This window comes from Mixophyes fleayi, chromosome 3 (assembly GCF_038048845.1).
Source record: "Mixophyes fleayi isolate aMixFle1 chromosome 3, aMixFle1.hap1, whole genome shotgun sequence".
In the NCBI taxonomy this organism is placed as follows: Eukaryota; Metazoa; Chordata; class Amphibia; order Anura; family Limnodynastidae; genus Mixophyes; species Mixophyes fleayi.
In genome coordinates, this window is record NC_134404.1 from 288,824,342 (window position 1) to 288,968,520 (window position 144,179).

The 144,179-nt window shown below is 43.0% G+C and overlaps 1 protein-coding gene across 1 annotated transcript; it reads right to left on the reverse strand.

Annotated features, from left to right (window-relative positions):
- Nucleotides 1-13,571: 13,571 nt before the first annotated feature.
- On the reverse strand, nucleotides 13,572-119,168 carry ANAPC1 (anaphase promoting complex subunit 1). The gene is made up of 48 exons (XM_075203757.1): nucleotides 119,005-119,168; nucleotides 117,699-117,935; nucleotides 116,490-116,651; nucleotides 115,903-115,954; nucleotides 109,187-109,287; nucleotides 108,340-108,422; nucleotides 107,528-107,601; nucleotides 107,194-107,339; nucleotides 106,441-106,667; nucleotides 95,290-95,496; nucleotides 94,666-94,761; nucleotides 84,951-85,041; nucleotides 84,803-84,868; nucleotides 84,434-84,574; nucleotides 83,175-83,315; nucleotides 82,652-82,712; nucleotides 81,705-81,892; nucleotides 79,310-79,384; nucleotides 73,403-73,668; nucleotides 61,734-61,825; nucleotides 61,092-61,240; nucleotides 59,871-59,949; nucleotides 59,753-59,786; nucleotides 59,605-59,675; nucleotides 57,306-57,484; nucleotides 55,337-55,563; nucleotides 54,708-54,826; nucleotides 54,354-54,625; nucleotides 52,497-52,731; nucleotides 49,771-49,862; nucleotides 48,546-48,680; nucleotides 41,672-41,754; nucleotides 41,113-41,191; nucleotides 39,463-39,537; nucleotides 38,527-38,603; nucleotides 38,105-38,195; nucleotides 37,976-38,026; nucleotides 37,305-37,498; nucleotides 34,335-34,421; nucleotides 33,346-33,463; nucleotides 32,206-32,283; nucleotides 31,562-31,629; nucleotides 21,607-21,745; nucleotides 19,451-19,537; nucleotides 18,642-18,737; nucleotides 18,240-18,438; nucleotides 17,578-17,712; nucleotides 13,572-14,620 (listed from the first exon to the last, which is right to left on the reverse strand). Exons 2-48 carry the CDS (start codon nucleotides 117,909-117,911, stop codon nucleotides 14,505-14,507), a joined length of 5,847 nt encoding a protein of 1,948 aa, XP_075059858.1. The 5' UTR covers nucleotides 117,912-117,935; nucleotides 119,005-119,168; the 3' UTR covers nucleotides 13,572-14,504.
- Between the last annotated feature and the right edge of the window lie 25,011 nt (nucleotides 119,169-144,179).

Below are 144,179 nucleotides of genomic sequence, written 5' to 3' on the forward strand. Positions count from 1 at the left end.
TTACAACGTTCTATACTACTGACTGAATTAATTTAAGACAATGTTTTACAATAAATGTAGGCAGAATACATTATTTTAAAGAATATGAAAAAAAATTACTTATTCATAAATACACGTTTTGCAGAAAAACGTGATGTGATATGCAAAATCGGGAGTCATTTTCGTGTTCAGAAGCCAAAAATCTAAGTATCACATAAATTCGTTAAAAAAGCTTTTTCATTGCAGACCTGTGATATTAATAAAAATTAGGGAGGGCTTATCTACACTACAGAGTACATTTGCTAGATTTTGAGGAACTGGAGGGCCACAAAGAAAGATAGAAGAGAATTAGTCAGAGCAAAATATGATTTAGATAGAAGCAGGGGGCTGGTGGGAGTATACAAACATTTTGGCAAGTTGAACTGGTAGTTCTCTCCAATAAGCTGAAAGGTCATCACACCCACTGACCAAATATGGACGCAGCAACCCATTATCCTGTGTTCATGATCTGTCCAGCATTCTGAGCACTGGGGTCCAATGTTCTTTATTCCTTTTATTCACAGGGTTCAAAGAATCCTCTTTTCTGTGTTGATTAAACTGTGTTCACCCGACTACAGATTAGTATACCAAGTAAAAGCATTATTTTTTTTATGCCAGTGGGTAAGGAACCTAAAAGTAGAAGTTTTTTTGTGTAAATTAAAGTAGGGTGATAAAATCCTTAGAAATACTAAGGTAACAAATGTAAAATGCATTTCAAAAGGTATGTATGTATATTGCTTAATAAAAAATACTCCTATTGGTTCTTAGCTTATTAATATCAGCAGGGCAGCACTAGCATGTTCATAACTCCCCCATCCCCAGGTGCCTATTCCGATTACAGACTCTGAGGCTAAAGGGGAAGGCCAAGAAAAAAAAATTGGACACTGGGCGCCCCAATATGTTTTCCGCAGCCCTGAATCTCAGCTCACTTTGTTAAATTGTGGCATGAAAAAGGTGTTGTTAACCTCAATGTATTATTCATTCATTTTCGTGAATCACATTTATACATCTTTCCTGTATAACCTCTACAATATGAAGCTCCCTGAACACTACAAACCTGTCTTTCAGTATCAGATTATATTGGTAAATAATAATTTCCCAACTCAGAAAAGTTCCCATGCAAGACTTTGAAGCTGTCTTGTTTGGTTTATTGTGTATGTTCCTGTGGTCACGTTGATACATAACAATGTTTATTGTTAACTTTACCCATGAAAGCATAATAGGTTGTTGTGAGCTAAAGATTTGGAGTTACCTTTCATCCAAGTGTACTTTAGATGTACATCACTATTCACACAACTACAGAACAGGTCTGTGAGAACTGCAAACTTAAGAGAACCTAGTCACACTTGTCCATGACATGTAATGTGGAACTGCCCATATCTCGGAAAATTACTTCTGAGATTTATTTTACATGTAAGCTGAATCCGTCAGTTGCAATGACTGCTATTGAAAAATTCACTTTGACAATTAATTGTGCAATTGTCTGGTTTGAATCACACCTGATGCAAGATTACCATTTCTCTCAAACTTTGTGCTGGACCCTTTGCTCTACTGTAATATAAGTCACAGAAATGCTTATTTTACCACCCTGTCATGGATTTTATTTTATTGGAGCTGAGCAGTTAGGAACCTGCAATTACTGATCATCTTTAGTACTGACGTTGCTTCAGACTGAAAGAGTCAAAAGCCCTCGTTTGTTGAAAAGTCACTGCTGTAGTGTGCAACTGCTACAGAACTGCATTACTGGGCTCAACCCAGAACAGCCAGGAAATGGATTACAGGGTTACAGGAACACAGCAGGATCTTAAGCTAATCATATGAGAAACGAATGTTAGGTCTGTTATCGCATTAGTGTGTACGCTCCCATGATCATGTTTTACCATACCAAATCACGTCATATTGTTTAATTTAATAAACTGACTAAATATCACTATGAATGGTGGAACGATATCGGGCAAATGTGGAAGTGTGTGTGCACTTGTGACCAGCATTGTGGGCAGATCTCTAGAGATTGTGCAGAGTCATGCGCTTTTCAGCAGATGGTTATGAGATGAAGAACACATATCTGAAGGTAAATCGTGTAGATGTGTACACATCAATCTGCATGTTCATCGGGACGGTCAGTCGTTGGTAAAATCATTACAAATAATTTTCTGTAGTGTGTAGCTAAGCTTTACACACATATGTTGGTACGAGTTAATTCAGCCCCTTGTCCGTTTAACCAGTCAAGGATGATTTCTTTCTTTCTTTCTCATTTAAATCAGCCTGGATCACACTCTTAATTGTACACTACACTTAATGTCAGGGAATGGGTCTCAGCCACTAAGTCTGGGAGATTTATATCTCCCACCTAAAGTAACTTACAGGATCCCTGCTCCAGGGTCTTGTGCCACCTCTAAGCCAAAATCTTCTTCAAAGAGCTGGTAGAAATACCCCAGGGGCTCTGTACAGCGCTGCGGAATCAGTGGCGCTATATATAAAAAAAATGATGATTATGATGATGATGATGAGGAGGAGAGGCAGCCACTGCTCTGAGCTCCATTGTGGAATTTTGTCCCTTGTGACTCCGTGAGGCAAGGAGTTACTGGGATTAATTTGAATCTAGGAAGCTCCCTCAGAAGCCCCTCCAGTCAAATTGCTGTGGGGATACCACTGGCTACTGACGTGACCCTTCTAGTGGACCCTCCAACACACCGGTGCTTCAGAATCTGAAGAATCGGCAACAGAGCCCGCTCAATATGTCCCTATCCCCACTGTACCACCAGGGTAAATACTCTATTTCTGACTTTTTAAACATAACATTTTATAAATCTTAAACCTTGAAAACGTTTATACATTATTGTATATAAGGCATACTGTACCTGTAATACAACTTAACGGGCATATTACCTAAACATTTAATGCAGAAAGTACGAGGTGAGGGAGAAGGAGAACAGGGGCACAATATATATGTTTTTTTAACCCTTTAAAGGCAACTGATGTAGGTCAGCTGAGGGATTTATTTTTATTAAGCAGTTTACTTGATACTAAACTTTCTTCTATTCATTACTGATCTCTATAACAACTAGACTGGATTGCTTAAATCTAAAACATGTTAAAGATAAATATATATATATATTTTGCTTTTTAAGTATTTCAGTTTAATTTTCGATACAGGATACAAAATATTTTGAAAAAAAAATAAAACAAAAACATTGTATGAAGTAGGCAACAGTTACAGGAATTAACTTCTTTGAAGTCATTGAGCCTAATGTCAATGTGCTTTTATGAAATAACTAAAATACCAAGCATAGCAGGGAGATGCCAAACAAATGGGTCATGTTGTTCCTACGTAGGCTTGGTCTGGCTAAGGAAATGGTTATTTACTCAGTATTTTTTTTTTTATCATTGCCCAGACATGTCTAAAGTAACAATGGCTTAACATTCTATAGAGACCGACATTCAATATGAATAAGTAAACTAATTGAAATATTAAGAGCAAGCTGCACCTAGTCTGACCAGTGACGGATTATAATCAACAATATTGTTCATTAGTTAGAATGCAGCATCAATGGTGTTGTCTGCTTTTAGCAAAAAGAAAACAAATAAACAAAACAAACAGAATAATGAGCAACAAGCTAAAATTAACTATTATTTTTTTTTAACTGGAAATGTGCTGCAGAGCTATTTTTGATTAGTAACACTTGAATAATTTTGGCATTGTTAAATAAGTATATGGAAGAGTTCTATCCAATATAGACCCCACTGTAAATCTGGAAATGGAAATCTAGTTTTACTGTTGTGTTCCTTTTGCGTACTGTCAGTGCAACATGTTTGGTTGTTACCTGTAGGTATTAGCAGGACGTTTGCCATCTTCAAACCTCAGGATTCAGTCTTCCTTTTTTTTTAGCAGAGCAGAGCGTTCAATGTTGGATAAATAGAGAAAACAAAAAGAGATGACAATGAAAGACGCAAATGCAATACACATCCTTGAAGAATTACGGGGTACAGGCCTATTAAAAGGATAATTTTTTATTTTATGTTTTTATTATTAAATTCCTATTGGCCCTGCTTGGCAGCACAATGTGTGGGAAAGTACAGCAAAAAATTGGTGATGGAAAAAAAAACCCAAAACAATGTTCCCAATGCCAAGTGAAGAGTGAAAATGTCAGAAAACCTGTGAAGCAAATTTGTAAGGTAACTACATGGTTTTACAGGCATAAGAAAGTATCCACAACGCAGCAGAAGCACCAATTTATTGGTGCATTTTACTGTAAGATGAATAGAATTGAATAGTTTCAACTAACAAGTCATATGACTACCATAAGACTATGCATAAATACCAGACATAGCAGAGCTCACTCTATGAAAAGGAAGCAGTCATGTGAACATGTACATAAAAGAGCCCAAAGCACACTGAATTGATAGAGAAGACTTCTTAAACTTCAAAAGGAGAAAAGCAACTAAGTCCCATTTGATTCATTTGGACCACATATAGGATCAAGGATGGAGATGTTAGGATCAATTATTTATCTTGAATATAGAAAAGCAATGGAGATCTACAAAAAGGAGCAACCAACCTTGTTAAGCGGAGTCTTCCAAGGAAGCCACTTGAAGTCCATGGGTGCAAAAGGAAGATCATGGAAGTCCCAGCACCGGATCCATTTCTCACTTAGTAGCAGGCTCTTGGTAGAAAGATCATATCTAATGAGCTTGGAAAGAGCACGAAGAGAGAGAGCGTGAGAGCGTGCTGAACAAGATAGGGAAAGACAATGTGAAGTTGTGAGGCAGGGCCCAACCAAAGAACAGATGTAAGAAAACCGCCGTCCTGTAGAGGGAGATGAAATGCTAAAAATGCAGCACTTTTAAGGAACAATGCTCTCATCATCTCCCGCCTTGACTACTGCAACCTCCTCCTTACTGGCCTCCCCTGCTCCCACCTCGCCCCCCTCTGCTCTATACTCAATGCGGCTGCGAGACTCATCTTCCTCTCACGCCGCTCCTCCTCGCCTTACACTGGCTCCCCTTCCCCTACAGAATTCTTTTCAAACTTCTCACCACCACTTACAAGGCTCTCTCCTAGTCTACTGCCCCTTATATCTCTAACCTCCTCTCCATTCACACTCCCGCCCGCTCCTTGCGCTCGGCCAATGATCTCCGCCTCTCCTCCACTCTGATCACCTCTTCCCACTCCAGAATCCAAGACTTCTCCCGAGCTGCCCCCCTTCACTGGAACGACCTCCCTCGCTCCATCCGTCTCTCACCCAATCTATGCTCCTTCAAACGGGCACTTAAAACTCACCTGTTCCTTAAGGCCTACCAACCATCCACTTAACCTCTCACCTCTTCTGTTTCTCCCCTGGCTCCTTTTTACTCTCCCCTTTGCTTCACTGGCTCCCTCTTGTGCCTGATTTTGTTTACCCTCCCTTAGGATGTAAGCTCGTATGAGCAGGGCCCCTCTCCCCTCCTGTCTCCATACCTGTTCTTCCGCCCCGTCTTTACAGTATTTGCCTGCCTGGAGTTTCTGAAGTTCTGGTACTTTGTGTTTATTGTTCTGTATGGTTTTACCCTGTATAGTGTACTGTTAGTGCTGTGTACGGCGCTGCGGAAACCTTGTGGCGCCTAACAAATAAACGATAATAATAATAATAATAATGAAGATAGATGAGACTCCAGCACACAATTGTGGATAAACGGGCAATAAAAGATAATATGCAAGACCTGGATTTGATAAAGGCCTTTTATTAAAGAATACTTATCCTGTCCTGGAGTGGTGGACCTGATGGCTTTTCCAGCTAACATAGTTCAAGTTAAATTTTTTACCCTAAGAATTAACATGGCTTAGATGATGGTAATCACAACTCGAGCCACTTTTGAACTTGCAATCAAACTATTTTTATAAATCCCAACTTACGCATGTAAGCTGTCACTATGAGGTTTTCTGATTGGATTCTGTAGATCATTGAAGCCACCAAAATTGTAGACATGTGACACAACATCCTTGATAAATAAGGAGGACAACAATTTCTCGACATCATACAGGAATTATGTTTCTGAAGTACAGTCAAACACAACCAAGAGATAATATACATTACATATAACCTTGACAGCACAATGACATTCAGTCATAACGAGTGTAACTTCCACAGGTAGAAGGACATTTTACACCAGCTAGCTCTGTTGAGAGATCTATCCAATTTTCCTTCATAGATAACACTTTATCTGCACGAGTAAACTAGCTGATCACACTTCTAAAATGTATATATATCATCATCATCACCATTTATTTATATTTATTTATATGCGATTACAAAATATCTTGTTTTTTTTTTTAAATGACAACCACCAACATGTTTGAAAACATATTATGACGATTACATTGTGATAATGCAAAACGGTAATTTGTTTCATAATATATGTTTTTTTCATCAAATATTTTAAACAATCACCAAGTTTACGATAGTCACTTTGATAATGATCTCTTGATGGCAACAGTTTTTGTTGCCGTGCAGAACTTACTGCGATGCTCCTCCACGACCTGGAAAAGGAACCGTTTCTGTTCCTCGTTACGGCTTATCAAAGCATTGAATTCTTGGAGTAGTGCCAAACCTCTCTGAGCAAGATCATTTACTACCTTCACGGAGTATGCAATCTTCTGACTGTTTTGGTACGATTCAAGGTTTTGCCATTCTGCCGGGTCGTACTCCAGAAATTCCTCAGACAGACCAAGAATTTTGAATTATTAATTTTTGCCCCAAAAAGAAGCATTAGGGCTTATTTTTTTTTAGGGGATGTCTTACTATTCTCTGGGGACTGCAAGTACACATCTAGACCATACTTGCCAACGTTTGAGATTTCTCCACCGGGAGAAGTAATGTGACAAGGAGTAAAAAGGGGCATGGTGACATCATCGTGTCACCATAGCCCCACCCAGACTATGAAATGCCAAAATTCACGGCATTGAATAGCGGGGCTTAATGACACCATCAAAGCCCTGCCCCCTCCATTCATTGCCATGAATTTCGGCAAATGCGGGGAGCTTTGCCTACTATTCCTGGAGGACTCCCCGAAATTCGGGAGCCTCCCGGGAATTCCGGGAGAGTAGGCAAGTATGACCTAGACTACTGATGATGGCCCCCTCCTCTGTCACATAGACTGCTGCTCACTGATCTCCATGCCCCCCCCCCCTCTCCCACCTGTTACCAAAGGCAGGGCTCCTCCTCCATGGTGTTATGCTGTGTAATTAGACCTGCAGGACCTTTGCTGACATCATAGTCACATGACAAAGGTCCTTGAATAGGCAGGGAATGTGTCTGTGTCCAGAGGATGCAGACACAGTTGAAAACGGCCCCCACCCCCACTGTGCAGGCTTGGCCACGCCCCCAAGGCTGAAGAACTAGGGATTATTTTTGGGGTAGGGTTTATATTACTAGCCCTATGAAAAATCATGCTAGGACTTATTTTCAGTGTAGGTCTTATTTCCGGGGAAACATGGCAATATCAATCAATATCTCCCATATTATCACTCATTGACATGACAGCAGTACATTAGGTTATTAATATTCACTTCTGTTTGTTCCTGCAATTAAACAGCATTAATAGAAATATTTATAATGCATATCCTTAAAATAAATTGTGTATTGGCAAAGTCACTACGTCTGATATTGTGGAAAATCGTATAACATCAAACTCTGACCATCTTGTGCAAGTTGAAAATATGCACTGTATAAAAAATATTTATGATTCAATGTCGGTATACCAAGTGGAAACAAATGATTGGTTGAAGAATGAAAAAAAATAAATACGTTTGCCATTAGAGATGGAATCATCCTGATACATACATACACTCACATATTATTATATCTATCTACACACACATTATCGCTCTCTCTCTCTCTCTCTCTATATATATATATTTTTTTTAGAGAAGAGATCCAATCTGTGCAAGCATATTCCTGGAGAATGAGTATACACAATCTGCTATGAGCTTGTAAGATCACCTTCTCACATGAAAAACAGGCAATCATTTTATTGGAGCGTTTAGTACTTTTAAAAGAGGAAAACATTATCTCTATCTGATAAAACATACATCAGAACCCACATCAACAAAATTACTAGACGTTTGTTATCTCAAATCAGAGGTCATGCTATGCATGCAAATTAAACAGTCACAGAATCTATAGACTGAACAGTACTTGGAGTGCTAAACACTTTTTTCACTCAGAAATACTGGTGGTCACATTATACTAGGTATCTGATTTTTATTTTATCAAGGAACAGTCCACTTAAGTCACGAAGGTCTCTTCTTAAAGTCATGTTAGCCATAGTTATAGGCACATAGGGCAGTCCAGAAATTTATATACACAACCCTGATCATGCTGGGAATGTTATAGTGTTTAATTAACGCACAAGCTTATGATTTTAATATTCTTGCTGTCCCTCATTTGTCCAGGCAATTCCCTTTTTTGTCTACTGCTTGTATATACATGGCTTATTATTCTAAACTATAACTAAATAGTTCTGTACCAGATTGCTTTAACTAGTGACAAAGCTTAATAAATTTAGACACCTAATGTATTTAATGTTTTAGAAATTGGCAATAAATTGTGTATTTAACTATATAGGACAAAGGGAATATGATAATAATCTAATGCCTTCCTGGGTACTCTTCAGGCTGAATTAGCAGTGGTACCATTTAAGTGAAAGCAAAAATTACACATAGAAAACAAAAAAAAATAAAATCACAAAATTATTATTTACTATGCACATACCATATATATGTATTATTTGCAAAAGTATAGCATCCAAGAATGTCCTTATAGTTGCACGTTTAACCATAAACACATTTTCAAATGACATATTAAGCCATATAGTTCATTTGTTTGTTATCCAGCACATCAATCCTTATTCAATTTTCTCAAGACATTGTTTCATGTTAATAAAAAAGACCTTCCACTAAAGTGATAAGCTGCACTTGCAGGATGTGGAAATAATAGGATTTTTTTGTACTCACCATAAAATACACTTTTCTTAGTCCATTGGGGGGACACTGCGAAACATTGTGGTATAGTAGGTGGTCCTGGAGTCTGGGGCACTTTAAATTTTAAAAGTGTTGGGAGTGTAGTTCCACCCCTACTACAGCCCTCTCATAGGAAGACACTCATTTTTTTTTTTAGTAAAGCTCAAAGAGAGGGCCTAACAAGGTCAACCAATACAACAGAAGATGCAACCAGCACACTAACAGAGCAGAGGGTGGGCACGCAGTGTCCCGCAACTAACTAAGATAAAGGGGAGTACAAAAGATCCTACTTTCTCTGTTGCCCTCTTGGGGGACACTGCGAAACATTATGGACATTCCAAAGCTGCCGCTGAGGGAGGGATTGCTCTGAAACGGCTGCACACAAAACCTTGTGGCCAAAGCTAGCATATAAAGGCAAAAGAGCATGGTCGCACACAGCTACAGAACTATTACTCTACTTGGAAGTGATTTAATATCATTCCCACACAATAGGCAGGGTGCACTCTCAACTGTTAATAACAGTACATAAAGCAGAAGAGAGAGAACATAAGAGGCGCTCCAGTTCCCAGAAAAGATTATAGTAGATAAGGCTATAACAATAGAGCAAATATTAAAACTTAAATTTTATTTTTTTTAAAAAGCAGCGAAATATAAAAAGTGTGACAAAGTGTATATGTTGTGTATTAAAACAACAGTACCCGAACAGATGGCACCACACAGTATCATATGGTAGTGATACAAGACAGAGGGAAATGGTTAATAGATCTCTATATTCAATCTTGATCTGTCAGGAGTGATCTCAAATTGGGATGAATAATTATGTTCCCAGAACCATTTATATGTGAAGTAGCACTCATATATTAGTATGTGCCTATTATATTTCACCTATGCCGAGAAAACGTTTTCTCGCCGGAGACGATGAAGAGGGCCGATATCACCGCAACGTGACATTCTGCCAAAGACATAATCTTGGACGTCTCCCTTCATGGCCCTGGCGCTGCAGGTGCTCCCCTGATGATTCAGGTATACCACTGCTGTCCCATTGTCCGACTGGACCTTCAGGGTCTTGAGACCCCAACCTGCACAAAGAGTAGTGATCCTAGTCAACCGGGCAATTGGTGAATACACCACAGGAGATGCCTCCGATTTCACGGATTCCTCTAGGGGTAAGGGATCTAAACTTGCCTGGCCTGGCCAAGTACTCTGTGAACTGCCTGAACCTCTAGTACATTGAAGGGGAGAAGTGTCTCATGGGGGCCCAGAGACCTGGAACCAGAGAGCACCAATGACCACTCCCTACCCTGACAGATTGGGATCCGTAGTCACCAGTATCCACTCCCAAACCTAGAAGGTTTAGGAGCCACCATATGGGACTGGAGCACTGTCATGGACAACAACATGATCTGTTTGTCCAGATGAAGATGCGATTTTGAACATTTTCGCAGCAGTTCCCACTAGAACATCTGCAAATGAAATTGTGCAGAGGAAACTTCTTGTTACACGGAGACCATGGTGCACAACAACTTCATGCAGCAAAGAAGGGCCACCTCCCATCTCGCCAAGAAAGCCCTGATCTTGGACCAGACCCGGGGGACCCTATTCACCGGAACAAACACTCGCTGGCACCTGGTGTGGAAGTCGAGGCCCAAAAAACTCCTCTGAGCTGGAGTTAAGGATGACTTTAATAGAAAAACAGGAGAGAGAAAATGTGTACATATAGGGCACTCAATGACTCATATTTATGTATTGTGTTAATTAAAAAAATATATTTTATTATAAGTTAAGGATGACTTTGGCAGGGTGATGATCCAACCAAGTGAAGATGGTGGATTAGGACTGGGTAGGATTATGACTTCAAAAGCAAGTCACCCAAGTAAGGAACCACTCTTACCCCCTGGGAGCAGAGAAGAACTGCCATGACAACAATCACCTTCATGAAAACCCTTGGGGTGGTGTCGAGGCCAAATGGTAGAGCCCTAACTGATCATGAGCGTGATTGATTCACATCCGATATGGGAACATGAAGGTAGCTATTTTTTTTATGTCCAAAGAGACAAGGAACTCTCCTGGTTCCATGCCCACGATGACAGACTGCAGTGACTCCATGTGGAAGCCCAGGACTAGAACCCGTTTGTTGAGGGTCTTGAGGTTTAGAATTGGCCGAAAGGAGCCATCTGATTTTGGCACTAAAAATAAGATTGAGTAAAGCCCCAAACCCTGTTCTTATCACAGGACTGGTATGATCACCCTTGAATCCAAAAGTTTCTTGATTGCCTCCTGGAGTGCTGTGTGTCGTGGCCCGTGGTGAAGAACCAGTGACTAGGGAAATGGAGCTGATTGGTCATATAACCCCGAGCGACAATCCCTCAAACCGAGGCATCAGGGTATGATTTAAGCCATTGATTTTGAAACCGCATGGGACGGGCTCCCACCACATTTCCATGGCTGGGAGTCCCATCATGCAGAGACTGACACTTTTGGCTTTTTCATTCTGTGGCCTCTTGAATCGGCTGGACTAATTGGTATCCAAATATGGTCACTCCTACAAAGGGTGCTACCTCCAGGGTCCCCTTAGAATCCACATCCGCAAACCAATAAGGCACGCGCTGAAAGCTTGGATGAAACAGAGATGGCATCCAAGGATGCCTGGCCCAAAAATTCAGATGCCTCGCTAATATGATCTTCCAGTAAGAGTAATTCAGCCTGTGGGCTGTCGTCCCACAGACCCTTAACTGTTCGACCCATGTCTGATTAGCCTTGTTCACCCAGGCGGCAGACATGCCAGGTACCTGCCGCTTCAAAAGCAGAGCAAGAAATCATATTTCTTGTTCGTAGCATCCTTAAGTGAGACCCCAACGTGCATAGGGAAAGTAGTGGTCTTAGTCAACCGGGCAATGGGTGGATACACCACAGGAGATGCCTTCCATTTCGCTGATTCCTCTAGTGGTAAGGGATAAAGGAATCTCAACTTTCCTGGCATATGAAAATGACGGACCTGTTTCTTCCATGCCTCTGATATCATATCCATTAGTTGGGGGAGATTGAGGGAGACAGATAACCTGCTTCATTTGCCTCTTGAAGATGGAGAACCCAGCTGAATCTTAAGTTTCTAGATCCAAAAAAACCTAAAGTCTAGCAAATCCTAAAAACAAATCATCCACGCCCTGGGCAAAGGTTAAATGCTCCAAGCTACCAGAGTTCTCCTCCCCGGAGTCCCTTAGTAATTCGCCTTCATCTGAAGAGAGAAGTGGAATCTAATGCCTGAGCCGCCTGTGGAACATGATGTTTACTCATCATTCTTTGGGGGTGCTAAGGAAGCATTCCAATGATGAAGTTGGGACATACCCGCATTTGGGGGTACTAGCTGGGAACTTGGAATGTGTGGTGCAGAAATAGAACTGGAAGAGTCACCTACCTCACGGAGAGACAATACCAGCGTTACTTCAGCTATGGAAGCTGTCATGGAGTGCAGGAGATGGCTGCAGAGTGAAGGCATCTCTGTGCTCAGCACAGAACAAGCAAGAAATAAAACAATAAATTGTTAAATAAAATGAAAATTAAATTAAAAATATAAATCCAAGGCAGGAGCCTTGAGAATCATGTCTGGCTTCAAGGGTACTTAAAATAAATTGAGGAGTGTTTTCCTATGGGAAGGGCATAGTAAGGGTGGAGCTACAGTCCCAAAACGTTTAAAGTTTAAAGTGCCCCTGACTCCAGGACTACCTACTATACCCAAATGTTTCTCAATGTCGCCCAATAGGGCGACAGAGAAAGCAAGTTTTGAATAGAAGAGAGACTGAGCTCTAGTACCCTGGAGACTGATTAGAATAACTGTTTATTATTTGTTACTCTTAGCTACAAAAATTTGATAGAAGTACAGTCAAAATTAAGTTGGCAGCATTTCTAAAATGGAGATGGTCACAAGGAAGTATCCAATAGCCTAAATGCAACCATAATAGCATGAATAGAGAGGCGTAGCAGGGATGAATGAACACTCATTGATATCAAGCTCCCTTGGATATGTTTTGTTTGTGTTCTTAATACCTAGAATTATTATATGGTATGTGTGCACCTGTCCAATTCATTCACAAGTCACAATTACTGAGGTTACCATGGTCACATTAGTAAATTTCATATTTATACCAACAGCTGTGCACGGAGGACAATTCAATTAAAGGATAAGTTTCCCTTCTGTGGCCTTTTGCATTTTGTATTAACTTAAATAGGCATATTAGAAACAAAGGGTTTAGTTTTAACTACAAGTCAGTGCCTTTTACAGTTAGATACTATGTGTTAGACATTGTGTGCAACTAACATTATATGTAGCTGTACACTCCTCTTGAAGGGGAAGAAATTGCATGTAGTCTTCTATGTAACAGGCACCCATAGCATCATCATCTGACTGGCAACAGCAGCTTTGAAATACATAGGACTTATTCTTTAGAGTGGACTAGTTACCTTAACATTCTCTAATTCAAGAATTTATCTCAGACTTTAAATAAGAAGGCTGCATCAGACATGTCTTCTGGATAACATAGCACAAAAAGAAGGTAAATCTAATACATTTTTTGTATTTTATTTTGTTAACAAAATTGTATGTACAAATATTTCTGCGGCACCACAAATCATATTTATAACAGAAATACACAGTTTGTAGGACAGATAAGACTTGACAGCACTTCACTTTGTCCTTGATCAATGAAATGTTGATCAATGAATCCCAAGTGAGCAAATCACTGTAAATTTTATGTTCCTATGCTCTTCGTGGTTCCTGCAACCCACAGCATGGAGAGTGTTCGTTCCACATATAAGCAGGTACATTCGTCACTTCCACCAGCATCAGAATACATTGGCAGTAAAATAAATTATTGCTTGTATAAATGAGTTGGAGGATGATGATAACATAACTAGGAATACTTAGCAGTTTGATGTGATTTATACTGAGAAAAGGAATAGCAGTCTTGTAAACATTTCAGACATTCTTTAACCTTCCACATTCTACAAACATTTAGGAATTTTTGAAAACGGGTGCATACGTATCTATGAAAAATGTGTTGTAACCCCTAGTAACCAGGTTTGTTTTAATGTTTTATGCAATTACAGATAAACGGCAGATCCATCTGCTTTTTGCTATGGGTTACAACAACCTTTGTGAATACTTAACTGTGCACCAGTTTTAATAACCCACCTTAATTTACTATTTGTTTTATCAGATTTCCCGTCCTGTCCTTAAACTACCGATTCATGTGTTTCCCTCATTATCTGCCCCATGCACACCTGGAATTCTCACTCACATACTGAGCAATGGATTTACATTATATGGTGAAGCGGAATATTTATGTCAATTAGAAAAATTGTCACCATAAATCTCAATGTTGCTTGCCATTGTAGGAGGTGCCTACAACTGAAAATGCTTTGAAAACAATTATCTCCCTGCTATCATTCAAGACTTGGTTGCAGATCAACGTTTTGGCCAATCTGAGATCTGCTAGAGGACCATAGACTGTGGATTTCCAAGGAGTAGTGGAGCAAGCCTAAGTAACGCTCTTACAGGTATGTTGAGGTCTTGGAATTTCAACAGCAACTCAGAAAAACTATTATGTCCTGTAAGAAAAGAAAATATAAATAATTTAATCAAGATAAAAAAGCAATACCCCTTAAACACACTTTTGATACACACAGGATATCCACTTTTAGGATCCCTATAGTTCACCTTAGCAGCACCTAGCTCCTAGCTCCTGGCTAAATGCTTGGAGAATATCAAAGATAAAAAGCTCAGTAAGAGTTTGTTTGTTGAAAGCAGATTAAATACATCTAACTTTAGGGTTACCTACAATAAAAACTCTGTGACAAGGTCATCAGGGTTCCAGTTGTATTGAAGGTGAAGAGCCCTGTACAGTAATGTCAGATCTCCATGCCCATGTGGTCAGGAAAGGATGAGGAAGCCCAATCTTACCCAAAATGTGATCCAAGTTTTCTCAGCTCACTTAAGCTCTTTATGGCAGTTATTGATCATGGTTAGAGACAGTAACTTTATGATTGTCACCAATTATACTGTACTAGAGTGCCTTTTGGCTCCTGTACCATCTTACTGGACACACTGTAAATAAACTATGTACTACAACATTTTCTCAGTAATCCAAAATAGCTATAACATTCCTCAGTACTCTGGTCATATGCCATAACACTGAAATCTGCTTATAACCTTGAAGTATTGTGAGAAAAATTTAATCTCACAGTTGCGTATATTTTGTTCTAATCAGCGTCTCCATGTACTCTCTCTGGCACACAGATCTAAAAGACTACAAGTAGTTATGAACTTTATTAGTGGGCTGCAAGGAATGGTAACTGATTGCTAGAAAATCGATAGATAAAGAGAGGACTGAGTCTATCTTGGAGACACTGCTTACCATGGGGTTGTATGAGGGAACTTGGAGTAGGCACTCAAATAGTTAACTTTCTTGCTGACAGGCTATATCCCCTCTGCAACCCCGTGTGAATTTCAGTGTGTAATACTGCCGAAGGCAGGGAACCAGAACACCCAAAGAATAACCACAAAAGAGCAGAAAAGAGGGAACGGAGTGTCCCCCAGATGGACTCTGAGAAATGGATTTAACATGAGTATAAAATCCTATTTTCTCTTACCTCCACCTGGGGGACCCTGCTTACCATGGTGACGTACAAAAGCAGCCCCCTAAGGGAGGGACCACTGTGACAGTCTAAGATGAATAAGATGGACGCCTGGCAGAGCTGATCCGCTGAGACCCGTTATGCGAAACCCAAGACCCCACTGAGCGAGTGGAAGGGCTGGCAATACGACTAGGCACAGGCCAATCGGAACTAACGTGGGCCTGCTGGATTGTGGACGTAATCCACCTAGTGATGGTCTGCTTAGAAGCTGGCCAGACCCGCACCGTTGAACCCATTGGTTCAAAGGGGCACCCCTGAAGCATGGTCAGAACCAAGTTTAGGTCCCAGGGAGCCGTAGACATAACATAAGGACATATTCAGGACTCCTTGAAAGAAGGTTGTTACTTCCAGAATATCAGATATTTTCAGTTGGAAAACAGATTCCCAAAACGATTGGAGAGGAGAGGAACCTGTCTCTGAATTGCAGCCTCTTCTCTAGTCTCCTGATTGTAGATAGGTGCCTCCCTTGTATTTCCTGGGTTGGAATATACCAACTTGTTGCAACAAACAGGGAGTTCCTTTTCAATCGCTCCCTCCCCTCTCAGGCAGCCTGAGCATAAAGGCCAAATACGGGCTTTTGTTAGCATAACCCCGCTGGCCTCCAATCTATAAACTTTCCAATAGCAGCTGCTCCGTATTTTTGGTTAGAGGCAAGTGCCCCACTCCAAAAAGGTAATACGTAATATTTAAAAAGGCAATGGCTGCAGAACAGCACGCAAGAGGGCCTACTCCTCTGGCACTCAAAATCATGTTACATACACCTAAAGAACATTTCCAGAATACGCACATATCTGACACAAGACACCGCAAAAACATTAATTCATGCACACATCATCTCCCGCATCGACTAATGCAATTCCCTCCTTACTGGTCTTCCGAAAGTCAGATTTGAACCCCTACAATCTATTTTGCTTGCAGCGGCTAGATTGATTTTCCTTGCAAACCGTTATTACTCTGCTGAGCCACTCTTTCAGTCTCTACATTGGCTGCCTGTATTTCAACGAATCCAATATAAAATTCTTCTACTAACATACAAGGCCATCAACAAAATTGCACCAACATACATTTCCTCACTTGTCTCAAACAATCTCCCAACTTGACACCTCCGTTCTGCACAAGATCTACGTCTCTCTTCCACTCTCATCACATCCTCCCATTCTCGGTTACAGGATTTTTTCCGGGCTGCACCCACTTTGTGGAATTCCCTCCCACGCACAGTAAGACTTTCCTCTAGTTCTTCCTCTGCTGAGTGTCTCAGCAGAGGAAGAACAATTTGCAAGGAAAATCAATCTAGCCGCTGTGTACAAAATAGATTGTAGAGGTGAGAGTCAGATTCCGGAAAGACCAGTAAGGAGGGAATTGCAATAGTCAATGAGGTAGATGATGAGTGCATGAATTAAAACTATTTCAGTGTCTTGTGTGAGATATACGTGCATAGTCTTGAAATGTTTTTTCATTCTCGGTTACAGGACTTTTTCCGGGCTGCACCCACTTTGTGGAATTCCCTCCCTCGCACAGTAAGACTTTCCTCTAGTCTCCAAAGCTTCAAGCGTTCTCTGAAAACCCACCTCTTCAGACAAGCTTATGATATTCTTCAACCACCATCTTAATCTCCCAAGATTACCCTATTATCACCCTCTACACAGCTGTCTTATTAATGTTTGTTCCCAATTGTAAAGCGCTATGAAATTTGCTGGCGCTATATAAATAAATGTTGATGATGATGATACACTTAAGTTCACACGGGGTTGTAGAGGGGATATAGCCTGTCAGCAGGATAGTTAACTATTTGAGTGCCTACTCCAAGTTCCCTCATACAACCCCATGGAAAGCAGGGTCCTTCAGGTGGAGGTAAGAGAAATATAATTTACCTTCTAGTGTTCCTTCCAATAACTCCTTTGGAGCTGGCATAGAATAGTAAACCAAGAAGCAGGCCAACATACTGAGCTGAGAGTCTTCGACTGGCTGACCAGCTAAGTATGAGTGTAGGGAGACATCACCACCACCTGTTAGAAAACAAGAGGTTAACAGGTAGATACTTTACTTAAAATGTCCTCATCCATCATACATTATATATATTATATTACACTGTATATACACAATGTGATCTTTTTAAGAAGGCTTTTCCCATCCGCCTAAGTAGTGACTGAGCGTCCAGGAGAACACAGGTTCGCTATTTACATATGAGCCACTTTCTAAACTGTGACCAACACCCATAGCTTAGGCTGACACATTTTCCCACAGTGTTCTATGTTGCTTTCACAGGCCTCCAAGGTGTGGGACAGGCTGCGCAGAGTCATTAGCATACTAAGTACACTATTTCACATATGTGGCTGCATTTTATAAATGTACACAATGCATAAAAGCCAGTGTATAAAACCCCAACCACCCTCTGCCCCAACTTCAGGCACACATTCTCTAACAAAAAATCATCTCCAACATGGCAACAAGTGTAGTTTTTTTTTCTCATCTTCAAACCACTGCTCTACTTTTGCACACTAAACCCAAAGCGTTTTGAACACAGTTCTTTTACCTTGCAGCCACTCGTCTAGGGTGTTATCAATAGTGCATTTCATCACTGGCAGAAACTCTGAGTTCATGAACAGTCCACGGTTGGAATTCTTCTTCATTCGTTCCTGGAGTTTCTGTGAGCTGAAGAACTCTAGAACCAAATTAATCTGCCACAGTTCAAAGGTCTCTGTTGTTTCTCTCCTTTCTAGTCTTCTCACAGCCTTAAGAAAAAAGAACACAAACCATCTCATACACTATTTCCATAGCACATGGGAAACTTCACCAAAATCATTTGGAAGCCAGTTCTTAAATAAGTAAAATGACCATGTCTATCTTTCCTGCCCTAATCCTTCATAACAGCAAATAAATGCCTGAAGAAAACAAATAACCTGCAAAATCTATTATTTAAAAATTGGAGACTTGCCTGGTCAATTGCAATGTAGGCAGGAAGCATCTCAGGGTTCTCTTGAGTTACGCACTCGTACAAGATAGACGAAAACAAGTCCAGGATTTCTTGTTTCTGGAAGTATAAAACACGTTTTTTCATTTGTCCCCAGAGGCCATTAATAGCATTAAGTGGACACATGCTTAAAGTGTTTGCCCTAGAAAGCACTTTTGGGTTGACATGTATCGTACTTCATTTAAAACCAGTCTCAAAAAGTTACTTGCCAGAGTTCTGTAAATTAGACTATCCAGCGGGTCCTGACCCATTACAAGTGCCACCCCCATTGCACCCAGTAGCAGCATGTTGTTTGACAATACGCTGCCTGTCTACAGAAAGACTATTGACAGGAGAAGGGAGAGTCCAGTGATGTCTGCCTCATCCTACTCTGCTGCCCTGACCTTTATCCATCAGAAAACGTATTTTCTAACGTCTACATGCTGTCAGCAGGTGCATGCAGGAACAAGCAGAGCAGCAGCAGGCTGACCTCAGGTAAGAAACCTTTTGGGACCAGGTTTTACTTAGGATGGTCCACCTTAAACAGAAATTTCAACTTTGTGTGGAGTTACCTATGATCTTGGTTTAAACAGAAAATATGTAGTGATGTAACATAAAGAACACATTTATGATAGTCTCAATTTAAGATACTTAGCTCTGAACAGTAAACCTTCCACAAAGCTTCCTTAATAAACAACCAAATATTAAATTTGACTTACAAGCATGCTTTGAGACTGTAATGATATCTCCTACAGTCACAAAATAAATAATAATAAAAGGAAACCATATTTTACCTGGCCCATGTCCATTGTAGGTTTGCAGAAATACTCTGCAAATGACAGCAGTGCTGGATCAGATGTGAAAGCGGAAATGGCCTCTGGCTAATGCAAGAAGAAAAGAAGTGTGTGCCAAGCTCTTTACCAAAGCCACATCTGTTACACAGAGAATGTTGTCATTTTTGTTAATAACTCTAAATACTTATTTATACAGGGACTTCTTAGAGTAAACAAGCCTTCAGGCCATTCAGTTATAAGTCTGAACTTTTATACTCTAAAGGAAGAAACACTAATAGAAAACAAAGGCGGAATTTGTTAATTTCAAGTAGGAGTTATGAAGAGACATAATTATTACTAATAATGAATCAGTTGATTTTATTTAGGCACTATGCTTGCATTAAAGTCTGGTGTTTGCTAGGCAGCGACAGTTCTAATTTTTTCTAGTTTTTCAAGAGCCAGATTATCCACCAAGATCAAGTCTTTATTGTGAGAAAGACAGGAAGAGTCTATTATTTCATATATTTTGTGTTTATTACATTTTAACTACAGCAACTAATTATAACTTGACAAATGAATCAATTCAATAGTTAGTAGCAACAACTGTGCAGTACTACCTTTAAACTTTTATATTTAGGGTGCAAATATACTTCTAAAACACAACAAGAACTAAGAGGTCTTAAATCTAAAGCACAGTGTGACTCTGTTCAGTTCATTTGTCCGACATTGCTGACTGCAAAAGTTGCACATCCAGAACCACCGCACCCATCCTCTTATACTTCCTACATGTCTGACAATAGCTTCTTGATCCACATATGCGTAAGCATTCCATTTATTCTTTTAAAGAGATACAGTTTATTTACTTAGGGAGAAATATGTCCAAAGGAACCATTTCATTGTTAACTCATGTAACATTCCCATGGCTGAATATTTTAGGTGACTTTTCAGATCACCGAATATAGCAGTGACCTGTGATGAAAAGCTACTACTACCAACATCCACAGATGTGGATACATTTCAAACCTTAAGGTTTACAAAGAATGTTTTTTCTACTAAAAGAAACTTTACCATACATGCAGATGGTGGTAGTCACTTCTCGACTACATAAACCCCGACACCAATTAGGCCTACATGAGCACACCGATGGAGGGCTTACCGATACTCTTTCCCCCCCCGACAGCTTGGAAAAGAGACTAGAGAGAAATGCGGCGATCAAGAGGCCGTCTGCCCGAAATGACGTCAGTAGAGAGCGCGACACTGTCATTCCTGCAATTACCGTGGTTATTTAAGGAGGTGGCGGGTGTATCGACGGTACAATCTACAATGCTTTGTAAAAAAAAAACATTGCACCGCCGGTACACCAGCCGCCTCCTTAAATAACAGGAATGAGTGTCGCGCTCTCTACTGACGTAATTTCGGGCAGACGGCCTCTTGATGTGCCGCATTCTGCATTTCTCTCTAGTCTCTTTTCCAAGCTGTCGGGGGGAAAACAGTATCGGTAAGCCCTCCATTGGTGTTCTCATGTAGGCCACATTGGTGTTGGGGTTTAGGTACTTGTAATTTAGTACCCAACCCCATGCAGACTTTATGTAACAGGATACCAACTACACTGTAGGAAGCCACTTGGAATCTTTAATGACTGGATACATAACTAATAACTTGTACTCACTAGATAGTTATTATTGTCTTACAGTTGCAAAAAATGTAATATAACCAAAAAGTTATCATGTTATTTGCATCTTTACATGTCTGAGCGTTATCAGTCTGATTTGCTATTGCATAATCTTGTATTTTATATTCATATCATTTAAAATTTTTCAGTTTAAGCTTTAAAAATAACTTTCCAATTTAAATGTTGGCTATATTTCTAAATGTAGATACCGTAAATTCAATGTGTAAATAAAAGCATAGTTTAGGTTTAGCATAATGCAACAAAACGTTACATATTCGACAACAGTGTATTCTTGGTTCATTCAAATGATATTTCCTGGGGGGTATGTATGTCAAGAAACAAATGTAAATATAAAGCTCCTGTCACTATGCCAATAATAGGTAGAATATTAGAAGTCTTACCAAAGGTTGTATGAATCATTGGAACACAAGCAGATTGAATACAAGAAAATAAAGGAGAAAAGAAGGAATGCAATATTTAAACATTTTTGAGAGGCAAAAAGTACCTTAAATGTTCGGGCCTCTGAGTTTCTGTGAGTTACAGTTTGAGCTAGTAGACTTCTCCAGCCCATGGGGTCTTCCTTATAGGACAGTTGTCCAGCACGCAGCTTAACATACAGAACACCATCCTTAGACAAGATAGACCTGAAAAACAATAAAAACACTTAGAGAAGACAGCTTTTAAGGCTTGTTGGTGTTTATACAGAAACAAAGTATTATTGATGAACCCACAAGTTTCATTTCATTCATAGAGGTACACAGCAAGTTCAATGAACTACATACATTTAAAGCAAGCATTATACTATGAACAAGGCTATACATAGACAAAAATCACATAAAACATGAAAATAGCTTCAGCTCCTTATTGAGGGCTTATTATTTCACAGCAATTTGGATCAAGCAAGACATCTAAAGGAGGCCATACATTGTAAGATCTGGTTGTTCACCCTGACCAAGACACAAGCCGAGACGTGTCAGATCTGGCCACACACATTGTGGGCTATACATGGCTGCCCAAGGAATATGGTTCCTACAACTTTCTTCCTCATATTTTAAAATCCAAGGAGAACCCAGAATGTCTGGAAAAATTATGTGGCGCAGGCCAGCCTGCAGCTCTGCATTCGTCATCTGACAAAACCTGATCTTTATGTGCTTATGTTGACCCTGTTCGGTTCAATGTACCCTTAATATTTTTGGCACATCTTGTTCTTTCCTGATACTAGGGATTAAATTTAAAATCAAGTAACATGGTGCCACAAAGGATTTAATGCAGTGCTGAAATCTGCATCTTTCATGTTCAGTATGATAGACCCATCTGTAAAGCCCACCCCTCTTTTTCACATACCCTATAGGCAGCCTACCTACTTATGTGTATAGTGAGCGTGGTATCCACCTCTTTTACCCCATCTGTAATTCCACCTGAAGGAAGTCCAGTATTTGGTGTATATTTGTATCCACAGGGTTAATCATTCTGACCCTGCACAAACGTAGAACTGAACTCCAGACTCATTAATTTTTTTCTTTCTTGTAGTAATACTTCTTGTTAGATTTCCTTGTTCTTGAGTATTGACTGTGCAATTTCCAGGCCCTCAATAAAAAAAGTCAATGGGTTTGGATGACAGACAGGTTCATGATGTTGCATTTAGGCTTGTTGCCATTAGGTGTATTTGTGGATACTGGCTCATGTATTCTGCCACTTTGCTGTATATGCCTGCTGTGTGTGCTGGGCTGCCAGGGATTTTAGATCATCCTCTACCCATGCTAGAATCGTTACTTCTGTCATCATGGATAAACACTTAGTGCACCCTTGTGTTTTTAAAAACACCATTACTGTACTATTGTCCAAGAAGATCTTTAAATGTTTGCTCCACAACTGTGGCCAAAAATGTTGTAATGCTCACTAAACTGCTCTTGCTTCCAAGATGCTTGCATGCAACCCCCTGTACTACTTCTACTTGTAGATAAGCTCCTCAACCTCAAGAGCTGTAATATGTGGTCATCACTGCCTATTTGGGCTCTGATAGTGCAATTCTCTTGTTTTTCAGTGCTGGACTTAACCACCTATTGAGAGATTTCCTGGTCTTGCGTGCTATTCTTACCAATTGATCAAGGGACTCTGGATTGCAATCACATTGGTCGAGCACTTCTAGCTGGAGATTTCTCTTGTACAATCTTGCTCATGGCACATTGTTTGATGAAAGCATAAGAATAGTCTGAGACAAATTCTTATTGAAAAAGACTGTTGATGTTGAACATGAAAAGTATTTTTTTGCAATTTCTGGAGTTTGTCTTCTGATACTGATGTTTTTTTTTTGTATCCACACCACTAAAATTTTTTACTGCTCCAAGTGTACTACATGACTTTTGTACAGGTTTATTATCCTGATAGGCCAAATAACAAGCATGTAAACTAGAATTGTGAAGACACAATAGAGAACCAAAATGAAAACATTCCTGAAGAAGTTAACAAACTGTCTCGTAATACCTTTACTTGTGCCAGGGATGCTGGGATTTTGTAATTGTAAAACAACAATCCTTCGTACTGCATAAAACTCTATGCTGTACCCCTTGTTTCCAGTGTACTGAACCCACTGATCTTATGCAGAATCTATCCAAATACCATATATCTTGCAGCCGTACCTAGCAGCAAGCTTGCCGAAGGCAAATTCACAAGTCAATGTGAATTTCTGGGGCATCCTTCTTCTATGCCTCTGATGGAGCAAAACGATTTCAAAACAAAAGTTTGTTCACGGTTCCACTATACTGTCTTGAATAATGTTTAACTGGGTGTCGTAGCTTAATTGGCTGCCTACAAAATTGACCCTAGTCTGTGTACCTGTGTGTGTGTGTGTGTGTGTGTGTGTGTGTGTATATGTGTGTGCCTGTGTGTGTGTATGTATGTATGTATGTATGTATGTATGTGTGTGTGTGTGTTAGGGAATTTAGACTGTAAGCCCCAAAGTGGCAGGGATTGATGTGAATGAGTTCTCTGTATAGCGCTGCGGAATTAGTGGCGCTATACTTATTATTATCCTTTATTTGTTAGGTGCCACAAGGTTTCCGCAGCGCCGTACACAGTAAAACCAGTGGACTATACAGGGTGAAACAGTACAAAACAATAAACAAAAATACCAGTACTTCAGTAACTCCAGGCTGGCTAATGCAATAAACACGGAGCAGAAGAACAGGTAGGGAGACAGGAGGGAAGAGGGCCCTGCTCATGTGAGCTTACATCCTAAGGGAGGGAAAACAGAACAGGCACAAGGGGAGCCAGATGAGGCAAGGGGAGAGATCGAGTGGAGGAGATGAAGGGGTTATGCGGATGGTTGGTAGGCTTTAAGGAAGAGGTGGGTTTTCAGTGCACGTTTGAAGTAGCACAGAGTAGGAGAGAGGTGGATGGAACAAGGGAGGTCAGTCCAGTGAAGGGGGCTGCACGGGAAAAAGAGGATTTATGTACTTATGTTAAATCCGTTTATCTGATTCTGTCTGGGGGACACTGCTTACCATGGGTTGTGGAGGGGGACACGGGAGTTGGCACCTAGCTAGTTAAACTTTAGCACTGCTGACAGACCCCTCCCCTCTACAGTCCCCCTGCCTCTTCCTGTTCAGTTAATTAAAAAGCCCAAGGAGAAAAGGCCAATCAAACAAGAGAGGAAAAGCAGAAGGAAGGGATCGCAGTGTCCCCCAGACGGAATCAGAGAAACGGATTTAACGTAAGTACATAAATCCTCTTTTCTCTTTCATCCAGTCTGGGGGACAGTGCTTACCATGGGGACGTACTAAAGCAGCCCCCTAAGGGTGGGACCACTCTGAAAGCCCCACTCGTAGAGCACTACGAGCGAAATTTGCATCCGCAGATGCAAATACATTAAACTGATAAAATTTTGTAAAGGTGTGGACAGAGGACCAGGTGGCTGCCCTGCAAAGCTGGTCTGCAGAAGCCCCATTTCTCGCTGCCCATGACGCCCCTACCGATCTGGTGGAATGGGCCGTAAGTCTCTCTGGCACAGGATGGTTAGCCTTTATGTAAGCTTGCTTAATGGTTGCCGTAATCCATCTTGCAATGGACTGTTTTGAGGCTGGCCAGCCTCTTTTGTTAGAATCATAAAGAACAAACAGAGAATCTGTACGTCTAATCTGAGAAGTTCTTTTGACATAAATGCGGAGAGCCATAACCACATCTAACTTTTCCATAGACTGTTAATCAGAATGGGAAGTAGATGAATAGACCGGAACTACAATTTCCTGGTTCATATGGAAAGTCCAAACTACTTTTGGAACGAAGGAAGGGAGGGAGGGTTCTTAATACCACTCTGTCCTCGTGGAAAACCAGATTATGGTTCCCGGCAAGACAGAGCTCCCAATTCTGAAACCCTATGTGCAGATGCAATTGCTAAAAGAAAGACGACCTTCCAGGTAAGACACCTAAAATCTGTCGTAAGTAATGGCTCAAAAGGAGGCCCTTTAAGCATATCCAGTACCATGTTAAGATCCCATGGTGCTGTAGGCGGAACGTAAGGAGGCTGAATATGTAAAACTCCCTGAAGAAAAGTCTTAACGCCTGGCAAGTCCGCTAACTTCAGGTGAAAGAAAACTGAAAGCGCTGAAATCTGTGCTCTTAATGAACCTAAACGGAGCCCTGCTTCCAGCCCATCCTGAAGAAAAGCCAATAAGCGAGGGAGACGAAAGGAAGATGTGTGACAGGACTTTTTTTTCCGCACCATCTAATATAGGCTCGCCAAATACGATGATAGATGCGAAAAAAAACCCTAGCTCTCCAGAGGCTGGCTTCAACAGCCATGCCGTTAAACTGAGCCGAGGTAAATTCTGGTGACGAAAGGGGCCTTGTAGAAGAAGGTCATCTCGTGACGGAAGCTGATATCCTTGTCCTACCGCCATGGAGATTATGTCTGCATACCACACTCGACGCGGCCATGAGGGAGCTATTAGAATCACCGGCCGACCGCCTTGCCTCACTCGTCTGAGTACTCGAGGAAGCATGGGAATCGGGGGAAACAGATATCCCAACCTGAATTCCCATGACATGGACATCACGTCCTCTGCTACCGCTAAGGGGTCTCTTGCCCTTGCGCAAAACCTGTGAACTTTTTTGTTGTGTCTGGAGGCCATGAGATCTATATCCGGAAGACCCCCACCTCTGAACTAGAGACTGAAATACTTCCGGGTGGAGGGACCACTCCCCTGGCATCATCGCATTGCAACTGAGGTAATCGGCCTCCCAATTTTTTATTCCTGGAATGAACACCGCCGAGATTGCTGGAACATACTGTTCTGCCCAAAGGAATATCTGAGCTGCCACTCGCATTGCAGCTGCACTCCTGGTTCCTCCCTGTCTGTTGACATATGCCACAGCCGTGGCATTGTCGGACTGAACTCTGACTAGGTGGCCCTGAAGAAGAGTCTGGGCCCCCCGGAGAGCTAAAAGAATTGCCTTCAACTCTAACGTGTTGATTGATAAGGCTGATTCCTGAACTGACCAGAGCCCCTGGAGCCTGAGGTGCAGGACTAGCGCCCCCCAACCTCTCAGGCTGGCGTCTGTTGTGGCTATGATCCATGTCCATGGAGCAAAGGACCTGCCCACCGACATGTGATCCTGATTCAGCCACCACTGAAGCGATTCTCTCGCCCCTGGAGACAGCGAGATCCTCTGGAGATCCAAATGTAGGTGGGATCCTGACCATTTTGTGGAAGTACAGAGAATGAGCTCGACCGAAGGGGATGGTCTCGAAGGAGGCCACCATCTTTCCCAGCAGCCGCATGCACAAGTGAATTGAGGGGCTGGGAGAGGACAAGACCTGAGATGTTTTATTCCGAATTTAACTGATCTTCTCCGCAGGCAGGAACACCTTTTGCTGACTGGTGTCCATGATGAGCCCTAGGAAGACCATGCGTTGACACGGAACCACCTGGGATTTCTTTAAGTTTATCAGCCACCCATGGCTCTCGAGAACCGCCAAGGTGAGGGATAAGTGCTGACGTAATCTCTGAGGAGGATTTGATGAGCAGATTGTCCAAATAAGGCACTACCTGAACTCCGTTTAAGTAAAGACACGCTGTCATCACTGACATGATCTTCGTGAAGACCCTCGGAGCTGTGGAGAGGCCGAAGGGAAGAGCCTGAAACTGATAGTGGGAGGCCCCCACTGTGAATCTTAGGAGGGACTGATGGTCACTCCAAAAGGGAATGTGGAGGTATGCGTCTTTTATGTCTATGGACGCCATAAACTGATCCTTCTCCAAGCCGTTTATCACCGACCTCAGGGATTCCATCCGAAATCTGTCTACCCGTAAGTGCACATTGAGGTTCTATAGTTTTAAGATGGGTTCGAAAAGAGCCGTCCGGCTTTTTGACCAGAAACAGATTTGAATAAAACCCCTGTCCCTTCTGGTAGTCTGGAACCCTGCAGATGACTCTTTGCGAAAGAAGAGAGGCGACACAATCCTGTATTGCCTGTCTTCTTGTTGGATCTCGGGGTAGCGGGGTTATGAAGAAACAATGTGCTACCGGGCCCAGCAGGTCTATCATGTACCCCCTTGATATAATGCCCCGAATCCAAGGATCTTGGGAGGACGCTGCCCATCGTTCCTGAAACAAAGACAGACGTTCCCCCACTGGCGCCCCCTCCTGCAGAATAGAGTGGTCGTCAGGACGCAGGCTTCTCCTGGGTCTTGGAGGCCTGGCGCCTAGCTGCAAACGAGGATCTTCCCCTGACAGAGGAGCCTCAAGCATTTGGATGTCTACCTCTAAAGGACTGTCCTCTAGGCAAGGAGGTCCCCCGAAAGGGCTGACGAAAGGAGCTGATCCAAAGGTTCCGGCTCCTGTTAGAGAATACCGGCAAGGAAGTGCTTTTGCCCCCTGTTGCCTGTGAGATCATAGTATCCAATTCCGGGCCGAACAAACCTGCTGCTGAAAAGGGAATGGTTTCAACGGACCTCTTTGATTCCGCATCTGCTTCCCAGGATTTCAGCCATAACTTACTTCTTGCTGAAATAGATGCAGCCTGAATAGAGGAGGACACAGACGCTGTGTTCTGGGCCGTCTCATAAAGGTACCCCGATGCCTCTTTCAAATGCAAAGCGAGGGGAAGTAAATCAGAGTCCTGTAAGGCCTCTGCCAGTTGGTCTGCCCATGCTTTCATAGCTCTAGCAACCCAAGCTGAAGCAAATGTGGGTCTAAAGGAAGAACCCGCAGCCACAAATATAGATTTCAGCTGGGATTCCACTCTTCGATCATTGGCATCCTACCAACCTGGGGCTGGTAGTAAAGTGTGTTTGGTCAAACGGGCTACTGGAATATCCACTTTGGGAATACTTTCCCAGCGAGCCACATCTTCCTCCTGCAACGGATACAGGGAAGAGAACCTTCTGGGAACAGAGAATCTTTTCTCAGGCTGTTTCCAGGCTTCCTCTGCAATATCTTTAAGTTTTACAGAAGGGGGGAAACGGATAGGCTTCCTTTTGGCCTTCTTAAAGAGACTTCTGTCTCTATGAGTGGGATCCTCCGGTTCTGGGAGGTCCAAAGCTTGTCTCACCGCTAAAACCAAATCATCAATAAATTGGCTTTTAGTGTTCTCTTCCTGCTCCAAAGGTTGAACCTGGTCAGGATCATAATTTATTTCCCCCTCCTCTTCTGAAAACTGCTCAGAGTCTGAAAGGACCATAAGGGTATTAGCAGATCTAGGCCGCTTCCTTTTAGCAGGCGGGATGTTTGGGGATTCAAGTAACTGGTTTAGTTTATATAAACCCTTTATAAATGCTGCGGACCATGCCGGTTCTGTGGGAACAGGGGCCTGGTATAGACGTTCTAATAGAATCTGAGGTAGCGAGGAGGGCCAAAGGTGTACTAGCATTATTAGCCACAGAGGCTGCCACATTAGATAGCAATTGATTGGATTGTAAAACTATCTGTGCTAAAGAGGAAACCGACTGTGTCAGGGAGGCCACCCAGGCCAGTTCCTCCGTCAGTGGGGCTGAAATAAGCTGTGTTTGTATAGGGGGGGACCCCTGCTTCGCAGACAGAGCAGAGCGCCAACGGGTCCTTCTGCCCACATGGTAATTTTACCTTACATTTTGAACATGTGAAATATTTTGCCATAGGGCCCTTTTCTTTATCTGACATTTTCATAAAGGAAGGCACACCAAATACACAGGCTTAAATTGTAAAATTTAGCTGAGTAAGGAGAGAGAGAGAGCGAGAGATTGTAGAGAGAATAGTGGAAAACAAACAAGTAACCAACTAATCTGATATAAAAGTTGTACTTGCAATTTTAAAACACAATATACTATTTCTGGCAAGTAGGAGATCTACAATATAACCCCTACTAGCCCCTCTGTACACAGCAAATAGAGTAAAAGTGTGTTTAAATAAGATTAGATACTTAGCCCATAGGCCAAACAGGGGAGAAGTCCAACAGCAGTGTCCTGGTGCCTGCTCCCTCTGATCTGTGTCTTTTTCCCGGGCTTCTCCTTGGTGCCAGAAGTCTGGGCAAGTCCACTTCTCTCTGGAGGGCAGGGGAGCTCTATGTCTTAGCTCCCCCCCTCTGTTAATGCTGTTTCTTACAGCTTTTTTGCTGGCTGCTGTTCTGTTTTTTTATTAAAAAGAAAAAACTATATGTGGCAGAGTAGAGGAGACCTCAAAAATTGAGGTCTCCGCAGCGGTTACCCCGATGCACCCTCCTATGTATGAGGGGGGATCTTGGTATGGCCCCCTTCCTTGCTCCTCCGCGGATCCATAATGGCCACCGGCATGTATATTCTCCGATAACTGGCGCTCTAAGCCTGCAGTGGCAGCGCCGGTTATCGGGGAGGCTCCAGGAGTGACAGCGGTCCGGTGAGACCGCTTGTCACTCACTATTCAGGCACCCATTCTTTCTCCCTGTCAGTGAGAGCCTCTGGCTCTCATCTGACAAGGTAGTGCCTGCGCTGCTATACTGGGAGTGTGTTCTCTATAATAGAACACACTCCCATGTCTGCCACCTGTAATAAAAGTTGAAATAAAGGAAATAAATAAATTAAAGAAAAAAAAATAAAAGCAGAAGTTAAAACGCTGCCCAACTCCATGGGCACCTAAAAAAAAACTGAGGAGGAAGAGGCGGGGGGATTGTAGAGGGGAGGGGTCTGTCAGCAGTGCTAAAGTTTAACTAGCTAGGTGCCAACTCCCTGTGCTCCCCTCCACAACCCATGGTAAGCAGTGTCCCCCAGACAGGATGAAAGAGAAAAAATATTTCAGCAGTCACTGTCCTGACTACATCAGTTGGATCTTTAAATGATGTAGCATAATGGACTGCGAAAGATGTCTGTTTTGTTAACTTAGCCACGGGAATGTCCAGTGGGGGAAACTATCCTCCAGTGAGAAGGAACACCGCAAGCTGAATTACCTATTGGAGTAAAAACCTTTCTTGCTTGAGAATCCCAAACTTATTCAACTAGGGAAGTTTAATCCTAATGAAGAAAGAAAAAAATGAGTGGACCTAAAAGCCAAGAAGGATGGCGGATGCCAAGTTAAGCATAGTGAATTTCAGTATGATGAATATAGTTTCAACTACTGGCAACAATTTTTTGAAAGTAGAAGGATCCCTTGTATACTCCATAGATCCATGTGACTCTGGGCCACGTCGTCTTCAAATAAGAAAGTGTCAGACAACCTATATGAATCTCGCTACAATCTCCACTGTTCGCTCAGAAGGCACTAATTGCACTACAGCAGTTTCCAATATTCTACCCACTGCATAGGATATGAGAAACTGAAAATGTGCTCATACCGGGATCCATCTGCACAGTGAGAATAAGCAGACATGAAAATTTGCAACTAACAAAATATGCTTGCTGTGATACTTACAGTACACGAAAAATGAGAACAGGCATCTGGACTATTTCCCTAATCGTCTTGTCGATGGCAGTTGAAAAACTGAGCTTTCAGTTTGGATAAGGTGTTTCATAGGGATATGAGGGGCCTTTTCAGTATGCCTAAGTGCACTGTCTCCTGTAAGTGTTGCTTAGCGGCCAGTTTTAATCTGTGTCCCCCCTTGACAAAAGAGATATGTTGGTATTCCTTCAGCAATTTGCTATATAATAGAATGCTGAGTACAGTATTTTTACTCAGCAGAAACAGTAGCAGTCTACACTTCCATGCAATGATCTGGAGCTTGACTACAGACTAGTTGAACCTTGTCTCATAATTGCTTTAGAGCTTGTTCACCTTTCACCTAGGCATCTTTTTTTCTTTGCTTTTAAAAAATGTTGCATTGTTGCATGCGCATATACCGCATTTTAAAGGCATCTAAAATACTAAAAAAATGCCAGAGATGGCAAACAAAGTGTCCACGAGAGAGTCAAGGCTAGTACATAATGTTAGATTGTCTTGATTGCACAGTTATAACAATCCATACAGTTTGCTTTAATAACATTTTTAATTTTTTCCTTTATAAGCACATTACTTACTTCAGCTGCTGAGTTCCTTTACGCAAGTCAATAATGATTTCCCAGTATCGAGGGCCTTTCACTTTTATCTGAACAAAGGGAAATGAGACAACATCTTGAGATAAGCATAACTGCACATGTTGAAATTTATCATGTAGTGCAGAGAATGTATTAACAGATGATATAATAAAACAGTGCTGTCCAACAGGTATTAAAGAGGACTCATTTTGTTTTAATCTGAGCACAGACAGTACAGCAACACTATTGTATATCAACAACTGGTGATTTACCTGTGGGTGGAGTATTAAACATAATTAGTACATTGCTCAGCACAATCACACAGTATTCCCAAAGTGAACAGACACTAATGATATAGTAATGCAGAGCAATATACAGCCACAAGACACTGGAAGGCTATATATTGTACCTAAGAACACTAGTTTGCATCACAGGACATCATCTAGCATCAGAGCACACAATGTATAGTTTCAGAGCCATGCGATATGGCTCACATCATAAAGGAGTGGCTCTTACGTATCAGGCATGTACCTCACTACCTTCAACATCAGTACATTATTGACATACAGTATATTATATAGTTAAATATATTTTGTTTGTTCACACATGTTTATAGTTATGCGAGATTAGATTTTTAGTTTGTGTACCTGTTTAAGCAGATGTAACTCTGGAAGCAGGGTGGGTGCCATAAGCTCTTCTGTAGTCTCTTCATACCACTGAGTCCCCTGCAAATATGATTAAAACAAAATTAACGATCGATCAATAACACGATACAAGGGCCTTTGTACTCCGCATGTTACAACCCATGCACTCCTACTCTCATTCACCAATACCATTTTCAGGCCACATAAATGACTACTAATCTCAGCTGCCTATTCTGTTTGATCCATGCATCCCAAATGCAGCTCAATTCCTCTTCCATAACTCCCTGCCTCCATTTACAGTTTAATGTCACCAATTAGATGTTTCTTATTCCTGTACTCTATTTCCCCTAACCCATATTGGTTAAATATATACCCAGACACACAGATCTGTTCCTAGGCAAGTAGAACATATATCAGGTCAATAAGGAGGAAAGAATAGCGCATTTCCCTCTCTCTCTCCTGCATATTTGGATGGCTGCTTTGTGTGCCTGTCCATCAGGGCTGTAGGTAAATGAGGTGTCAGGGCAGAGAGATGGTATGCATGTATGGTAATGTTATTTATCTTAATCCTGCAGTATGTTGCACCACTCCTTCAAGTCTTCCCAGTGCCGGAATCCTTTTCACCTCTGTTGGTAGTAATACCTAAATAATACATATGGCGTCGCTCTGCAGCAAATTGGGTCTCTATGTATGTTAGTACATAGAGCCCTTAGTTTTCTTTGTAAATAAAAATATGTTATTATAATGTCACAACCACTTGCTGCCTGTCATATCTATTTGTCCTTACTGACAGCCTTTTTGTACAGTCATCATAAGCCTCATTAACAGGCTCCCTACAATGCTGGAAGTGATCGCGCCCCTCAGCCACTCGGGCCACATGTATGGATTACATTTGACACTGATCCTGTCACTTGGAGTTTGCAATAAATTGCAAGATCCCCCAATGTATGGCTAGTTAAGGAACAGGGAATCAAGACTCCAGTGTTGTCCTTCTAGAAATGTGGACTACAAAACTTGGCTAAGCTACTTTTAGTTAGATAACACAATGATGGGTGAACATATGCCCACATTACACATTCTCCATAAAGCAGGACATCTATGGAAACATTAAGCTTTTTTTGTTAGCTTGCAGTTATAACATACCTTGTATGTAACTTCCAAGAGCACATAGCAGGGTGTGTTTGAATCCACATCCACAGGAACCAGGAGCCGAGGCTCAGCAGCCAGCACATAGAGGTGTCGTAAAGCTTGCAGGTGGTACCTGTTTGCACACACAAGCATGACAGGCATAGTTGCCAATATATTAAAATATTGATGCTAGAATATGCATCTGGTTGTTCAGGAGCCAAATGAATGAATCATAAAGACTGTGATTGGGTGGCATATATATGCCAATGCAATAGTTGGTGGACCACACATTTTGGTCAGGCAGAACCATTGGGCACATACACCCACAGTACAACGCTTTCCAGATTGATCAAGAACAACCAAACTGGACATCCAGCTTACACACTTTATTAGAGATCAGCGCTCCTGAAGCTGCTAGTACTATTAGTGATAAACAAAATGTTGCAGCGTGTGTGCATGCAAGTGTGTTCGTGTGTTTGCTGTTGTAAGATTGCACAATGCGAACCCATAGAAGTTTAACCAGGGATAGTTGCACACTCCTATTAGAATACTCACTAGTCCAGTGTTATAAGGGGGTTAGAAACGCTGGGGATTTTTCTACACAACTCTCTCCATCTGTCACACTCAGTGCAAGCTGATAAAAAATATAATGTTCCCTTTACTCAAGTCATTCTTTCGCATTCCAATTGTACGATGTCTACACTACTACCTTATTACTTCCAATATGACACAAATTGAGGACTAGCAAGGATATTTTTAACTCTGTCATGTAGCACAATATGCACTTACGAAAAGATTTGTCAAGGTAAATGTGATATCTAAAATACTGATGGATAATTTGAAGTCTTTCAGTCTATTATCCTGTTAAAACCAGTAGTAAAGTGTTCGTATGTAAAAAGATGTGATATTTGGATTGGGGCACATTTCTCTGTATGTTCAGTATCTGTACAAATTAGGCCACTTCAGCGTCCTAATATACAGCAGAATCAGCGAGTCACATTTACCTGTTATCTGTACTGTGGACAGGAAAGTGAGGATAGAGAGCACAAAGAAGGGCCGCTATTGAAGAATTTGAAGTGCTCAGTGAATACCTGGAAAAAAGAAGTACATAAGAGTATATTGCACTTGTAAACTACAAAAAAAAACTTCCACTGTTCCTCAATGCACACTATGCAATCAATATTTGTGTGTGACAAATACAGCTGGAGACAAAACACAGTAATCCATTCAAATGGACCATCAGATTCCTGGGAACTATGGTGTTTGTAGAGCTAGCAGTAATTAACTGGAAGTTATGACAGAGGAAGTGTTGATCATAAAACACAAGTAATAAATGGTTTACCCTTTAGTGCTCCAGGTTAAGAAAAATACAATTTTAAAGGGTTAATAAAATGTTTCTTTATAGAACAGGCATATACTTTTTTCTATTGCATATGAATTTTTAGGCAGTAATGCAAACAGCCCCAATATGTGCTAACAAGCATTTTATAAAAAGCAATTACATAAAGATAATGTCAATCACAAACTCTTCAAATGTAATGATTGTTTGGATGATAATAAATTATTATTTATAATACTTACTGTTAAAAAAAGGTCAATGTGGGGCACAATGAGGGTAGAAAAGCACCACTCATGGGAGGCAGGAAACTTACAAATCAAAATAGACTCTTCCTATACCTACCTAACAGCCCCCCCTCCCATTGAAATATTTTAACTAGGCAACAATAGATGAAATATCTGAGCCACTCAACGGCGCTTTTGCTAATAGGGTGGTCCTAACTCTAAACAGTAAGAGTCTCATATATTTGGGCCATACATATATGTCTTTTTAAATTGAGAGCTAACTTACCAAGAGGTACCCCATAAGCCTCCAAGTAGCAATACAGCGCCATCACTCCCCCTCAGCTACTGAAACCAACATGCCTCTCAGACAAATACAGAAGTGAAAGTTGCTCAATCAATTTATAGGCTCATAGCAGGTGCTTGAAAGGGTGGGGTTATCCTAAAAGGAACACTGGCTATAGCAGTGTGCTGGGTGATTTTTCTCTGTGTTTGTTAATTTAAAAGAACCCAGGTATCAACAGAAGATCCAAATACCACACTCTCTGGTGGACTGTTGTGCTCCAATGGAATCAATGTGATGCCTCCCTGTCTTTGTAATGCCAAAGTAAACTCACACAAACCCAGGAGGGGGTCTACTACAAGAGCCTGAGGTTCGCTGGATCAAGTAAAATAAACTGGGGCATTCCAGTTCAGACTGAATGCCATTAAGTCCACTTATATCTCTTTTACTGATCTTTCCTCCACTGTCCCTCTATCTCGAGTATCTGACTCCCTCATCACCATCTCTGCCTGGATGTCCTCACATCCAGGAAGAGAACATTTCTAAAACTGAACTCTGACTTCCCTCCTTCCAGATTCTCATCCCACCTTGACCTTTCTATCACTGTTACCACCACCACCATCTCCTTTGTCCCCCAACTCTGCTGCCTGGGCATCATCCTTGACTCCTCCCTTTCTTTTGCCCCCACATTCAATCCCTTGCCCAATTCCGTTGCTTCCAATTACGAAACATTGCCCATATCAGTCCCTTCCTCTCTCAGGATGCCCCCAAAACTATTATTCAAGCACTTATCCCCCATCTTGATTATTGTAAACTTCTCCTTACCGGCCTCTCCCACTTCGCCGCCCCTTCGTTCTATATTCAATGCTGCTGCAAGACTTATCTTCCTTTCATGCCGCTCCTCTTCTGCCTTGCCTTACACTGGGCTCCCCTTCCACTAGAGAATCCTTTTCAAACTCCTCACCATCACCTACAAGGCTCTCTCCCACTCAACTGCCCCCTATATCTCTAACCTCCTCTGCATTCACACTCCCTCCCGCTCCCTGCGCTCGACCAATGACTGTTGACTCTCCTCCACTCTGATCCCCTCATCCCACTCCAGAATCCAAGATTTCTCCTGTGCTGTCCCCCCTGCACTGGAATGACCCCCCTCGCTGCAGCCATCTGTCCCCTAACTTGTGCTCTTTCAAACGAGCACTTAAAACTCGCCTGTTCCTTAAAGCCTACCAGCCATCCACCTAACCCTTTCTTGATCTCCTCAGTTCACTCTTAACTCCTCTCTGCCCATTTTTTTACACCTCCAAAACTATAGCCCCTTAACGGACTACCCTCTGTATCTGGTGTCTGTTTTCCCTCCCTTAGAATGTAAGCTCTTATGAGCAGGATCCTCTTCCTTCCTGTCTTTATACCTATTCTTCTGCTCCCACTTCATTACAACAGCCATTCCGGGAGTTTCTGAAGTCTTGGTATCATTTGTTTATTGTTCTGTATTATTTCACTCTGTATAGTCTACTGTTTGTATTGTGTACGGCGCTGCAGAAATCTTGTGGCGTCTAATAAAGGATAATAATAATAATGGCTAATCGCAGTGCCATCTGATAGAAGTTATCTGGATGGAAGAACCCTTCTGCTGGATATGGGATATGCAGATTGATATAGTTGTCCTCCAAATTTTGCATTCCTAGAATGGAAATGGCTGTCCGAACTGCTTCTGTACTTTCGGCCCATAATGCAGTGCTCTTCTGCCATTGCAGGGTGCTTTATGTGCCCAAATGATGGTTAACACACATAATTTTGGTGAGACTCCTCTACAGGGTTCTGACTGCTTTTATTACCCAAAGGTTAGAAGTCCAACCCTGAATGCTAGATACATTGCCCAGTATTCAAGGACATTTATCAGTTACAGTCGCTTTCATGGCTGAGAGTGGGATTTAATAGGGATGAAGACTAACTTCCTTTTCTTTGGAAGTGTCCTTCCTCCTATTGGTGGTGCTTAAATCCCACTATAATTAAATAAATTTCGAAATAATCCCTACGGACAAAATTAAATCCAAAGACTCCCACAAGAGCAGAAGAAACTCACTGTGTGTTATGTGAAATGACAAAAGTAATTTAAAAAACTGCAACTCACCTTCCACCACCCAAGAACAGGAGACCCAAGGCCATGTGGTGAGCCAGGTGGAAGCCATAGTTCATCTCCCCACCAGTCTTCTTGTGCATGAACCGGCATAACTGGAGAACTCTGAGATTGCCAGAGCCAGCCATCACCATGGACAGAGATAACAGCACCACACTCAAACATGTCTCAAGGTTGTAATGACCTGTCTTGAAGAGAGGATGACATTCTGTTAAACCCCCCTTCCCCAATAATAAATCCAACTTTATAAAACATAGCGAGGAATATGCATATTGTGTCCAACAAGCTTGCTGTCAGTGAACAAACTGTTAACCAGCAACCAAGGCTTGTTGATCACCAAACAGTAGCTGCAGTCATCTACAAACAAAATAATACGCTATTGCAACATTAGCAGCAATATAAAGCCAATATAAAACATGCAGGACATAAATGATATATATCATTAGCTACCCATGGATTTGCCACTCAGTTTAACACATTCATATCTTCCAATGATCATAGAGCTTCTGACACCTTTTGGTTATTTTTACAGAGTACCAATAAAACTAAAGGTTCCATTTTTAACTGCAATTCTACATTAGTTAAATCAAACAATATACAATAGCTCCTTTCAATTAAGTTATGTTCCTTGGGTAAAAAAAAAAACAAAAAAAAAAAAAACTTACTGTGGTACCAGCTTGTCCAGACAAACATTCAAAGTCTTTCGCAAATTTACACTAAGAACAGAAATAAACATCAGATAAGAGCACATTCATGAAGAGACTATTTTGATTCATGTACAAAAACTGTCTTACCAAGCAATTGAAAGCAGCCAAATTTGCTGAACCAGCAAATCGAAACCCTAAGGCCAGGCAAGCTCCAGCAATGATGTAAACATGAGCTTGTCTGCAACAAGATTAAAAAAAAATATGTAGGCTCTATGGACCATGAACAAAAACGGCAAAGGTGGACATTTATACAATAGTATAGTGACAGAAAATAACAGACTTGTTAAGATATCGAACTAGGCTCAAACAAGAAATACATACGCGTTATGATTTTTTTTTTAATTTTAATTATTGATTTTGTTAATTACAAGCAGTCAAATAATAAATAAAAATGCTTTCTGGCAGATGGATTCTGACTAATCAGCAATGATCCCACAGATCCATAGATAAAATGGTGATGGAATATGATGATCTCCAGTGTGTCCAAGTAAACTGTACATGATACTTACGCCAGAGTTTCCAGGTTTAAATCCTCTGATACTGGTTGCTCTGCAGCATGAAGTGAAACACTATTGGCTGTGATGATCTACAAAAGAAGAAACATTTACTTCAAATGTTGTGCAATATAAATTGTGCAATGAAAATCAATTGAATGGATTAAATCACATCGCACAAATGAAATTCTCAAGACAGATTACTGGCAGACAAAGATAATTTGACAAAGCAATTACTAAGAAGGGATACATGTTCAAATGCACCATCTTGTGACCACAGTAGAGTATTAAAACATCTTACATAGTTATGTCTGCTTATAGAACAGTGGAAGTTACTGTGAGTATAGAAATAATACCATATCAGTGCCCCCCTGTGCAGGGCCTTACTTAGAAGTCACATTGTGAGCTAATACAATCAGTAAGAAAGGAAACCACAAGCTTGTGCCTCTCCACCCAACAACCCCCTCCTCCATTTTCCCAGGAAGGTGGTTAGCAAAGATCAAATACCACAAAAAGATTAAAAGGAGAAAATGAAATAACCTCAACTTAAAAAGATTATTATGCTGGCAGATTATGCTTAGTTAGTTAAATGGATAATGCAGCTTTGGCCAGGGATCAAGCTATTTCCACTAACCTGCAAACTGAGCCTTTTATATGTTTGAAAATGATATTAGTATTCCTCCAACAATTATTTTATAACTGTATTGAAACAAACAGTGAGACCTTTTTAGCCTTACCATTTTGAAACTGCAGATTAAAGGGGCTAATTTAAAAACATGATGTGGGGGTACAGTGTAAAATACACACCCATAATTATAGTGCGTGTGTGTGTGTGTCTGTGTACACCATAGCACACCTCATTCTGTTCATTGCGGGTGTGCATTCTCTCCACCCCTCTCCCCCCTTGCTATACAACTTGGTTTGGTTCAATAAGGATTTATGTATACTTACTTGGGGCACATTGCTGTTCACCCACTGTGAATTGGGCAGTATGTCATCCCACAAAATAAGACATCGTGCAAGAGTCTAAAATAGGATTAAAATAGAAATAAAATAAAAAAAGCCATAAGAGTAACGCTTTTTTTTTTCATGATATTTTACAAACTGGTGTAAATAGATAAAATTAAAAGATCAGCTAAACTGCTCTTATAACGTGCCAACATATTTATAAACAGTAACTGAGTTGCAGACTACATTATCAGATATATGCTGAATCTGCAGTCATGGCCAAAAGTTTTGAGAATGACACAAAAATTAATTTTCACAAAGTCTGCTTTATGATGGCAATTTGAATATACTCCAGAATTTCATGAAGAGTGATCAGATGAATTGCAATTAATTTCAAAGTCCCTCTTTGTCATGGCAATGAACTTTATCCCAAAAACAACATTTCCACTGCATTTCAGCCATGCCACAAAAGGACCAGCTGACATCAGGTCAGTGATTCTCTCGTTAACACAGTTGAGAGTGTCGACGAGGACAAGGCTGAAAGGTTCAAAAGCTGTGAAGACGACTTCAGGGTGTTTAAGAACGTCCATCAAGCACCAGGACAGTCTCCTAAAGATGATTCAGCTGCAGGATCGGGACACCACCAGTGCAGAGCTTGCTCAGGAATGGCAGCAGGCAGGTGTGAGTGCATCTGCATGCACAGTGAGGGGAATACTTTTGGAGGATGGCCTGGTGTCAAGAAGGCCAGCAAAGAAGCCACTATTCTGCAAAAGGTACAGGGATTCAACTGCTGAGGACTGGGGTAAAGTCATTTTGTCTGATGAATCCCCCTTTCAGATTTTGCGGCATCTGGAAAAACACTTGTCCGGAGAAGGAAAGGTGAGCGCTACTATCAGTCCTTTGTCATGCCAACAGTAAAGCATCCTCAGACTATTCATGTGTGGGGTTGCGTCTCAGTCAAAATTGTGAGTGAGCCCACTCCCTTGGCTAAGAACACAGCCATGAATAAAGAATGGTACCAAAACATTCTCCAAGAGCAACTTCTCCCAACCATCCACGAACAGTTTGGTGACGAACAATGCCTTTTCCAGCATGACGAAGCACCTTGCCATAAGGAAAAAGTGATAACTAAGTGGATCAAAACAACAAAATTTTGGGTCCATGGCCAGAAAACTCCCCAGACCTTAATCCCATTGAGAACTTGTGGTCAATCCTCAAGAGGCGGGTGGACAAACAAAAACCCACAAATTCTGACAAACTCCAAGCATTGATTAGGCAAGAATAAGCGGCCAGTCAGTCAGTATGTGGCCCAGAAGTTGATTGACAGCATGCTAAGGCGAATTGTAGAGGTCTTCAAAAAGAAAGGTCAACCCTGCAAATATTGACTCTTTGCATAAACTTAATGTAATTGTCAATAAAAGCCTTTGACACTAATGAAATGCTTGTAATATTACTTCAGTATATCATAGCAACATCTGACAAAAAGGTCTAAAAAACACTGAAGCAGCAAACTTTGTGAAAACCAATACTTGTGTCATTCTCAACACTTTTGGCAAGGACTGTACATGGTGCCGTTAAATAAATAGTTATCCTGTTCCTTAAGTATAAACTTGTTTAAACAGTATAAATAAGAAGGAAAGCAAAAGTTCATACTCTCAATAAAAGGAATTCTGGTTTAACAAAGTCGAGTAAGTACATAGTGTCTGGAGCTCGCAGCCAATCAGCAATTGACCTAAAAAGACAAGAAGGCTAAAGTAAATAAACAAAAATGATTACACAGAATAAATAGGCCTGACAAAATCATTTATAAACATAAACAATGTATAAATCGCATCCATCATAGACACAGCTTGAAGTCACCAACAAACCGGAAAAACAGGTTTAATGCAACTTTGATCTTAAAATCAACTTTTGGTTTTAGCACTTCGTAGTTTTACAATCATTGTCATGATTATACTTGCCTATATATGTTCATCAGTCTCTGTGGCATGATGACATATTAGGGGGGAGAGGTGCTTCTCTAACTGAACAGTGACTGACAGGCTTGCTTGCTACAAAATACACTGCTCGGATTGGTATATTCATATACCACACCAGCCAGTGATGCTGCAGCAGTCTACCAGACTGCAGTTTCACCTTTTAGATCTGCATAATGTTCCATTTTGTAAAAGTAGATAAAGTAATAAAGGAATTATTCTCCAGTGCTTGTTACCTGTTATTAGTTTTCAAGTAGATCATTGCCAATGCCAAAGTAGCTCCAGGACATGTGACATCCACATTGATGGTGTCTCCTTCCTGTAAAAACAGTGAAATGCTGGCACTGTTTAATCACTATATAAACATTATGCACACAGTCAAATTTAACATCCAGTAGAAGAAAAACAATCTGTGTCACGGAAACACGTGCATCTTACAGGAACAGCACAATGAACAAACGGTAAATCGGAAGTGTAATGATAGACTCAATTGGAAAACATTCACTAAGATGCAACGTGGCAACTGGCAAGAAGATATTAGATAGTACGTATGGCTACATTTACAATTTTGTAATGCCGATGGGTTGAACAACTGGACCAGTTTCCAATTAAGCCACAAATGTGGATAGCCAAACTGAACAGATCTGGCCAATTGCTCATGCGGCCTGTACAAGCAGACAGTGGCCATCTGTCCATCACATTTATTGCCATGCCAGTAAAATTATCCAATCTACTTCAAATTGGCTCATTCTTGGGCATATGTTCAATGTGAACTGAATAAAACAATGCAAATGTTTTCTCAGAAAAGAATAAACAAGCAGATTTAAATGTTAATGTAAAAGTACAATATTTAACCCTTTAGCAATCACATGCATTAACATTTCAATGATTATACCAATTTGAACATTTTCCCAATACAATGTATACACCAGAAATCATCCCAGGTTAATTGTAGTGAGTTATAAGACAGATAGGGCACTCAACTGGTAACATACCGAAGCAAATATATTTCAATGTGCCGTGTATACAGCAAAGGCAACTTTACAATGTGTTTCAGGGTAATATAGGAGATTGTACACATGAAGTATTGTGCACAATCACTACTAAAAAAAACACAGATGTGTAATACTAGTTTGCAATGCAAATGATAGATGAGTTTGTCTGCAAGAGAAACACCTCATATGTGTGGTGCAGCTAAATATGTCTTGTCTGTTTTCAGCATACTGGGGTCAATAGCTTTTCTCTTTCATCCAGCCTGGGGGACACTGCTTACCATGGGGGTGTGAAGGGGAGCATGGGAGTTGACACCTAGCTAGTTAATTTCTAGCATTGCTGACAGACCCCTCCCCTCCCCTCTACATACCCCCGCCTCTTCCTCCCCAGTTTTTTTAGGTGCCCAAAGGAGTTGGGCTTACTGTGGCTGCTCTGCAGCTACACCTTGCTGATTTTACTTTATTTTCATTTTATTTTCTTTTATTTTGCTAAATGGATAACGTGCAAGAACTGAAGGGGACTCCTATGCTGTAAATAGCTGCAGCCGACAGAATTCAGTGTGAGCAGGACGGCTCTCACTGCCAGTGCTTCAGGACAGGTGCTGCCAGTGATCTCAGGGACTGCTGTCACACCGGAGCCCCTTCCTTGCAACAGAGACCATCAGGTCTTTACAGTTAAGAGTACCGGCGCTGCCACTGTGGGCATAGAGCGCCGCTACTCGGTAAATGGCGCCCACCATTTGGATGGATTGTACCAAGTCACCCGCTCTCAGAGCATGGGGGGGGACTTAGGTACACACTCTTGGTGCCATATGCAAAAAGATGGAGTGAGGCACTGTTTTAGTTGCTGCTAGATAGAGAGCACACTCACAGAACAGCAGCGCAGGCACTGCTCTGTCAGCTGAGAGCCAGAGGCTCTCACTGGTAGAGCAAAATTAGGGTGCTTGAATACAGAGTGACTAGCTGTCCGGACCACTGTCACTCTTGGGGCCTCACCGATAACCGGCGCTGCCTTTAGGCATGGAGGGCCGGTTATCGGAATGAAAAGAATGCCGGCGGACATTTAAAAAAAATAAAATAAATAAAAAAGAAAAATATAGCCGTGGAGGAGGAGGTCTCCACTACTCTGCCATATACTATTTGTTTTCTTCTCCTCCCCACTAATGGGGCAGGAAAAGCACTTCAGAGAGACAGCATTATAAGAGGGGGGAGCTATAATATAGAGCTCCCCTGCTCTCCATGGAAAGTTGGATTAGTCCAGCCTTTTTGGCGCCAAATATAAGTCCGGGAAAGGACACACATCAGAGGGAGCAGGCACCAGGCACTACTGTTGGACTTCTCCCCTGTTTGGCTAAGTATCTGATTTATTTAAACATATATTATTGTATTGCTGACTGCAAAGTGGGCTAGTGGAAATTATATTATAGTTTTCCCACTTGCCAAGTTATTTTATTTTGGTTTAATAATTTATAAGTATAACTTTTATGTCTGTTCTATGCTGTATCTCGCTCTCTAACAGCTAAATTTAAGTCTGTATGTTTGGTGTGCCTTCCTTTTTAAAATGACAGATAAAGGAAAGGGCCCTAAAGTAAAGTGTTTCACTTGCTCCAAATGCAATACTAAATTAGCTAGTGAGCATTGAGACTCAGGTGCTCTGGGCTGATTGCAGCCATTCTGGAAAATTTGCTGCAGCTGACAGCCTTTCCTTGCTAAGTATATTTTATACTCTCTATAAGTAGATAGGGAAGTATAAGATTCTGAGCACATTTTTGGGGGATGAGCATAATGTTTCTAAAGGATTATTGCTCTCTCATGAACAGAAATACTATCTTTTGACTGGTTCATACATTAGTGTTTTCTGTGCAAATATCTGGTGTATGTGCTTGTATTTTGCAGTGTGGTAGCTTTATTTTCTACTAAAAAAATGTTTGAGAAAAGTAAAGCAACATGTGCAGAGTTTTTTTCCCTGTTCCAAATGCAATGCTAAATTAGCTAGTGAGCATTGAGATTCAGGTGCTCTATACTGATTGCAGCCATTCTGGAAGGTCTGAGGCTGCTTACAGCCTGTCCTTGGCTAAGTATATTTTATACTCTCTATAAGTAGATAGGGAAGTATAAGATTCTGAGCACATTTTGGGGGGATGAGCATAATGTTTATAAGAAATTATTGCTCTCTCATTGACAGAAATACTATCTTTTTGACCGGTTCATAGATTAGTAGTATTTTCTGTGTAAATATATTTTGTATATGTACCTGTATTTTACTCTGTGGTAGTGTTATTTTCTACTAAAAATGTGAGAAAATTAAAGCAAAATGTGCCACGTATTTTCCCTGTTCCAAATGTAATGCTAAATAGCGGGTGAACATTAGGATCCAGGGGCGCTCTGTACTGATTGCACTGCGGCGTCAGTTGGGGCACAATGTAAAAACTGCTCCATTCAGGGTTCAATCCTCCTGAGGGGGTACTGTTTTTGACACAGGGGGTTGGTACCCCGGTCAAACTATGATCTAACCCATCGGAGGTTCCAGTGGTAGTTGAGGTGTTACCTTCTGCCTCTGAAAGCGGTAGCCTTTATTAATTCAGACATGTCTATAAAGAGAACAAGTCCTTTACCCTCGGTAGTAGGACAATCTTCTCAGGCGTATCAGGTATTTTCCCCTGCGGGAAGCCTGGATGGTCTGCAGTGATAGAAGGCCAGGAATTCAGAATGGCAGGTTATATCGGTTAAACCGGTGACTGAAGAGCCCGAGACATTTACCTAAAAATAAGAGACATAGATCAGCAAATTCGCTGTTTCTATTGTCTGACTCAGAGGGATCCTCTGAGGGAGAAGGTGAATGGTTAGAGGACTGTGACTCCTCATTAGTAGGATCATAGGAGAGTTCATATTCCCTCACTCTGCAGAGTTGAGAGAGTAAGCGGTTTTTCTTGGCTATGTGCCTGAAGGAAGACGCGAGTTAAGTGTATGAGGCAGACCAGAATTCAGCATCCAGTCTTCCTCTAGTTTCGGCGACCAGAAGTACATTATGGTTAAAATATGGAATGCGGATGTGGAATCTGAGAGATTGTAGTATCCCTTCCTTACGCTAGTGGAGTTAATACTCCAAGATCTAAGATTCCGAGGTTGGTTTTTTTTTTTCAGACAGCCCTTTAGGGGGGAAGCATGTCTGGCAGAGGTCATCCGGTTAGATCTAGATTTTCTGGAGGAGGAGACAATCTCTTCGGGGAAGATCAGCCTCATCCTCCTCTTCTGGGCGAATTATGCACATGGTGTGTCAGAAGATTTTTCTTCCAGAGGACAAGATAGGGTCTCTGCAAGAGGGGATGAACAGGATTCTGTCCTGTAAGAGGCCATTGGTCCTTCTGTGTATGAGGAAACATGGTAGCGTCTTTTGAGACTCTCCCTTATGACAGGATCCATTCTCTGTGTTTTCAAGGGAACATGTTGAAGAAGTGGACGGGGTCCCATCTGAAGTTAGATCGTCAGATGGTGTTATCTCTGGAGACGACACAGTCTCTCGGACGATGTTGAGTCACAACAGGAAGTTTACAAAATTTAGTGCAAGACCAGAAGAGATCTGATAATGGCAGTGTATGTGTTCACAATGCCAGGGGACTTCAGGCGAGGTTACCTGGTTCCCCCTATATCAATGATTCAGAGTCCTTGGAGACTCAAGAGGGAGATCGGCCAGTCATTCTTGTGGCGCCAGCTTGGACATGAAGAGTCTGGTGTCCAGAGGTTCTTCTTTGACATTGGACCTGGGTATTCGGTACCTCTTTGGAAACTTCTGCTGATTCAGGGATCATTCTGCATCAGAATCTAGCCCAATTGAATTTAAAGGCATGGCTTTTGAAGCCATTCTGTGGAAATCCAGAGGGTTTTCTTCCAGGGTAATTGATACCCTTATCTAGGCTAGAAAGCCAGTTCGGCTTAATTTTGTCACCGCATTTGCGTTCATACGTGCATGGTGTAGGAATAAAGCCTGCAGTTCAGAGTCTTTATCTTGTTTTTATACAAGATGGTTTGGATGTTAGGACTTTCTTACTGGGAGTGCTTCATATACAACTTCCCTATGTTCCACCAACGAATCTTGGAATCTTGTTTAGTCCTTTATACGCTGCAGGAGCTTCAGTACATACCGTTACAGTCAGCAGAGTTACGGTTTTTAACTTGGAAGGTGGTTTTCCTTCTTACTATTGCCTCAGCTCGAGGGGTATCTGAGCTGGGGGGGCTTTGTCGTGAACCTTATCTGGTTTTCGGGATGATAGAGCAGTCCTAGGGACAATGCATCGTTCTTCCTAGGGTGGTGTCTGGTTTTAATGTAGACCAGGGAATGGTGGTTCCTGTGTTCACAGAGGATCCTCAGGGATCTGGAACAAGGAACATGACCTTTTGGATGTGGTCAGGGCTCTACGAATTTATGTCAAAAGGACTGCTTCAAAGGAGTTTCTTATTATCTTGTTTGATTGTTTGGACGTGGATGATCAGCGTCTAAACAACTTATTGCTAGGTGGCTTACTCTGACTATAAGGCAAGCTTATGTCGGTACTAACCGTCCAGTACCAGAGTGTATTGTTGCCCATTCTCCCCGTTCTGCGGGGACGTCCTGGGCTTCACTCAATGGGACCTCAGCGGACCAGTTATGCAGAGCAGTTACCGGGTCCTTGGTCCATACTTTCACAAGATTGTACCAATTCAATGCTTTGCATCTTTGGACGCCTCAAATTGGCCGTAGTGCTCTACAAGCTGGACTATCAGAGCGGTCCCACCCTTAGGGGGCTGCTTTAGAACGTCCCCATGGTAAGCAGTGTCCCCCAGACTGGATGAAAGAGAAAAGAGGATTAATGTACTTACGTTAAATCCGTTTCTCTGATTTCATCTGGGGGACACTGCGATCCCTCCCTTCTGCCTTTCCTCTGTATGCTCTTGTTTGATTGACCTTTCTCCTTGGGGCTTTTTGAATTAACTGAGGAGGAAGAGGTGGGGGTATGTAGAGGGGAGGGGAGGGGTCTGTCAGCAATGCTAGAAATTAACTAGCTAGTTGCCAACTCCCATGCTCCCCTTCACACCCCCAATGGTAAGCAGTGTCCCCCAGACGGAATCAGAGAAACTGATTTAATGTAAGTACATAAATCCTCTTTTTCCCAGTAATCCTAATTTCCGGTTTTGGACTTTCCAAAACATTCAGAAGTAAGAAAATAATTTGTTTTTCTCGGTAGCTGTCAATAAAACAATGAAACTTTGCAGAGTCACATAACAGTCTATAGAAGTCATTTAAAAACAGAACATTAGGGTGCTAATGCTGAACAAATATTAGTATAATTAAGCATTCTGCTACATTCCTGGTCTTTCTAAAGCTGGGTACACACTACAGAAATTTCGACCAACTTTTTATGCCGAGCGATTTTACATGCAACCGATGGTCCGATCGCTCGGTCCATACACACTAGCCTTGTTTAGGACGATAAAGGGAAGAGCGGACGTCCCCTTTAGCAACTTTTCACAGCCATGTTGTCGTGAGCAATTACTGTAATTTCATACTCACAGTTGTGGATCGGTCGGAAGTTTATACACACTACACAGCGGAAACGAGATTGGAACGAAAATATTAAACGGTACGACCAACCAAATGAGGTGACAATCGTCCATTTGGACAGACTTTCGACCATCGTGTCACTGCACACACTGACCCGACTTTTGAACAAGCGGTCGTATGTCGGCTGTTTGAGCCGATTATTGGACGAAAACAGTGTAGTGTGTACCCAGCTTAAGTGTTCAAATGGCATTTGTAAAGGACAAATTAGTGAACTATGAATGTATCATCATCTCCAGGGTTAGCTTTAGTTGAGCAATGTAGGTGGGTGCAGGACCTGGATCAGGCCTTCTGTGCATCCATCTGTAACAGATCCAGGGTAATATAGATAATTCACATAGTTAGACCTAGAAATAAAAGCACTTACCATAAAAGACAACACAGTGCAAAAATGCACTAAGTGTTCTGATCATTAAGGCACAAACTACCTCTGGACAATGGGTTATTCAAAAATTGTGTAAATCACCTGGATGTTGCCTTGGAGATACAAAAACATAACAATTCAAACAAAGAATTAGTTACCTTGATCTGATAACTGGGCGACTTATGTTTTTCTCGGTTAACACCCACATGTGACCGCTTATGTCCTCCCACCATATACTGGTACAGCTGCTCTGGAACATTCAGGTCAGACATGCCAATCAAATTACTCCCATGCTGGAAAATGGCAGAATACAATAGTTATTAAGACTATGCAAGTAAAAAAATATATATAGTGTCCATATGGATAAAACACACAACAAACTTAAGATTCTGCTAAGTGACATTAAATGGATAGAATGAAAAAGCATTGCATTTATTATGAACATTGCTTTTCAGGAGATCCTTTCTTTCAAGTATGTGCCAGATGGAGAAAACTGTTCACCAGTATTGCCTTGATGAGGCTGTCGATTTCACTGACAACGTAGGAGTTGTCAGGGATCTGATCGAAAATTATCACCAATTCTGGAAGTAGACCTTCCTTGTAAAAATAAATTAAAAAAATCAGTATTTAGTCCCACTAAGAGCGTGGCCTTGCCACAACTGACAGGAGCAGTTGACCCATTGGTCAGGGAACTCCCAGTGAACAGGTGGTCTAATAACCTGGTGAAGGAATAGGACAGACCCAGGTGTCTGCCCAGGCTGATCGCTGTTGCTTGAATAAGAAAAAAACAGGGTGCAGCATTCAGGCATGTGCACAAACATGCAGACGATGCCCAAAGAGGGATGTAAGAAGAAGGTACCGAAGGAGGCGGTGGAAGGGTTACCAGCACAAACTCCGAATAAGCACAATAATGATCCTATTAATTTCGACAGGACCATTATTGGGCATTGCAAAATAAAATGCTTGTGTCCAATACCAGCAGTGATATCGCAGCATATATGGACAGCATTATAGACTGTGTTAGTGTAAATACACAACTTTATATCACTGGATAACAACTATGTGTCGCTCATATAGAAGACACCAGTCTGGATCCATAGTAACACATGTATTGCAAGCAAGTTACAGAAGAGTGAAAGAGTGTGCGGTCTGATTTGTGACATCGTATGTGGCTATGACGAATCAGAGCAAGTTCCTACTACAACCATCCTTAATAGAGAATCACTATTAAGCACACTACACTTTACACTGAGCTATTCTAAAAGAAAAAAAAAAAAGAAAAAAAGGCACAATAAACATAACATTTTTAATGCAACAGAAATAATAGTAAATGCTGGAAAAATTAAACATCTTGACAAAGGGTTATTTATATTAGTAGCATACCCCGAGACACACCATACCCAGAGCCAGACCAGCTGCCAGGGAATACGACTCTCGGTCTGTGCAGTACTCCATTTCGGGCCCTGGGGGGCGGCCTAAAAAGTAAAAATAAATTATTGACTGAACAAATATTCATCATCATCATCACCATTTATTTATATAGCGCCACTGATTCCGCATCACTGTTGTCCCTGCCTCATTGGAGCTTACAGTCTAAATTCCATAACATACACAGACAGAAAGACAGACAGAGAGAGAGAGAGAGACTAGGGTCAATTTTGATTGCAGACAATTTACCTACCAGTATGTTTTTGGAGTGTGGGAGGAAACCGGAGCACCCGGAGGAAACCCACGCAAACACGGGGAGAACATACAAACTCCACACAGATAAGGCCATGGTCGGGAATTGAACTCATGACTCCAGCGCTGAGAGTCAGAAGTGCTAACCACTTAGTCCCCGTGCTGACCCACAAACAAAATTCATAGCAGTTTGGCTCTGTTGTAAAACAAGCCATTGTCTTGTAAAGGAAAGCAATTCAAACAGTGTGCAAATTATATTTATAACACAGCATTAAACACTGCATACGTTGCACAAGTCTGCAGGTGCTAGCTCTATAGCTTTTCTCATCAGGTCTCAATGGCCTATCAGATTTCAATGTACTACAAATTAGTATATAGTGTGCTTTATAAGCCAGTATTAAAGCTTTGCTCACAGCCTAGCTGGGAAAAATGCTAATGTCAAATTTGCTTTAGATAAAATTGCCTGTAAATGTCAGTTTGAGTGGGTCCGAAAATATCACCCAAATCTGATAAACATACCATTGGTCAGGATGTCAGACAAGGTGGAAACCTCAGTCATGAGACACAACTACTTTACAAGGCTATTCAAGTAGAAATACACTGTATCTTATATTTAGAAATACAGGGCCCAAAAATAAAAAAAATAAAAAAAATAAAAAATTCCTGTTTGTCTCCATGTAAGCTGTGTATACTGGTATTGTTGCGATGCTGAAACAAACTGTTATCCTTCATAAGCTGGAACCATATTTTTTTTTTTTTTAAATTGAGTGTTTGGTTCTCTACAGATTATTTTACATTATATTTCTGCACCTTCTTTTCCCCTCAAAGACTATAAAAGATTCGACAGGATAGCTTTTCTATTTTCTCAAAGGCCATCTTCCCTTACTTATATCAGCAAGTGGCTTGTAAATGAAAGGGTTAAAACAAGAGTTGAAAATAAATCCCTTTTACATATACTAAAGTGTCATTCAGTACAGTATTTCCAATGTAAGCTCTATTATTTATTTAGCAAGAAGATAGATCATATGCCAAGTATCGGTTATGCTCCCTTAAGTGTACAGAGAACTTCCTTTTGCTACACACTTTAGATGGAGATGAAACATTGTCTGAGAAGTGGGGGGAGGTTGATTTTTTTCCTTTAACCTGAGAAGTTGGTCAAGCCTGTGGCCGGCTAGTGCTTTCTGTGCCAATGCATTAACAGAGTACAGCTGGGTGCGCAGAACTGACAGGCTCAGATATAATTGTACAGAAAACAAAACACTCTTTAAAACAAAGCATCATTATATTTGGTGCTGTCGCTTACATCAAACCTTCTTGTGTGCAATAGACTATATCAGGGTTTCCCAAACCCAGTCCTCAGGGCTCCGCAACAGTGCAGGATTTCCATATCTCCTTGCTGGAGCACAGGTGTATTCATTACAGAAGGACGTTTAATAGGGTGGCTGATCCGTGGGGTGGGACTACCCACTAGAAAGTACCCCAAAACCAGGGCCGGCCTTGACAAGCATGGAATCACAGACCAGGGCTCTAGAACTCTTATTCCATGCTAGTACAGTTGTGGGTGAAAAGAGGGGCCATAAGGAAGGGGCCAGCACAGGGCTCTCACACTGCAACCACCGTAGATATGCCACTGTTTGATGGGAAGTTAGAGCACAATAATTCTGGCAACCTTATTGTGAACAGTATAGTCAACAATTTAGAATACAAAAAGCATCGTAATGACTGATATTCAATATACAGAGCATTTTAATGACTGATATGTAATACGTAGAGCATTATAGTGATTGCTATACAGTGCTGGAAGCATTATAGTGAACAATATACAGCACCGAGTGACTCCCATATAACACAGAGTTCGACCGAGTGTCCACTATACTGGGGTTTCCCAAACCCAGTCCTCAGGGCTCCCCAACAGTGCAGGTTTTCCATATTTCCTTGCTGGAGCACAGGTGTATTCATTACTGACTGACACATTGTAACAGATCCACAGGTGGTCCTAATTATGTCACATGTGATCTTGAAAACCTGCACTGTTGGGGAGCCCTGAGGACTGGGTTTGGGAAACCCTGGACTATACATTTCAGCATAACAGTTTATGAGATGCAAATCCACCATGGAATTGCTTTGCTTCTACTTCTCCTACTGAATACTTTTTGTATGGCTACTTTTTCAGTGAATGAAAACGCTATGCACACTTCTAATAAGCTTTTATCTGGTTACTCTGCATAATGTCCAAGTATTTTCATGTAGTCACATCATAATGCAGTGCTTGTGGTATATTGATGTTATTTTTCAACTTGTAAAGTTATCTTTATATATTATTACATAATGTCATGGACATAATTACACCACAAATACAAATAAAACAAACTTTTGAACAGCATTATTACGTGGCGTGCCGTAACATTTTATCAGGTGCTATGGTTTACCTATTTCAGCCAGCAGCACCTCAGCGATATGTCTATGTGCGGTTCCCTGGTAAACCAGGCCGATGCCAATGACAGCAGCCACCTGCACGTTGTGTGGCACATCCAGTTCAGTGGATGTGGGAGGTAAGAGAGCTGGGATGTGAATGCTGAGTAGTCGCGTTATTGAAATGTCCATTGTGCCAAGTTTCGCAGCTGAAACCCCAAGCAGCAGCCCAATGCTGGTCATCTCATGACCCTGGTGGGAGAGGAGGGGAAAAAGCAAAAGAGAAACCAAATGGTTGCGTGAAAAGATTCTACTATAGAGCCAACTTTAGTATGCACTAGAGAGTATGGTTTTATAATGATGTGATAAATATGTAGTTTTGTAATACCATCTAACATAAGGAAACGAAACAGAAATAGTACACCGACGCTTTAAATGTTACCTACAGTTACGTAAAAAACCTATTAGGTCCTCTGACTAGCACCCAATGCTGAGTTTGTAGGTAGATGTTTTGCAGATGAAATTAGGTTACTCAAAAAAAAAAGTGGGCATTTGTTTTTCCTGTGAAACCTGTGGGCATGTAACAATCAGTCACGATCTTGGGTAAATATTGCATTTGAATAATATATATTAAATATTTTATCAACTAAATACAGTTTGCAATGTAAAAAATATGCCTACTTTAAAACTAGGGTTGAAAGTATTGCATTTAACTGGATTTGATGCAAGATAAAGCTGGCAACCCTGCTAGATATTGTATTTATGCATGTGATTTTGTTTCTTACAAATAGACTGACTGACATCTACAAATCATTTGACCAAACAGGATAATATAGTAACAACGAAAGCTTACATTTCAATGTCTAAAACAAGCTACTCACAAACTGGTTGGTATAGACATTTTCTGCTACTCAAATTCAATTTACCATAATTTACTGTAAACCTAGTTAACCGTTGCATATTGTCTTCTGTGGAGTCCAGAGGTAAAAGCAGCAGCAACAAGCTACTTTTCAGGAGCAGCTAGACAAAGATATGCAACACCCATTGAGCTCACTTGATTAGTCTAGTTTGCCTATATTCAATAAGTTGTGTTTGATATCAGTCATCCCATCACAAGCAAGTGTCTTGTGGAACTTTCTCCTGTCACCATGTCTCACTCTGTGGCTTCATTCCCCTGCCTACACCTTGACACTGCCGCTTGTTAGATGCAGCCCCATTACACAATTACATGCGTGAAAAAGTCACTGCCAAAGTTGGAACAATTGTCTATTGTAATACATGGTTCAATGCATGAACTTCGCTTCATTTAGGAAACGTGCTTGACCATATAATGGTCTTGCATCGGTTTGACAGAAGCCTCACATAACATACTCTGCATTGTCTGCTGTCAGTCTGTGGCTTCCCGTTTGCCTTTAGTCCCCTCTTCCCATCATGACACAGCCCCATGCAGTTCTGTCCACACACAATCGGGAGTGCACTGTCTCACACAGAATCAGCACACTTATCTCATGAAATATTACGTATTCCTGTTAGCATTACAATTACCCAATTGGCTACAGACTAATTACTCTGACCACCGACACTTCAAAGCAGGGCTCACAGGGCTGAACAGGAGAAGAAAGATAACAAAAAGGTGCTCAGATCAAAGCAAGCACACATTAAAGATTCCTGATGGCATAAAAACATTCTACAGTAAAATAATTTACTAGATAGGATACAATATGAACCAAAATGTAAAAAACCTCACTATTAGTGCAGTATGTATGTAACAAATATACTTCCGGCATGCGCATATAAGTGAAAGATCCATTACTAATTCAATTACTCAATGTTATTAATTATATAGGCTTTACAATATTTAAAAAGACCCTTACCTTGGTTAAGTAGTCATGAATGTTCAACGTTGCCAGTTTGGTGAGATGACCATTTAGGCCCAAAGCCATAAGAAAGCCAGCATACTCATTAGCCAATTCTGCATTTTTTGGTTTGTTGTAAACAATCCAAGCAGAGTCTATTTGGGAAGCAGGGGCTATTTTAAGGCCTGCCGCCACTCCATTGTGGAAGCTGGCCCAACAAGCCATGTTCGGCGGCACATCAATGTTTCCACTATTGAGATCCACGGTTGTGTTTCTGGGTGGAGCTCGACCTACTCATGAACAAAAAATGTTATGCTTCAATCTCTATAGGCAACACAAGACAAACACAAAAACCACAGGAAACACACCAACCTGTGAGATTCAGTTTTGGGATAGGAAGTGGTTCTGTGGGAACTGGATGATGGGAAAACAATGTGAACATTCCCCGGCCCAGAGGCAAGGCCATGGTCCTCTGACACAGCTGCAATAGTCTACAAAATTGTAAACACTATAAAGGAGTGTGCATGTGACATTTAGCTTTACAACCTTAAATATAAATACTTTAAAACAAACAATATCAACAATCTTTAAATTAGCTTAGGGTGCAGTTTACCTTGTACATTTTAAAAGGGAAGATCACTTTTGCTGAACCTCCCCCTCTGTCTCTAATCAGACCCCATATGTAGCAAATAGTGGACTCTCTCCCCCATTAATTCAAGCAACAAGAAACCAATTGACGTGTGTGATCACAATGCGGGGAAAGGGTGTCCATTCATCCCTTTTCTACAGAGCTCACCAGAAGCAATCTACTGGCTACATGGAGGACAGGTTACAAAGAGGGGAGGTTCTACAAAAGTAACCTTCCCCTTTAAACCACCCACCCAAAAAGACAATTTTCCTCTGCCATATATTAATAACTTTTATGCCAATTTAAATGAATAACTTCACATTTTTTTTACATAAATGTATACAACAGCATAGTACACAAAGGGCACCTTCACCTGTTCTCTTTCTCTTCTATGTACTCATGGTCACTCACTTCAGGCATTTGAACAACATTTACACGTATAGGATGGGAACTTTGCAAAAGTCTGCGCACTTCCTGCACTCGCAAGTCTTCACTCCAAATCAATGACATCACTTCCTGGTTTAAGTCATTCATCCCATCATCCTCCTCCTCAGTCTCCCCTGCAGGAGGAACCTCTGCAGATGGCACCTGAGCTATGGACTAAAAAACAGGAAGATGAAGAGGCAAGTAAAACCAATCCTCTTTAGCAGGCCACCAAAGCCCATTTTTCATAATTCTATTGCAATATAGAGAGGGGCCCCAGCAATTAAAAAATGTTGGCAATAATATGTCTGACAAATACATTTCCGTGTCTAAGATTACATTGTTCTAAACCTGTTCTTGGTAAAGCCATTAAACCACAATGTAAGAATTAAGAGGAAGAAAGATATGTATCTGCTTTTGTAACTTGTGTTGACAAATACATATAATGGATAGGCATACAAAAAAATTACATATTATATTAATTTTAGTAAGTAGGACCTAAACGCTCAAATACACATCTTCATATCAAATCAAGGACAGGAGAAATTTTGGCTCTTCAAGGCCAGACCAATTTTTATGGAGAGGTGTTGATTCCACTGGGAATAGCTTTTCTATATTTTAGTCTAACTAAGCAAATTTTGTAGCATTTTAATGACAAATAGGGCTTCCTTTTACTATACTGTAATAATGTATTTAGATTTTTATTTTCTGGGCTTTATATAGGCAAAAATAAGTAAATTAAATAAAAAATACACTTTTCCGAATCTTCCCAAAGATGCTTTTATGTTTTTAGTGCAACACTGGAAATGGGTTTAGGGATGCCAAATACGAGGTCTGACAGAATTACAGGACCCAGACACATAAAATATCTCTGGAACCTGTAAAACTTCTATTGGTTTTCAAGTGCATCAGTCTGCACAAATCCTAAGTGGGTATAGGGCAGAAACAGTCAAACAAAATTTGATCTTACTTTATTCATGCATTTTTTAAACACTTTTGAACACTCATATTACGGGTCATGTCAGGGCAGGGGGGCCTGATCTATATCCCCACTCCACCTCCGTAGTAATCCACCCCCCCCCCCCCCCCACAAAATCTCTTGTAGTAGAGATCTAATTGCATCAAGTGATTGATCACTGAAAGTCTCTTTGGTTGTCAGTTAGTAGGATTTTTTCCACTTAGAGGTAACTTCGGCCTTTACCAGTCCATGTAGTGAGAGGATATTGTCCTCTGGCAAGGACAACCGTTCGAACAGAAGGCCCAGAAAGATCAAATTCTGGGAAGGGCTCGGGTTGGACTTTTGAAGTTGCCGATCTAACACCCAGGTTGTGTCCTGAACATGGTACTGAAGCAAGGTCAGGGAATTCGCCTTGATCAGCAGATCGTTGAGATAAGGAACTACCGTTACACCTCTGGGTCTGAGTAGAGCCACCATTACTGTCATGATCTTGTTGAACACCCTCAGCACTATCGCCAGGATGGAGGATAGAGCCAGAAACTGATAATGGCGACTTTGAACAGCGGATCCGAGAAGGCATTGTTGACCTTCCCAGATTGGAACATGCAGGTACATGTCCTATATGTCAACAGACGCTATGAACTCGCCCTGTTTCATGCTGTTGATGACGGACCATAACAACTAAATATTAAACCTAACCACACTGAACTGCACGTTTAGGGATTTAATATTGTTTATTTCTGTTGGTTTTCAAACATAATTTTAGACAAACTACGGTTTCCATGAAAATTTGGCCAAAGGGGACATTGTTCAATTTCATATTGACAGAATAGTGAATAGAAATTTGCCTTCATATGTTACTGAATATTAATATAAACAGTAAAGTGAAACAAAGTGCTATTAAATAGTAAAGAACATTCCTTAGTGGAAAATTACATGTTCCAAGACTGCAGTCACTCACAGATTTCACTTGGGGAAGGTTTCCTTCGCAGGCTTGTTTGGAAAGGTCTTGGCGTCCTATGAGGAGACAGACTAGTTCCGGCCAATCAGAAGCAGGCTGTTGCCGACACTGATAAATAGCGTGCCTAATAGGAAGTGCAACTCCAAAAGGCAGAGACTCCAAATCTCGTAGAGAAAATCCTAACATTAGAGAAAACATGTTTTAATATCGTTTAGACAGAAGGGAAGGATAGTCACTTTTCTGTAAAGACTCCTATAATAATTGTCTACTTTATATAAGTTATTTTTCAGGTTAAAAATCCTTTATTTTGAAAATAACTTTAAAGTTTCCATAATGTAAGAACGTATACTGGAGTACAAAAAATTATACATCCAGCCTTGTTATTCACATTACACAATTATAACCAGAATTTTATGAAGCATATAGATGTGGTGACTGAGGGGACCTGAATATTTTCATGTATCCTTCTGGAATTGGAAGGGCATTCTCAATTATTTTATATACGTTGAGGGTACTAACTACACCATGATTTTATCATTGTTCCAGAAATAAAATAATTTTATCTTTGAATAATGGGTCTCTGAAAGGCACTGGGTAGGACTGTGTTTTCTCAAATGCTGCCCACATCATCATCATGCTAGACCAGTAAGAAGCTCTGATGTGATGTGGGGGATGCATTGGGAAACCAAAAATGTTTCCTAAAGAGCAATTAGTATCTGAACACCCCACTTCTATAAACTTTCTGGGCCAATCACTTTGGCAAAGAAAACTGAAGTAGGTGTTCAGCTAAAAGATGCACTATGTAACTAAAACTTTAAGGCCAGCCACACACGAACCGAGCGTACACATATTATGTGTCCAAATCCAACCATTCAATTACCACAAATTGTGATATTAGATCAATTGCCCGATGGCAACAGCAAAACCGCAGTGTGTATACTCAGCTTAACATGTATGAATAGGAATATAAAAATTCAGGTAGTTTGCATGGCTATATAATGGTACGAGGAAAATGGTACAGTCATACATTTTAATTATTTTTTTATAATCATAGAATGGTTCCAATATTGCCAGATAAGAAAAAGATCTCCATCCATAATTAAAATTCATTATTGTATGGTTTTCTATGTTCAGATAAAACAGAGATTTCTTGCACGTGGTGCATCTGTCACCCAATCCGCTGGGCCCCTGAAGCGGTTGTCACAATTCTGGTGTGTCGTTCATGCCCCCTACCCAGTGCATCTAAATGGGATGTTCACAAAGGATGGGCATAGACAACACCATTGCCCATTTGAACGAGGCAAGTGATATTAGTATACAAGAGAGTGTTGTTGGGCTGTTGACAGTTTACATGAGCCAATGGCACACCCCAGACAATAAAATAGAGTGCTTCTTCTTAACATAATCACCTTCACCACGATGTTTAATAATTTAGTACTTGGGTACGTTTTTTATTATAATACATTTACCATTATGGTATGTTATTTCTGGTAATACACAATTGTTTGCAATGAATACTGGAGTAATGTCATTACTAAGAATATTAACAAAAATGTATACACATACTGAGAGATTGTAAGCAAGCATTACATTACATAAGGACATCGTTTTGTGAAGCATTACTTGTTAGATAAAACAAGTGGGCTTTTGTGAGAGACAGCTCTTCTTCTGAAGTTATTGCACAGTGTAGCTACGCAGGTATTTCACTATTTCTATGACTTGCCCGAGGTCCAGCTTAGAATTAATTTATCCCAGCAGAGGAAGCATTATGGCCTCCTAACCGACCTCCTTCCAGCCTCCCACCTACCGCCCTGCCTATCCTGCCCTCCTCCTACCTCCCTCCTCCCCTCTCCGTCTGCCTCCATTCTCCCCCTTTACTCCTCCTACCCTTGCGTCTCTGTCCGTCCTACCCTCCCCTTAGATTGTACGCTCCTTCGAGCAGGGCCTCCTCTCCTCCTGTTCTCCAGCTCCTTGTCTCCTCCGTGAGGTCCTCCTGCCCTTCTACCCCTCTAGCTACCCCGCTGGGGGCTCTCACCTCTCATCTAGCTGTACATTGAGCTTCCAAGTTACTGTGCTTTTTTGTTAACTGTACTGTGCTGTCTCACCCTGTATCGTGTTTCTGTCTGTCCCTGTACGGCGCTACGGATACCTAGTGGCGCCTTATAAATAAAAATTAATAATAATAATGGCAGCATCCATTTATGCAACAAAAATGCAAATGATGCTCCCTGTGAGAATAACTTCTGACCCAAATGTAAAAATGAACTCTACCTAGCATTACTTGTGCAACATTGCTCACCTATGTCAGTCATCCACACCACCAGCTTTTCAGATAGACCAGAGACAGATGGAATGGGCTTCAGACTAAACCTGCAGTAACAAGCAGAACATAGGTCAGTGACAAACTCCCAGAAATCCTCTAGATAAAATAAGTTCAAAGTTCTCACCTTCTGACATCTTCCTGCTGCTGTTTTCTTTGTCCTAAAAACAGAAAAATATGCACAGTTTATATACGTGCAAAAAACTCAGACAAATGACTGTAACACACAGGTATGCACAGTTTACCTGCTGTTATTTTGGACAGGTACTTTGTGGTCTTGTTTAACACTGCATTCTCATCCCCAAGTATGTACAAAGCAAAACTCTACAACATAGTAAAAACAGCATACTTCAGATGTATAATCATTCAAAACGTGTTGAAAGACAAAGAAAATAAGCTTAAATGAAGTGCTCAAAATATACACAGGATATTCTAGTTTTAATATAATAGTTATGTATTCCAAAACAAAAAACAAAGGCCCCAGTGAAAAACAAAATAATTCCTTAATGACCATGGTATTTTATGTGCAGGCTACATATCACATTTTCACTAGTCTACCCAAGCAAAATTGTGTGTGGGGGTACAAAAAAATCAAAACCCCATCATCATTACATGCTTTCAATGATTCTTCCCAAAGTTATGTTCACACAATAAGAGAATCCCCAGAACATTAAGCCTAAACTTACTCTGCTTATTATTAAACATAGATATCCCAAATGTGTGTTCCTGACACTATCTCTGATGAAGTAACATGGCCAACGACAACAAGATATGCTGAAGGGACATGTGACCAAGTCTTTAAGGTGGGAGCAAGCGCACAATTGGGCAATATTCCTTCTGTGTTTCATGCATGTTTGTGCAAGTCTGACACTCAAACAAACGAAGTCACATAGACTAGCTGGCATTATTTAAGGGGAAGTATTTCACATTAATATATAATAATGGCTGTGCATGCCCACTACATTCTCTTTAATTCCTCTACAGCAGATTGCACTGTTAGGAGGACAGTGGTTCTCTAACTAAACAAGCAGGCACTGACACCAGAAATGTCTGCATAGACTGCCGTCCCCTGAAGACAGATACGACTGAAGAACTGAATTGAATCAAGATATATTTTTCTAGAGACTGTACCTAACAAAACACTAAAAGGTCACTAAGGGGCATATTCAATTGTCCGCGGGATTTGCGAAAATCCCGCGGTCCGCGCAGGATTACCGTTATTATGGGAGCTGCGAGCTGAAATCCAGCGAGAGATTACCGTATTAACGGTAATAGTTTTTCCGCGCTCGAACCCGTGGACAATTGAATACCCCCCTAAGGGTTGTATTTAGAAAACAGATTCAAAGAATCAGTTACATTTAATAAATAAAAAATGTAATTGATCCTCAAAAGGTGGATATATCCGTTAATCTACAATGTCCCTTTGAAACCACTACCTATATGATTGTGGAAGTTTAATGTATTACCAGCACTACAAGCTTGCTTCTCTCACAGATCCTGGGAAGGTACGGATAAGCAGTCACGTTGCCTCCTTTCAGACACGAACTCAACCAGTGATAGATACTCGGTGGTTTGGCAGTAAAAAATGAAGGATAACTCATAAAACCAATCTGAGCTGCATAAGAAGTGTGGAATAAAATGAAAACAAAGTTTTATGGAGAAGAACTACATACCTGCACTATATAGGCAACCATAAACATTTTTGCAATTTGCTATGCACTTAAAAACTGCCTCGAGTGATATACGTGATATACCCGAAGAGCTATATTTCTATGAATTACAAAATATTCATACTACCTAAGATATTTCGTAGGGGCCATCTTTACATACTGTTTCACATCATTAAATGCAATTAGTTTGTGTCATGATAACTCAATGCACAGCGCTACGTAATATATCAGTGCTTTTAAATAAAGGAAGCTAATAATATAATATATTGTTTGGAATAATAAATCATCACACAATCCTGTATGGCATATAATAAGCCTGTGTCAGTACTAACTAGCTAGGCAAACAAGTTTTAATTTTGTCTGCTACCATTCCAAACACACAGGGAAAAAGCAAAATTATTTACCATAATGCACAAAGTTTGAAGCTAGAAAACGTACTTGGTTCAATGCGACAAGTCTGGCTGGAGTTCCTGAGAAAGGCTGGAAAATCTCTGAAGTAAAAATCTGTGTAAGCGTGCAGGTTCAAGTCCCTACAATACAAAGAATACTAATAAAAAAACATGGACACAATATACATATAATGTGAGTTAAAAACACCTTCATTTTACTATTGGAATGTGTAGACCTGTGCAAGATTTGAATATATACGTATACACTCAGTGGCCACTTAATTAGAAAGACCTTTCTAGTACTGGGGAGGACCACCCCTTCGCCCACATAACAGTCTGAATTCTTCATGGCGTGGATTCAACAAGGTGTTTGAAACATTTCTAGGAGGTTCTGGTCCATGTTGACATGATAGCATCACACGGTTTAGGCAGATTTGTCGGCTACACATTCATGCTGACAATATCCCTTTCCACATCACAAAGGTACCCTATTGGACTGAGATCTGGCGAATGGTGACTGTGGAGTACACGGCACGCATGATCATGTTTTTGGAACCAACTTGTGATTGCATTGGCTTTGCTATATGGTGGCCTATCCTGCTGCAAGTAGCAATTAGGAGATGGGAAGACTATGGCTATAAAAGAATGTGTATGGTCAGCATCAATACTCAAGTAGGATGTGGCATTTAAACGATACTCGATTGGTATTAAGGGGCCTAATGTGTGCCAAGTTGACATTCCCCACACCACCACCAGTCTGCACTGATGACACAAGACAGGAAGCCACATTATGACCTTATCACTGTGTGTTGTAGAAGAGATCGAGATTCGGCAGACCAGACAGCGTTTTTCCAAAGTTCAACTGTCTGGTTTTGGCGAGCCTGTGCCCACTGTAGTCTCAGATTACTGTTCTTAGCGGACAGGAACGGAGACTGACGTGGTCTGCTGCTGTAGTGCTGTGCATTCAGAGTTGCTTTTCTGCATACCACTGTTATAATGCATGGTTATTTGTGTTACTCTCGCCTCCCTGTCAATTTGAAGTTTGGCTATTCTCCTCTGACCTCCCATTAATAAGGAATTTTCAGTCACTGGATGTATTTTGTTTTACGCACCATTCTCCTTAAACCCCAGTGTGTGAAAATACCCAACGATCAGGTGTTTCTGAGATACCCAAACCACCCTATCTGGCACCAACAATCATTCCATGGTCAAAGTCACTTACATCACATTCTGGTTTTGGGTCTGAACAACAACTGAACCTCTTGACCGTGTCTACATGTTTATATGCACTGTCAAATTAATGGCAAATTAGGTATTTGCATTAATGAGCAGGTGTACCAAAGAAGTGGCCACTGAGTGTATATAGTAAGGTCCCTAAATTTCTATTTCCTCCACTCCCAACATTTACTATCCAGATAGGTTGCTATGGACAAACATAAACAACTTAATGCCAATGCAGCTGAATAACTCTATTGAAGCTCAGGCATTTGCTATGCAAACTTATGCATAGTAATCCAACAAAATGCTGGCACCTGTGAGTTGTGTAGATAGGGGAAGCATATGGTTTTCAGCTGCTGTGGAAAATCACAATAACTACCTTTTATTCTTACACAAGCACCTGACACATTTCTACAGACAAAAATGTTTTAGATAGAACAAGCCAGTTGTAAAGATAGTATAGAATTACATGTAAACTACAAAACGTGAAATGGCATATAAACTACAAAACGTGAAATGGCATATTTATTGGTAAGTAAAAAAAAATAAAAATTTTTCCCCATCAGCTTTCTAGGGTACTGAGACTAACGAATGGGAGCATCCAAAAAGCATACAGTTAGGGAGCAACACGTGCCTTACAGTCCTCTAAATTACTTTATATACACCAAGAGAACTAGGAATGGGCAGTAATAAAGATGGCAAGGAGAACATGATGCTCCATATACAAAATGACATTCAGGCTCAGAATGGCTGATTACACAGTATAGACAGAGACAAAGCTTTTAGTAATACCAGGGCCACCCTGAAGGGTATCAAAGCCCAGGCAGATATGAAACATTAACATAAATACGGAGAGCTCTAACCACGTCTAACTTGTAAATAGATTGCTGATCAGAATGAGAAGCCGATGAAAAGACCGGAACCACAATTTCCTGGTTCAAATGGAATGATGAAACAACCTTCGGAACAAAAGAAGGGATAGTTCTAAAAAAAACCCGCTTTGTCCTCATGAAAAACCAAATATGGTTCTCGACAAGACAGAGCACCCAATTCTGAAACCCTGCGTGCAGATGCAATCGCTAAAAGAAAGACGACCTTCCAGGTCAGAGACCTAAAATCTGCCACGAGTAATGGTTCAAATGGGGGTCTAGTAAGCATGTCAAGCACCAGGTTAGGATCCCATGGTGCTGTAGGCGGAACATAGGGAGGCTGAATATGTAAGACTCCCTGAAGAAAAGTCTTGATGTCTGGCAAATATGCTAACTTCAGGTGAAAGAAAACTGAAAGCGCTGATACCGGAACCCTTAAGGAACCTAAGCGGAGACCCGCTTCCAGACCATCCTGGAGAGAAGCCAATAATCGAGGGAGACGAAAAGAAGACGTGTGACAGGACTTATTTTCACACCATCTGATATAGGCTCGCCAAATACGATGATAGATGCGAGCCGAGACTGGCTTTCGAGCTCGCAGCAGAGTGTTCACTACACTGTGGGAGAAACCCCTAGCCCTCCAGAGCCTGGCTTCAACAGCCATGCCGTTAAATTGAGCCGAGGTAAGTCCTGGTGACGAAAAAGACCTTGCAGGAGATCGTCTCGCGACGGAAGACGATGTTCCCGCCCTACTGCCATGGAGATTATGTCCGCGTACCACACTCGATGCGGAAGCATGGGAATCGGGGGGAACAGATATCCCAACCTGAAATCCCATGACATGGTCATCACGTCCACTGCTACCGCTAAGGGGTCTCTTGCCCTTGCGCAAAACCTGGGAACCTTCCTGTTGTGTCTGGAGGCCATCAGATCTATATCCAGAAGACCCCACCTCCGAACTAGAGACTGAAAAACTTCCGGATGGAGGGACCACTCCCTGCATCATCGCATTGCGACTGAGATAATCGGCCTCCCAATTTTTTATTCCTGGAATAAACACTGCCGAGATTGCTGGAACATATTGTTCCACCCAAAGAAATATTTGAGCCGATACTCGCATTGCAGGTGTACTCCTCGTTCCTCCTTGTCTGTTGACGTATGCCACAGCCGTGGCATTGTCGGACTGAACCCTGACTGGATGGCCCTGAAGAAGGGTCTTGGCCCCCCGAAGAGCCAAAAGAATTGCCTTCAACTCTAACGTGTTGATGGATAGGGCTGATTCCTGAACTGACCAAAGCCCCTGGAGCCGGAGATGCAGGACTTCAGCCCCCAACCTTTTAGGCTGGCGTCTGTTGTGGCTATGATCCATGACCATGCAGCAAAGGACCTGCCCACCGACATGTGATCCTGAATCAGCCACCACTAAGGCGATTCTCTCGCATCCGGAGACAGCGAGATTTTCTGGCGATCCAGATGTAGGTGGGATCCTGACCATTTGGTCAAGAGATCCCAATGGAAGCATCGTGAATGAGCCCGACCGAAGGGGATCGTCTCGAAGGAGGCCACCATCTTTCCTAGAAGACGCATGCACAAAAGAATTGAGGGACTGGGAGAGGACAAGACCTGAGATGTTATCCTCTGAATCGAACTGATTTTCTCCACCGGCAGAAACACCTTCTGCTGACTGGTGTCCATGATGAGTCCCAGGAAGACCATGCGTTGGCACGGAACCACCTGGGATTTCTTTAAGTTTATCAGCCACGCATGGCTCTCGAGGAAAGCTATGGTGAGGGATAAGTACTGATGTAAGCAAATGTCTGAGGTGGATTTGATGAGCAAATTGTCTAAGTAGGGCACGACCTGAACTCCCCTTAAGTGAAGACCCGCTGCCATTACCGACATGATCTTCGTGAAGACCCTTGGAGTCGTGGAGAGGCCGAAGGGAAGAGCCCGAAACTGATAGTGGGAGGCCCCCACTGTGAATCTCAGGAGAGACTGATGACCGCTCCAAATGGGGACGTGGAGGTATGCGTTCTTTATGTCTATGGAAGGCATAAACTGGTTTTTTTCCAAGCCACTCGTAAGTGCACATTGAGGTTCTTTAGGTTTAAGATGGGTCGAAAGGACCCGTCCCGTTTCCTGACCAGAAAAAGATTTGAACAAAAACCCTTTCCTTTCTGGCTCTCTGGGACCCTGCAAATAACTCTTTGCGAAAGAAGAGAGGCGACACAACCCTGTATCGCCTGTCTTCTTTGTGGATCTCGGGGTAGCGGGGTTACAAAGAAACGATGTGGAACCGGACCAACAGGTCTATCATGTACCCTCTTGATATAATGCCCCGAATCCAAGGATCCTGAGAGGACGCTGCCCACTGTTCCTGAAAAAGAGACAGATGTCGCCCCTCTGCCACCACCTCCTGGAGAGTAGAGTGGCAGTCTCCTGAGCCTTGGAGGCCTGACGCCTAGCTGCGAACGAGGACCTACCTCTGACTGAGAAGCCTCTAGAATTTGGTTGTCTACCCCTAGATGACTGGCCCCTCGTAAGGACTGCCTGAAGGAGCTAAAATGCGGGCACGGCCTCTGCTTGTGTGCACTGGCAAAAAAGTGCTTTTGCCACCTGTTGCCTGACAAATCATACTATCTAACTCCGGGCTGAACAAACCTGCTGCTGAACAGGGAATGGTTTCATGGGATTTTTTAGATTCCGAATTCACCTCCCAGGATTTCAGCCATAACGTTCTTCTTGCTGAAATTGCCGCAGCCTGAATAGAGGAGGACACAGACGCCGTGTTCTGAGCTGCCTCATAAAGGTACCGAGATGCCTCTTTCAAATGTAAAGCTAAGGGAAGTAATTCTGAATTCTGCAAGGCCTCTGCCAGCTGCTCTGCCCATGCTTCCATGGCTCTAGCAACCCAAGCTGAAGCAAATGTGGGTCTAAAGGAAGAACCCGCTGCTACAAAAATAGATTTTAGTTGAGATTCAACTCTGCGGTCAGTGGAGTCCTGCAGAGTTGCTGTGCCCGGGACTAGCAGGATAAGTGTGTCGGGCTAAAAGGGCTACTGGAATATCTACTTTAGGGATTCCTTCCCAGCGAGCCATGTCCTCTTCCTGCAAAGGATACAAGGAGGAGAATCTCTTTGGAATAGAGAATCTTTTATCAGGCTGTTTCCAGGCCCCCTCAGCAATATCTCTCAGTTCTACAGATGGAGGAAACCGAATAACCTTTCTTTTGGCCTTCTTAAAAAGAATTCTGTCTATAGAACTAGGATCCACCATTTCTGGAAGGTCCAAGGCCTGCCTTATCGCTAAAACCAAATCATCAATACCCTAGCGTTTTCTTCCTAATCCAACAGTTGAACCTGGTCAGGATCAAAATTTGCTTCCCCTTCCTCTTCAGAAAACCCCTCTGAATCTGAAAGGGACAGTAGAGGATTAGTTGATCTAATCCGCTTTCTTTTAGAAGGGGGCAAATCAGGGGATTCAAGCAACTGGTTTAGCCTATCTAAACCCTTTATAAACGCTGAGGACCATGCAGGTTCTGTCGGGACAGGGGCCTGATCCGTTAATAAAAAGGAAGGTCCTGCTTTCAGTAGAAACTGTCGCAGTAGGAAGCCCCACAGCTGTAACAGCAATATTTGACACAGCAGGAAGAGCTGCCACACTTGTCAGTAACTGAGTAGATTGAGTGATAATCTGTGCTAAAGAGGAAACAGACTGTCAGAGAAGCCACCCAGGCCGGCTCCTCCGTCAGCGGAGCTAGAGTGTGCTGGGTTTGCGCAGAGGGGGCCCCCCTTCGCAAGCAGAGGAGAGCGCCAACGGGTCCCTCTGCCCACATGGTAATTTAACCTTACATCTAGAACATGTAAAATATTTAGCCATAGAGCCTTTTCCTTTATCTGTCATTTCACAAAGGAAAGAAACACCAAACACACCAGATTTGAGTTTAGAGAGTGAGATCGAGAGAGACAGTGAAAAAAACAAGTAATCAACTAATCTATAATAAAAGTCTGCGGATGCAAATACATTAAACTGGTAAAATTTTGTAAAGGTGTGGACAGAGGACCAGGTGGCTGCCCTGCAAAGCTGGTCTGCGGAAGCCCCATTTCTCGCTGCCCACGACACCCCAACCGATCTGGTGGAATGGGCCGTAAGTCTCTCCGGCATAGGACGGTTAGCCTTTATGTAAGCTTGCTTGATGGTTGATGTAATCCATCTTGCAATGGACTGTTTTGAGGCTGGCCAGCCTCTCTTATTAGCATCATAAAGGACAAACAGAGAATCTGTACGTCTAATCTGAGTAGTTCTTTTAACATAAATACGGAGAGCCCTAACCACATCTAACTTTTCCATAGACTGATGATCCGAATGGGAAGTAGATGAGAAGACCGGAACTACAATTTCCTGGTTAAGATGGAAAGCCGAAACTACTTTTGGAACGAAAGAGGGGAGAGTTCTTAACACTGCTCTGTCCTCGTGGAAAACCAGATATGGTTCCCGACGAGACAGAGCTCCTAATTCCGAAACCCTACGTGCAGATGCAATAGCCAAAAGAAAAATGACCTTCCAGGTCAACCACTTCAAATCTGTCAAAAGTAATGGCTCAAAAGGAGGCCCTTTAAGCATATCCAGTACCAGGTTGAGATCCCATGGTGCTGTAGGCGGAACATAGGGAGGCTGAATATGAGAGACTCCCTGGAGGAAAGTCCTAATATCTGGTAAATCCGCTTATTTCAGGTGAAAAAATACTGAGTGCCGATACCTGGACTTTTAGGGAACCTAACCGAAGCCCTGCTTCCAGGCCGTCCTGAAGGAAAGCCAACAATCGAGGGAGACGAAAGGAGGACGAGTGACATGTCCTATTTTCGCACCATCTTATGTAGGCTCTCCAAATCCGGTGATAGATGCGAGCTGAAACTGACTTTCTGGCTCGCATCATAGTGTTCACTACGCTGGAGGAAAAACCTCTAGCCCTCCAGAGGCTGGCTTCAACAGCCATGCCGTTAAACTGAGCTGAGGTAAATTCTGGTGACGGAAGGGACCTTGCAGAAGAAGGTCGTCTCGAGACAGAAGACTGAAACCCTGTTCTTCCGCCATAGAGATTATAACCGCGTACCAGACTCGGCGCGGCCATGAGGGAGCTATTAGAATTACTGGCAGACCGCCCTGCCTTACTCGTCTGAGTACGCGAGGAAGCATGGGGATCGGAGGAAACAGGTATCCCAACCTGAACTCCCATGGCATTGTCATAACATCCACTGCCAACGCTAAGGGGTCTCTTGCCCTTGTGCATAACCTCTGAACCTTTCTGTTGTGTCTGGATGCCATGAGATCTATGTCCGGAAGACCCCACCTCTGAACCAGAGACTGGAAAACTTCCGGATGGAGTGACCACTCTCCCGGCATCATCTGGTTTCGACTTAGATAGTCGGCCTCCCAATTTCTTATTCCTGGAATGTATACTGCCGATATTGCTGGAACATGCTGTTCTGCCCAAACCAGAATCTGAGCTGCAATATTCATTGCAGCTGCACTCCTGGTTCCTCCTTGCCTGTTGACATATGCCACAGCCGTGGCATTGTCGGACTGAACTCTGACAGGGTGGCCCTGAAAGAGGGACTGGGCCCCCCGGAGGGCCAAAAGAATAGCCTTCAACTCTAGCACGTTTATTGACAGGGCTGATTCCTGAACCGACCAAAGCCCCTGGAGCCTGAGGTGCAGGATTACCGCCCCCCAACCCTTCAGGCTGGCATCCGTCGTGGCTATGAGCCATGACCATGGAGCGAAGGACCTGCCCATTGTCATGTGATCCTGAATCAGCCACCACTGAAGCGATTCTCGCGCCCTCGGAGATAGAGAGATCCTCTGAAGGTCCAAGCGTAGGTGGGATCCTGACCATTTCGTCAAGAGATTCCACTGAAAACATCGAGAATGGGCTCGACCGAAGGGATTCCATCCGAAATTTGTCCACCCGTAAGTGCACATTGAGGCCCTTTAGGTTTAGGATGGGACGAAAGGAGCCGTCCGGCTTCTTGACCAGAAACAGGTTTGAATAAAACCCCTGTCCCTTCTGGAAATCTGGGACCCTGCAGATAACTCTTTGAGAAAGAAGAGAGGCGACACAATCCTGTATCGCCTGCCTTCTTGATGGATCTCGGGGTAGCGGGGTTAGGAAGAAACGATGTGGGGCTGGTCCCAATAAGTCTATCCTGTACCCCTCTGATAGGATACCCCGAATCCAAGGATCCTGGGAGGACGCTGTCCACTGTTCCTGAAACAAAAACAGACGTCCCCCCACTGGCGCCCCTTACGGAACAGAGAGGTCGTCAGGACGCAGGCTTCTTGGAGGCCTGGCACCTAGCTGCAAACGAGGATCTCCCCCTGGCAGAGGAGCCTCCAGAATTGGGCTGTCTGCCTCTAAAGGACTGTCCTCTGGGTAAGGAGGTTCCCCGAAAGGGCTGACGAAAAGAGCTGATCCGAGGGTTCCGGCTCCTGCTAGGGAATACTGGCAAGGAAGTGCTTTTGCCTCCAGTTGCCTGAGAGATCAGGGTATCCAATTCCGGACCGAACAAACCTGCTGCTGAAAAAGGAATGGTTTCCACTGACTTTTTTGATTCCGCATCTCCTTCCCAGGATTTCAGCCATAACATTTTCCTTGCTGAGATAGAGGCAGCCTGAATAGAAGAGGATACAGCCGCTGTTTTCTGAGCCGCCTCATAAAGGTACCCCGATGCCTCCTTCAAATGCAAAGCCAGGGGAAGTAAATCAGAGTCCTGTAATGCCTCTGCCAGCTGGTCTGCCCATGCTTCCATGGCTCTAGCAACCCAAGCTGAAGCAAATGTGGGCCTAAAGGAAGAACCTGCAGCCGCAAATATAGATTTCAGCTGGGATTCCACTCTGTGGTCATTAACATCCTGCAAAGATGCAGAACCTGGGGCTGGGAGTAAAGTGTGTTTGGCCAATCGGGCTATTGGAATATCCACTTTGGGAAAACTCTCCCAGCGAACCACATCCTCTTCCTGCAATGGGTACAGGGAAGAGAACCTTTTGGGAACACTGAATCTTTTATCAGGCTGTTTCCAGGCTCCTTCTGCAATATCCTTAAGTTCTACAGAAGGGGGAAAACGGATAGCCTTTCTTTTGGCCTTCTTAAAAAGATTTCTGTCTCTAGGAGTAGGATCCTCCGGTTCTGGGAGGTCCAACGCTTGTCTAACTGCTAAAACCAAATCGTTAATAAATTGGCTTTTAGAGCTTTCTTCCTGTCCCAAAGTAAGTACCTGGTCAGGATCAGAATTAACTTCCCCCTCTTCCTCTGAAAACTCCTCAGAATCTGAAAGGACCATAAGGGTATTATCAGATCTGGGCCGCTTTCTCCTAGCAGGCGGAATGTTTGCGGATTCAAGCAACTGGTTCAGTTTATCCAAACCCTTTATAAAAGCTGTGGACCATGGCGGGTCTGTAGGGACAGTGGCTTGGTCCGTCTGTAATGAGGAAGGTCCTGGTATAGACGTTCCGCTAGAACCAGAGGAAGCAGGGAGGCCCAACGGTGTACTTGGATTATTAGCCACCGAAGTTGCCACACTAGACCACAATTGATTGGATTGAAAAACCACCTGTGCTAAAAAGGAAACCGACTATGTCAGGGAGGCCACCCAGGCCAGTTCCTCCGATGGAGGGGCTGAAACCTGTTGGATTTGCGCAGGGGGGACCCCCACTTCACAAACAGAGCAGAGCGCCAACGGGTCCTTCTGCCCACAAGGTAATTTTACATGACATTTTGAACATGTGAAATATTTTGCCATAGGGCCCTTTCCCTTATCTGACATTTGTAAAAAAGGAAGGCACACCAAACACATTGACTAGAGAGAGAGATATAAATGTGTGGAGAGAAAAGAGTAAAGTACAAGAATCAACTGATCTAAATATAAAAGTTGTACTTGTAATATTTTAAAACACAAAATAATACTTAAGCAGGTAGGAGAACTATAATATAAATCTAATAGCCCACTTGTACACAGCAATATCAGAAAATGTGTTTAAATAAACGGGATACTTAGCCCATAGGCCAAACAGGGGAGAAGTCCAACAGCAGTATCCTGGTGCCTGCTCCCTCAGTTCTGTTCTCTCTTCCCGGGCTTCTCCTTGGCGCCAGAAGACTGGGACAGACCATCTCTCTCTCTGGAAGGAGGGGGAGCTCTATGTGTTAACTCCCCCCCCTTCAGGAATGCTGCTTCTGCAGCAACTCTCCAAAATAGAAAAAATTAAAAAGTATTCTGTGGCAGAGTAGTGGAGACCTCCATGGGAGGTCTCCGCAACAGAAGATACCCGATGCCCCCTCCTATGCATGAGGGGGGATCCAGGTATAGCCCCCTTCTTTTGCCTGCAGCGCCTCTGTGCCCTTCCGAAAATCCAAGATGGCCACCGCCATATGAAACATCCAATAACCGGCGCTCTATGCCTGCAGTGGCAGCGCCGGTTATCGGGGAGGCTCCAGGAGTGACAGCGGTCCTGTGAGACCGCTTGTCACTCCCAATTCAGACACCCGATCTTCCTGTCCCTGTCAGTGAGAGCCACTGGCTCCCAACTGACAGGGGAGTGCCTGCCACTGTTCTGCTGTGAGTGTGTTCTCTATAGTAGAACACACTCCAGCACTGCCACCTTTAAAAAAAAAGAATAAAAACGAAAAGAATGAAATTAAAATGAATAAAATTATACTAAGTACTAAAAAACACTGCCCAACTCTGCGGGCACCTAAAATAAACTGAACAAGAGGGGAGGGGTCTGTCGGCAGTACTAAAAGTTAACTAGTTAGGTGCTAACACCCCAAGCTCCCTCCACAACCCATGGTAAGCAGTGTCCCCCAGACTGGATGAAAGAGAAAAGGAATATATATGTATATATATGTGTATATATATATATATATATATATATATATATATATATATATATATATATATATATATATACACACATCTGTCCTGTGCTGAATCCAGCATCCTAAATCAATGCTCTGGCTTCTGTTGTGCAGTTCTGATTCAAAGCAGGTGGAACGAGCAACTGTCACCAGCACAGAGGTGATGCATTAGTTACACACCACCCAGAAATAAGTAGATCCAGTGCTAGTAAAGTTGTCTTATCATTGTTGTGCCCAGGTGACGTTTACAGTCCATGTGTTATAGGTGGCAGAGTAACAAGTTAGACAGGTCAGAAACAACAGGTTACTGACAGTAAAAGGAACGCAGAGAGAAATCTGTAACAACTCTAACCCGGACAGGGTAGCAGAGCAAGACTATTCCGTCACAGCAACATTATGTTGTTAACCTCTCTACAACATATACAAAAGTCAAGTTTAGCTGCATTAAATTATATATTTTGAATCATTCTTCATTCACGATACAGGCTTTTTTTTTTTTTTATTAATCTGATGTAACATTTCCAAAAAGAACATTTTGGCAGGAAGTGGGGTTAAACGATATGCTATGTAATTAAATTTAACATCAAACTACGTTTTGCATTTGAAAATGTTGGGTGTCTGAAATTTATACGTGTCATTTTCTATCATTTCTACAGTGCAGACACAAACAAAATGATAAAACGTAGCAGAAGCGCAGCTGAATAAGTGTAAGACTAATTACCTTGCCAGCTGCAATAGCAGAGTAACCAGGGAATGGACACCCTCTCTCATTAATGTGTTCAGCTTCAGCTCTTCATAAGAGAGATGCAGCACATAGAAAATGGCTGGGATGTGGCTGAAGAGAAGTGCAGTAGAGTCCAGATTTAAAATTTGTTGGCTTTCATTTTTAGGTGCTGGCACATCCAGTGGGTCCAACTTCAGAGCTTTAGCCAGAACATGATACTCAACATTTCGGTGGTAATCAGAATGTATCAAATATTCCCAATCCTGATAAAAAAAAAAAAAAAAACAAACAGAGAAGACACCAGTGAACTAAAACATTAGTATAAATAGTGACAACAAAATAGGAATTTTATACTTATGTAAAATCCATTTCTCTTAGTCCATTGGGAGACACCGGGGTATAGAGTAGGGACAGGGCGAACTGGCACTTTAAACTTCTGCTAACTAAGCCCTAGCTCCTCCCTCTCTATACTCAACTTCCTGTTAGCCTCAGTCTATTTTTAACCAAGCCCACAGAAAGCGGAGATAGAGAGAAAACAGGAACAGAGGAAAACAACATTCTCTCAAAGAGAAGACAACACGTCAAACAGTAGGAGAAACCAGAGCATTAAGGGTGGGCCACTCGGTGTCCCTTAATGGGCTAAGAGAAATGGAATATACGTAAGTATAAAAATCCTATTTTCTCTATGGTCATTTGGGGGACACCGGGAACATCCCAAAGCCGCATCACGGGAGAGAACGCGCAGAAGAAACGGCACAAAGCATTAAACTTATAAAAGTGAATGTGTATACAGAAGACCACATGGCCGCACTACACAGCTGTTCACTCGTGGCACCATGACGTGCCGCCCAGGAAACAGTCACAGACTTTGTAGAGTGCGCCCAAAGATTATCTGGAATAGGCTAACCAGCCCCTCTATAAGCCTGACGGATTACAGCCGTAATCCGCCGCGCAATAGTCACGTTGGAAGCTGGCCAGCCTCTCTTGTGTGCATTATAGAGAATCAAAAGATCCTCAGTCTTGCGCACATCCTGAGTCCTACGCACATAAATGCGGAAGGCTCGGACGACATCGAGAAAACAAATAGAAACTTCATCCTCTGAGGACGTAGAATGGACAGGAATGACAATGTCTTGATTTAAGTGAAATCTAGACACTACTTTAGATAAAAAGGAAGGCTTGGTTCGAAGAGCTGCACTGTCCTCATGAAAAACAAAAAAAAGGAGACGGCCAAATGGAAAACAGTCTTCCAGATCAGAAATTTGAATTCCACTGTATTCAATGGTTCAAAAGGCGGATGCTGTAAAGCATTCAATACCAAATTTAAATCCCATGGTGCTACCGGAGGAATATATGGAGGTTGAACATGGAACACTCCCTGAATGAAAGTGTGCACATCAGGCATGACAGGAGTCTTCTTTGAAAGAAATCCAAAAGGGCTGACACCTGACATTTAAGAGAACTAAGGTGCAAACTCGCGTCCAGACCATCCTGTAAAAAACATAAGCAACCTGGATAAACGAAAAGAAGAGGTAGGATATGCCTTTTTTTCATACCAGCCAATATAGGTCTTCCAGACTCGATGATAAAGTTTTGCTGAACTTGGTTTACGAGCCCGAAGCATGGTTTGCACTACACGCTTGGAAAAACCTTTAGCTCGTAGGATCATGGCTTCAACAGCCACGCCAATCCAAACGTTCCAAACCAAGATGACAAAAGGGTCCTTGAGTTAATAGGTCTTGGCGTAGCGGCAGCCGCCACGACCAACCTCCAACCATGGAGATCACGCCGGTGTACCAGGCACTCTGAGGCCAATCCGGCGCTACTAGAAGGACTGGAACACCCTTTCTTCTTACCTTTTTTAACAACTGTGGAAGCATGGCAACTGGTGGGGAAAGGTAAAAGCGGTAACTCAAAGGAACAGGCATGACGTCTACCGAGACGTCCAGATAATCTCTTGCGCGGGAGCAGAAGAGGTGGACCTTGTGGTTCAACAGAGACGCCATCATGTCGACATCTGTCTGACCCCACCTGTCTACCAACTGGAGAAAAACCTTCGGATGGAGGTACCATTCACCCGGATGCAGAATCTGCCTGCTTATGAAATCAGCTTTCCAATTTTCTATTTCGAGAATAAAGATGGCCAAAACCGCCGGAATGTGAGCTTCAGCCCACTGAAAGATCTTGCGCATCTTTTGCATGGCTAAGGGACTCTTGGTGCTGCCCTGTTGTTTGAAGTATGCCACCGCTGTGGCACTGTCCTACTGAATGTTCACCGCCCTTCCCTGCAGCAAATGTTTCGTGCTTATTAGAGCACAAAACACTATCCGCAGTTCTAATACATCGATTGGAAGCTTGGAGTCCTTAAGAGTCCAAAGAACCTTAAAGCGAGCGTAAATACAGATGGCCCCCAATGTGATCAGGGTACAATCCCAGATGGAAGAATGGACGACACCTGCAGAGATTTCATTTCAACAACCACCAAAGAAATAACTGACACACAGGCAGAAACAGGAGGAATACCTGGCCCGAAAAGATTCAGGTGGGATTTCTTCCATTTCAAAAGAAGTTCAACTGGAACTCCCATGCATGAAACTGAGCAAACTGGACTGCTTTGAAAGTCGATACCATCTTGCCCAGAACCCTCATGCCGAAAATCTGCAAGACCAAAATATTGTCCGGAAGTAATAACATCCCTGTTGTCAAATAAAAGTCCCAAAAAATCATCCGCTGGGATGGGACCAACTAGGAATTTTTGAAGTTGAAGTTGAGAATCCAACCGTGGGATTCTAAAGTCTGGATCACTACTTGGATATGAGACTGAAGTAGATTCAGAGACTCTCCCTTTAAAAGAAGATCGTCTAGAAAAGGGATGATTTCAATCCGCCTGGACCTTAGCAGAGCCACCATGATCTTGGTGAAGACCCGCAGGGCCGTGGCCAGATCAAAGGGCAGAGCCTGAAATTGGAAGTGCTCTGACCAAATCGCGAACCTCAAGAGGGACTGATGACCCTCCCAGATGGGAACATGGAGATAGGCATCCTTGATGTCCAGAGCCACCATGAACTGTTCCATGCCAAAGGTGACGGATCTCAAAGACTCCAACTTGATCTTGTGGGCACTCTGACCTAGATGTTCAATGATTTTAGCTTCAGAATGGGTTTGAATGAGCCATCTGGTTTTGGCACCAGAAAAGGGTTGGAATAAAATCCCAAACCTTTTGGTGAATCTCACACAGAAATAATCATTACAGAAGAAATGAGGGATTGAATCTCTTCTCGTAAAGCCAGTCGCTATCGTGGACATTCCGAAAGCACTGTGGTAAATAACCGTTTGGGAGGATGACCGAGCAGATCAATCTTGTACCCCCAGTCCACAACTCCCTGTGCCCTGGCATCCCTGGTAGACAAACCACTGATCCCTGAATAAGAAGACAGGCTCCCACCACTGACGACAGTGGAGGGGCAAAATGCCCATCACGTGGACTGCTTGTCAGAAGGCTTAGCTGCCTGACATCAAGCAGACCAGTCCTGACGCCCCCATGCTGCAAACCACATCTGGGGGTGGATGACTGTCCTCTGGAGGATTAGTCCGAAGAATATTGACCCCGATACCTGCCTGAAGACCGAAAAGACCGGAACCTGGACATTCTTTATTTGGGAGCATTAACAGGAAGAAAAGTTCCCTTTCCTCATATTGCTTGACTGATAATGGAATCAAGCTGAGTGCCAAACAAAACACCCCTGAAGAAAGGAATTTTCTCAAGAGCCGTTTTAAACTCAACATCAGCCTCCCAGGACTCAAGTCTGATGAGCCGAAATTGCAGAGGCAGATATTCGTGCCTTATCAGTCCCGCGTAAAGGGCCACCTCCCCTAAAATATCTGTAGTTCAGAGGACGGTCTTCCTGCCAAAATACCTTCATACAGCTGTTCTGACCAGCGTTCCACAGCTTTGTTGACCCACGTCGACACCAAGGCGGGACGGAGAGAGGCACCCACCACCACGAAAATAGACTTAAAGACAGCCTTACCCTACAGTCTGTACCATCTTTAAGAGTGGCTGTGTTGGGAAGAGGGATAGTAGTCACCTTGGCCAACCTTGCAATTGGAGTATCCACACGTGGAGGCGCCTCCCATTTTGCAAGAATCTCAGAATGAAAGGGATAGCAAGACTGCAGCCTTCGAGACACCTGGAACTTCAGAACTGGGGAAGCCAAAGGCTCAGCCAACAAATCATCTAATTGGAAAGAAGAGCGGAAAGACAAAGATTGCTTTGTCCGCTGAGGAAAAAGAGAAGGTTCCGCAGGAACAGTCGCCTGAGGAATATCAAGTACCTGACACACAGCCTGTATTAATTCCTGCACACTCTGACGTTCAGAATGAACCTCCATGTCACAATCCACCACTAATTTGCCCTCCTCCTGGGAAGAACAGTCAGAATCTGATTCATTTCCCTGGAGGGGTGCTGCCACCTGCTTGCGCTTACGTGAGCAGATCGGTGTAGCAGATTGCAACATACGCTCTAAAGAGTAGGAGACCAAAATTAAACCTTATACTGAGGAAGCAGCCCCCGTACCCAGGCCGGTTCTACAAAATCCGCTGCCACAGGTCCAGTCGGACCCTGACTTAGCGAACCAGCATCCACTTCACTCGTCACAGAGGAAGGTGCATTCGAAGAAGGACCGTCCACAGACTGAGACCGCGTCAATTGGGCAAATTCAGCCACAGTACTGGTAAGAGACCAAGCCCAGGCAGGCTCCACCGAGTCAGAACCAGCACCTGCTGGTTCACACGGCATGCGATCTTGAGATGGACAGACTGCGCACAAGGCGTGCGCACCAGACAGTCCGGATGGTACCTCAGCATTACAGGTAAAATTCAACATAGAAGTTACCCCACATGGATTTTCCCCTGACACCTGACATATTAACAGATGGGTCAAAACACACAGATAACAGTCAAATAAACAGTGAATAAAACACAGCATATAAGACAAGCAGCACACAAATCTGTTAGAGTGAGCCTGCAATACAGCCCCACAATCTAAATGACAAAACCCTGGGAAACAACCACCCCCGACCCATTATCTTACAGGACAGAAAAAGGGAGAAGCTGGAGCTGTAAAATGGCTGCCTATTCTGGTGTTTGCACACAATGGAGACCACCAAGGAGGAAGTGCAAGAGAGGAAAAACACTTCCCCTGTAGGGTCCAGTACTGGATTGGCAGGCGTCCAGCGGAAAAAAAACCTCCACCAATCAAATGGCTAGCAGGGCTCACTATCTGTTTTTTTTCAATTAACCCTATGACTGCCCCTACTAAGAGGAAGCCTAGCTTAGGGGACCAACTGCGATTAATGCTACCCCCCTCTCCCAGCACTGTGCTGGGAGAGGGTACACTTACCTGCCACCATCCCTCCTGCATGCAGTATTGGCTGCAGCAGTGTCTTTGCAGGATCAGCCATGGATGAAGGGCACAGCCTGCGGCGACTGTGCCCGGCTCCGAGGAGAGTAAATAACATTGGGAGAGGGGGTCTGAGAGCGGAGGCACCTCCATGGTATCTCCGATCCCCCCACCAGATAGAACACAGCCGCTCAATCTATGCGTTGTCAGCGCTAATTTACAGCCGCGGTTTTGAAAGGAGGCAGAAGCCTCCGATTGCAAAAAAAAACCCTATAATAAAATAGAATAAAACAGAATTGGGCTGTGCAGCAACCCAACACAGCCCTTAGTTAGCAGAAGTTTAAAGTGCCAGTTCGCCCTGTCACTACTCTATACCCCATTGTCTCTCGCCCATAGGAGGATAGAGAAATAACTATTAGATTCCATTATTGCCATAATTTACTCATAGAGAAGATAATGCACATTAATGCCTTTTCAAGGAATAGTTTATTAAATGTTTTCACCTCATCAGAGCCAGTTTCAGATGGCCGTGCCTTCTTAGGAGCAATCACTGGAGACAAGGAGCCTTCAAAGTCAAGCTAAGAAGAGGGGATATAAATATTAAGATGATTTTTATCCTGTGCAATGTCAATGCACTAGAAAATAACCACTAGGAAAAAAAGTGGAATATATTAATCTTAATGCTGTGTTAACAATACACTATGTCTATGGGTTTAAACTTGCTGCACTTGTCATATGTAAATCTAGATTAAAAAACCACAAATGAAAGGGGATGGTCATATGTATTTCTCTTCTGAGAAAGTCATAAAGATACAAACATAGAATGACAAGTATGGAATGCTTGCTTTGCATTAAATACCTGACGTGCAATGGCCTATTATCCAATTTCAAGATCAATTCAGATAAAACTGAAGCCCTCGCCCTTAACTTTTCTCCTCTAGTGCAACAAAGTCTCCAAACTTCCTTTAACTTTAATTGTCAACCACAAATAAATGAAACATTTATGAATTTATGACTAAACACTTTGATACCTTATTTGCAGCAATCTTTTCCCCCTTATTTGCGTCCGTAAAGTGTGACTTGACCTCCTGGAATACCCATTTAAAATCCTGGGTGGGTAGAGTGGCTGCATTAAAAATGAATTTACTCCCCAGACTACTTTATCTGTTTCAGACACTCCCAGTTTGAGTCCCTTTCTCCTACCTTATATGCAATCTAGAATTTCTCTCTTTATTTGGTCAGAATGACGTCCAAGGGTCCACCAGAAAGTTCTGTTCAGACACTCCAAAGGGGGCCTGGGTCTCCCCTGCCTCCATAAATATTAGCTCGCTGCCCGCCTCACTCAAGCAGTTTTGGCACCTGCTATCCCTGGCACCAGGTTATGGGTAGATGTAAAAGCAGACTATGTCTTCCCAATATGCTCTACACTAGCTTGATCCTAAGGATTTGCCCTCTCTTCACCATCTTCCGCACATAGTTCACTTCCTCCTTGCTATATGGTATGGCGGTCGCACATTTGAATTAATTGACAACACAGAGTGTATGACTTCTTCATGGCATAACCATTCTTTCCCACCTGGTCTCAATCCTAAAGCTTTCTCTGAATGGACGAAGCATAATTTTACATTTCTCCTTGATATTGTCCCAATGGGCTATTTCCCTGAATTTTCTGAGCTTCGCAAACTCTTACACTTACCGCCTGCTTCTTTTCATCAATACCTCCAGATACGCCACCGTTACAACGCCCAAATTGACCCACACAGTCCCTGCACCCCATCTCAACTTTTTACGCAGATCCTCTTCCTGGGGACTTTTTCCCCATCTATTCTCTTTTAATGCAATACAATCTCCCAGCCAAAGAACCTCATGAGCTCCGCTGGGAGGAGGACATGGGTGAGTCACTGGAGGTAGAGGAATGGGTTTCTATCAGGGAAGCTACCACTACATCCTCCATTTGTTCTCTGATCGAGTAAAACTCCTATAATTTTCTCTTACGGTGGTATTTGGTCCCTTCCAGACTCAAAGCAATATACCAGACTTCATCGGACCTTTGCTGGCGAAACTGTGGCCAGCGTGGAACCTTGTCTCATGTTTGCTGGAGATGTCTGAAAATGAAGCCCTTCTGGGAAGAAGTGTCTGATCTTATCTATAGGGTGACTCACCTAAACTTCCCCTTGCATCTCTCTCCTTTTATCTACTCCCTCAATTTCCTCCTGGAATCCCTATACTCTTCTGGAACTTCCCTAACCACATGCTCACAGCTGGTAGGTGTTTACTAGCGCGGAATTGGAAAAATCCAGATCCCCCATCTACAGCAAATTTACAAACTTGAAAATATCACCAGCATACTCCATGACCGTCTCAATCTATTTCGGTCAACAGGGCAATCCTGGACAAACTATTTAGATGCTTTAGAGCCGGCTTGTGTAATTTTCTTGATCTACAGCTTCTGAGAATGATGCTTATTTTCCATACATGTCTCACTCCCTAACCCCCCCCCCCCCTAATCCTCTGCTTCCTTGTACTGATTCTCCCTAGTCCTCCCCCCAATCCACCCTTACAAATGACACTTTGTGATGCCTCAGTATCTCGATTGATTTATTACTGGCTTTCCTCTTCATCTCTTTGGTATTGTTTTCTACAAGATTGCAATAATTGCTATGTTGTCAGCATATTTGTACCCAAATGTTTATGTCCCCCCTCCTCTTTTTTTCTTTACCCTCCATATTCCCCAACTCTACACAAAATCTTAATAGCCATTGTTTAAAACCAAAATGTGTAATTACTCAGTATATATTATTATAATATACTTTTAGCTGAGTTAAAGTATAAGGCATAGTCGTTCCAATATATATTGGTAAACCCTTTCTTATATGCAATATCTGTTGCCATACTTACGTTGTGGGTCCAAGACAGTTTGTCTGTGTTGTAACCCATCATATTCATGAGGCAGGTAACAAACAGATTCCACTCAGAGTGATTACTGGGACCTCCAGGGGCATTGTGGCAGTTATACCATTTGACAAGCATTTGAACAGCTATTTCTTTTGGCAGGATGTACTTAATGGCATGAAGACACTTTTTAACTGTAAAGGAAATGCAAATGTGAAAACATTAAAGAGGGTCATGTTTTGAAGAGAAGTTAAAGCTGTAATCCCAGACTTTATACAAAAAACAAACATCAAGTTTTGTACCTTTGCAACATGAAACGAATATACATTTTTCCAAGATGTCCATATATAACTGGACCCTTTGGAAAAACCACACTGTGATATTTACATGGCTGCCCCTGCAAGAAAGTGTGTCTGAGGTGGAAGCATAGGGTTCAGCTCTAAATCACTCATGAGGAGAGTATAATATGATTTGTGAACCAGAGCCCTCCCTCTCCGTGTACATGCTAGCAGAAGAAGGGATGGTGCGAATGTGTATACTGAAAATAGGAGTGTTCGAAAGCCTCTCTGCTCATTATATCATATGTCATGCAACTGTGGTTGCCATGGTAGTCGCATGACACTTGGCAAACTGTAAATCATTAATAGCAGCTTGAAGTAAAGCATTAAGGAAAACACTGTTTTCTTACAGGTAACTACAGTTTTATTTTCACATATAATACTTAACATTAATAACTGTACAATTTTTGCGGAAAACCTTGTTTTTCTGATGTCAAGCACAATTAAGCTTGCCTAAACCATCCCTCTGGTTATGTGGATCCCATTAGCAGGATCTACCCACTTGTTTTGAAGCACTTACTATTCTACAGTGCAATTCAAACTCCTCAGATAAAGTGTCTTGTGAAACAAGTACAATATGTAAAACAGAAAGTTTACATTATCTTAAAAACTTACCTAATTCAGAGGTAGCAATGTCTGGAATAGTTATCCTAACCATAGACCCACTTGTCAATTCCTATAGTGGAAAGCCAAAAATAAAGAAAAAACATCCTAAAATACAATTCTTTATAAGAAGGTTCTATATATTTATCTTGATCTGCAATGCCAGTACACACAGTTGAAACAATATACAGTAGCAATAATTCCTGCATACAATTACTTTAAACTAATATGAATTGTATTCATTAACAAATCGCTATTTACAAAGTAAATACATGAAAGTGTGTTTTGGAATTCCTAAAGCTGTACTAGAAAGGTCATATTTGAAAAGCCTCTAGGTTTAGGTGTTTACGTTTAAAACAGCCAAATCTGTAATGGGTACATGCTGAAGTGTTGCATAGCCCACTAGTGGCTTTGAAAGGTACAGCTGAACTGAACAGAAACATTTAGAGGATCAGCAGATTAGAATGTAATGGTACCATAAGTGTCACATATCTCTGTAGAATGATGGGAAAAACAAGTATATTAGATAACCCACCAGTGTTAATCTATTATGTACAGGATCTCTCACAGAATGAATGTAAGTGCCAAACTGATGGAAAGTGCAGTCATCCAGATAATTAGACTCAAGGAGTCTGGTTGAATCCCGCAACTCAGGAACTGGGGACAACATCGCTGTCTGCAAAATATAAGTTTTCAAAAGTAACCATAAAATAAATATTTAACCAAAGCAAATTATCCTTAAAACAAGTTAATCTTTAGAAAGCGACTGTGCAGAAGATGGTGTGCACCACAAATGTCTCCTCTACTTTTCTTTCATCTCTGCATTTATTTTGCCTACCATGTATGTCCCTCTTTTATGCAAGTCCCTGTTTTTCCCGGTGCTACAGTGCACTGTCAATAATAATGGAAGATAATGGAAGTACACTGTGGCCACCATTCTGCACAACACTTGTTCAGGGAGAGCTATGAAGACTGAAGAGAAAAACACAATGTTGGATACTGCAGTATCTATGGAATTTAATGGCTTATACATGTAGAAGTTATTCGACTGATTGGAAACTTGCAAAAAAAAAAAAAAAAAAAAGTTGTAAATAAAGTTCAACTTTAAAAGCAATGTCACCTCCAAACTGCATGTTTGTGACAACTGTTGTCTTTACTGAAGGTAAAATGTATGATCATGGTAGATTTAAGATTGTGGAAATGTTTGTTTTAAATAAAAAAAAACAACATTTTTTAATATAGACATACAATCTCAATTTGTAGCACTTTCCATTTAACAAATATGAAGAAGTTCATTAGTGACTGCTGAACTTGCAGCGTGACCAGGTACTGTCTGCTAAGGCTTTTCCGTGGCCCCTACATGATTACAAATTTCATAGGCTTTATTACATGATATTGTTTTAATTGGCCCCAGCCTATAACAATCAATACTACGGTAAATATCTCATAGATAATATGTATCCTGAAATGTAACATCAACATGTTGAGATTTAATGGGCATGTAATATTTTCCAGCAGCTAGGTAAATGCAGATATTTATACTGAAATGCACAGTGCAGTATGCTGGTGCTATATAAACGTTAATAATAAAATTGTCAATTATAATAAAATGCTGTAATGTATGTAAACGCTGCTCTAATACTTCTGATACACTATATTATCAACATACATTTAGGAAATTATTTACACGGTTTTACACAACCTATTGCAGCACTGAAGTAGGACTTCATGTGTAAGGAAAGGTAAAAAGGATTGAAGACATATTAGTCTAAACAATAAGTGCCACATTCCTACCACTTCTTCCATAGGAACCAAATGCTTGCCCAGCGGCTTAGTAGGGGTGCTGATGCTCTCCAATGGGGTGCTTGGACGAGGCATTGGATTAGACATGCCAAGGGATGGTGCAGGCAATCCTTGAATGAAAATCTTTCCGACCTTCAGCATGAAACAAGTAAGGAAAATCAATTCAATGTTAAATGTCAGGAAAACACATTCCTTTCTTTGTGTATTAAAGTAAGACATTTTTACAAATTATTTAAAACATAAAAAAGCTATTTTGGGGTGTCTCACATGTTAAATAAAAGTAGAATAAAATAGATTTCATGTAGTCACCTCTTAAAATTCAGTGTATAATTAGTTTGATCCATAGACAACAAAACTTACCTTAACTACTCCGGTGTACAAAATCAAATTCCCATTGGTCTCCAATACCACCATTGTATTAATGCTCTAAAATATAGAAGGCCGAATTTTTAAGTTACACACCAACTATGACACCATTGTGTTACGTAGTAAAGCAGCTAAAATGTACCTGCACTGGTGCTGCATCTTTTGCCGAGATGTTGGTGACAGAGCCAAAGATCAGCAGTGACTTATCATTACTTTCTTCAAACTTTACCAATCTGGGGAGGAAACACAAAGTAATCAATATCGCAGTTCGATATAAATACATTCCAATTAAAAACATTCAAACCATATTAGAAGTACACAGTTTTAAAGGCATACTACCCCATTTTTTTCTCTTTGTGCTTGTGTAATGTAAATATCTCCAGCAATTTCAATTATCATGTGGACAATCCCTCTGGACTTGTCACTTCAACATACTCTTATGATCTCCACAATAGCACTCATAAGAATGGGTATTTATTTGCCTTCAGCAGAAACTTCTTGCTCTCCTTTTTTCTTATATTAACAGTAATGCAGTTTCCTCTCTCTGACCACCACCAAAATGTCTTTACTACCTCTCTCCTTCACCACAATGATTCTCCAGGAACACTTCCATATCATCAGCTCCATTGACTTTGATGTTTGTATGCTCTCTTTAAGTGCTAGTCTCTTCCTTCCACTCTTGTGTTTTGATCCCAACATAGGGTAGATTCAAGTAACTACCCTGTCCTCAACTATTGACAACTGGTTCCACTTCAGCAGGTGAATTGCTGCCATAACTCTAAAAACCTCATTCCCTGTTCCCAGAACAGTGCAGTTACCTGTTGAGGAAATTACGTACACATGTCAACTTTTGACGCACAGCCTGAATTAACTCCTCAACACTCTGACGATCAGATTGAACTTCCTCCACCAGAGAAGCAGCATCTATGTCAGAGCCCAGCGGTAACTCATCCTCTTCCTGGGAACCACAATTAGAATCAGACTCATGTCCCAGAAGAGGTGCCGCCACCCTCTTCCGCTTACCTGAGGAAGACGGTGCGGCCGATTGCATCATCCTCTCCAAGGAGGAAGAGACCGCCACCAAACCCTGTACCGAGGATGCAAGACCCTGTACCCAGGCTGGTTCTAAAGACTGCACTGGAGCAGAAACAGGCAAAACCTGAACTATGGAAGCTGAATCAGAAGATTGAGCAGTTTGAGACTGTACCCTCTGAGCAAGCAGTTCCACCGTATATATAATAGAGACCGAGCCCAAGCAGGCTCCTCCGTGTTTGAACAGACAGTAACTGTTTCACCAGGAGTAGTCTCCGTGGGCCGACAGGAAACGCACAGAGCCTGTGCGCTTGGATGCCCAGACAGTAACTTAACAAGATATACAACACAGGTGAAACTTAAAATAGTAGCACCAGCCCTGCCATGCGTAGATTTTTCCCTCTCAGACATGTTCACAGATGGGACAAAACAGTACAGTGAAATACACACAACACAGATAATAAGCAGCACACAAACTACAAGAGAAAGTGAGCCTGCAATACAGTCAAAAGCTATCTAATGTATAAAAAATACAAACGCTATACAAACCACCCCCAACCCTTTACATTACAGTATACAGGATAGAAAAGAAGAGAAGCAGGAGCTTTTAAAATGGCTGCCTATTCTTTTGTCTGCACACGAGGAGTGAGAGACTACCACGGGGGAAGTGCACAAAAGGAAAACACTCCGCCCAGGGCCCAGCTCTGTAGGCGGAACATAGGGAGGCTGAATGTGCAAGACTCCCTGGAGGAAAGTCCTAATATCTGGTAAATCTGCTAATTTCAGGTGAAAAAATACAGAAAGAGCCGATACCTGGACTTTTAGAGAACCTAACCGAAGCCCTGCTTCCAGGCCATCCTGCAGGAAAGCCAACAAGCGAGCGAGGCGAAAGGAGGACGAGTGACATGTCCTATTTTCACACCATCTGATGTAGGCTCTCCAAATCCGGTGATAGATGCGAGCATCATAGTGTTCACTACGCTGGAGGAAAAACCTCTAGCCCTCCAAAGGCTGGCTTCAACAGCCATGCCGTTAAGGTGAGCGGAGGTAAATTCTGGTGACGGAAGGGACCCTGCAGAAGAAGGTCGTCTCGAGACGGAAGATGGAAACCCTGTTCTTCCGCCATAGAGATTATGTCCGCGTACCAGACTCGGCGCGGCCATGAGGGAGCTATTAGAATTACTGGCAGACTGCCCTGCTTTACTCGTCTGAGTACGCGAGGAAGCATGGGGATCAGAGGAAACAGGTATCTTAACCTGAACTTCCATGGCATTGTCATAACATCCACTGCCACCGCTAAGTGATCTCTTGCCCTTGCGCAAAAACTCTGAACCTTTCTGTTGAGTCTGGAGGCCATGAGATCTATGTCCGGAGGACCCCACCTCTGAACCAGAGACTGGAAAACTTCCTGATGGAGTGACCACTCCCCCGGCATCATCTGGTTTTGACTTAGATAGTCGGCCTCCCAATTTCTTATTCCTGGAATGTACACTGCCGATATTGCTGGAACATGCTGTTCTGCCCAAACCAGAATTTGAGCTGCAATTTTCATTGCAGCTGCACTCCTGGTTCCTCCCTGCCTGTTGACATATGCCACGGCCGTGGCATTGTCGGACTGAACTCTGACAGGATGGCCCTGTAGGAGGGACTGGGCCCCCCGGAGGGCTAAAAGAATAGCCTTCAACTCTAGCACGTTTATTGACAGGGCTGATTCCTGAACCGATCAAAGCCCCTGGAGCCTGAGGTGCAGGATTACCGCCCCCCAACCTTTCAGGCTGGCATCCGCCGTGGCTATGATCCATGACCATGGAGCAAAGGACCTGCCCATTGTCATGTGATCCTGAATCAGCCACCACTGAAGCGATTCTCGCTCCCTCAGAGATAGAGAGATCCTCTGAAGGTCCAAAGCGTAGGTGGGATCCTGACCATTTCGTCAAAAGATCCAACTGAAAACATCGAGAATGGGCTCGACCGAAGGGGATGGTCTCGAAGGAGGCCACCATCTTTCCCAGCAGCCGCATGCACAAGTGCATTGAGGGGCTGGGAGAAGACAAGACCTGAGTTGTTATGCTCTGAATAGAACTGACCTTCTCGACAGGAAGGAATACCCTCTGGTGGCTGGTATCCATAATGAGCCCTAGGAAAACCATGCGTTGACACGGAACAAACTGGGATTTCTTTAAATTTATTAGCCATCCATGGCCCTCGAGAACCGCCAAGGTGAGGGATAAGTGATGACGTAAGCCATTTTCTGTGGAGGATTTGATGAGAAGGTCGTCCAAATAAGGCACGACCTGAACTCCCTGCAGGTGAAGACATGCTGCCATTACTGACATGATCTTCGTAAAAACCCTCTGCGCAGTTGCGAGGCCGAAGGGGAGGGCCCGAAACTGATAGTGGAAGGATCCCACCGAGAATCTTGAGAGGGACTGATGGTGGATTAAAATGGGAATGTGAAGGTATGCGTCTTTTATGTCTATGGATGCCATAAACTGATCCTTCCCTAAGCCGTTTATTACCGACCTTAAGGATTCCATCCGAAATTTGTCCACCCGTAAGTGCACACTGAGGCCCTTTAGGTTTAGGATGGGACGAAAGGAGCCGTCCGGCTTCTTGACCAGAAACAGGTTTGAATAAAACCCCTGTCCCTTCTGGAAATCTGGGACCCTGCAGATAACTCTTTGGGAAAGAAGAGAGGCGACACAATCCTGTATCGCCTGCCTTCTTGATGGATCTCGGGGTAGCGGAGTTAGGAAGAAACGATGTGGGGCTGGTCCCAGCAAGTCTATCCTGTACCCCTCTGATATGATACCCCGAATCCAAGGATCTTAGGAGGACGCTGCCCACTGTTCCTGAAACAAAGACAGAAGTCCCCCCACTGGCAGCCCCTCCGGAACAGAGTGGTCGTCAGGAAGCAGGCTTCTCCTCGGTCTTGGAGGCCTGGTGCCTAGCTGCAAACGAGGATCTCCCCCTGGCAGAGGAGCCTCGAGAATTGGGCTGTCTGCCTCTAAAGGACTGTCCTCTAGGTAAGGAGGTTCCCCGAAAGGGCTGACGAAAAGAGCTGACCCGAGGGTTCCAGCTCCTGCTAGGGAATACTGGCAAGAAAGTGCTTTTGCCTCCAGTCGCCTGGGAGATCAGGGTATCCAATACCGGGCCAAACAAACCTGCTGCTGAAAAAGGAATGGTTTCCACTGATTTTTTTGATTCCGCATCTCCTTCCCAGGATTTCAGCCATAACGTTCTCCTTGCTGAGATAGATGCAGCCTGAATAGAAGAGGATACAGCCGCTGTGTTCTGGGCCGCCTCATAAAGGTACCCCGATGCCTCCTTCAAATGCAAAGCCAGGGGAAGTAAATCAGAGTCCTGTAATGCCTCTGCCAGCTGGTCTGCCCATGCTTCCATGGCTCTAGCAACCCAAGCTGAAGCAAATGTGGGCCTAAAGGAAGAACCCGCAGCCGCAAATATAGATTCCAGCTGGGATTCCACTCTGTGGTCATTAACATCCTGCAAAGATGCAGAACCTGGGGCTGGGAGTAAAGTGTGTTTGGCCAATCGGGCTATTGGAATATCCACTTTGGGAATACTCTCCCAGCGAACCACATCCTCTTCCTGCAATGGGTACAGGGAAGAGAACCTTTTGGGAACAGTGAACCTTTTATCAGGCTGTTTCCAGGCTCCTTCTGCAATATCCTTAAGTTCTACGAAAGGGGGAAAACGGATAGCCTTTCTTTTGGCCTTCTTAAAAAGATTTCTGTCTCTAGGAGTAGGATCCTCCGGTTCTGGGAGGTCCAATGCTTGTCTAACTGCTAAAACCAAATCGTTAATAAATTGGCTTTTAGAGCTTTCTTCCTGTCCCAAAGGAAGTACCTGGTCAGGATCAGAATTAACTTCCCCCTCTTCCTCTGAAAACTCCTCAGAATCTGAAAGGACCATAAGGGTATTATCAGATCTGGGCCGCTTTCTCCTAGCAGGCGGAATGTTTGGGGATTCAAGCAACTGGTTCAGTTTATCCAAACCCTTTATAAAAGCTGCGGACCATGGCGGGTCTGTAGGGACAGTGCTTGGTCCGTCTGTAATGAGAAAGGTCCTGGTATAGACGTTCCTCTAGAACCAGAGGAAGCAGGGAGGCCCAACGGTGTACTTGGATTATTAGCCACCGAAGTTGCCACACTAGACCACAATTGATTGGATTGAAAAACCATCTGTGCTAAAGAGGAAACCGACTGTGTCAGGGAGGCCACCCAGGCCGGTTCCTCCGATGGAGGGGCTGAAACCTGTTGGGTTTGCGCAGGGGGGACCCCCACTTCACAAACAGAGCAGGGCGCCAACGGGTCCTTCTGCCCATAAGGTAATTTTACATGACATTTTGAACATGTGAAATATTTTGCCATAGGGCCCTTTCCCTTATCTGACATTTCTAATAAAGGAAGGCACACCAAACACACAGACTAGAGAGAGAGATATAAATGTGTGGAGAGAAAAGAGTAAACTACAAGAATCAACTGATCTAAATATAAAAGTTGTACTTGTAATATTTTAAAACACAAAATAATACTTAAGCAGGTAGGAGAACTAGAATATAAATCTACTAGCCCACTTGTACACAGCAATATCAGAAAATGTGTTTAAATAAATCAGATACTTAGCCCATAGGCCAAACAGGGGAGAAGTCCAACAGCAGTATCCTGGTGCCTCAGATCTGTTCTCTCTTCCCGGGCTTCTCCTTGGCGCCAGAAGACTGGGACAGACCATCTCTCTCTCTGGAAGGAGGGGGAGCTCTATGTGTTAACTCCCCCCCCCTTCAGGAATGCTGCTTCTGCAGCGACTCTCCAAAATAGAAAAAATTAAAAAGTATTCTGTGGCAGAGTAGTGGAGACCTCCATGGGAGGTCTCCGCAGCGGAAGATACCTGATGCCCCCTCCTATGCATGAGGGGGGATCCAGGTATAGCCCCCTTCTTTAGCCTGCAGCGCCTCTGTGCCCTTCCGAAAATCCAAGATGGCCGCCGCCATATGAAACATCCGATAACCGGCGCTCTATGCCTGCAGTGGCAGTGCCGTTTATCGCGGAGGCTTCAGGAGTGACAGTGGTCCTGTGAGACCGCTTGTCACTCCCAATTCAGACACCCGATCTTCCTGTCCCTGTCAGTGAGAGCCACTGGCTCCCAACTGACAGGGGAGTGCCTGCCGCTGTTCTGCTGTGAGTGTGTTCTCTATAGTAGAACACACTCCAGCACTGCCACCTGTAAAAAGAGGAATAAAAACGAAAAGAATGAAATAAAAATGAATAAAATTATACTAAGTACTAAAAAACACTGCCCAACTACGCGGGCACCTAAAATAAACTGAACAAGAGGGGGCAGGGGGATTGTAGAGGGGAGGGGTCTGTCAGCAGTAGAGATGGTCACTGACCCCCGTGTTTTGGTTTTGGATTCGGTTTTGGATCTGGATTACCGTCGTGTTTTGGTTTTGGTTTTGCAAAACCGCCATTGCGTGTTTTGGTTTTGGTTTTGTTTTGCTATTTTGTTGGAAAATACATGTTTTTGTGCCTAAAATAACCCAATTTAGTGCTCCAACTGTTTTAGAGATAAGTAATCTAATTGTTGAGGTAATAAATCATCCAAAAAAACTGTTTAATTCTTCGTTGGTAGGCCTTCATTTATTCTACACACAAAACAGATTGTCTTCCTATCCCTCTATGCATATTGGCAATGCAGCCATCGTCTTTGGATGTATATTACACCCTACACTTATAGTTAAATATGTAAAGAAATGGAAAAAGACAGTTTGCTTTCTGTCTCTATAGCCCCCCCTCCACTTTTTTAAAAAAAACAAAAAATCCAGCCGTTATAGACTGTACAATATTAATTGACATGGAGAAAGCCAGTTTGGTTTCTGTCTCTCTAGGCCCCCCTCCACTTGTATAAAATACCAAAAAATCCAGCCGTTATAGACTGTACAATATAAATTGAAATGGACAAAGGCAGTTTGGTATCTGTCTGCATCAGATCCTCTCTCCACTAGGAGTAAAATAGAAAACTATTCAGCCGTTATATAATCTAGAATATAAATAGAAATTGAGAAAGGCAATTTGGTATCTGTCTGCATCATAATCATCAACATCCTTCATTAGCGCCCTCGTCGCCTACACAAATCTCCCCCTCATCCTCTTCTAATTCCAAAGTGGCATCCTCAATTTGGGTATCACCGGCTACACTCGGGCTATTAAGGCACACATCAGCAGAATGCTCACGATTAGACATCCCACTGTTGGATGGACTCTCCACAGGGATTGTTGTCATTTGTGAATCAGAGCAAATATTCTCCTGTAATGCCTCACTGTTATCTTGCAGCTCGGCTTTGACGCGTAACAGTAGTTGTGCACCAATTGTAGGCTGGGTAACTTTTTGGGATCTGCCACTAATAGCCAAAGGTGAAGGCCTCATTCTCTTTTTGCCACTGCGTGTGTAGAATGGCATGCTTGCAATTTTTTTTTTATCGTCACTTAACTTTTGCTCAGTTACACTTCTTTTTCGCTTCAATACAGTAAAATTTTTTTTGGTTTTTGTTTTTTGCACTAATTTGAAAACACTCTGTTGTTTGACATCGCCTTGGCCAGATGACGTACTGGGACCACTAACATCAGGACTGGTGACAGAACCTGGTTGCTCATTCAGATCATATGTGGACTGCTTTGAATCCATTCTGAGCGCAAACCACTGGGGAGTGCTAAAAATTATTTAGTAGATACTGCTGACAGATATGACTTTTGACAGCCAGAAATATTAATGCACAATTAGGGAGGACACCCCAAAAGCACTGAGGAGTGCTAAAAATTATTTAGTAGATACTGCTGACAGTTATGACTTTTGACAGCCAGAAATATTAATGCACAATTAGGGAGGACACCCCAAAAGCACTGAGGAGTGCTAAAAATTATTTAGTAGATACTGCTGACAGATATGACTTTTGACAGCCAGAAATATTAATGCACAATTAGGGAGGACACCCCAAAAGCACAGAGGAGTGCTAAAAATTATTTAGTAGATACTGCTGACAGATATGACTTTTGACAGCCAGAAATATTTATGCACAATTATGGGGGACACCCCAAAAGCACTGAGGAGTGCTAAAAATTATTTAGTAGATACTGCTGACAGATATGACTTTTGACAGCCAGGAATATTAATGCACAATTAGGGAGGACACCCCAAAAGCACTGAGGAGTGCTAAAAATTATTTAGTAGATACTGCTGACAGATATGACTTTTGACAGCCAGAAATATTTATGCACAATTATGGGGGACACCCCAAAAGCGCTGGGGAGTGCCAAATATGAAGAAAAAATAATAAACCTCTATCCTCCTCTCTGCACTAGCGATTTTGGTTAGAGCAATTGCAAGAACAATATTGTATTCTCTGTCCCTGCTCTAATTAGCCTATGACTACACCCTGCTCTCTCCCTCTGTCAAATGGCGATGGATTGCTGTGGAGGCGTGTATTTATAAAGTTGAAGTATCGCGAGAACCGAGCCCCGAGATCCGACGACGTCACAATGACGTTCGGCCTCGATTTGGATTCGGAATGGGCGGGAGAGTACCGAGCTGCTCAGCTCGGTACTCGGATACCCAAAGTTCGGGTGGGTTCGGTTCTCGGAGAACCGGACCCGCCCATCTCTAGTCAGCAGTACTAAAAGTTAACTAGTTAGGTGCCAACTCCCCAAGCTCCCTCCACAACCCATGGTAAGCAGTGTCCCCCAGACTGGATGAAAGAGAAAGTCTATTTCCTCTCCCTCTCTGAGGGACGAAAAGCACGAAACCTAGGACTCCTTGGTCATAAAGCAAGAACAGGATGAAAGGAACTCTCTCTCTCCCTATGGCCAGAGAAGTAATCCTGTTCAGAGAAAGGCAAAGACTCCACGTCCACTCCCAAGTTGTGGCTGAATCGAAACCCCAAAGAGCCTTGCATCAATGGCATCTTCTCTCAGATATTCAGAAATGCTCCACTAGAGTGAGCAAATACAATCAGGTTCTGGTAGACTGCATACTTTACACCAATGGCTCAGACCACCTCTCTACTGGATAAATAACCCAAGCCAAACAAACAACGGTCTAAGGAAGATCCCTGATCGCATGTAAACCGACTTAATGGAGGCCTTTAATTTTTTTATCCATGCTACCCCTTAAGGAAGCAAATCAGAATAGAGGTGGTCCTAAGGAGGTGAGCTATGGGAGCATCTGCCCAAGACTGAGCTTCCCATCTCCCTGTATCTTTGCAAAGGAGGTAATAAAAAGAGGGCTGCATCCTGTGGGAGACCCGAACACACAATCAGGCTCAAACATACCTCGCCTAAAAGTTCTTCCAAGTGAGGTGGAGAGGAGGAAACAATCTCCTAACTAGAGTGCATAGACAGGAATCCCCGATTTCCAGCTGTCTTGAATATTTATTGTCATTCGGACGGCTTGCATTAAATCCTTTACTCCCTGCTAGGACCATTCATCAGGGCATGAGGAAACCCCAGGATAAGAGTCCTCGGCCACCTCACCTTCCTTTGGAAGAACTCCACCTAAAAGCTTTAAAAACTCCCAGGCCTTAAGAGCAGAATACATACAAATAAACACACACAAACTTGCAGGCTTCAGTCAAAATAGATCTAGAGCAGTTGAACGAATTTAAATTGTTATCACATATCAATCCATCAATCTACCATGCAAATATATGCATGCATGTTTCTTACACAAGCTTTAAAACAGATATTTTTGGTGATTTTTGAAGTAGTGCATTTAATTTCAAGATTGTACAATACTTTTCTGCACAGAAGACTTACCGCAGTTGGTGCTGGGATTCAACAACAAAGCACAGGAATTTCTGTCCACACAGATCAGTTGTTATAAATACTTTTGTGGCCTGAGAGTTCTTTTCCCTGTGGATAGAGATACATACATAAAAATAATAAAAATCACAAAATAATAATAAAAGGATACATTACGATCTATAAACACATACACTTATTTGTGTATACTGGAAGCACAGTTAAGACTGTGAATAAAGCTTGATACACACCTATTACTTCAGCGTTCTTTAACTTCTCAACAATCTGCTGAAAATATTGTGACCGTATACACTCTACAGATATCTGGATACGCTGCTGCAATATGGTGAAGGAACTATCGGCAGAAGTGTTTGACAAACGGTCTTTAGTGCGTACACACTTCCACATTTGTTCAACATCATTTGATCATTGATCATGATTTTTAGGAAGTTTAGAAAACCAAATCAACAGACGTAATGCGTTATGTTATGAAAAAATACGATCATAGGAGCGTACACACTTTTGCAATATCTAAACAAACAGTCGGGAATCGTGTGATCTGCACGATAATTGCCTAGATGTGTATCCAGCTTAAGTCTTGATATAAACATTTTCAACATTAACATTTAGTACTTTTACCTTGTGTTCGTAATTGTCTCTGTCCACAGGTGGTCGATACAAAGCTCTGGAACAATGGGTTCCGTTTCTGCAGGGAGGAAATCACTGGATGTGCTGTTGGGGGAGTGGGAAGCTCCTAACCTCTTTGGCGATGGGGTGTAACTGGAGAAATTGAACTTCTGTACACTAGAAAATGACTGCACTCCTAAGGCAGGTGAATGGGAGCGGCTGTGAGAATAGAAAAATGATTAACAATTTTTAGTTAAATAATCTTCAATGTAATATTAGCAAAGCACCAGTAATGTCTCAAAGGTTACAATTCCAACCAGCAGCTCATAAGGAATAACAAGATCTTTTGCAACACTAGTCTCAACCATTGCTACAATTTAGAAACTGTTCTCTCAGAATTAAATTGTATATCACAGAATATACATACCATAATCATCATCCACCTGTCATCTATATGTCTCATTCTATGCAAATGTGGAGACAGATTTAGTAAATTGTTAGTGTAAATGTAGCATATTCTTGTGATGTAATACTAATGAAGCCCTGCCACTGTATATTAGAATAGATGGATCCCTGACCCAAAGGTTGCGTACAAGTTGGGTACCAGAATCTGTGGTTTTGGGGCTACTTGATTTGACAACAAATGTATTCAGTTAAAAAGGCAAACATCAAAGTTTTATAACTATACCCTTACAGCATGCATACTAGCTTTATGTAAAAATGCTTAACGCACAAGGATTCCACATATGCCACGTAAGCATTCACATCAGCTAAATTCTAAATCCTACTTCTGTTTTTGCCCAAATACAGACATTAAAAGGAATACCCACACAAAACTAGGCCTCTTTAGTTTCCTGAGGTTAGGCAGGGGAAAAGAGGATTTATACTTACGATAAATCGATTTCTCGGATTCCATCTGGGGGACACTGCTAACCATTGGGACTTACTAAAGCAGTCCCTCTGATGGGTGGGACCGCTCTGATCGCCAGTCACGTAGAGCACTACGGCCAAATGAGGCGTCCTCAGACGCAAAAACATTAAATTGGTAGAATTTTGTGAAAGTATGGACCGAGGACCAGGTAGCTGCCCTGCATAGTTGGTCCGCTGAGGCCCCGTTTCGCGCCGCTCAAGACACCCCAACCGAACAGGTAGAATGGGCAACAATACGCTTCGGCACAGGACGCTTAGTACGGATTGATTGCTTAGACGCAGGTCATCCTCGCCTAGCGAAATCAAATAACACAAATAGAGAATCTGTCTTACGTATCTTTGCAGTTCTCTTAACATATATCCGCAACGCCCTAACGACATCTAAACAGTTACTTCCTTTTGTTCCAGTAACCAGAGAATCTGCTCTGAATACCGGAACTACTATTTCCTGATTAATATGGAAACCAGACACCACCTTAGGGAGGAAGGATGGAATAGTCCTTAAAACTGCCCTATCCTCATGAAAGACCAAATAAGGTTCTTTATAAGATAAGGCTCCCAGCTCAGAGACCCCCATAGCTGAGGCAATAGCCAGCAGGCAAGCTGCCTACCAAGTCAAGAACCGCAATTCCGCTGAGCGAAGTGGTTCGAATGGAGGCTCCTGCAACATGTCTAGGACCAAATTAAGATCCCAAGGATCCGTAGGATGCACGTAGGGTGGCTGGATGTGAAGCACTCCCTGCAAGAAAGTTTTAACATCCGGAATCTCCGCCAGCCGTCTGTGAAAATACACTGACAATGCTGACACCTGAACCTTTAAGGTTCCCAACCGGAGACCCGCCTCCAAGCCACCCTGCAAAAAAGCTAGAAATCTAGCTAGACAAAAGGATTTTGAATTGTAAGATTTCTTTTTACATCACCTTATATACACATGCCAGATGCGGTGATAAATCCTAGCCGAAACTGACTGCCTGGCTCTTAGGAGCGTATCTACTACACTCACAGAGAACCCTCTGGCTCTCCACAGACTGGATTCAAAAGCCATGTCAGCAGATCTCTTCGAAGTGGCAACCGAACCCCTTGACCTACTGCTACCAGAAAAATCTCTGGGAACCATACCCTTCGTGGCCAGGCTGGAGCTACCAGAATGACTGGTCGATCTCCCTGCCTTACCCTTCGGAGGACCCTGGGAATCATTGATATGGGGGATAACAGGTATCCTAACCTGAAGTCCCAGGACATTGTTAGGATGTCCACTGCCACAGTCAGTGGGTCCCTTGTTCTTGCGCAAAACTCTGGGACTTTCTTGTTGACTCTTGACGCCATCAGGTCTCGATCCGGAAGTCCCCATTTGTCCACCAGCAACTGGAATACTTCCGGATGCAGAGCCCACTCCCCTGGTAGAACTTTGTGCCGACTTAGACAGTCTGCTTGTACGTTCTGTTTCCCTGGGATAAACACCGCTGACAGCGCAGGCACGTTTCTTTCTGCCCAGGCAAAAATCTGAAACGTGACCCTCATCGCTCTTGCACTCCTGGTGCACACTTGTCTGTTTATGTATGACACTGCCGTGGTATTGTCGGACTGGATGCGAACCGGCCTTCCCTGTAACACACCCTGAGCCCTCTGCAGTGCTTTCAGGATGGCCATAAGTTCCAGCACATTTATGGGAAGAACAGACTGTCTCTCTGACCACAGACCCTGCATCCTTAGGTGAAGGACGACTGCCCCCCAACCACTCAGACTGGCGTCTGTGGATACTAAGATCCAGGCCCACGGGGCAAAGGATCTGCCCTTTATTAGGTTGTCCTTTAACAACCACCAGCTGAGGGATTTTCTCGTCTCTAGAGATAACCTCATCCACTGGCGATCCAAACAGAGGAAAGACTATGCCTATGGAGATGCCTTCCATGCTGCCTGCCTCTGCTGCTAGCCTACCTATCCATGGGTGGTAATTGTGGTGCTCGAGTGCTCCGTCCAACGGATGCCATCTACCACAACCCCTGGCTTCAGGCCTATTCTCCGGGCGATCTACTCACCTCTACTCCGCGGTCTCTGCCTGCTGTCCGTGGCCCGATGACCTCCTGCAGCCCTTTGCTCTGCCGCCGCCTCCCGCTCCAATCCCGACGGTGCTGCCACTCCAGGACACGGTCTGGTCATCCCGACGACGCTGCCTCTCCTGGAAGCGGACTCAGCCTTCTTCCTCCTCAAGCCGTTCCTGCTGCCTCGTGCTCTGATGTCATGCTGCCTCCTGCCTCTCGTCGACCTAGCTCCTGATGCTGCCTCCGGTTTCTGCACCTCGCCCGCCCATCCGGAATCGGCCACGACAGGCCGCGGCTCGGGCCTGCTCTCCTCCTCTCCATCCACTCCCTGGCCCTGTGTCTCCCTCTGCTGCCGCGGCCTGTCCCCACGGATGCCCCGTAAACCCCCCCTCCGTCTCTTCTCCTGCCGCATTCCTCTCTCTGGTCCTCATTGTTCTCCCTCCACCCCAGGACTCTCCCTTTTCCCCTGGACACTTTACTGGACTTACTCGCATTTGCCTTGGATCCACTGAATCCCTCCCCCCTGGACTTGCCAGCGCTCCTGCTCATCACCCTGAAGGCACCAGCTCCTGAGGACTCCCCTGCTCTGGACTACCAGCGAACCCACACCAGGATCCTACATCTAGTATTCCCTGTCCTCCCTGCCTGGTATTGTTCCCCCAGCTTTGCCTATTTGTTTTTGTTTCACCCACTGTCTTTGCCTGGTATTTGCCAAGTATTCTACTTTGTCTTTTTCTTACTGCTTCCTAATTGTTTTGCCTGGAAATTCTACTCACTTTATTATTTTTATTGCTTTTGTTCTTCTTATTACCAGACTACTACTTTACTTTTATCACTCTTGCTCATTTTATTACCAGCCTATTGCACTATTGTTTTGCACCACTGTTTGCACTATCGCACCATTGTACTGCACTATTGTTCTGCACCATTGTTTGCCTATTGTTGTCCACACCTCTGCCTCTTCTCTCGGATCCCTCCCCCTGCTTCTTCCACCTTGGTTCTCTCGCCCCTCCACCACCCCTTATCTCCTGTATATCACCATGCCTCCACGCTCCTGTCCTATTCCCATCCTCTCCCCTCGTCCCCCTCCCCACCCTTACCTTAATGCTCCCCCTCGCTCCAACCCTGCCTCTCTCCTCCACATCACTCCCCTTCTCCTGTGCCCTCTGGAACTCCAGATCTATCCGCAACAAACTGCCGGCTATCCATGACCTCTTCATCTCCAACTCCTTTAACCTCCTTGCTATCACCGAAACCTGGCTCTTCTCTGCTGACACTGCTTCCACTGCCGCTCTCTCCCATGGTGGTCTCTCCTTCACCCACTCCACCAGACCGGACGACCGTCCAGGTGGGGGAGTGGGACTCCTCCTATCCCCTAATTGCTCTTTTCGGGTCATTCCCTCCGAACCTTCCCTCACCTTGTCCTCATTCGAAGTCCATTCCATCCGCCTCTACTCCCCCATCCACCTCCGTGTCTCGGTCATATACCGCCCCCACTTCCCTCTTTCTTGACAACTTCGCTTCCCCACTACATGTCCTCTGACCTCCCCTCTATCATACTTGGTGACTTTAACATCCCCATTGATCTCCCCTCTGACCCTGTCTCCATCAAACTTCTCGCCCTCTCCTCCCCCCTTGGCCTCACACAGTGGACCTCCTCCCCCACCCACTGCCTTGGTCACTCCCTTGATCTTGTCTTCTCTCATCGATGTGATCTCTCTGACTTCTCCAATTCTTCATTCCCACTCTCTGACCACCACCTACTCTCCTTCAATCTGTCCTCTTCCCCTGCCCCACCCCTCCCTAAATCTATCCTTACTAGGCGCAATTTTGACGCTGTTGACTCTACTTCCTTCTCCTCCTCTCTTGAAACCCTACTCTCCCCTCTTCCCTCCCTGGTCTGCCCTGACCAAGCCACCTCTCTCTATAACCACTCTCTCACCACTGCCTTGGACGCCGTCGCCCCTGCCACCTCTGTCTGCCGACGCCCCTTAACTCCGCAATCCTGGCACTCCAAGTTTACCCGCTTCCTCCAGAAGTGCACTCGTGCTGCTGAACGCCTCTGGAAGAAATCTCGCTCCCTGGCTGACTTCCTTCACTTCAAGTTTATTCTCTCCTCCTACTGCTCCGCCCTATCCCTCGCCAAACAATCCTTCTTTAAGTCCCTCATTTCTTCTCAGTCCTCTAATCCCCGCCGCCTCTTTGCCACGTTCACCTCTCTCCTCACCCCTCCACCTCCTCCTATCCCACTCTCCCTCTCTGCTACTGATTTTGCATCTTTTCTCCTCCAAAATTGAGGCCATCAGACTTGGTATCTCCTCCTCCCCTTCCTCTCCTGCTTCTCTCCTCGCTCCCCCCTCTTCCCACATCCCACCCTGGTGCTCCTTCCGCCCTACTACGGGCGATGAAGTCAACTCCCTCATTCGTTCCTCTCCCCCGTCCACTTGGATCCCATCCCCTCTCACCTTCTCCGATCCCTCTCCCCCACTGTCTGTGCCTATTTAGCTCACCTCTTCAACCTGTCTCTCTCCTCTGGCACTGTTCCCTCCTCCTTCAAACATGCCCTTATCACTCCTATTCTAAAAAAAAAACAATCTTGATCCCACCTCACTCGCCAACTACCGCCCCATTTCACTTCTCCCCTATGCCTCTAAACTTCTCGAGCGAATTGTCTGCAACCACCTCACCTGTCACCTCTCGGATAATTCCCTCCTTGACCCCCTCCAATCTGGTTTCCGCCTCCTCCACTCCACCGAAACCGCACTCGCCAACGTAACGAATGATCTCCTCTCTGCTAAATCCAGGGGTCAGTTCTCCCTCCTCATCCTCCTTGACCTATCTGCAGCCTTTGACACCGTTGACCACCCCCTCCTCTTGCAGACCCTTCACTCTCTCGGTCTCTCTGGCTCTGTCCTCACTTGGTTCACCTCTTACCTCGCCAAACGCTCCTTCTCTGTATCTTCCTCCCCCCCCTCCGTCCTCCCTGTAGGAGTCCCTCAGGGCTCTGTTCTTGGCCCTCTACTCTTCTCACTCTACACTACCTCCCTCGGTGCTCTCATCACCTCATTCGGTCTTCAGTATCACCTATACGCCGATGATATTCAACTTTACATCTCCTCTCCCGATCTTTCCCCCGCCCTCCTCTCTCGTGTATCTGACTGCCTCTCTGCCATCTCCTCTTGGATGTCCTCACGCTTTCTCAAAATTAACATTGCTAAAACCGAACTCATTGTTTTCCCTCCGTCTCAGTCCCCATCCCACATGGATCTCTCCATCACTGTCAACAACTCCACTATCTCATCTCCCCCAACTCCTCTGCCTGGGAGTCACCCTCGACTCCTCGCTCTCTTTTGCCACCTCACATTCAATCCCTTGCCCAATCCTGTCGCTTCCAACTTCGCAACATTGCCCGCATCCGGCCCTTCCTATCTCATGAAGCATCCAAAACTATTATCCACGCGCTTATTTCCCGGCTGGAGTACTGTAACCTTCTCCTCACCGGCCTCCCCCGCTCTCGCCTCGCCCCCCTTCGTTCTATACCCAATGCGGCTGCGAGGCTTATCTTCCTTTCTCGCCGCTCCTCTTCTGCCTCCCCTCTCTGCCTTGCCCTACACTGGCTCCCCTTCTCTTACAGAATCCGTTTTAAACTTCTTACCCTCACATACAAGGCTCTCTCCCACTCCACTGCCCCTTACATCTCCAATCTCCTCTCCATCCACACTCCCGCCCGGCCCCTGCGTTCAGCCAATGACCGTCGCCTCTCCTCCACTCTGATCACCTCATCCCACTCCAGAATTCAAGACTTCTCTCGAGCTGCCCCCCTGCACTGGAATGACCTCCCACGGTGCATCCGTTTGTCCCCTAACCTGTGCTCCTTCAAACGGGCACTCAAAACTCATCTCTTCCGCATTGCCTACCAGCCTTCCACCTAACCCTCTCTCCATGCTCACTCTCCTCACTCCACTCCTCAGTAGAGGGGAGCGCTTGCTCCCCTCCTCCGACATCCTCTGTGCCTGTCGTCTGTCTACCCTCCCTATAGGATGTAAGCTCGTATGAGCAGGGACCTCCTCCCTCCTGTCTCGCTACCTTCTCTTCTGCTCCAACCTCCATACACTTGCCTTGCCTGGAGCCTCTGAAGTCTTGGTACTACTCGTTTATTGTATTGTACTGTTATTCCCTGTACTGTCCATTGTTTGTATTGTGTACGGCGCTGCGGAAACCTTGTGGCACCTTATAAATAAACGATAATAATAATAATAATAATAATAATAATAATAATAATAAAAGACCCCGACCACTTCCTCAGAATGTCCCATTGAAGACATCTGGAGTGGATCCTTCCGTATGGCAGCGTCTCGAAAGATGCCACCATCTTTCCTAGCAGCTTCATACACATGAGTACCGACAGCCTCCTGTGTGACAGAACCCTGTCTGTCCACTCCATCAAGGACCTTATCTTGTCCTCTGGAAGAAAAACTCTGCTGTCTGCAGTGTCCGTTATTAGTCCCTAAAATGTCATTCTCTGACAAGGGATCATTTGTGACTTTGTTACATTCAGGAGCCAACCGTGCTGTTCCAGCACCCTCACCATAAGGCGAAGATGTTGTTCCAACAACTGAACCGTTGACACCTTGATTAGAAAATCGTCCAAATAAGGTACAATCTGCACCTCTTTGGAGTGCTGCTATAATCGCCATAATCTTTGTGAATACTCTTGGAGCTGTGGCAAGCCTGAACGGAAGAGCTCTGAACTGATAGTGAGCTGAGCCTACCGTGAATCTGAGAAGCGGCTGATGCTCCTCCCAGATCGGCACATGAAGATAGGCATCCCTGATGTCTATTGATGCCATGAACTGGCCTGCCTCCAGGCCATCTATGACAGATCTTAGGGATTCCACCCTGAAAGAATCTATTCTCAGATGCAGATTTAGCTGCTTGAGGTTCAGCACTGGTCTGAATGAACCATCCGGTTTCTGTACCAAGAATAGGTTTGAGTAAAACCCCTCTCTTCTTTGGTACTCCGGAACCTGTACAATAACCTTTTTTAAAAGAAGCATTGCCTGTCTTTTTTGAGGACAGCGGGGTAAACTGGTTACAAAAAACCTGTGTGGAGCAGGCTCCACCAACTCTATCATGTAACCTCTTCTCATGATCCCCTGAACCCACCTGTCCGCTAAAGACTCTGTCCACTGCTGGGCAAACCCCAGGAGCCGTCCTCCCACCCCACCCTCCGTCATCAGAGGAGAGTGGTAGTCATGCTGTCGGTCTATCCGGCAGCTTGGCGGAAGAGGACCTTGCTGCCGTGGAGGAAAAGGATTACCTTCCTCTAAGCGACTGTCTCCTACCTCCAGCAGCCCTTGAGCCGACTGTCTTGTCTCTGCCAGACGTGCCACCGCGAAAAGGCTGTCTAAGAGATCTAAACATTGGAACTCTGGGTCTAGGAGCATTCACAGGCAAGGACGTACTCCTACCCCCCCCCCCCCCCCCCCCCCCCCGAGGCCTGTGAGATCCAGGAGTCCAACTCTGGACCAAATAGCATCCCACTAGTATACGGAATGGATTCTAATGATCTTTTAGACTCCAAATCCGCATCCCAGGCTCTTAACCATAATGTTCTTCTTGCTGCTACTTCTGTAGCAGAAATAAAGATGATATGGAGGCTGAATTCTGGGCCGCCTCATATATATATATATCTATCCTGCCGCCTCCTTAAGGTGCATGGCCAGGGGGAGCAGTTCAGAATCCTGTAATGCGGACTCTAACTGCCCAGGCCAGACTTCCATAGCCCTTGCTACCCAGGCCGAAGATAATGCCGGTCTGAAGTTTGTACCAGCAGCCGTAAAGACCGATTTCAAAAGTTTCCAACTTACGATTGGTCGAATCCTGTACGGCTGGCGTTCCTGGTACAGGTAACGTGGTCTGGCGAACCAGTCTCGCCGCAGGCGCATCTACTTTCGCCACCTGTTCCCATCTGGTCATGATCTCCTTTTGTAAAGGATATAATGAACCAAATTTTCTAGGTACAGTGAACCTCTTGTCCGGATGCTTCCAAGAGGCCTCTGCAATATCTCTCAGGTCTGCTGAGGGAGGGAACCTGACCACCTGTTTAGAAGCCTTCTTAAAGAGAGACCAGTCAGTCCAAGGACCTCGTCTCCTCTATTTCAATAAACCCCAAGGTCTGACGTACTGCTTTTACCAGATCGTCCATACCCTGGTGCCTGGAGCTTCCTTCTGATTCTATTAATGAAAGATCAGAATCCTCTAACAATTCACCTTCCTCCACTGAGGATCCCTCTGAATCAGAGAGAGACAACAGCGTATTAGCTGATCTATGTCTTTTATAACTACGAATATGTCTAGGATTTTCCAGCAATTGGTTTAGTCGGTCAAGACCTCTAGCCACTGCCGACCATCCCGCCTCCCCGCTGTGGGGTGACTCTTGCAGTGCCGGGGAAGGAAATTGTACAACCTCTGGAGGTAATGAACTACTCATTTCCCCTCCTAACTTCACTGGGGGTTGTATCTCAGAGGTAGATGAAAGTCTCAAAGCCACCACTGGGATCTCTGCTGGTTTAGATTGATAACAGGTTCACAAGGGTATTAACCCCCTGTGAAATGGTTGCCATCCACTCTGAAGGCTTTGTCCCCTGAATAGGGCTGTCTTTAGGCTGCAATATTACAGGTGTCACAGCACAACCAGCACAAAGCCCCTGATCCAGACGTTCACTAGTTAATTTAACATTACACTTTGAACAGATCATATGTTTAGCACGTGTTGATTTACTTTTATCAGCCATTATTAGGAGAAAAAACAAAGCCATAAACAACCAGACAAGCACAAACACTCAATAGTTATCAGAAATACTAACTAATTATGTTTAACACATTACAGCATTTCTGAATCAACACAGGAGAGCTAAATTTTGTTGTTTTATACAGGCTCTACTTAATATATATATGCCCATAACAATTATACTTCTATATCCATGCAATATAGAGAAAATAAATGATACTTAGCAGGGAGATGTTTGCCAGCAGCTGTGCCTCCTCCAAATGACTGCTGTGCCCTTCCTTCCTTTGTAATTTGGTTAATCTTCCACCTGCTCACTCAGCGAGGGAGGGGGGGGGGGGAGGTTTTCTAACTTCCCCCTCCCTGGCTCTCTCTGTTTCACCTGTGCAGACTGACAGCAATTTCCACACATTTCCTGTGAGTGGAATCGCTGCTATCCGCTCCTCTGTTCCCCTCTGCAAAGCGCTGAATAGCGCGACCATTAGCTCAAGTTACCCCTCCTTTTTCCTTGAATAGGGGAGGTGTGTATATTCCATGGCCCCGGGGACGGCAAGAGCACCGGCGCTTACTGCCTGTGGCAGCGCCTCACTCTGCTGCGAGAAGTCTCACTGTTTCTAACCTGTCAGCGGGTGCCGCGGCTCCCCTGCTGTACAGTCCTTCTCTGTTCACGAGTGCGCTCTGTTTTACAAAACCACTCGTGCACTATGTCAACAGCTATTAAAACAAAAAAAGCCTAAACCCAGTGAACTCAGTTCACTGTGCAGCTCCCCAAACTTCAGCCCATACTCCTAGGGCACCTACTTCAAACTGAGTTCTGTGGGGAAGGGGCGGGTATATGCCTGTCAGCAGCAAAAGATTAACTAATTGGGTGCCAGACTCCTCCCTACCCTACTCTACCACCCATGGTTAGCAGTGTCCCCCAGATGGATGAAAGAGAAATACAAGGAGAGCAACATTACTGGGGAGGGATCAAAGGCTTTTATATGCTGCCTTAAATTAAGCAACAACTGCTGCAGATTTAGTAGTTGTGAATGAAACAACAAGGGTACAGGGAATCCATTTCTGCATAGCCATTTATATATACATATAGAGATGTTAGGTATAACTTAAGACATGAAACAATGGGACACCCAATACAAGAAAAAAGAAGGGTAATAAAATAAAAACATGGAAAGTAAACTAACTAAAGTATAGGCGGGAGCCTATACCGAAGTGACCTATCTCCTAGGCACTTACAAAAAACTGGGTTCTGGGCTGGAGAGGAGGGGCATAGTAGGGGAGGAGTGTGGAAAACCAACAAGTTTATAAGTGCCAAAACTCCTAGCCAACCTACTATTCCCCAATATATCGCAGTGTCCCCCAATGTTAGGAAAGAGAAATGACATTACTGTGATTCCTCACCTGAGAGCAGCCATGTTAGAAATAGAAGGGGAGTGGGAACGAGAATGGATGCTGGGAGAAGACACTGAGCGACTCTGGCTGTGAAGGGATGAATAGTTCTGAAAAGGAGAGGCTGTTGGGGAATCTCCTTTGGAAACACTGCGTAGGTGAGCTGTGAGAGAGCTGTTCATCAACCCATGCTGTGGGGTGCCCAACTGATCTGGATATTTCAAGACTGCATTCTGTTCCTACATGAAAAGGACACAAAAAGCATAAGCAAGCAAAGACTAATTATAGTATAAACAAAACCAATATTAGTGACATCATAACAATGAAGTAACATCCAAGTGTGTAGGACTGCACAATGCTGTAGTGATACAATTGAACACATTAAAGAACTGTTAAAAGGAGCTAAATTTAAAATTCACAACATATATATATATATATATATATATATATATATATATATATATATATATATATATCTATCAGTAAATGCCTGCAGAAAGTGGTTACAAGTGCCTGCCTGCTATGACTTGCAATAGTGTAGCAATCAGGAAGCCAGTTGTGTGTAGGAAAATAACTCCCCCATAGTCACAACTTTATTCCATTATCATAAGTTCCTAAAACATATACATGTATATTTAGGAATGTTAATAGTGGTTTATTTTTTTATATACAAGGTTTAGGTTTTGTGGTTATTCAAAGCGGTTATAAAACTTATAAATGCACTACTTTAGACGTTACTACAACTAACAAGTTCTTGCCTCTTACCTCCGTTTTGACTTTCCGTAGAGCCCATACGCTATGAGAACCCTGCACAGTATCATAGGTCATCACAATGGAAGGGTCAACATTAGTAAAAACAATCCTTAAAGTCTGGTCTGAAACATACTGCACTCGAGAGCTGCCAAATATGCCTGTAATAAGATGAATAGTTTACTGAAATGCCAAGATATAAACTGCATACTATAGAAACATGTTCTGTATCCAGCAGAGATTTTGCTAGCAGATCAAGATATAGTTAATTCACCAGTGAAGAACAAGTACTGCAAACATTATCGTACTGAAAGATTGAAAACATCTGCAAAGTGAGAGGAGAACTTACCACCTGATCTGCACACAAGAGGAGTGATTTCATCTAATGGATGCAACATGCTGAATATCGTTGGCAAAGGTTCCCTACAATAATAATTAAAAAAGCATAATAAAGCAAAAATAAAATATAATCTGATTCATATGTACAAAAATATCCTATAAAACTTACTGATAAAAAAATTTTCTCTGAAAAAAAATTGGGCATAGATGAACCAAGTCCCACCTCAAGATGGATGGCACCTTGAATAGAAAGGAGGCTTCCTCTCCAATCACTAATCCTCCTTCTGTTCAGGTAGTGTCAATTTACAAAGAGCGATGGGGAAGGGGCCAAAAAATCCTATATAAATCAACTTCTTTGAGGGAGAACAAAGCAAAAAAAAAAAAAAAAATCTCATTTTCTCCATCAGCAATCTGGGGGACACAGACTAATGGGAGCATCTTAAAGAAAAATTTAGGGTGGGAAAGGGTAACCACTCACCAAAACTGGTACTACTTTGTCAATAGAGGCTATTATTTTCCCTTCAGAAATGCCCTGCCTTCTGGAGGGGGGGGACTTAACCCCTTCATTTAGTTTGCCCTGAATCACTAATAAAGAAAAAGGATGAAGCCAACATTATATTTTTTCTCACACAAGAAAAAAATCTAGCATAATGAGGCTGGACAGTAGGCATACAGTAGTAGTCTGTAGACTCATATCTAGCCTTAGCTGGCTCTACGGTGCTGAATTTAAGGCTGTTACATTTCTGCATATCTACTACTGTAGCTGCTGTGCAATTTCTAATAGTGTTGTCACTGAGAACAAAGCATTAACACAGCACATACCTAGGTGGACTTTGTGGTACTTCATATGAGTAACTGTTCCGCTCAAACAATAAGCCATATTTTGTGGGCCAAACATTAGCTACCTGAAGAATATAGAAACAATGTGAAAACATAAGTATTTCAAAGCAGCTTACATTATACATACAAAAAAATATAAATAATCAATGCTAATGAAGTAAATTTTTCCATGAATGGCATAATGTAAAATTGATAAACAACCAATTACAATGAGTAAATTAAATAAATTAAAAGAAAAAAACAAATATTTTGAGTGATCATTTACACTCCTGAGTCCAAAAAAAAGATCGTATTAAACTAAATCTCTTGATAAATGAAGAGGTGTGAAATGACCACTGTGCTTCTGCAAACCATCAAGACAAGGATCAGCATGTACGATTTTCAATTTATTTTTGTTAATAGGTTTGCCCCTTTTATGGAGCAGATGGCGAACCATACTCTAGAGCATAATGGGGGGTATTCAGTTGTTAGCGTTAACGGAAAAAAACGAGCGCTCAAAAAATATTACCGTTTATACGGTAATATTGCGCGTGAAAAGCGTTAATACGGTAGTTTACTCACGGAATTTCAGCTCGCCGCTCAAATTCCGCGAGTAATTACCGTATTAACGCTAAGATTTTTTGAGCGCTCGTTTTTTTTCGTTAACGCTAACAATTGAATACCCCCCAAAGATTCTTATCAGTTCAGTAATATCAATAGCAACAGATACCTGTGTACTTTACATTTTGAAATTCTGAAATAGAAATGTACACTTAGAAAAGGTTTCATTTTTGACAAAGATATACCCAATTTCAACAATGCCGACCAGAAGAACTATACTCCACCTTACTTGAAAAGGCAAAGGTGCGATGTAATCCTTCCCTTCTGTGTTATGGACATTAATACAGGAGCTTTGCAGGATACAGATGCATTTCTCCACTTTATCTTGACCTAAGAATAAGTACAATATATTCAAAACAAGGTGCCTGCACATCTCATTATGAAAATATTTTTAGTGGGGAGAAACACTTTAACCTAGTAATTACTGCCCAACATTGGTCAATGTTCTGGGGCTCTTGGCCTTAGTACAACAGGACGTAGATCACCGTTCTGTACACTTGGTAGATGAGCATTTTTTTGCTCCTACACCACACTGGAACTGGGTTGTCATTCTCAGTCTTTGTTCCATTGGATCCCCAGGTACGTGATCAGTAAAACAATGTTCAATATTAACACTATGTTCCTCATGGTAGAAGTAGAACTTGGGGTTGCTAGGGAATCACGGCAAGGTCATCATGTGATCACCGGTTCAGCAAACTTGTGTAAAGTGCACATAATTGGGGAAAAAGCCAAGTACACTGTGCGGGCCACTTTCAGGGGTCATTTTAAAGCATTTATAGAAAAAATCATGGACTCCACCCCCCTTAAATATAAAATTCAACCAGGTAAGACTTTGAAATAAAATCGGTCTTCTCTGTGAAACTAGCACATCTGCCAAACATGACGTTCAGCCTACCCATTAATGTATACAGTAACATGGTAATTACATGGTTAAATCTAGCTCTGGCATGTTTCTACAAAATTGATATTTTCCCTGCAAAGTACTGAAGCAATATTATCATAATCTTGGTTTAGTCAAAAGTGTATATAATAAAGAAAAAAGAGGATTTATGTAATCACGTTAAATCCGTTTCTCTGATTCCGTCTGGGGGACACTGCTTACCATGGGGTTGTGGAGGGGAGCTTGGGGAGTTGGCACCTAACTAGTTAACTTTAGTACTGCCGACAGACCCCTCCCCTCTACAATCCCCCTGCCCCCTTTTGTTCAGTTAATTAAAAAGCCCAAGGAGTAAAGGCCAGTCAAACAAGAACACACAGAAGAAAAGCAGAAGGGAGGGATCGCAGTGTCCCCCAGACGGAATCAGAGAAACGGATTTAACGTGAGTACATAAATCCTCTTTTCTCTTTCATCCAGTCTGGGGGACACTGCTTACCATGGGGACATTCTAAAGCAGCCCCCTAAGGGTGGGACTACTCTGAAAATCCCGCTTGTAAAGCACTACGAGGGAAATTTGCATCAGTGGATCCAAATACATTAAACTGGTAAAATTTTGTAAATGTATGGACAGAAGACCAGGTGGCTGCCCTGCAAAGCTGGTCTGCAGAAGCCCCATTTCTTACTGCCCACGACGCCCCTACCGATCTGGTGGAATGGGCGGTTAGCCCTTATGTAAGCCTGTTTAATGGTTGCCGTAATCCATCTTGCAATGGACTGTTTAGAGGCTGGCCAGCCTCTCTTATTGGCATCATAAAGAACAAATAGAGAATCGGTACGTCTAATCAGAGAAGTTCTTTTGACATAAACGCGTAGAGCCCTAACCACATCTAACTTTTCCATAGATTGCTGATCCGAATGGGAAGTAGATGAAAAGACCGGAACTACAATTTCCTGGTTCAGGTGAAAGGCCGAAACTACCTTAGGAACGAAGGAAGGAAGGGTTCTCAACACCGCTCTGTCGTTGTGGAAAACCAAATATGGTTCCCGGCAAGACAGTGCTCCTAATTCCGATACCCTACGCGCAGATGCAATAGCCAAAAGAAAGAGGACCTTCCAGGTCAACCACTTTAAATCTGCGCCAATTAAAGGCTCAAAGGGAGGTCCTTTAAGCATATCCAGCACTGGGTTAAGATCCCATGGTGCTGTAGGCGGAACATAAGGAGGTTGAATATGCAGGACTCCCTGGAGGAAGGTCCTGATATCTGGTAAATCCGCTAGTTTCAGATGAAAAAACACTGAAAGAGCCGATACCTGAACTTTAAGGGAACCTAATCGAAGCCCTGCCTCCAGGCCATTCTGAAGGAAAGCCAACAAGCGAGGGAGACGAAAGGAAGACGAGGGACATGTCCTGTCTTCGCACCATCGGATGTAAGCTCTCCAAATCCGATGATATATGCGAGCTGAAACTGGCTTTCTGGCTCGCATTAAAGTGTCTACTACTCTGGGAGAAAAACCTCTAGCCCTCCAGAGGCTGGCTTCAACAGCCATGCCGTTAAAGTGAGCTGAGGTAAATTCTGGTGACGGAAGGGACCCTGCAGGAGCAGGTCGTCTCGAGATGGAAGAGGAATTCCCTGTCCTTCTGCCATAGAGATTATTTCCGCCTACCAGACTCGGCGCGGCCATGAGGGAGCTATCAGAATTACTGGCAGACCCCCCTGTCTTACTCGTCTGAGTACGCGAGGAAGCATGGGAATCGGAGGAAATAGGTATCCCAACCTGAATTCCCATGACATCGTCATGACGTCCACTGCCACCGCTAAGGGGTCTCTTTCCCTTGCGCAGAACCTGTGAACCTTTCTGTTGTGTCTGGAAGACATGAGATCTATGTCCGGAAGACCCCACCTCTGAACCAGAGACTGGAAAACTTCCGGATGGAGTGACCACTCCCCCGGCATCATCTGGTTTCGACTTAAGTAGTCGGCCTCCCAATTTCTTATTCCTGGAATGAAAACTGCGGAGATTGCAGGGACATATTGTTCTGCCCAAACCAAAATTTGAGCGGCAATCTTCATTGCAGCTACACTCTTGGTTCCTCCCTGTCTGTTGATATATGCCACGGCTGTAGCATTGTCGGACTGGACTCTGACCGGTTGGTTCTGGAGGGGGGACTGGGCCCCCCAGAGGGCTAAAAGAATAGCCTTCAATTCCAGCACATTGATAGATAGGGCTGCTTCCTGTACCGACCAAAGTCCCTGGAGTCGGAGGTGCAGGATTACCGCCCCCCAACCTTTTAGGCTGGCGCCCGTCGTGGCTATGATCCATGAGCATGGAGTGAAGGACCTGCCCACCCTCAAGTGATCCAGGACTAGCCACCACTGGAGTGATTCTATCGTCCTTGGGGATAGAGATATTTTCTGGAGATCCAAGCGTAGGTGGGATCCCGACCATTTTTTTAGCAGATCCCACTGAAAACATTGGGAATGAGCTCGACCGAATGGAAGGGTCTCGAAGGAGGCCACCATCTTTCCCAGCAGCCGCATGCACAAGTGCATTGAGGGGCTGGTAGAAGTCAAGACCTGAGTTGTTACACTCTGAATAGAACTGATCTTCTCGACGGGCAGGAATACCTTTTGCTGACTGGTATCCATAATGAGCCCTAGGAAAACCATGCGTTGACACGGGATCATCTGAGATTTCCTTAGGTTTATTAGCCATCCATGGCCCTCGAGAACTGCCAAGGAGAGGGATAAGTGATGCCTTAAGCCAATCTCCGAGGAAGATTTGATGAGCAGGTCGTCCAAATAAGGAACTACCTGAACTCCCTGTAGGTGAAGACATGCTGCCATAACTGACATGATCTTCGTAAAAACTCTCGGCGCTGTGGAGAGGCCGAATGGGAGGGCCCGGAACTGATAGTGGGAGGATCCCACTGTGAATCTCAGGAGAGATTGGTGGTGGATCCAAATGGGAACGTGGAGGTAAGCGTCCTTTATATCTATGGACGCCAAAAACTGATTATTTTCTAGGCCGTTTATCACTGACCTCAGGGATTCCATCCGAAACTTGTCCACCCTTAAGTGCACATTGAGGCCCTTTAAGTTTAAGATGGGCCGAAAGGAGCCATCCGGCTTCTTGACCAGAAACAGGTTTGAATAGAAGCCCTGTCCTTTCTGGTAGTTTGGGACCTTGCTGATAACTTTTTGAGAAAGAAGAGAGGCAACACAATCCTGTATTGCCTGGCGTCTTGATGGATCTCGGGGTAATGGAGTTAAGAAGAAACGATGTGGAGCCGTGCCCAGTAGGTCTATTCTGTACCCTTCTGATATAATGCCCCGAATCCAAGGATCTTGAGAGGACGCTGTCCATTGTTCTTGAAGCAAAGACAGACGTCCCCCCACTGGCGCCCCCTTCAAAGGAACAGGGTGGTCGTTAGGATGCTGGCTTCTCCTGGGTCTTGGAGGTATGACGCCTACCTGCAAACGAGGATCTCCCCCTGGCAGAGGAGCCTCGAGAATTGGGATGCCTGCCTCGAAAGGACTGACCCCTAGGTAAGGAAGTCCCCCGAAAAGGCTGGCGAAAGGAGCTGACCCGAGGGTTATGGCTCCTACTATGGAATACCGGCAAGGAAGTGCTTTTGCCCCCCGTTGCCTGAGAGATCAGGGTATCCAATTCCGGGCCGAACAAACCTGCTGCAGAAAAAGGAATGGTTTTCACTGACTTTTTTGATTCCGCATCTCCTTTCCAGGATTTCAGCCATAGATGCAGCCTGAATAGAAGATGAAACAGCTGCAGTGTTCTGGGCCGCCTCATAAAGGTACCCCGATGCCTCCTTTAAATGCAAAGCCAGGGGAAGTAAGTCAGAGTCCTGTAAGGCCTCTGCTAACTGGTCTGCCCATGTTTCCATGGCTCTAGCCACCCAAGCTGAAGCAAAAGTGGGTCTAAAGGAAGAACCCGCAGCTGCAAATATAGATTTCAGCTGAGACTCTACCCTACGGTCATTGACATCCTGCAGAGATGCTGAATACGGGGTTGGGAGCAAGGTGTGTTTGGCCAATCGGGCAATAGGGATATCGACCTTTGGAATAGTCTCCCAGCGGGCCACATCTTCCTCCTGTAACGGATACAGGGAGGAGAATCTTTTAGGTACAGAGAACCTTTTATCAGGCTGTTTCCAGGCTCCTTCAGCAATATCCTTAAGCTCTACAGAAGGTGGAAAACGGCTAGCCTTTCTTTTGGCCTTCTTAAAGAGAGTTCTGTCTCTAAAAATAGGATCCTCCGGTTCTGGGAGGTCCAAAGCTTGTCTTACTGCTAAAACCAAATCATTAATAAATTGGCTTTTAGAACTTTCTTCCTGACTCAAAGGTTGAACCTGGTCAGGATCAGAATTAATTTCCCCTTCTTCCTCTGAAACCTCCTCAATGTCTGAAAGGACCATAAGGGGATTATCAGACCTAGGACGCTTTCTTTTAGAAGGCGGGATGTTAGGGGATTCAAATAACTGGTTCAGCTTATCCAAACCCCTTTTAAATGCTGTGGACCATGGCGGTTCTGTGGGAACAGAGGCCTGGTCCGTCTGTAAGGAGGAAGGCCCTGGCATAGAGGCTCCAATAGAACCTGTGGCAGTAGCTGTGTACTAGGATTATTAGCCACCGAGGTTACAACACTAGACCACAACTGATTGAATTGGCAAACCATCTGAGCTAAAGAGGAAACCGACTGCGATAGGGAGGCCACCCAGGCCGGTTCCTCAGTCGGTGGGGCTGACGTTTGCTGGGTTTGCACAGATGTGACCTCTGCTTCGCAGGCAGAGCATAGCGCCAACGGGTCCTTCTGGCCATTAGGTAATTTAACATGACATTTAGAACATGTAAAATATTTAGCAATAGGGCCCTTTCCCTTATCTGACATTTCTTAATAAAGGAAGGCACACCAAACACACAGACTAAAATTGTAAAATTTAGCTGAGTTGAGAGAGAGAGAGAGAGAGAGAGAGAGAGAGACAGACATATAATGAGTGGAGAGAGAGAGGAGTAAACTACAAGTAATCAACTTATCTAGATATAAAAGGTGTACTTGTAAAATTTTTAAACACAATAAAATACATAAGCAAGTAGGAGAACTATAAAATAACCCCTACTAGCCCACTTGTACACAGCAGTACAGAATATGTGTTTAAATAAATCAATACTTAGCCCATAGGCCAAACAGGGGAGAAGTCCAGCAGCAGTATCCTGGTGTCTGCTCCCACAGCTCTGATCTCTCTTCCCGGGCTTCTCCTTGGCGCCAGAAGACAGACCATCTCTCTCTGGAAGGAGGGGGGGGGGGGGAGCTCTATGTCCTAGCTCTCCCCCTTCTGTAATGCTGTCCATGCAGCTCCCAATCAGTAAAAAAAAACGGGGTTAATGTGGCAGAGTAATGGAGACCTCCAGGGGAGGTCTCCGCAGCGGATGGTACCAGATGCCCCCTCCTATGCATGAGGGGGGATCCTAGTATAGCCCCCTTCTTCCTCTCCTCCTAAATAGCGCTTGTCCGGATCCAAGATGGCCACCGCTATTACAGATATCTGGCGCTCTATGCCTGCAGTGGCAGCGCCGGTTATCGGGGAGGCTTCAGGAGTGACAGCGGTCCGGTGAGACCGCTTGTCACTCCTAATTCAGGCACTCGTTCTATCTATCCCTGTCAGTGAGAGCCGCTGGCTCTCATCTGATCAGGGAAGTGCCTGCCGCTGGTCTGCTGTGTGTGTTCTCTATAGCAGAACACACACCAGCGCTGCCACCTAAAAAAAAAAGTTTTTCAAAAGAAAATAAATGAAATAAAAAGAAAATTACTAACAGTACAATAAAACACAGCCCAACTCACGGGCACCTAAAACAAACTGAACAAGAGGGGGCAGGGGGATTGTAGAGGGGAGGGGTCTGTCGGCAGTACTAAAGTTAACTAGTTAGGTGCCAACTCCCCAAGCTCCCCTCCACAACCCCATGGTAAGCAGTGTCCCCCAGACTGGATGAAAGAGAAATTACTTTTAAAAGTGTTAATGTGTTCTTCAGATTAAACAATACTTGACTTACCTTCATCATTTTCTGATTTATCACTTAATACGGTAAAGTCACACCAGAGGGCCTGCAAACAAAGTAAACATGTGAACGATTTTAATTGGGTTTGCTTGAAATCAAATAGTAGGAAGCGCTGGTGGCCCTCCTACATTGACATATGAAGGCAGGCAACCTTGATATCCAGGGATATCATGATTGTCCATTTCCTTATAGCCCGAATCACTGCTTAAACACCAGAAAGAAACTCAAGTACAAATAATGACAAAAATGACCTTGAGGAATGGTCTCATGCCTGTACTGCAGCCAAGAAGCATAAGGAGCTATAGGTCTGGAAATTAACTAATTTGGGTCTCTTCTAGTGAAGGAGAATAAACCCCTCCACACACATTATCATCCTTTAAGAGGAAGAGTTAGTTTGTTTATGTGCAGTGCCTGCCTCCTAGAATAGAACCTAGCCCATCCGTTCTATGTCCCTCTACTGCTGAAGGAGACAAATGTTCCCATAAAAGGGTATAACAAACCATGGCAGTCCATGCGACTGAAATGCATCCCAGCAACCTCCAAGGTTCTTAGTGAGAAAAGTAATTAGTTTGAATTTTTACCTGTAAAACTGGGCTGTCAACAGTAAAGGCTTTATGAACTGCAGCTGCATTAATTTTGCTGCCTTTGCTCCAGATCACCATGTTCCCAGCCACATAAAGCTCCTCATCATACTCCACATCTTCACCAGGGTCACCAACACCTTTCCTTAGATGCCAACTTTCCTAAGGAACACAGAACAATTGCAGTCCAGTTACTCTGAAGGGTCGCAATATCCCTGTTCACTTATGTCACAAATATTATCCCAAGATTGGAAGTAAATGCACAATATTCCACAGTATTAGCTCAAATATAGGTAAAAAAAAATACTTTTTAGGCTTCTGGGTGTGTAACTATGGCAAATAGTGATCCTTCAAATGTTATATAGTTTGAAAAAAATAAACAAAACCGTTACCAATAGCAATACAATATACCTATCACACTTTCCTCTTTCCTCTGTATGTATTACCCAGTATTGTCTTATAAATGTTTGTTCCCAATTGTAAAGCGCTACGGAATTTGCTGGCGCTATATAAATGTTGATGATGATAAGTTACATAAAAATGTTTAGTTTCCTATATGTATACAACTGTACTGCAGTATTACACTATAATATGACAGCAATACGTGGCCACCAAATGTTTATTCCACAAATTAAGGGCTACTTTATTAGCAATGGAACTACTACATTGGATAGTACTACAATCTAACAATTAACAAGTGCTACAAGCTTTTTTCTCCTCAGACATTATCCATCTTGGAATTCATAATATTAACTCTCACTGCCACCAACCCTAATTCATCCCTATGCTCTGGGATCAGGTTAAGTTAAGTGTTAAACATTAAAGTAGCTTCTGATATCCATCATCAACACTATGTTATACATTTAAATGGAAACAAATGTTCTCTGCTACATACTAAACCACAGATATTGCAACAAATCAGTTATAACTAATGACTTCAATATTTTCTGTTTATAACAAAATAATTTGCAGTACACGTTATTCATTGTATACCAGGTAAACCAAACAGATGATTAATACACAGTTTTTCAAATCACCAAAGAAGTTTAAGAAATGTATTAGGAAATTGGGTAGAAAACGATAAACATCCTTTGCACCAGTTTTCATGAATGTCCCCCATTGTGTGCATTAGCAACCTAGATGCACTTTAGAAACATAAACAATCCTACAAACAAGAAAAAGAAAGCTTGTCACCAATGTCTAACTTACCTTTTGCTTCTCGTGGATTGTTACCTCCCGAAGGGATCCTACTAAGCCGGCAGCCCCATCAGAAGACCACAGCTCAGAGGCTGGCTGCAGCTGCCGGAGCTGGAGATTCAATGCATTGGGGTGGTGCTTGCTGTGATCACGGCCAAAAGGAACAAACTCCTGCAAATCCCCTGCTGCAATCATTGTTTGCCTCTCTTCATAGATGTTCGACATGGGTTCCAAATATCCACATTATTTCTAAAAATGTATTTCACACAGTAAAAATAGCATAATCCCTAAGCCATACAATATATATTCAATGCACTCTTGACATTGCTTGAAATGTTAGGAAATGTTCTATTAATTCAGATAATATCATATTACAAATTATGTTGTTAAAATTAGTATGTCAACAAAAATGAAGTGACATATTCCCAGAAATATTTGATATATTTTGCAAGATAACATTAAACGTAACCAGCAACATGTCCCAATGCCGTTTTCCTACCACACACTTGGATTGCAGTTACTTACAAATTTCTTTTTTGCCAATGAACTCTAGGCAGACTTTTAGAAAAAGTAGCGAAGCGCAGGGAGCCTCAAATTAAAGGCTTTATAAAGGAGATGTGCAACCTGTGGGTCCTTAACCCATGTAGGAACTAGAATTTGTATTTGTGGGCCACTTATTGTCAGAAATGCAGTATGTTCTATTAATTAACCATATCTCTTCTCTTAGGGTCCCCGAATAAGGGCAAACATTTTGCACAACAAAAGCTGTAAGTAACTGCTTTAAAACATGAAACTTCAAATATTAAGCCACCTCTTCAACTCTGTTATTAGCATTGTATCTTTGTTTACATTCACAGCTATTAACTATTTCTTACACTTTGAGGTCTATAGTTTTAAACCTAGCACATGATTCTCGTGGAGTGCCTATACATAGTGGTAGGTAGTAATTACTATAGTTTTGAAATGTACATTTTCAATAACCACAAAGAGTTTCCAGCATGATTTTATTTGCAGAGCACTCAACTTGTTATTTCTTTACTATTGCAAAAAAAAATATTTGGTGATTAAATAAATATAAGGTAATGACAATTACAAAAGAAGTAACGATTTCTCAAAACCAGCTGTCAAGGCACACATCTGCATGACCGAAATGAGTGTAGCTGTATAAGGGACTTCCTATTTTACTAGGAATAGCTTGTTTTATTAGACCGGGATGTTCTTTGCATCACGTCATGTTTTATGTCAAATGTATTTAACGGTGTTAAAAACGTCATACGGAGAAATGAATGGCACCCTGTCTGGGGATGCCCACACAGACCTGGTTATAAAGTAATCGTCCGTCTGTGTCTCGGCGCTAGAGAAGAGCCAGGTGCAGAACTTCTTCTTAATGCAAGTTAAAGAGCGATAATGCAAGAAGGCGCTTTCTATTCAGACAGATCAGGGAAAGCGGTTCAAATGGACGCGGCCATCTTGAAATTTCCCGCCAGCCAGTGCGCACCGGGAGGGGAGGGAATCAGTGAAGCCTGTGAAGTGTATGGCGGACATCTTGGTACAGGAAGAAGTGACGTCAGAGGACGGCGTGTCTGCGTACGCATGGTAATGCCATTGAATTGGAGGAGAGAAACTGCAGTTTTATTATCTCTATATTCACCTCTTTTACATGACAGGATGAATTTATGTGCTAACTTACTGTTCTCCTGAGAAACTTTCTGTAATACCTAGAGTAAACTAGGAAATTCGGTAACTCAATACAGATTCATGATTGGTTCTGAATTACCACTGAAATTAGGATGAAAAGCCCATACCAACAGCTAAACTATAAATTCATTACGCCCAACATTTCTGGAGGCTTCATCGGGATGGGTGTGGCAGCGTGGCCACACATATGGGGAGGGGGTGCGTGCCTATCCCTAAATCTGGACAGTTAGGAGGTATTTAAGTCTCCTAATAGTTGATGCCTTCCCCTCTAGACAAAAATTACACAAGCCCATAACCTGAATTATAATAACCACATTGAGACATATGAGTCAAAAAAGGAGTCAGAGCTTAATTTAATAAACATTTTGAAAATGGTGGCAAAGAATAGCACTGTAAATGGCAACCATAACTATTTGGGACAACCTCCTGCTACCCAGGCGAGCCCATCCCAGCCTTCTGTCACGAACACCCAGCCTGTCCCAGATACAGCAATCTGAACAGCTGGCCATGACTGGCGTCACATTAGTCACTTAGTCAGCTGATGTCATGAGGAAGACACGCTGACCTCTTATCACATCTCCCAATAACAAGGGGGCAGACACAGATTGGATGACCGAGATGCAGTGCTGTGTCTGGCCAGGCAGAAGGGCCCCATGGAATACAATGGCCAGCAAGTGCCGGTGTATCCTGATTTCGCTCCGGATGTACAGAAGAATAGGGCTCAGTTTATCCCGGTCAAGAGACGATTAAGAGAATTACATATTCCATTCCTTGTGATTTGACACAGACCTAAACCCCACCTGATTTTTAAATGTTGCTAGGTAGGTTACATTAATATTGCATACTCGCTGTTCTGTTCACCTGATGAGCCTGCTGGAGCAGCAAGACTGGGACTCAGATCCCTATGACGCCGATAGAGAGCATTGACCAAGCGGACGGAACATCAAGATATTTACAGCTAAAATATAAAGCGGCGCTGGCTTGTAAAGGCAAGTTCGCCTTTGCAAGCCAGCGACACTTTAAATTTTAGCTGTAAACTCGCCGATTTCTGGCGAGTTGAAATTACCTACTTCCTGGCTCCTGTTCTTCTTGGAATTCCTTGTGCTTGCTTCCTCGTGAGTGTCTCCTGTGTACCAGTCTCTGCTTGTCTTACCTTCGTGGATCTCCTGTCCCTGTGTCCTGTCCTGTCCCTGTGTTCCGACCTGGCTTGCTGACCATTCTGATTGCCTGTGACCCTGACCCGGATTATCTGACGTTCCCACACTCTAGCCCAGTTTCTCTGCCGTTCCTGTGTACCGACCCGGCTTGCTGACCATTCTGATTGCCTGTGACCTTGACCCGGATTGTCTAATGCCTCTTTGCCTCCCCTAGTACCTGTGCCGCCAGCCTGTGTACCGGACCCGGATTCCTTCACGCTGCACCTGCCTGCCTATCCGGTACTACGTGCACAGACACCGGCTGTCGGACTACATCTTCTCTACCCGCTGCTTCATACGCTATACTACATCTTGAGGCGAGCCTGAGGTCCGCGACCTGTGACTCCTGGCAGCTAAGTCCATCCCGCCTTGCGGCGGTTCTTGGTGAACACCGGGGAGTTAGTTAGATCCCGCACCTCAGGTAAGCCAGCGCTAATCAAGATTAGTACCAAATTCAGATAATCCGTTACATCATTACAACAATAATCAAATTAGTAGTGCCCCTATTCCAAATAATCAACTTAGTAGTGCCCTGAAGACAAATAATCAAATGAGTAGTCCCCCATAAAAGGGGCTGGCTGGACTGGGGGCAGCGGGGCATCTGACTTGTTTTTCCAGCACATCCCACAGATGCTCGATTCAGATCTGGGGAATTTGGAGTTTAACACCTTGAACACTTTGCCATGTTCCTCAAACCATTCCGGAAAATGCAGTGTGGCAGGGCATGTTCTACTGCTGAAAGAGGCCACTGCCGTCAGGGAATACCGTTGCCATGAAGAGGTTTACTTGGTCTGCAACAATATTTAGGTAGGTGGTTTCACGGAACTCAGGGGTATTCCACTTACTGGTTTCAGCACTACTCACCAAAGAGGTGCGGAGTCTAACGTGTCCCAGGTCTTTGCCAGGGACCCCTGCAAGTAAGTATGGTCTTAGCTGCGGGAGACACGCAGGTAGCAGTACTCAGAGGGAGCAACCAGTGAAGCGATAGGATGGAAGAGGTGTCAGGCGGTCCGGTTCAAGCCGAGAAGTCAGGAGATGCCAGAAGGAGAATCCATAATCGTGGTCAGGGACTGTAGCCGGGTCAGGTATCAGTAGCGCAGGAGATAGGAATGGTCAAACATAGCCTGGGTCAATTCACGGGGAGCACTGGAAACTGGGGTAGTCAGGATTAAGCCGGGTCATACACAGGAAGCACAAATATAGATAACTGAAAACGCTGGAGATTAGGACCTAATACTCTGGCACTCTCCAGGTGCCAGAGCTAACTTTATATAGAGAGAGCTGTCCTATCATTGGCGGTGGTGACGCTGAACACCACCGCCGGAATTAGTGGGAAGCGGGACGCGCAGCCGCCGAAGACCCGGAAGTGCACCTGGTTGTCTAGCAACCAGGTGCTCGGCAACAGTAGCAGGCGTCCGTCACTGTGCGACGGACACAGCACAGGGACGGCGCCTGACAATACCTCTTCCCCTACTTTGTTGGATAGGTCTTTGCTCAAGGAATTGTTTTAGTAGCCGTGGAGCGTGAAGATCCTCTTTCTCCACCCAGGATCTCTCCTCTGGACCGAAACCCTTCCAATGGACTAAGAATTGGTGTCGTCCATGGAGGACACGGGAGTCCAGAATGCGACTCACTTCAAATTCTTCACCAATAGAAGTCCGAATAGGAGCAGGATGATGAGGCAAACAATGAAATTTATTGCGTATGAGTGGTTTGAGAAGAGAAACGTGAAAGACATTGTGGATCTTCAGGGAAGAAGGTAACTGGAGCCTATAGGTCACTGAGTTGATGACATGAGTTATAGGGAATGGACCGATAAAGCGGGGAGCCAACTTTTGAGAAGGTACCCGCAATTTGAGGTTACGTGTAGACAACCATACGTTGTCGTTAACCTAAAACAGAGGAATAAACCTTCGATGGCGGTCCGCTGCTTGCTTGTAGCGTTGGGAAGTCTCTTGAAGCTTGGTCTTAGTAGCTGACCAAATCTGAGAAAAGTTCCGCATTAAGCCATCAACAGCTGGCACTGGAGAAGGAACATGACTGGAGAATTCAGGGAGGGTGGGTTGGGTTCCATAGAGAATGGAGAAGAACCGGAAGATTCATGATAATGAAGATTATGGGAGAATTCCGGCCAAGGTAGGAGGTTAGACCATTCCGTTTGTCTGAAGAGAAACATTGTAGAAAGACTTCAAGGTCCTGATTAACCCGTTCGGTTTGGCCATTAGTTTGAGGATGATAGCCGGACGAGTACTTGAGGTCCGAACCAAGTGCCTTGCAAAAAGCCCTCCAGAATTGTGAAACGAACTGAACCCCGCGGTCCGAGATAATTTCACGGGGGCAGATATGAAGCCTAAAAATCTCCTTAATAAAGATAAGAGCAAGCTGAGAAGCAGACGGAAGAGCAGTCAAGGGTACGAAGTGGGCCATTTTAGAAAATCTGTCAACGACAACCCAAATGGTAGTGAAACCGTTGCTAGAGGGAAGATCCGTAATGAAGTCCATGGATACACTTTGCCAAGGGAGGTCCGGAATAGGGAGGGGTTGCAGAAGGCCTGGTGGAGCTAACCTGGGGTTTTTACAACGAGCACAAGTGGCACAGGAGGCCACAAATCTCCGTACGTCAGAATGCAGTGCAGGCCACCAAAAGCGTTGACGTAGAAATTCATAAGTCTTTTTACCTCCAGCATGCCCAGCCAATTTGGAGGAGTGTGCCCATCGTAATGCCTTGGCTCGTAAATTAGGCTCCAGGAAGGAACATCCCCTAGGGGGTATCTTAGAAGAGGTGTTGGTAAGAGCAATAATCCTGGTGGGTGTTAAAATAGGCAGAGGATCCAAGGATGTGCAAAGATCGGTATTATCGAAGGATCGGGACAGGGCGTCTGCCCGAATATGTTTGGACCCAGGATGGTAGATCAGGATTAATTCAAAACGTGCAAAGAAAGATGCCCACCGAGTCTGGCGTGGGTTGAGACACCGAGCTTCACTGATATAAAGCAGGTTTTTATGGTCTGTTAAGACTGTCACTGGATGACAAGAGCCTTCCAAAAGATGCAGCCACTCTTCCAAGGCTGCCTTGATAGCGAGAAGCTCCTTGTCGCCAATGCCGTAGTTCTTTTCGGGAGACAAAAACTTTTTAGAGAAGAACCCGCAGGGAAGATGCTCGCCAAGTTTGGATTTCTGGAATAGAACTGCACCAATAATGATGTCCAAATAAAACACTGCTCCCATCATACAACCTTGTTGGGCATTAAAATATGTTAAATTTTATTTTAGAAATGTAATAAATCTACCAGTTCTTTGGTGGTGGTCCCTCCCCTCTCCATAGATGGGGAGATCCAACATGGAGGGTCTACAGATTTTAGTTAATGAAGTTGAGTTAGATCTTTCCTGCTGTAGAGAGAGACAAGTAGCGCTGAGGGTGATCAGCAAATGTACCAGCTGTATGTGAGCACCGAACCCTATTAAATAGAGGAAGTGATGGGTGACCAATTAAGAGGGACCCCACCAAAGTACCAGTATTGGGAAGGGAGGGCATGTAGTGAACGTAAATCAAGTGTAAAAACCCTTTAATAAATGAGTTAGCAGTTTGAAATTTCTCTTAACAAAATCAATTATGCAGGAAATCACAGTGAATGTCTCAAGACAGAGACAATGTTGTCCGCTATTATATCTGTGGATTTACATTCCAGGTGACCTTTTCAGTTGACTCTGGTTCTAACTCCAGGCAGAGACTTACTAAGAGCCCATGGGGGACTAGGCAAGATACTGGTTTAGGCCTCCTTTTACCCCATTTGTCAAAAAGAACCCGCATAAAGATGGCTGAGATTAATCAGGGCCGCTCATTGTCCTCTGGGTCCTAGGCACAAGCCTTGGTTGCCTAATAAACACAGCTGGATTAACCTTCGGGCTTTCTGTGCTACAGCCCAGGGGCCTCGGGCAGCTGGTGGGCCCTAACAAGGATTATTATGTGTTCTATTATTTTATTTGTTGGCTTTAAGATGCCGAATTCTTCATCGAGTCGGGCGGCCTCTATTGTCACTGTATGCGGCCATTGTATTATACATTTACTAATATTCCAGTGGCTTCAGCTTTTGGCTTGTATCCTACTACCCCTGACCTGTCCCTAACTACAATTATGTAACTATGGCCTGTGTGTATCTCATAGTAAAGACCATTACCTCCTTACAGGTGCGCGTCAGGTGAGCATCAACTGCTAACAACAAATGTGGGTCCACTATTTGTGCATGTGACAGTGGGTAGTCTGCCCAATTTTGCTGATATTTTCTAGAGATGAGCGCACTCGGATTTATGAAATCCGAGCCTACCCGAACGTTGACGATCCGACTCGGATCCGAGACAGATCCGGGTATTGGCGCCAAATTCAAATCTGAAACTGAGGCTCTGACTCATAATCCCGTTGTCGGATCTCGCGATACTCGGATCCTATAAATTTCCCGCTAGTCGCCGCCATCTTCACTCGGGCATTGATCAGGGTAGAGGGAGGGTGTGTTAGGTGGTCCTCTGTCCTGCTATATCTCGTGCTGTTCAGTTCAGTGCTGTGCTGTGCTGTGCTGTGCTGTGCTCAGTCCAGTGGTGCTGTGTCCTGTGCTCTGTCCTTCTGAGGTCAGTGGTGCTGTCCTGTTCAGTCCAGTGGTGCTGTGTCCTGTGCTCTGTGCTTCTAAGGGCATAGTTATTTCCCCAATATTCCCCTGTGTTTAAAAAAATAAAAAAAAGTTATTTAAAAAAATACCAAAAACTAATTTAATTTTTTTTTAATTACCACAAAATTTGCACAACCAATCCTGCAGTATAAGCCCATTGGTACTGCAATATTACCAAGTTCACACATTCAGCAGTAAAAGTCCAGTGGTACTGCAATATTACAAAGTTCACACATTCTGCAGTATCAGTCCAGTGGTGCTGTGTCCTGTGCTCTGTCCTGCTGAGTTCCGTAGTGCTGCTGGGTCCTGTGCTGTGTCCTGTTCAGTCCAGTGGTGCTGTGTCCTGTGCTCTGTGCTTCTAAGGGCATAGTTATTTCCCCATTATTCCCAAGTTTTTAAAAAATAAAAAAAAAGTTATAAAAAAAATAAAAAATTATAAAAAAAAATAATTATAACCACATTTGCAAAACCAATCCAGCAGTATAAGCCCATTTGTACTGCAATATTACCAAGTTCACACATTCAGCAGTAAAAGTCCAGTGGTACTGCAATATTACCAAGTTCACACATTCTGCAGTATCTTGTGCTACATATAATGGAGACCAAAAATTTGGAGGATAAAGTAGGGAAAGATCAAGACCCACTTCCTCCTAATGCTGAAGCTGCTGCCACTAGTCATGACATAGACGATGAAATGCCATCAACGTCGTCTTCCAAGCCCGATGCCCAATCTCGTAGTACCGGGCATGTAAAATCCAAAAAGCCCAAGTTAAGAAAAAGTAGCAAAAAGAGAAACTTAAAATCATCTGAGGAGAAACGTAAAGTTGCCAATATGCCTTTTACGACACGGAGTGGCAAGGAACGGCTTAGGCCCTGGCCCGTGTTCATGACTAGTGGTTCAGCTTCACCCACGGATCTTATCCCTCCTCCTCCTCCCCCCCCTACAAAAAATTGAAGAGAGTTATGCTGTCAGCAACAAAACAGCAAACAACTCTGCCTTCTAAAGAGAAATTATCACAAATCCTCAAGGCGAGTCCAAGGGTGTTGGTGGTTGTCAAGCCTGACCTTCCCATCACTGTACGGGAAGAGGTGGCTCGGGAGGAGCCTATTGATGATGTAGCTGGCGCTGTGGAGGAACTTGATGATGAGGATGGTGATGTGGTTATTGTAAATGAGGCACCAGGGGGGGAAACAGCTGATGTCCATGGGATGAAAAAGCCCATCGTCATGCCTGGTCAGAAGACCAAAAATTGCACCTTTTCGGTCTGGAGTTATTTTTATCCAAATCCAGACAACCAATGTATGGCCATATGTAGCTTATGTAAAGCTCAAATAAGCAGGGGTAAGGATCTTGCCCACCTAGGAACATCCTCCCTTATACGTCACCTGAATAACCTTCATAGTTCAGTGGTTAGTTCAGGAACTGGGGCTAGGACCCTCATCGGTACAGGGACACCTAAATCCCGTGGTCCAGTTGGATACACACCAGCAACACCCTCCTCGTCAACTTCCTCCACAATCTCCATCAGATTCAGTCCTGCAGCCCAAGTCAGCAGCCAGACTGAGTCCTCCTCAATACGGGATTCATTAGAGGAATCCTGCAGCGGTACGCCTACTACTGCCACTGCTGCTGCTGCTGCTGTTAGTCGGTCATCTTCCCAGAGGGGAAGTCGTAAGACCGCTAAGTCTTTCACAAAACAATTGACCGTCCAACAGTCGTTTGCCATGACCACAAAATACGATAGTAGTCACCCTATTGCAAAGCGTATAACTGCGGCTGTAACTGCAAAGTTGGTGTTAGACGTGCGCCCGGTGTCCGCGATCAGTGGAGTGGGATTTAGAGGGTTGATGGAGGTATTGTGTCCCCGGTACCAAATCCCGTCGAGATTCCACTTCACTAGGCAGGCGATACCAAAAATGTATAGAGAAGTACGATCAAGTGTCCTCAGTGCTCTAAAAAATGCGGTTGTACCCACTGTCCACTTAACCACGGACATGTGGACAAGTGGTTCTGGGCAAACGAAGGACTATATGACTGTGACAGCCCACTGGGTAGATGCATCCCCTTCCGCAGCAACAGCAACAGCTGCATCAGTAGCAGCATCTACAAAATGGCTGCTCGTGCAAAGGCAGGCAACATTGTGTATTACAGGCTTTAATAAGAGGCACAACGCTGACAACATATTAGAGAAACTGAGGGAAATTATCTCCCAGTGGCTTACTCCACTTAGACTCTCATGGGGATTTGTGGTGTCAGACAATGCCAGTAACATTGTGCGGGCATTAAATATGGGCAATTTCCAGCACGTCCCATGTTTTGCCCACACCATTAATTTGGTGGTGCAGCATTACCTCAAGAGTGACAGGGGTGTGCAGGAGATGCTTGCAGTGGCGCGCAAAATTGCTGGACACTTTCGGCATTCAGCCAGTGCCTACTGCAGACTCGAGGCACATCAAAAAAGCATGAACCTGCCCTGCCATCACCTCAAACAAGAGGTTGTGACGCGCTGGAACTCCACCCTCTATATGCTGCAGAGGATGGAGGAGCAGCAAAAGGCCATTCAGGCCTACACAGCCACCTACGACATAGGCAAAGGAGTGGGGATGCGCCTCAGTCAAGCGCAGTGGAGACTGATTTCCGTGTTGTGCAAGGTTCTGCAGCCATTTGAACTTGCCACACGAGAAGTCAGTTCCGACACTGCCAGCTTGAGTCAGGTCATTCCCCTGATCAGGCTGTTGCAGAAGCAGCTGGAGAAAGTGAGGGAGGAGCTGGTAAGCCATTGCGATTACACCAAGCATGTAGCTCTTGTGGATGTAGCCCTTCATACGCTTTGCCAGGATCCGAGGGTGGTCACTCTTTTAAAGTCAGAGGAATACATTCTGGCCACCGTGCTCGATCCTCGGTTTAAAGCGTATGTTGTGTCTCTGTTTCCGGCGGACACAAGTCTACAGCGGTGCAAAGACCTGCTGGTCAGGAGATTGTCCTCTGAAGAGGACCGTGACATACCAACAGCTCCACCCTCATTTTCTTACACATCTATGGCTTCGAGGAAAAAGCTCAGTTTTCCCAAAAGAGGCGCTGGCGGGGATGCTGATAACATCTGGTCCGGACTGAAGGACCTGCCAACCATTGCAGACATGTCTACTCTCGCTGCATTGGATGCTGTCACAATAGAAAAAATTGTGGATTATTACTTAGCTGACACCATCCAAGTAGACATGTCAGACAGTCCATATTGTTACTGGCAGGAAAAAAAGGCAGTTTGGAAGCCCCTGTACAAACTGGCTCTATTTTACCTGAGTTGTCCCCCCTCCAGTGTGTACTCGGAAAGAGTTTTTAGTGCAGCGGGGAACCTGGTCAGTGAGCGGCGAAGGAGGTTGCTTCCTCATAACGTTGAAAAAATGATGTTTATAAAAATGAATAATCAATTCCTCAATGAAGTACAGCACTGCCCTCCAGATAGTACAGAGGGACCTGTGGTTGTGGAGTCCAGCGGGGACGAATTGATAATGTGTGATGAGGAGGAAGTACACACTGTAGGGGGAGAGGAATCGGAGGTTGAGGATGAGGACGACATCTTGCCTCAGTAGAGCCTGTTTAGTCTGTACAGGGAGAGATGAATAGCTTTTTTGGTGTGGGGGCCCAAACAAACCAATCATTTCAGCCAAAGTTGTTTGGTAGGCCCTGTCGCTGAAATGATTGGTTTGTTAAAGTGTGCATGTCCTATTTCAACAACATAAGGGTGGGAGTGAGGGCCCAAGGACAATTCCATCTTGGAACTTTTTTTTTTGCATTATATGACCAATCAACAGTCGTTTGCCATGTTCAAAAAGTAAAACCAAATTTAAACAAATTCAAGAAATTAAACCAAATGTAAAATGCCCTGTCATAATTTAAAACAAGAGGTATTGATGTGCTCTAAAACTACTGTATTGTTGTTTATATTTTATAAACACTACACTTGAAAGCTTGAGTCTTTCAATGAAATAGTAACTGTCCATTGCACGAATATTTGCAACAGGGACAATTTTAGGGTTAAGAAATTCAACTAATAACACTTCGACGCTGTCTGTCTTTATAAACACTACACTTGGAAGTTGGAGGAGGTATTGTGGCCCCGGCACCAAATTTACTATCGGGGCCACTCCACTGTGCAGTCCATATTTAGGTTATCAGATATTAAACAACGGTGACAGTTGATGCCCAATTTTTTAATTATATTGTTGGCGCTGTAAAAAATTGTGTTCCGGGCACACCATACTACGCAGTCCATACCCTTTTTTGGTGGAATTCTGACCCGTGGAGGGTTTTTTAATTATATTGTGGCCTCGGTACCAAATTGTGTACCGGGGCCACCACACTACGCAGTCAAGATAGATAGATGCGTATCATAGATAAAGTACATTCAGTGTTGTGGGGCAAATTGAAAAATATTCAAAATGCACTGACATTATCAAAAACAAGAGGTTTTCACACGCTGAAACTCCAACATGTATATGATGGAGAGGATGGAGGAGCAGCCGTATGTGCAGTGTAATGCAGACCTGTTGAAGGTTTTTTATATATTTTATTGTGGTGCCCAGTGCCCACTACTCTACGCAGTCCAGATAGTACTTTTGGGTGTAATTCAGACCTGTTGAAGGTTTTCTATATATTTTTTATAGCAGTGCCCAGTGCCCACTACTCTACGCAGTCCAGATACTACTTTTGGGTGTAATTCAGACCTGTTGAAGGTTTTCTATATATTTTATTGTGGTGCCCAGTGCCCACTACTCTACGCAGTCCATATTTAGGTGTATCAGATATTAAACAACGGTGACAGTTGATGCCCAATTTTTTAATTATATTGTTGGCGCTGTAAAAAATTGTGTTCCGGGCACACCACACTACGCAGTCCATACCCTTTTTTGGTGGAATTCTGACCCGTGGAGGGTTTTTTAATTATATTGTGGCCTCGGTACCAAATTGTGTACCGGGGCCACCACACTACGCAGTCAAGATAGATAGATGCGTATCATAGATAAAGTACATTCAGTGTTGTGGGGCAAATTGAAAAATATTCAAAATGCACTGACATTATCAAAAACAAGAGTTTTTCACACGCTGAAACTCCAACATGTATATGATGGAGAGGATGGAGGAGCAGCCGTATGTGCAGTGTAATGCAGACCTGTTGAAGGTTTTTTATATATTTTATTGTGGTGCCCAGTGCCCACTACTCTACGCAGTCCAGATAGTACTTTTGGGTGTAATTCAGACCTGTTGAAGGTTTTCTATATATTTTTTATAGCAGTGCCCAGTGCCCACTACTCTACGCAGTCCAGATACTACTTTTGGGTGTAATTCAGACCTGTTGAAGGTTTTCTATATATTTTATTGTGGTGCCCAGTGCCCACTACTCTACGCAGTCCAGATACTTTTTTTGGGTGTAATTCTGACCTGTTGAAGGTTTTCTATATATTATATTGTGGTGGCCAGTGGCCAGTCCTCTACGCAATCCAGATACTATTTTTGGGTGTAATGCAGACCTGTGGAAGGTTTTCTATATATTATATTGTGGTGGCCAGTGGCCAGTCCTCTACGCAGTCCAGATACTATTTTTGGGTGTAATGCAGACCTGTTGAAGGTTTTCTATATATTATATTGTGGTGGCCAGTGCCCACTACTCTACGCAGTCCAGATACTTTTTTTGGGTGTAATTCTGACCTGTTGAAGGTTTTCTATATATTATATTGTGGTGGCCAGTGGCCAGTCCTCTACGCAATCCAGATACTATTTTTGGGTGTAATGCAGACCTGTGGAAGGTTTTCTATATATTATATTGTGGTGGCCAGTGGCCAGTCCTCTACGCAGTCCAGATACTATTTTTGGGTGTAATTCAGACCTTTTGAAGGTTTTCTATATATTTTTTTTGTGGTGCCCAGTGCCCACTACTCTACGCAGTCCAGATACTATTTTTGGGTGTAATTCAGACCTGTTGAAGGTTTTCTATATATTTTTTATTGTGGTGCCCAGTGCCCACTACTCTACGCAGTCCAGATACTATTTTTGGGTGTAATTCAGACCTGTTGAAGGTTTTCTATATATTTTATTGTGGTGCCCAGTGCCCACTACTCTACGCAGTCCAGATACTATTTTTGGGTGTAATTCTGACCTGTTGAAGGTTTTCTATATATTATATTGTGGTGGCCAGTGGCCAGTCCTCTACGCAGTCCAGATACTATTTTTGGGTGTAATGCAGACCTGTTGAAGGTTTTCTATATATGATATTGTGGTGGCCAGTGGCCAGTCCTCTACGCAGTCCAGATACTATTTTTGGGTGTAATGCAGACCTGTTGAAGGTTTTCTATGTATTATATTGTGGTGGCCAGTGGCCAGTCCTCTACGCAGTCCAGATACTATTTTTGGGTGTAATGCAGACCTGTTGAAGGTTTTCTATATATTATATTGTGGTGGCCAGTGGCCAGTCCTCTACGCAGTCCAGATACTATTTTTGGGTGTAATTCAGACCTGTTGAAAGTTTTCTATATATTTTTTATTGTGGTGTCCAGTGCCCACTACTCTACGCAGTCCAGATACTATTTTTGGGTGTAATTCAGACCTGTTGAAGGTTTTCTATATATTATATTGTGGTGGCCAGTGGCCAGTCCTCTACGCAGTCCAGATACTATTTTTGGGTGTAATGCAGACCTGTTGAAGGTTTTCTATATATTATATTGTGGTGGCCAGTGGCCAGTCCTCTATGCAGTCCAGATACTATTTTTGGGTGTAATTCAGACCTGTTGAAGGTTTTCTATATATTATATTGTGGTGGCCAGTGGCCAGTCCTCTACGCAGTCCAGATACTATTTTTGGGTGTAATTCAGACCAGTTGATGGGTTTTTAATTGTATTGTGGGGAACACTCCTCTACGCAGTCCAGAAAGATACCTCGTTGCAACGTTTTGTACTAAAAAAAAATTATTATTGTGAGGTGTTAGGTGTTCAGAATAGCCTTTAAATTAGTGGAAATTATTGTTATTGAATGTTATTGAGGTTAATAATAGCGTAGGAGTGAAAATAAGCCCAAAAACTTGATTTTTACACTTTTTAGTTTTTTTTCAAAAAAAATCCGAATCCAAAGCCTTAAATCCGAACCAAAACGTTTCGGCAGGTGTTTTGCAAAACAAATCCGAACCCAAAACATCGAGAAAATCCGGATCCAAAACACAAAACATGAGACCTCAAAAGTCGCCGGTGCACATCCCTAATATTTTCCCGTAGAGTTCCATACTGATATCACCTTAGACATCATTACAGGTCACACATTAGAAAGCTGAACTGACTTGTTCTACAATCACCCATTGTTCAAAGTCACTGAGGCTTTTCTCTTGCAGCCATACTAGCCTTATTTATAAGCAACGAGGGCAGGCACATATCTTAATAAATGACCATGGCCATGCTGGGATATAGGCATATTTAACACATTAGCCAAACATGTGTGCAATCCCTTATTTTCAATATGCTTTACGTCCCTCACACACTATCCTCTTCCTCAGGTGTGTAACACAACACACAATGATCTGGGGGGGGGGGTGCTCCATCCTCTTCCTCAGGTGAGAAACATGACACACAATGATCTGGGGGGGGGGGAGCTCCATCCTCTTCATCGGGTGAGTGACATAACACACAATGATCTGGGCGGGGGTGGGCTCCATCCTTTCATCGGGTGGGTGACATGACACACAATGATCTGGGGGGCTCCATCATCTTCATCCGGTGGGTAACATCAGATACAATGATCTGGGGGTGGGGGGCTCCATCCTCTTCTTCAGGTGAAGTCACACAAAGCAATCAGGGAACAGGTGGATAAAAGAACCAACTGTATATGATAGTGATATATTTTTCATTTACACACAGATTTGTTTACCTCTTCGCTTCTGCCTCCACCCTCAGATTTGCCCATTAACCTTCATCTTCTCTTTACCTTTAGATTAAATAAGCTGAATTTTCATTCTTCAGCTACCCATGTACAGCAATCCATTACCATCTCTGTACCTCCCCCCCATCACTATATTAAACACCAATTATCTTCCCATTTCAGGACCATGTATTAAGAAAGGAAAAACCATGCAACATATAATTTTTTAAAAAAGGATTTATTAAGTTATTCTTTACAATTAAATTGTACATTTGCTATTCTGCATACTACAAGAGAAATATATGGCCCAGCACTGGCCTATGACTCTTACAAAATTGTTCTATAAGAGAACAAAGATTGTGGATTCCCCTGGACTCACGAGGAGTCATCCTTCAGCACTCAGGAGAGGAAAAACCCCCTGTGGAGGAAACCTCTGGGGAACCATGGCTGCGAGGACTGCCCTCCCTCTGGGCATTAAGGGGCTATGCTCTAACAAATTACTGAGTCTCATTCAAATATGTACATGTGAAAATCAAATATTTATTGACCATGTGCAGGTGAATTGTGTGTTGATGGCGCAAAGGTGAAATGGTTGTTGATCACGCAAGTTGAAATGTTTGTCGATCATGTGAAGGTGAAATGTTTGTTGATCTTGCAAAGGTGAAATATTTGTTGATCATGTGAAGTTGAAAGGTTTGTTGATCATGCAAAGGTGAAATGTTTGTTGATCACACAAAGAATGTTTGTTGATCACGCGAAAGTGATATGTTTGTTGATTACGTGAAGGTGAAATGTTTATTGATCACGCAAAGATGAAATGTTTGTTGATCATGTGAAGGTGAAATGTATGTTGATACGCAAATGTGAAATGTATGCTGATTACACAAAGTTGAAATGATTGTTGATCATGTGAAGGTGAAATGTTTGTTGATTGCGCAAGGTGAAATGTTTGCTGATCACACAGAGAATGTTTGTTGATCACGGGAAGGTAAAATGTTTGTTGATCATGTGAAGGTGATTGTTCGTTGATCATATGAAGGTGAAATGTTTTTTGATCATGTGAAGGAGAAATGTTTGTTGATCATGTGAAGGTGAAATATTTGTCGATATGCAATGGTGAAATGTTTGTTGATCATGTGAAGGTGATTGTTCGTTGATCATATGAAGGTGAAATGTTTTTTGATCATGTGAAGGAGAAATGTTTGTTGATCATGTGGAAGTGAAATGTTTGTTGATACGCAATGGTGAAATGTGTGTTGATCATGTGAAGGTGAAACATTTGTTGATCATGTGAATATGAAATGTTTGTTGATCACGCAAAGGTGAAATGTTTGTTGATCACACTATGGTGAAATATTTGTTGATCACGTGAAGAATGTTTTGTTGATCGCTCGAAGGTGAAATTTTTATTGATCACACGAAAGTGAAATGTGTGTTGATCATGTGAAGGTGAAATGATTTGTTGATCATGTGAAGCTGAAATATGTGTTGATCATGTGAAGGTGAAATGTTTTGCTGATCATGTGAAGGTGAAATGTTTTGCTGATCTTGTGAAGGTGAAATGTGTGTTAATCATGTGAAGGTGAAATGTTTATTGATCATGCAAAGGTGAAATGTGTCTTGATCATGTAAAGGTGAAATATTTGTTGATCATGTGAATGTGAAATGTTTGTTGATAACGCAAAGGTGAAATATTTATTGATCACACGAGGAATGTTTGTTGATCGCTCGGAGGAGAAATGTTTATAGATCACACAAATGTGAAATGTGTGTTGATCATGTGAAGTTCAAATGTTTGTTGATCACGTAAAGGTGAAATGTGTGTTGATCATGTGAAGGTGATATGTTTTGTTGATCATGTGATGGTGAAATGCCTGTTGATCATGTGAAGATGAAAGGTTGTTGATCATGCCAAGGTGCAATGTGTGTTGATCATGTGAAGGTGAATGTTTTGTTGATCATGTGAAGGTGAAATGTTTGTTGATATGCAAATGTGAAATCTATGTTGATCACGTGAAGGTGAAATGTTTGTTGATCATGTGAAGGTGAAATGCTTGTTGATATGCAAATGTGAAATCTATGTTGATCATGTGAAGGTGAAATGTTTGTTGATCATGTGAAGGTGAAATGCTTGTTGATCATGTGAAGCTGAAATGTTTTTTGATCACGCGATGGTGAAATGTTTGTTGATCACACAAAGAATTTTTTTTGATTGCTCAAAGATGAAATGTTTATTGATCACTCGAAGGTGAAATGTGTGTTGATCATGTGAAGGGGGAAATATTTGTTGATCATGTGAAGGTGAAATGTTTGTTGATACGCAAAGGTGAAATCTATGTTGATCACGTGAAGGTGAAATGTTTGTTGATCATGTGAAGGTGAAATGCTTATTGATCATGTGAAGGTGACATGTTTTGCTGATCATGTCAAGGTGAAATGTTTTGCTGATCATGTGAAATGTTTTGTTGATCATGTGAAGGTGAAATGCCTGTTAATAATGTGAAGATGAAAGGTTGTTGATCATGCCAAGGTGCAATGTGTGTTGATCATGTGAAGGTGAAATGTTTATTGATCACGCAATGGTGAAATGTGTGTTGATCATGTGAAAGTTAAATGTTTGTTGATATGCAAAGGTGAAATCTATGTTGATCACGTGAAGGTGAAATGTTTGTTGATCATGTGAAGGTGAAATGCTTGTTGATCATGTGAAGGTAAAATGTTTTTTGATCACGCAATGGTGAAATGTTTGTTGATCAAGCAAATCATTTTTTGGGATCGCACGAAGGGGAAATGTGTGTTGATCATGTGAAGGTGAAATATTTGTTGATCATGTGAATGTGAAATATTTGTTGATAACGTAAAGGTGAAATGTTTGTTGATCACGTGATGATAAAATATTGGTTGATCACGCGAGGAATGTTTGTTGATCACTTGGAGGTAAAATGTTTATTGATCATACGAAGGTGAAATGTGTGTTGATCACGTGAAGGTAAAATGTTTGTTGATCATGTGAAGGTGAAATGCTTGTTGATCATGTGAAGCTGAAATGTTTTTTTGATCACGCGATGGTGAAATGTTTGTTGATCACACAAAGAATTTTTTTTGATTGCTCAAAGATGAAATGTTTATTGATCACTCGAAGGTGAAATGTGTGTTGATCATGTGAAGGTGAAATGCTTGTTGATCATGTGAAGGTGACATGTTTTGCTGATCATGTCAAGGTGAAATGTTTTGCTGATCATGTGAAATGTGTGTTGATCATGTGAAGGTGATATGTTTTGTGGATCATGTGAAGGTGAAATGTTTTTTGATCACACAATGGTGAAATGTGTGTTGAACATGTGAAGGTGAAATGTTTGTTGATCATGTGAAGGTGAAATGCTTGCTGATCATGTGAATGTAAAATGTTTGTTGATCATGCAAAGGTGAAACGTTTGTTGATCACGTGATGGTGAAATATTTGTTGATCATGCAAAGAATTTTTCTTGATCGCTCGAAGGTGAAATATTTATTGATCACGCGAATGTGAAATGTGTGTTGATCATGTGAAGGTGAAATATTTGTTGATCATGTGAATGTGAAATGTTTGTTGATCACGTGATGGTGAAATTATTGTTGATCATGCGAGGAATGTTTGTTGATCGCTCAGAGGTGAAATGTTTATTGATCACATGAAGGTGAAATGTGTGTTGATCATGTGAAGATGAAATATTAGTTGATCACCCGAATGTGAAATTTGTGTTGATCATGTGAAGATGAAATGTTTTGCTGATCATGTGAAGGTGAAATGTTTTGTTGATCATGTGAAGGTGAAATGTGTGTTGATCATGTGAAGATGAAATATTAGTTGATCACCCGAATGTGAAATTTGTGTTGATCATGTGAAGATGAAATGTTTTGCTGATCATGTGAAGGTGAAATGTTTTGTTGATCATGTGAAGGTGAAATGTGTGTTGATCATGTGAAGGTGAAATGTTTGTTGATCATGGTATTAGATTATTTGACAATATACTTACCTAATGCAGGCCTCCTTCAGCAAGATGGCTACAGGTTTGTGAAACGTAGTCAGTATGTGCAGGAGAGCTGGTGATGCAAGCTGGTGCAGGGTCAGTGTCTTGGCTGTGTGTGACAGAGGCTGGAATCTTGAAGCAGTGATCTAGACAGTTACCATTATGATGTCATATCATGACCTCACTCAGTTCAACCTTCAATAAAGGGGAACATCCACAGGATATGTTTTTCTATCTGCTGATATAGTCCTCTGTCACCAAGATTTATTTTCTTCTCCTCTACTTTCACTCATCTTATATCACTTCCTGTAATTTAATAAATCTGATTTATCTACCACTCTTTACAATGTATTTCTAGACCTGTAAATATACTGTTAATTAGGTCCATTACTATCAGAAGATTGTAGTTATTAAAATAAAGAAAAATTACAGAAAACATTTGATGTTACCGTACAGCACCAAAATGGCCAGGCCTCTAGTATTAGACACTTATCCCTATAAATGACATTAGTAAGACATAATGATGTCCAAATAAAACACTGCTCCCATCACGCAATACAACCTTGTTGGCCATTAAAGAGGTTCAATTTCAGTTTAGAAATTTAATAAATCTCCCACTTCCCAATATTAGTTCTTTGGTTGTGGTCCCTCCCCTCTCCATAGATGGGGAGTTCCGAAATGGAGTGTCTACGACTTTCAGTTAATGAAGTTGGGTTAGATCTTTCCTGCTGCAGAGAGAGACAAGTAGCGCTGAGGGTGATCAGCAAATGTACCAGCTGTATGTGAGCACCGAACCCTGCTAAATAGGGGAAGTGATGGGTGATCAATTAAGAGGGACCCCACCAAAGTACCAGTATTGGGAATGGAGGGGGTGTAGTGAACGTAAATCAAGTTTTAAAACCCTTTAATAAATGAGTTAACAATTTGAATTTTCTCTTAACAAAATCAATTATGCAGGAAATCACAGTAAATATCTTAAGACAGAGACAATGTTGTCCGCTACTCATCTGTGGGTTTCCATTCTTGGTGACCTTTTCAGTTGACTCTGGTTCTAACTCCAGGCAGTCCCATGGGGGACTAGGCAAGATACTGGTTTAGGCCTCCTTTTACCCTGTTTGTCAAAAAGAACCCGCATAAAGATGAGTGAGATTATTCAGGGCCGCTCAGTGTCCTCTGAGTCCTAGGCACAAGCCTTGGTTGCCTAATAGACACAGCTGGATTAACCTTAGTGCTTTCTGTGCTACAGCCCTGAGGCATCGGGCAGCTGGTGGGCCCTAACAAAGATTTTTATGTGTTCTATTACTTTATTTGCTTGCTTTAAGATGCCGAATTCTTCATTCGGGGCGGCCTCAACTGTGACTGTATGCGGCCATTCTTGTTAGACAGCTAACAGCAAATCTAATGGTGTTAGTTGCCCTGCTATCCCTGTCAGTATGGGCGCGTATCGCAGTGCACACCTTAGTGAGGAGGTCACGTGAGACTATGACATCACTATGTCATAGTCACATGAGGCCCCCTCACTAAGCTGTGTACTGCACACCATGCACTGACAGCAGGTCAAGAAGAATAGAGGTGCTGCTTGCAGCGAAATGAAGAAGAAGTAATTAGTAGGTAAGTGCTCAGTGGGGGGAAGGAGGAGCAGAGGTAATACATCATGACTGTTAAATTAGGTTTTCTACCCCCCACCTATCCGTATCTGTTCTCTTCTCCTCCTGTATCTTTCTCTCTTCCTCCTATTCTCTTTCCTCTTTCCAATACAACATATTTAGCTATATCCTGGGCTACAGTCCCTATGCTTTTTGTTGTTGTGCCTAATGAAAGACAATTGAGATCTCTCCTCAGCATTGACAAACGCGATTACTGTATGTGTACTGGACATATCTTTGCATCTTTGTTTATAATGTGCAACATTAATAATTTTTCCCCCAGTCTGATCTATTTAGGATGAAGATTTAATTCAATTATAAAGATTCAAAAGTACCAAATTGCAGCCTTTTTGCTCATCTCTATGGGCAGTTCATGTACTGACCCACCTGCAGTGTAAACACATCGCTGGTGGCAGGGAGTAGGTGGAACTGATCAACTCGGGGCTGCTCCAAGCACATATAGACACAAACCTACAAGGAAAACTCCTGATGAAGCCTATGCCCAATATATCCCTGTATGGTGTAGTAGCAGTGGGACAGGCTCAAGCAATCCTCCATAGTAGAAAAAAGTAGTATCCCTATTATGAAAGAACAATTCTTAAGGAGCCTGATGTAACTGAACATATTTACAAAGCCAAAATTGATTCTTATTAATACCAATTTCTGCTTATGACTTTTGGCAGCCAGAAAAACTATTGTATCCCACTGGGGAATATGGGACACCCCAAAGCCCTTGTAGTGCAAAAAATTGAAAAAAAAAAAAAGCCTCCACTATCCTCCTCTAACAATTGCTAATAGAATTGCTAGCAGAATTTCAATAAAAATTTAAAGAATAAAGTATACAATGATTGCTCTGTCCCTGCTAATACAGCCTGTGACCTAACCCTGCTCTCTCCCTCTGTCAAATGGTGATGGATTGCTGTGTAGGCGGGTATTTATGCATTTCAAATATCGCAAGAACCGAGCCCCGAGATCCGACTACGTCACAATGATGTTTTGCCTCGATTTCGATTCCGAATGGGCGGGGGAGTACCGACAGGCTCGGGTGGGTTCGGATCTCGGGGGAACCGAGCCCACCCATCTCTAATTAGAACCCAATATACAACAGTAAGAGTAACTTAGCCACTTATATACAATACTGAGATCATCCAAGTAACTGCCATACAATACAGAGAGCATTCTAGAGACCACCATGCAATACAGATAGCATTTTATATATATATATATTTGCTATTTTGATTAAAAATCAATGTTTTTGGGCCTAAAATAACCACATTTAGTGCTCCGCCTGTTTCTTGGATAAGTAATATAATTGTAAAGCTAATAAATTATCCAAAAAACAGTTTAATTCCTGGTAGGCCTTCATTAATTCTACACACAAAGCAGATTGTCTTCCTCTCCATCTATAAATATTGGCAATGCAGCCATCGTCTTTGGATGTATATTACACCCTACACTTATACTTAAATATGTAAAGAAATGGACAAAGGCAGTTTGGTTTCTGTCTCTCTAGGCCCCCCTCCAGTTGTAGAAAATACAAAAAAATTCAGCCGTTATAGACTGTACAATATTAATTGAAATGGAGATAGCCAGTTTGGTTTCTGTCTCTCTAGGCCCCCCTCCACTTGTATAAAATACCAAAAAATTCAAACCAGCCCAGGGGGTAAATGTATGAACATGTGGGTTCTTCAACACCCGCGTGTTCGGCGATTAAATTTCAAGCGGCGCTGCATTGTAAAAGGAAACTTCCCTTTACAATGCAGCGCCGCTTTTTATTTAATCGCCGAACAAGCTGAACACGCGGGTGTTGAAGAACCCGCATGTTCATACATTTACCCCCAGATGTCAAACTGTTGTGGTCTGCCACCTGCGTCATCTCTGCTTGTGTTTGGAAACTGCAAATTGGTGCCAGAACCTCAGGTGCCAGAACTGCTGCCACTGGTGCCACCCTGCTGCCACTGGCGCAGGACTTACACAATCACCCGCATCCTCATCAGCGCCCTCGTCGGCTACCCAAATCTCCCGCTTAACCTCTTCTAATTCCAAAGTGTCATCCTCACTTGGTGTATCACCGGCTACACTCGGGCTGTTCAGGCACACATCAGCAGAACTGCTGAAAGGGTTCCTCTTTATGGGTACACTAACAGAATGCTCACGATTAGACATCCCACTGTTGAATGGACTCTCCACAGGGATTGGTGTCATTTGTGATTCAGAGCAAACATTATCCTCTACTGCTTTACTGTTATCTTGCAGCTCGGCTTTGACGCGTAACAGTAGTTGTGCACCACTTGTAGGCTCTGTAACATTTTTTGATCTGCCACTAATAGACAAAGGTGAAGGCCTCATTTTCTCTTTGCCACTGCGTGTGTAGAATGGCATGTTGGCAATTTTTTTTTTATCGGCACTTAACTTTTCCTCAGTTACACTTCTTTTTCGCTTCAACACGGTAAAAAAAAAATTGTTGTGTGTTTTTTTGACTGATTTCAAAAGACTGTGTAGTTTGACATCCCCTTTCCCAGATGACGTACTGGGAACACTACCATCAGGACTGGTGACAGAACCTGCTTGCTGATTCTGCTCATATGTGGACTGCTTTGAATCCATTATGAGCCCAAAGCACTTGGAGTGCTAGAAATTGTTTTAGATACTGCTGACAAATATGACTTTTGACAGCCAGAAAAATTAATGCAAAAGAATGAGGGACAGCCCAAAAGCACTTGGAGTGCTAAATATTATTTTTTTTAGACTGCTGACAAACAGGACTTTTGACAGCCAGATATATTAATGCAAAAGAATGGGGGGCACCCCAAAAGCACTTGGAGTGCTAAAAATTATTTTTTTGGGCACTGCTGCAAAATAGGACTTTTTTGACAGCCAGATAAATTTCTGCAAAATAATGGGGGACACCCCAAAAACAAATGGGAGCGCTAAATATATTTTTTGGCACTGCTGCAAAATAGGACTTTTTTGACAGCCAGATAAATTTTTCTAAAAAAAAATGGGGGACACCCCAAAAAGAAATGGGAGTGCTAAATATATTTTTTGGGCACTGCTGCAAAATAGGACTTTTTTGACAGCCAGATAAATTTCTGCAAAAGAATGGGGGACACCCCAACAGCACTTGAAGTGCCAGAAACTGAACAAAAAAAACCCCCTCCTTTCTTCTCCTCTTACTGCTGTAACAACTGATTACAATGGTATTGAATACAATCAATCACTGTCCCTGCGCTGATCTAGCCAGTGTGACCTAACCTTGCTCTCTCCCTCTGTCAAATGACGATGGATTGCTGTGGAGGCTGGTATTTATGCTTTTAAAATCTCGCGAGAACCGAGCTCAGAAAAACGAATACGTCACAATGACGTTTTGCCTCAATTTTGAATCCGAATGGGCGGGAGAGTACCGAGAGTGCTCGGCTCGGTACTCGGATACCCTAAATTCGGTAGGATTCGGATCTCGGGGAACCGAGCCCGCCCATCTCTACTTTTTTGTGATTGTGATTTGTGATATGACCAGTGATTTATCAGTGGCCTGGCCCAGGGGCAGATTGGGAACTTAAAGTGGCCCTGGAAAAAATTATTGAACTTGCCAAATGTGTGTAGGACCAAAACAACTGTAGGAGGGGCCAACACAAATGTAGGTGGTATTTAGAACTACTGGAATTTGGTTGTAATAAAATTTAGGAAACCCTGGATGTGATGACTTAACACACAGTGGGTCATTTCTAAAGCAATACAGGGCAAAAGCTGCCAGTCGTGTGCTATAAAATTACATGAATTATTTTGCATTATCTGCTACTGGTTTATACCCCTGTTCTCCATCCTGTCTAGTTGTTTACTAACACATCCTTCCAATATCCCCGTCATAGAAACATATCTGACTTTATTAAACAAAGTTTAACAATTACTAAGCATGTTGGCACAATCATATTTGATCAGTCTGTCAGAGCAGCATATGTGCACTTCATGCAGTGTTGCATATTTCCCTGACATCATGAGATGCAAACTTCCATTAAAATCTCCCTCCATATATATAATATAAAAAATATGTGTACTGTGTGTTTCAAAAATACATTAAAAATAATCTTTATAATAAATGGCTCCCTGGGTGCAGTCAGCACAAAGGGGAAATAGCATCCTCAAAGAAACACTTCTTTTGTAACAATTGTGTATGAGCCCTAAATGTGCCTAGTGATTGGGATTGGGGGTGATGTGAAGTAACAGTGCAGGTAGGGTTGGCAGACAATGGCAATGGAGAGCTATTCCAAGGTTTTGCTAGTGACATAGTAAGTGCAAAGTATTTGATCAGTCTGCCAGAGCAGTATATAAGCACCTCACCGCACTTTTGCATTTTTCCCTGACGTCCTGAGATGCAAACTACCAGTCAAATCTCTCTATATGTAATATATGAATATGTGTACTGTGTGTTTCAAAAAAAGGTATTACAAATAATCCTTATAATAAATGGCTATCCAGTGAGATCAGCACAAATGTGAAATTTTGCAAGCATCTGCAAGAAAATACTTATTTTGTAATAATTGTGTATGAGTCCTAAATGTGCCCAGTGATTGATGGTGGTTTGAATTAATAACAGTGCAGGGAGGCTTGGCAGACAAAGGCAAAAGTGAAGGCGATAGCTATTCCAAGGGTTTGCTGGTGATATGCTAAGTGCAAAGGTGGAAGGATTAATGATATTGTCAGTGCAATGGGGGCTGGCCATATGTTCCACAAAGTAATCTGAGAATGTGACCAGTGCAAGCTAGAAGGCAGGCAATGGAATCAATGCAAGAACCACTAAAGTATCACCAGAGCTGGAATAAGGCTTATCATTTTATACAAATACACAGGCAACACTGTGTGCACTACTGTTAGATGCATGCAGCTCTGCCTTCATGAGCAGTATAGTGTGAAGCAGGACATACCTCCCAACTGTCCTTGTAGTCAGACCAAATCTTGACTAAGTGAGACAGTCACCAAAATTCTGGGACTGCCCCACCAGATTCAGGACAGTTGGCAGACTGCCCTGCTCTCCACTACCTGTTCTTGTGGCTGCTGTTTTCTTTAGCTCATTTGCTGCTTGTCTGGATTCTGGATTGCTGGAGGCCCTATGTGGAAAAAATTAGGGATGTGCACCGGCCACTTTTGGTGTCTCGTGTTTTGTGTTTTGGATTCGGATTTGCTTGAGGTTTTGGGTTCAGATTTGTTTCGCAAAACACCTGACGAAAGGTTTTGGTTCGGATTTAAGGTTTTGGATTCGGATTTATTTTGAAAAAAACATAAAAAGTGTTAAAATCAAGTTTTTTGGTTTATTTTCACTCCTACGCTATTATTAACCTCAATAACATTCAATAACAATAATTTCCACTAATTCCCAGTCTATTC

Excerpts from the sequence above, each read along its gene's own strand:
- ANAPC1 (XM_075203757.1), bottom strand. The coding sequence starts at position 117,911 with ATGTCGAACATCTATGAAGAGAGGCAAACAATGATTGCAGCAGGGGAT. Across the intron at positions 115,955-116,489 it reads TTGACAGCCCAGTTTTACAG|GCCCTCTGGTGTGACTTTAC; the intron begins GTAAAAATTCAA and ends CTTTGTTTGCAG. Across the intron at positions 41,192-41,671 it reads TACTTGAAAACTAATAACAG|GTCAATTGCTGATTGGCTGC; the intron begins GTAACAAGCACT and ends TTGTCTTTTTAG.